General features: G+C 40.6%; 2 protein-coding genes across 22 annotated transcripts; both read right to left on the minus strand.

The window, feature by feature from the left end:
* Nucleotides 1–59,319: 59,319 nt before the first annotated feature.
* Nucleotides 59,320–102,671, minus strand: IDO2 (indoleamine 2,3-dioxygenase 2). Of its 21 annotated transcripts, none has more exons than XM_060001407.2 (13): nt 102,412–102,671; nt 100,174–100,395; nt 94,445–94,525; nt 93,109–93,181; nt 91,452–91,547; nt 84,289–84,408; nt 82,014–82,132; nt 81,076–81,090; nt 79,541–79,640; nt 78,135–78,252; nt 67,870–67,921; nt 61,714–61,862; nt 59,320–60,452 (listed from the first exon to the last, which is right to left on the minus strand). In XM_060001407.2, the coding sequence occupies exons 5-13, from the start codon at nt 91,515–91,517 to the stop codon at nt 60,097–60,099; spliced, it is 1,095 nt and encodes a 364-aa protein (XP_059857390.1). In that variant the 5' UTR covers nt 91,518–91,547; nt 93,109–93,181; nt 94,445–94,525; nt 100,174–100,395; nt 102,412–102,671; the 3' UTR covers nt 59,320–60,096. The 21 variants fall into 21 exon arrangements, with proteins under 21 accessions (XP_059857390.1, XP_059857395.1, XP_059857384.1 ...); XM_060001412.2 differs by having other exon boundaries at nt 94,459–94,528; XM_060001401.2 differs by having other exon boundaries at nt 94,445–94,528.
* A 6,353-nt stretch (nt 102,672–109,024) lies between these two features.
* On the minus strand, nt 109,025–121,657 carry IDO1 (indoleamine 2,3-dioxygenase 1). Its single transcript, XM_060001368.1, has 10 exons — nt 121,538–121,657; nt 117,369–117,464; nt 117,138–117,257; nt 116,547–116,665; nt 115,876–115,890; nt 113,677–113,776; nt 113,005–113,122; nt 111,875–111,926; nt 111,275–111,423; nt 109,025–110,111 (listed from the first exon to the last, which is right to left on the minus strand). Exons 1-10 carry the CDS (start codon nt 121,634–121,636, stop codon nt 109,747–109,749), a joined length of 1,233 nt encoding a protein of 410 aa, XP_059857351.1. The 5' UTR covers nt 121,637–121,657; the 3' UTR covers nt 109,025–109,746.
* Between the last annotated feature and the right edge of the window lie 15,951 nt (nt 121,658–137,608).

Raw genomic sequence — 137,608 nt, forward strand, 5'->3', positions numbered from 1 at the left:
AACATAGCAGTTGAAGGTGGAGTGGGATGTTGTAAATTACAGGAAGAAATGAAGAAACTGGAAGGTGTAAAGGAGATTGCAACTACAGAAACAGCCGGGGCAGCTGATAGGGTTTATTTTAGGACTTGAGATTCTTGGGGCTCGGGAAAGCTTTTGAACCTGGAGTTGGGAGTCTACTTATTTTGAAATACAGTATTACAAGGTGCCATGAGGAGCCTGGTAATGGGTCCATTTCTGTAACCTGATTTTTGGTTTTATGTTTGTGGCTTGAAATGATGAGTTTCAAGGATCAGCTCACATAAATAAGAGGGAGAAAGAAGGGATGGTAAACTACTCTTTGTACTCAACTTCATTGCAAAAGGCAGCCTCACAACCCCCTTCGAACTGGTTGGAAGCCAGCATCTTCAGAGCCTACTTACTTCCTGCTCAAACCATGAGGATAGACTGAAACCAGATGTGTTGTGACCTCCTCAAAACATATACACAGGCAGGAGGCCATAACATACTGTTTAAATACAGCCCATGCGTCACTAATGCAGGCCCTCATTTTCCATGATGTACCAACAGAGCGGGGGCCCAGCCAACTGCAAAAGCTCCAGGCTAGAATTTTACAAAGAACAAGTTCCCCTGTGCATGAACAGCTAAGTCACGAGTGGTCCCTCTTCAGCACTGAGATGTTTCACCTTAAAGCTTCAGCCACCTAGGAGAAACCCAACATATAATCATGACCCTTTTCAATTTTCTTATAATGAAAAGAAGAAATGAAGCGTCTCTGAAAGGTCAACTTTCAGAAACAGGAAAAGACAAACAAATGAGTGGTTTTTGTTGTTCTGTGTTTTTTTTGTTTTTCAACATGACTTAAGTAATAGAGTCCTACCCTTGTGGTTCTGGTTCACCATCCAGTGCATCTCTCATTAGGAATTCTATTTTTTTTTTTAATTCAACTTTGACATTTTTTCTTTATTTGTTTTCATTGCTTCCTTTAGACCACCCAGAAAGTATTTTTCTTTCATTTTTTGTCTTCACACACACATACCTCTTTCTCTCTCTCTCTCGCTCTCTCTCTGATTTTAAAAGACTTAGGCAGTGTTTCATTTTTTACCTTGAAGTTTCAAATCAGCAAACATGTACTGAATACCAACTATGCACTAATCAGCCATTTATCCTTATTTTATGTTCGAAATATCTATATTGCTTTGGGGGAAAATGATAAAGCGTCCATGTTGAAAGATCTAAAGAACAAAAATATAAAAAATCTTTCAGATCCCACCATCCAAATACAACCAATATTAAGCACTCATTTGCTATCTAGTCATGCATATTTAGAAATATATACGTTTATAATTTTGCTAACTGGGATCATATATATTTTCTATAAGCAGCTTCTTTTACTCAGTATGCCATGGATATCTTTCCTGGTCAAAATGCATCACAAGGTCATCATTGTCAATAGTTATATTACATGATATACACACACTGTAATTTTCTTGACTAATCTCCCAGTGCCGATAATCCAAGTTATGATTATTTTTCTATTCAAATTTCAAGAAGCAACCTTATACATACATAATTTTTTTCCTCTAGGCCCTTGCTGTTTGTCGGTGGGTCAATAACTCTTTTCCCTTGGGGCTTTCTCTACGTGCTCCAGATGGTCCTACAGTTGGCTTGAGAGTGATCTTTAATATTACAAGCTTTAGGCTTCCCTGGTGGCGCAGTGGTTGAGAGTCCGCCTGCCCGTGCAGGGGATATGGGTTCGTGCCCCGGTCCGGGAAGATCCCACATGCCGCGGAGCGGCTGGGCCCGTGAGCCATGGCCGCTGAGCCTTCGCGTCCGGAGCCTGTGCTCCGCAACGGGAGAGGCCACAACACAGTGAGAAGCCCGCGCACCGCAAAAAAAAATTACAAGCTTTCATGAAAGCCACATTTTATGTACTGTTCTGGGCAGATGAGATCAAACAATGGAAGCTTCATGAAGGCAGATTATGGGTCAATACTCAGAAGCATGTCTCGAAATAACTATGTTAAATAAATGAGATAATATAGGCAAGAAGTATGCTGCAAGTTGTATAGCCCAATACTTGTTAAAACAAATACCATTATTCTGATGTAATTAAGGAAGGAATTACTTCTTTAAGTGGTGAATTCCTAGGTCTTTGCGACATTTGTATTGAAGCTAGGTGAATAATTTCAGCAATTATAAGACATGTTGTTCTTAAGTGGAAGTTTGAGCAGACTGACCTCCTATATATGTATCACCCTCCCAGAAGTTTCTAAGATTCTAAAGTGGAGCACATATTGAATTGGACTTTAACCTCACCACCACCTCCTTAAATCTTTCCTCCCCAAAACGTATTTATGCTTCAACAAGGGATTTTTTTTGAACACCTCAATATTGGCAGAATCTTGGCAGGTAGGCAGAGGGAGATATTTGGAGTTAGGTAAGCATTTCAGACTGCCTATTTAAATCACAACTTTTCTATTATCTATTTGGAAGTTTCCAACTCAGATTTCATGGGTCTCAAATAGGATCGACTTCCATCCTAAACACACACACAGAGTTTCAGCCTATAAAATTTTCTGGTTTGAAGGTCATTGGGTGGATGAAGAAGAAATAGCAGCAAGAATGTAGGCTGAAAAAAATTGCACAACCTAAAAGTTGAGAATTATGTTTTATTCAGCAGACATTCGGAGGACTTCAATCCTGGGACACAGCATGTCAGATAACTCTGAGAGGCTGCTCCCAAGAGGCAAGGGGGGCGAGCCAGAACATACAGGAGTTTTTGCAACAAAAAGCAGGAAGTCGGAATATCAAAAGATTACTGTTAATTAAGGAAAACCAGACATCTCAAGTTAATGAAATTAGCACTGCTTTTCTATACATGGGAAGATGCAAAGTCTGGGCTCACTGGAACCATTCCTTTGAAATGCACCTCAGCTATCGGGGGCCAGTATCCTGTGCTTTTCATCCTAAGTCTCTTCAGGTGCACAGTTGCGGCAGCTGTCATGTGATGGCCTGATGGCTGCAACATCCTTTGTTTACTGATATGGCAGCAACATTTTTCATTCACAAGAAGAAACATGCACATTCCAATATCCTATTATATCCACAGTTATGAATCATGAAAAGGTAGCATACACCAGACATCAAGGCACATGTAAATGAAGGTTGTCAGTCACAACCCTGGAGGTGGGGGGCGCTGTGTTTTGGTAGTGAATTCCTCACAACAGCCCCAAGAACAGCTGTCCTTCCAGGAAAGGACAGTCCATCTCTGTCCATCTCTGCCCAACTCCTAAGAACCAGAACCAGACGGCATGCATAGAATCTCAACAACAATGTACTTAACCTTGTTCATACAAATCAATTAATGGGAAATAGTATCACCCCACCAAGCAGGAAAGGCCTCATTATTGTGGAGTGAAGATTTGTACTTGGAAATTTAATATTTCTCAATGTAGGAACTTTTTCAGAGTTTGACTTTTTTTTTTTTAATTAATTAACTATTTAGTTACTTTTGGCTGTGTTGGGTCTTCGCTGCTGTGTAGGCTTTCTCTAATTGCGGTGCGCGGGCTTCTCATTGCGGTGGCTTCTCTTGCTGCAGAGCACGGGCTCTAGGCACGCGGGCTTCAGTAGTTGCGGCACGCGGGATCAGTCGTTGTGGCTCTCGGGCTTAGTTGCTCCGCGGCATGTGGGATCTTCCCGGACCAGGGCTCGAACCCGTGTCCCTTGCATCGGCAGGCGGATTCTTAACCACTGAGCCACCAGGGAAGTCCCCAGAGTTTGACTTTTTAATAAAAGAATGTCCTCAAATAAAGGGCAAAATCCGTATATTTTGCTAGTGGCTAGCTCTTCGTATCCCGTTATTGGCCTCTGAGCCATTCTTTGAAGAATATGGTGAAATAAAAATGAAATAATGTATGTGCAAGTTCTTTGAAGAGGTAAAGACTACCTGATGTTTAGTAAAGATAGCGATAGTCTTCACTCTCTCTGCAAAGTCCTGCAAAGTGCTCAGGGTGTGAGGAAGAGTCCAGAAAAAGGAAGGGGCTCCTAGAACAGAAGGAGTTTGCATTCGCCTGCAGCTCTTGTTTCTTTTTAAATTATGCCACACCCTGAAATAGTGTGTGATTCTCTTTTCAAAATATTTGCAATGGTTTTCCATAGCGTGAAGCGTATGCTTTTTAGTTGGAGTAGTCTTACCTAAAGGGTTATTCGGCTATACGTGTGTACAGGGGTATTGAAAGCTGTAAGGTAAAATATTTGCCTACAGGTTGGATTTTCTAGAAGTTTTGGTAAAAGAATGCCAAAATTATTATCGTAAAATGAAAATAAATAGAATGGAGTTATTTTATTTTATTTTGAAAATTATCCATACAAATTGTTATCATAAAACTTGAAATTTTTCCCTTTACAGTCAAAAGAGAATAGAAGTGTGAATGAAAAGTGTTGCCTGTCATATCAGCAAACAAAGATGCTGAGGCCACCAAGCTATCAGCCACTGCTGCCGCCAACTGTGAGCCTGAGGGCACTCAGGATGAGAAGCACAGGATACTGGCCCCAGTAGCTGAGGTGCATTTCAAAGGAATGATTTCAATAAGCCCAGACTCTTGCATCTCCTCATACATAGAAAAACTCTCAATTCCTTAACTTGAGATGTCTGGTTTTCTTTAATTAACAGTAATCTTTTGATGCTCTGACTACCTGCTTTTTGTTGCAAAAACTCCTGTATATCCCGGCTCCCCCCTTGCCTCTTGGGAGCAGCCCCTCAGAGCTATATGACATGCTGTGTCCTGGGCTTGAAGTCTTCAGAATGTCTGCTGAATAGAACATAATTCTCAACGTTTAGGTTGTGCATTTTTTTTCTTCAGTCAATAGAAACATTCCTATATTCTCACCAGCCTTGGGCATACTTCTGTGGAAAATTTTGAGAGGCATGAACCTAAGAGTAGAGGACAGACTCCCAGCCTGGTATTCAAGCCCCTTCATAATGTGTTCTCCATATTCCTTTTTGAACTTTTTCCACTACCTTTCTCTCTGAAATCTGAACAGCAGTTGGCAAGTCCACCCCTGGACTGGATAATGAGCCATGCCAAGCTCTACACACGCCTCACCCAGTTTCCCTCCCAGGAAACTTCCCTTCTGTCACGTCTGGTTCTCCAAATTCAGCTCCAGTAAACTCTTCTGTAACCCCCAATCCCTTGGTGGTTAGTCCCTCCTCTGCACCACATCTTTACTTTTTTTCACCTTGTTTGTCATTAGTGGCAAAATACATTACCTGGTTACAAAGCATATAGCTTCTCATTTTCACTGTATGTACTGTCTACCCAATTTAGACTGAATATTCCCAGAAGGGAGGACTTTTATTATTCTTCCTAACTCTTGATACAGTGTCAAGCACTTTGGAAAATCGATGACAATACATGGACAGCACTTTAGAAACCATTGAATCCGAGTTCCTCCTTTTATAGATAGAAAATAGAAACCAAAATTAGAGAAAAATGAGAAAACCTGGAGGATAATACAGAAGAGGGATGTTCATTTACTCTTTTGCCTTTACTTCTGTTAGAGATTAGTTTTACATGAAGCCCCGTAGCAACTGAGAGAGAGAGAGGCTGTTACTATAGCCTGTGGCACATAGGTTAAGTCAGAAATATGGAATTTTGTCTAATAGAAAAGATTGTTTCCTTCTGGCCTCTGAGGATCTTTCATGTAGATCTGAAATAAGTCTGGTATTTCCTGAAAGCAGGAGGCATGCATTCTTGTAATTTTGCTCATCTCTCCCCAGCATTAGTGTGGCCTTCATTTTGGGCATGGATCTGTGCTTGGAGTTTTACCCATCCCTATGCAAAACCATAAATCTCACACCAATCCTCTGAAAATTTCTCTACAGTCCTTTCTGAGATTCTTACATCACCACTAAATGTGTTTGTTTAGGTGTGTCAAGTCTCCTAACTTAGGGTGATGTCATTTGAGAAGTTGGTGGAGGGTGAAAGTTGAGAGAAGTGAAGATGTTGGAGATTGGAAGTGAGACTTGTGGATACTGGTGAACAACTTGAGAGAGAGGGCAGGCAAAGTAAGAGGAAATCAGTCATGTATTATTTTCTTTAGAAGAATAACATTGGTATATGCACCCTGTATTTATTAGCTCATTGAATCCTCATAACTAACCTATGAGGCAGGTACCATTAGAGTGAGAAACTGGGTTCCAGAAAGGTTAGAACCCAAGTAGGCCAGCTGAATAGGTGTCAGCACCCATATCTGAGCCCAGGAAGTCCAGGTCCAGAGCTACGTATGCTTCTATCTATGACACTACAGTGCCTCTCAAAGGAGATAAGGTACACACACACACACACACACACACACACACACACACACACACACTCACACACAGAGGAATATTACTCAGCCATAAAAAAGAATGAAATGCTAATTGTTAATCAACTATACTCCAATATAAAATAAAAATGAAAAAAAGAATGAAATCATGCCAGTTGCAGCAACATGGATGGACCCAGAGATGATCAAACCAAGAGATGTCAGACAGAGAAAGACAAATATCATGTGATATCACTTATATGTGGAATCCAAAAAAAAGGATACAAATGAACTTACTTACAAAACAGAAATAGACTCACAGACATAGAAAACAAACTTATGGTTACCAAAGGGGAAAGGGGGGTGGAAAGAGATAAATTGGGAATTGGGGATTAACAGATACACACTACCATATATAAAATAGATTAAAAAAACAAGGACCTACTGTATAGCACAGGGAATTATATTTGATATCTCTAATAACCAAGTGAGATGGATAGGAGGTGAGTGAGGCAAAGAACTGGAAAAGGAGAAGCCCACTAGAAGATGATGCCTGTAATCCAGTGATTCATTGGTACTCAGGTTAAACGGGAAAAAACATGGCCATGAAAGACTGGAAATCTAGGACTGACCAGAATGAAAGTTGAAAAAAGGAAAATGACCCAAAGTTTGCAATCAGAGAGTTGAAATAGTGGAAGTGTTAGCAACAGGAATGAGTCTGTGTGGGATGTGTGGAATGTGAGAGCTCTGAGCGGGAACTGTGACTGAGTCACATTTGTACCCCAACTCCCATCACTTGTGACTTCTCAGTAAACAAAGAATATGAGAATGAAAGAATGAGCTTGAAATTTTCTTTTTTGAGAAAGAGGAATCACTTTTAGGGGAAGGGGATGTGCTCAGTTTTGTAAAATGACTTTGCTTGGGCTGCCATAACGTAGTACCACAGACTAGCTGGCTTAAACAACAGACCTCTATTTTCTTGTAATTCTGGAGAGCAGAAGTCCACGAGCAAGGTGTCGGCAGGTTTGGTTTCTTCTGACGCCTCTCTCCTTGGCTTACAGATGGTCGTCCTCTCCCTGTGTCCTCACAAGATCTTCCCTCTGTGTTAGTCTGTGTCCTAATTTCCTCCTGTTTTTTTTGTTGTTGTTGTTGTTGTTTGTTTGTTTGTTTGTTTTTGCAGTATGCGGGCCTCTCACTGCTGTGGCCTCTCCCGTCGCGGAGCGCAGGCTCCGGACGCGCAGGCTCAGCGGCCATGGCTCTCGGGCCCAGCCGCTCCGCGGCATGTGGGATCTTCCCGGACCGGGGCACGAACCCGTGTCCCCTGCATCGGCAGGCAGACTCTCAACCACTGCGCCACCAGGGAAGTCCCCTAATTTCCTCTTTTTGCAAGAACACACTCATATATGGTAGTAGAACACCAGTCATATTTTTAAGAACACCAGCCATAGGACTTCCTTTTACCTTAATTACCACTTTAAATGCCCCATCTCTAAATGCAGTCACATTCTGAAGGTACTGGAGGTTAAGACTTTAACATATAAATTTAGAGGGAGACACAATTCTGCCTATAACAGATGGTTACCCAAATGCACATTCCACAAGAAACAGGATATTCAAGATTATAACCTGGGGAAGAGTACCACACTGAAGAGAGTGATTTGAAGAACTTAAAAGTGGATGAATATGTACAATGGAATATTATTCAGCCATAAAAAAGAATGAAACCATGCCATTTGCAGCAACATGGATGGATCTAGAGATGATCCTACTAAGTGAAGTAAGACAGAAAGAGAAAGACAAATACCATATGACATCACTTATGTGTAGAATCTAAAAAAAAGATACAAATGATTTCATTACATGATTAAAACTGTTTTATAGTATTAATAAAAATGAATAAAGTTTATTTTACCTTTTAAAAAACTGCTTATGATATGTGGACTTTAAAAGCATCTTTAAACTGATTTCTAGCTGCATTTTACTGTAATCAGAAAAAATATTCTGCATGGTATTCTTTGAAATTTGTTGAGATTTGTCTTATGGATAAGAACATAATCTTATTTTGCAAATAATCTATGTACTCTATAATGATATACTCTATAGTTTTGGCTTATAGGATTATAACCACGACAATTTCATCAGGTTTGCTAGTCATGTTATTCAAATCTTCCATATGCTTACTGATTTTTTTTTTGTATACTAGTTTAATCAATTACTGATAAATTTGTGTTGAACTTTCTCACTATATAAAAAAAAGGGATAATGAAGCCATGAGACTTATAGTCTTGCATGCCAAATTGCTTCTAATAGAAAAAATATATATATATATACATACATACATAAACAAACATGGGAGTTTCTCAGATAAGATTTGGGATTGACTGAAGCTAGGTGGGTCCAGGAAATAATGCAGAGAATGGAGCTAAGTCATTAGTACACTCACAATCCAAACAGTGCCTATCAGAGGAGTTCCCAACCTCTGCCCCAGCTGTGTGGGTTTCAGGACCATTACTCAGCTGAGCTGCACCATTGTCCCTAGGCAAAGACTCATGTGGCAGATTTGGTGAGTTCCCCGTCTACAAGAGAAATGTTAGGTGTGTGACTGTCACCCTATTACTGAAACAAGATTAACACTGTTTTCTCAAAAGAAAAATTTGGGTGTTTGCTGCATCTTAAAATCAAAGGCACTGTCTCTTCCATCCTGGTATCTTTCACTGTCCTCTCTGTTCTAATATTGCGTTTGTATAGTTGGGTGCACCTGGTAGGATTGCGCCAGTAGCGTTCTCCCAGCAACTAGCTCTCAGATTTGTGCCAAGTCATGGCTATTTTGATGTCAGTGTTACAAAGGTAAGTCCAGTGGTCTCTAAATTGGCTTAGTGAAGAGGAAGAAAGGAAAAAAAATAGTTGCACTTTGCTACCAGGAAAAGCCATAATGTTGATTTTCCTGTTTGAAGCACTGCTGTTCATTGCTAAGGGTCTCAGGAAGGTGTAGGAATTAAATATAAAATCAATACCTTGTAAAGGCTTCACCTTACACAGGAGATCTTAAACAAAGACCTACAAACATGGCTTTTTTTTACATAATCTGGCCCATGTTGACCTCTCCTGGACGTCCCTAGCTTGTCAGCACTCAACAGGGTTTCTCCTATCACCTGTCAGCACTCAACAGGGTTTCTCCTATCATCACCTGTCAGCCCCAACCAAGCTCATCCCATCTCACCGACTGCTGCCTCTCTGGAGATTTCTGTTCCAATAGATTCCATCATTGAATTTCATACCAAGTTGGGTCCTTCTTCTTATATCCTTCTAGAACCCCGTGTTACTTTTCCTCCATAGCTCTTGTTAAATATGACTATTTGATTAATATCTAGCAACTTCATAGGACTGGAAGCTCCACAAGGGGCAGACATCATACCTACTTTATTGGCCAGTCGATGCCCAGTGTCTAGATCAGTGAAGAATCTACCAGCTGTGGGATCAACATATAATTTGTGCATATATTTCTATGCCTATAGGTATTTGACTTGTCTTTTCAGGACCTCGGGTTTCTTTGTACGTTTGTTTGATTTTAATAACAAGTAGCATGGAACGGTGGAAAGATCACAGATTGTGGAATTAGACACACCTAGTTTAAACTGAGCTGTTACATTTTATTTGTCTAGATTCAGATGAGAGAGATACCAGTAACCGATGTTCAATTCTCATCCTCTTTGATCTTTCAATCGAATGTTCACTTTTACTTGAAAGTGTCCCCTTGGCTTTGTGGTCTCACTGTCTTATATTCTCCTCCTAAATCTCTGAACACTTCCTAGGTTTTCTTTCCTTGTCCCCAGAGTTGCATTCTGTGTCTTCTTCACATTGGGCACCCTTTATACAGAGCACTCATTTTTCTCTTGTAGCTTTAGCAGTCCCAATCTGAATTTTTCAGCTGCCTCACTGATACCTTCATGAGAACACAATAGGAAAGTATTGTAGTTAACCCCAGAACCATGCTGTAGTGATGTTTGCCCATCACTTGCAATTCTGTATAGTTTGAAGCTTTAGGTAACATTTTAGTGAATCACTTATAGTTTATTCTTAATTGCTGTGGAAAATGTATTTTGCACAGTATTAGTTCAGGTTCACTTACTTTGTAATAAGGACAATTCCTGTGTGTGTAATATATAATATACAGCTGCATCCATCATCTATTACAAAAAGAATCATCTAATATTTCACTGAATTACCTCAGAGACCACGGATCTCTTCTAATCCATCCATAGGACTTTCTGAGTGTAAATACTCTTCAATCAGATATTCAGACAACTTTCAGGGCACTCAAACCTATAGCGAGGGAGATATGTATTCTAAAAATAATTCCAATAGAAGCAGATATTAGGATAAGAAATATATTCTGGACATATTTCTGTGTTATGGAAGACATCCCCAAACTTACTAAAACGATCTGAAATGGAATAACCTTCCTTGATGGGGAGGATAAAGATTTGACTGATGATGATCTAGCAAAAATCAAACCTGCCATCAGCAAGAGAAATGATTTTTTGTGTGTGTTTGAATAACTTCTGATAAGTCAAGGCATTTTCTTTTGATAAAAAATGTATTAGTTACATTTTGAGCTTCACATTACGCGCTTTGGAGTGAGCCACATATGCTTTTAAGTTACTCTGCAGCCCTAGAGAACAAGAGAGACAAAACATAATCAGGTCCTGGCTGTGGAAGGTACAATTGGACACCTTAGTCATTGAGACTTACTCTCCAAGGTACTTTTGCCCAACTACTTTCTCATGTCATCTCTAAAATCAGTTGCTGCTTGGAGACACGTGGAGACCAGGTAAATAAGAAGATAAAAATTTTGCCATGAGAGCTTCCCTGGTGGCGCAGTGGTTGAGAGTCCGCCTGCCGATGCAGGGGACACAGGTTCGTGCCCCGGTCCGGGAAGATCCCACGTGCCGCGGAGCGGCTGGGCCCGTGAGCCATGGCCGCTGAGCCTGCGCGTCCGGAACCTGTGCTCCGCAACGGGAGAGGCCACAACAGTGAGAGGCCCGCGTACCACAAAAAAAAAGAAAAAAAAAATTTGCTATGGCTCTTCTAAATACCTACCCACCTAAAGTAATAAGACAACCATATACTAGAAAAACAGCTGTCTTCAAAGTTAAAGCCTAACTTCTTTTCCTAAACAGAAAAAAGAAGGAATAGAGAAAAAAAGAGGGAAATACTGAAAACATTCTATACTTAATACTACCCCAAATCAGAAATCAGGTGTTCAACAGGCTTACATATCCAGAACTTAGAAGCAAAGCCTCTAGGTAACTATAAAGGATGATGGTGCCTCCAATGAGATTTAGCCATTTGACTTGTACACAAACCCTTCGGGAATTTATTCAAGCCCATTTATGGTTATTTTATGCCACACTAAATACATTTTCACATTTGAGAGCTAAGTCAGTATCAGTTTAAAATAAAGACATTAGAATAAAGAAATAGGCAGGGTTCAGTTTCAGCAATGATGTAACTCGTTTGAACCTATTCAACAGACAGAAGAAAAAAACTAAACAATCAGTAGTATCTCAAAGAATACAGAACATGTGATATTGGGGGAGGGACATGGAATCTTATCCAGCAAAATAGGTCCTGAGGAAACAATATATGATAAACAGCAAAAAACCCTGCTGATCATAAGACACCAAGAAAAATTAAATTTAGAATCTTCTGTGAAAAAGAGTGCAATTTTTAATTTTTATTTAAAATGGATACAATTCGGGACTTCCCTGGTGGCGCAGTGGTTAAGAATCCACCTGCCAATGCAAGGGACATGGGTTCCATCCCTGATCCGGGAAGATCACACATACCATGGAGCGACTGAGCCCACGAGCCACAACTACTGAGCCCACATGCCACAGCTACTGAAGCTGGTGCGCTTAGAGCCCATGTCCGCAACAAGAGTAGCCCCCTCTCACTGCAACTAGAGAAAGCCCGCGCGCAGCAACAAAGACCCAACGCAGCCAAAAAATTAATTTAAAAAAAATGGATACAATTCAAGGTTTGATGTTCAAAGAAGTCTTCAGCAGTTCATAATTTTTCCTGTGCTATTTACTTACTCTCATTCCCAAGCCCATCCTCTGTCCTCTGCATGTGATGCTGGGGCTTCCCATTTTGCTTCTGATGAGCATCTGACAATGAGAGGCAGTGGGAGACAGAACGGAAGAAGGAAGGAAGAAGGCACTTCCTCCTGCTTTCCAGCACCCTTTAGCTCTTCTCAAGCAGCAACAGACAGTTGGGGCCAGCCTATCAACGCTCTTAGCACTCCCGACACCTGCCTCTGCTGAGTTCTTCCTCAATAACCAATTCGCAAAAGAGTGAGCACAGTTAGAAGGCTGCTGTTTTGTACCACTACATTTTGGGATAACTTCCTGTGCAGCAATAGTAACCAGAACATCAGACTTCTAAAATTTGTCCTCCACAGGAGGTGCTCAAGTAATATTTTATTGAGTAAAAAATAAATGCTGAGAAACTAGATGGCAGAAGGTGGTGGCAGTATACCAATGGTATTCTCCATTTAGTCCCTAAATTGGCATTACATTGACCCTAGAATGAACAAACTATCCCAGAAACAGTTCAGAAAGCAAATTCCACTCTACAAACTGAGTAGGTTGTTTTCCTTTTCTTTTTAATGAAGAGGAAGGTATTTTTCTTACCTTACAATTGAGGAAGCCTACTTGTGAAATATTGAACAGGAATTCCCACATTTCCCATACTACAACCTCAAATTCCCTTTTATTCTCATCCTTTCCTGAGACTGGACTTGATTTTCACGGTATTTGAAGAATTTCTAGGAATTGGTATTAATGAAGTGCTTATACTACCTCATCATCCTAGAATTTAATTGATTAGCATCAACATTCCAGATGAAACTCAGATTTTAAATATTTACATGAATGACAGTAGCAAGGGGCACAGCTAGCACCCAGATCTTGGTTTCTAATATCATTCTCCAGCCAAATAAACCAAGGCTCCCTGGAGACATGGCTGACTGTTGGATTAGGACAGGAAATGTACAAGATGAGCCTGGGTCATCTTATAGTTCCAGAAAGTAAAAAACTGCTCAAAATTTTAGAAGCCCAAACTGATGGGGGTATGTTGAAGGAACATGGGCACCAAAGAAAAGAAGTCCCAATAGTCAAAGCTAGAAAAATTTGAGCAACAGAATAAATAAAGTAGTATTGGATTATAATCCAAAGTATAAAATTAGTATCCATTAATCCATACTTATACAAATAAATGATTGAATAAATAAATAAATGGAGAGAATAGATAAATTCCTCAGGCAGAAAAATTCCAAATAATTTATACACACACTCCACTTTTAAGGAAATGTACTATAACTTCCCACTCCTTAAGTGTGGGCTCCACAGAGCAATTTCTTTCCAAGGAGTACAGTATAGAAAAAGACAGGGGAAGAAGAGTAACTTGACATTGGTGAAAGATATCAAGGAAGAAACAAATAAATGGAAAGATAGCTTATGCTCATAGATTGGAAGAATTAATACCGTTAAAATGTCAATACTACCAGAAACCATCTGTAGATTCAGTGCAATCACTATGAATATTCCAATGGCATTATTTAACAGAAATAGAAAAAAGTACTCCTAAGATATATATGGGACCTCAAAAGACCCTGAGCAGCTAAAGAAATCCTGAGAAAGAACAAAGCAGGAGGCATCACATTTCCTTATTTCAAGCTATACTATAAAGCTAAATTAATTAAAACAGTGTGGTACTTGCATAAAAACAGACAAATAGACCAATAGAACAGAACTGAGAGCCTGTAAATAAACCCAAGTATATACAGTCAACTAATATTTGATGAGAGAGCCAAGAATACTCGGTGGAGAAATGACAGTCCCTTTAATAAATGGTGCTGGGAAAATTGGATATCCACATGTAAAAGAATGAAACTTAAAATCTATCTTACACCACTCACAAAAATTAACTTAAATGAACTGAAGGAAAAAACCTACTTACTTTGTATAGTGGAACTTGCTTTCTGAACTGTTTCTGGATTGTTTATTCATTCTAGGGCCAATGTAATGCAAACTTTCTTTTCAAGTTAATGTTTTTGGATATATTCCCAGAAGTGAAATTGCTGGATCATATGGTAGTTCTATTTTTAATTTGTTGAGGAACATCCATGCTGTTTTCCATAGTAGCTGAACCAATTTACATTCCCAACAGTGCACAAGTGTTCCCTTTTCTCCACATCCACTCCAGCATTTGTTATCTCTTGTCTTTTTGATGACAGCTGTGCTAATAGACATGAGGTGATACCTTATTTTGGTTTTAATTTGTATTTTCCTAATAACTAGTGATGTTGAGCATCCTTTCATGTACCTATTAGTCTTTTATATATCTTCTTTGGAAAAAATGTCTCTTCAAGTCCTTCACTTATTTTTTAATTAGGTTATTTGGGTTTTTGTTTTTGCTATTGAGTTGTATGAGATCTTTATATGTTATGGATATTAACCCCTTATCAGATATACGGTTTGCAAATATTTTTTCCCATTCTGTAATTCGTCTTTTCACATTGTCAATGTCTTCTTTTGCTGTGCAGATGCTTTTTTTAGTTTGATACAGTACCACTTGTTTATTTTTTATTTGTTGCTTGTGCTTCAGGTGTAATTTCCAAAAAATTGTAACTAAGGCCCACATCAAGGAGCTTTTTCGTTTTAATTAATAATAATGTATTAATATTGGTTCATTAATTGTGACAAATGTACCATACTAATAAAATATTATAATCATAATCAAAATGGCAAACAGGTTGGAGTATATGGGATCTGTCTGTACTACCACCACAATAATTTTGTACCTCTAAAACCATTCTAAAATAAAAAGTTTATTTAAAAAATGTTCACATGTGCTGAGTTTTGTCAACATAAAAAAAAATTGACAAAACTCAATAAAGTAACTTCACCATGTGTACAACTGCCCTGTTGACTGTCGTCTCAATGACTAGACTTACAAGTTAAAAGCCTACACAAGTGTCCACTCATAAAGGGCAACATTAAAATCCTGCCAAGTTTGCTGATTAATAGTCTGGGTGCTGCCATAGCCAGGCTGTTCCAAGTACTTAGAAAAAGGAGCTTAGTCATCTGCCTACTCTCTCCTTTATTGTTTAATTTATGGACTGTGAGTTTCACTGGAGCGGAATCTTGAGCACAACAGCAAATTGTTGAACAGAAAAGGGACGGCATGGAGGCTGAGGCCCACGCTTCTCAGAAACAAAGTGGAGATACAATTGTTGAAAGACAATAAGGGCTCCGCATTGTTGAGATGGTCCCGGAACAGAATAACCACACCTAACTTTGTCCCCACCCCTTCCCACTTAGCCCGGCCCAAAGAGTCCTTTGAAGGTCCTAGATTTTCACTGCTGCCTTAAATTTTGTGAAACAAATAAAATAGCACTTAAAAAGAAAGGTTAAAGCAGCAACATATCTTAATTGTATTCATACATTTGCAAGAATTTAAATAATTTTTCATCTGTAATATTTAAAATAAACTCCTAAAAATATGTGGTACTAACAGGAAAAGTCTAGGCACCCTTCCAGAAGGGACCTTGAAGACCATCTTTGTACCACCTGGGCCACATGTCTCTATTAGAGGACAGGAAAAATAAATCAAGACCTAATAACTGAGGAGGGGTGAAGGCCATCATTCAGGGTGTTGCATTCATCGTAGAGCTTTGTGGCTTTCCACTGGCTTCAGGTCAATTTGCTTTAAGAGCAGGGTCCTGTGAATCCAACTGAATGATCAATTTATTCAACTATTGTATTTCATAAATTTAATAAATTATTTAATTGTCGAAGTGTCTTTCAAAGTTTTCTTTTCAGTTTCAACCCTTACCCCTGCTCCTCCTACCTTTTCCAGCAACCCTGCCCCTGCATTTTCTTCTACTCCAGCCTGTTAATTTTTTACTAACGTAGTTGGCCTTTCCTTTAATCACTGGCACAGAAAGAGTCATGGCATAGTGCCAGACCCTGTAGAAGTGTAAAATTTCTCATAACGTCTCGGGCTAAAGTAAGGACAGAATCAAGACCCAAATCTACAAAAATAAAGAGACTAAAAATCGTAAAAGGAAAGGCTCTCCATCGACATATAAAATGGCAAGAATAGGAACAAGAAAAGATGTAGGTGCAAGGGCTGAATAGGGGCTGAAACAATGTCAAAACTTTGAAATATCCTCACTACTTGGCAAATAGGATTTTAAAAAAAACCTGATCTATTGGCAAAATGGCTTTCTGCAAATTGACCAATTCTCTTTTGACAATACTATACGGCCTCATCATCAAAGCAAACTGGACTCCTCTTGGCTTTACCAAGGACACATAAGAAATTAATTGAGAAATAAATGTTCAAACAGCCATGCACATAATCCCATTTCTGGTTTTCCTTTGCACCTTACTGTGTGCCTTGAGTAAGAAGCCAGAGCTGGCTGAATTTCAACATTTCTATTGATTTAAGAAAAGGGAGAAGAAGGAGAGACAAACTTCTTTCATTTTCCTAACTTCTGAATAAAATCACCTGACATATAATTTGTGCCTGCTTTTGTTGCTTGAAATGAACCCACTATGATGCCAGAAACCTCTTGAAAAGAATAATAGGACTTATTGATTGTCTATTTTATATGCAGTAGTGTGTATATGTCAATCCCAATCTCCCAATTTCTCCCACCCCTCTAAACCCCAGTAACCATAAGTTTGGTTTTCTACATCTGTAACTCTACTTCTGTTTTGTAAATAAGTTCATTTGTACTCTTTTTTTAATATTCCACATATAAGCAATATCATATGATATTTGTCTTTCTCTGTCTGACTTACTTCACTCAGTATGACAATCTCTAGGTCCATCCATGTTGCTGCAAATTATTTTGTTCTTTTTTAGGGCTGAGTAATATTCCATTGTATATATGTACCACATCTTCTTTATTCATTCCTCTGCTGATGGGCATTTAGGTTGTTTCCATGTCCTGGCTATTTTCCATGTAAATAGTGCTGCAATGAACATTGGGGTGCATGTATCTTTTCGAATTATGGAGAAAACTAATAAGGACCTACTGTAGGGCACAGGGAACTCTACTACTCAATAATGGCCTGTATGGGAAAAGAATCTAAAAAAAGAGTGGGTATATGTGTATGTATAACTGATTCACTGTGCTGTGCACCTGAAACTAACATGACACTGTAAATCAACTATACTCCAATAAAAATTTAAAAAAAAAAAAAGAATAATGGGATTCTCCAGTTATAAAATCATTTAGGAACTGGTAAAGACAGTGGAAGAGGGGACTTCCCTGGCGGTCCAGTGGTTAAGACTCCTCACTGCTTTCACTGCAGGGGGTATGAGTTCGATTCCTGGTCAGGGAACTAAGCTCCCATATGCCACGTGGCCCAAAAAAAAAAAAAAAAAAAGACAGTGGAGGAGGGTACGCTAGGAATTTAAGGCAGCACAACCCCCAACGTTTTATAGGCTAAATTCCCACATCCTTAGAATAATAATATGAAGTCATGAATAATAGAGTCTTGTTCTACCCAGCAATCTGTTGGAAGGAAGAAAAGACTGGAAGGAAGGAGAGAGAGAGGAAAAAAGAGGACATGGAAGGACGTTGTGTTACATTCTTGATACGGCCACCAGGGAGCCCAGCGTTGTGGCCACGACAAGATAAACATTTTCCCACTTTTTTCACACTAGTCACCCCCAGGAACAACCTCGTCATTGTTCCCTGAGCACACTGTCATTAATCGGACCTCTCACCCGTGATTACCTTTTCATTCTGACTTTCTGAATCCCACCTATTTTCAGGGTCCAGTGGAACGGTCCCTTTTCCAAGCCTCTCCCAGCCGTCCTGCTACCTTACCTTACCACCCTGGTATCTTCACCCCTGCCATAAATTGACAGTGAGTTTAGGAAAGAAATTCATCTGAATTTTGACCCCTTTTAGTTTGTATAACTTACTTAGAAATGAAGGAGCAACAAATGCCCTGGACATGATTATTTCCTGTGTGTATTGTCTAAGAGGTCACTAAAGTACAAGACTTTTTTCTTTCAGCAGTGCTGGACCCATTGCAGGGGCTCTGTGAACATACAGATTAATGAATAAATGAACAAGTGAATGGGTGCCCTGAGCTAACAGTTGCAGACAAATGGAAGAAGCATGAGGACGTAGAGCAAAGAGTCAGGTCAGGGCCCTTTCGCTGGCTCAGCGGGCTCTTTCCCACAGAACTCTCAGCTTTCTTTAGAGATCAAAACTCAGTTGCTTTGAAATAGTCATGGCAAAGGAAGTGAGAAGACTTCAAAAGAAATATGAGTGATTTCAGAAACACGGATCCCTACATTAACAGCCCTTTATGGGCAATAAAAAGTCATAGGAGGCAAATTTAAAATAAGTCTCCTTTCCAGAGCCCAATGGAAAAATAACCCTTAAACATCTTTCTTCTATTAAGTCTACATTTCCAGTAATGAGGAAGCTCAAACAACTCCATTTCCTGTTTATGTAAAATTTTTTATCACTGGATGCAGGGAAAAATATTCATTTTGTTGGCCTTCTCATGAAGGTATCACCCACTCACCAATGCCCTATTCTTTCAAAGGACAACTCATTAATGTCACCACCGGTCACCCAAAGACTAAATTGAGGCAAACCTCATGTTTTCTTTGTGTCCTGCAGTTTCACAAGGGAAGAGATTGCACTTGCCTAATATTTCATCTTGTCCCATGTCTAGGGGTTTTGGAAGGTGTACTGTAAAGTTCCACCTGGGGTCTGTGTGAGTGATTCCTGGATTTGGACTGGTTTCATTTTCTAAAGCAAGCCGGCCTGCCTTGGTGCCCTTTTAGTGATGGTCTTTGCTGTAAACTGAGCCAAGATTGATAACTATTTATGTGGCATTCGCTCATCGCCTGCTTTCAGCTGGCAAATGCCAAAACTCTGCATTTGTTCAAACTATATTCTTGTTCTGCCAACACACTGTAGAGATAGCATCGTCTAGAGCTGGCCGCTGTTCCTGCTAACTCCCTCATTCAAGAGGGCAGGGAAGCATGTGATTCTGGTAATTTGCCTGTGATGGAACTTTCATAGCCTGCATCCTTTTGCTTGCTGTGCCCAGATGTTACATGATACTTCACCAATAATGCATATTTGAAGGAATTTGTCTTATGTGTTTGTTTTGAAAAAATTTTATGCTTACTCCATGTTTTATCATTCCCTCTCTTTCTCTGTCTCTCTCTCTCTTAATGTCTGTCTATGTAAATTCTTTTCTCAACCATTTGAGAGTAATTTGCAAAGACAATGCCCCTTTCCCTCCGTGTGTATTTCCTAAAAAACAAGAACATTCTCTTACGAATGCAGAGTGTGTACAGTTTTCCAAATCAGGAAATTCGCATCAGTACAGCACTGTTATGTAATCTACAGGCCTTAGTCAAGTTTTGTCATTTGTCCTACTGACTACTTTATAGCACAAGGATTTTATACTTTTTTCTGGTCCAGGATCCAAGCCAGGATTAATGTTGCATTTGGTTTACTTGTGTCTTTATTCTCTAATGATTCAAAATAGTTCTTCAGCCTTTCTTGGTCTTTCATGGTCTTCTAATATTTTTGAAGAGTAGTGGCCATTTATGTTGTAGAATAACCCTCAGCTGGGAATTTTCTGAAGCCTCTTCATGGTTAGATTGACGGAACTGCCATCAGGAGGTGTCTGTTTTTCTCATTAATGGTGATGCTAACTTCGTTCACTTTGTTAAGGTTCCTCATCAAATTTTCACCCACCTGTTTTCGTATCTGTTGATGATTCTTGACTAAAACAATTATTACTGTGGTGGGTTTCAAATTGTGGTTTTCTGAATATATTATGCCATCTGCACTTGTTATTTGCCTTTCTACTGTAAAAAAGGACTTTTCCCTCTTGTTTATTTATTTATGACTAATGTGCTTATTAATTTTAATATGCATATTCAATATGGATTCATGAATTCACATTTTATATGTTTATGTTGATGCCCAAGTTACCTCAGATTTGGCCGGAGGGGGTCTGTTCAAGCCGGCTCCTGTGTGCTTGGGGTCTGTTCAAGCTGGCTCCTGTGTGCTTTTGATGCATCCCATTATTCTGTGAGCACTTCCTTACTTTTTGGTATAAAAATATATTCCAAAATTATCTTGAACTTTTCCAGCCCCAGCTTTAGAATTGGTGATTTCTATAAGGGACCTTTTTTTTTTTTTTTAATTGGAAAACGGTACTTAAAATCCAAGATCTGGGGCTAGGTATGCTAATTGGCAGTGTCACTGTTCTAAGAAACTCCCAGTGGGCAGAGTTAAGAAAAGTATGCATGTATGTGTGTGTGCGTGTGTGTGTGTATGTATACACAAATTCACATTTATATTTATTTAAACATCTATGTATTTTATATCAAAAACTGAGTTCTAACTGATAACCTCATTTCCAATCTAAGATATAAGTTCTCAAAATGAAAGGTCTAAAGAATCCCAAGCAAGATAAATGAAACAAACATTTTTTTAAAAATCCCATTCAGGGCTTCCCTGGTGTCACAGTGGTTGAGAGTCCGCCTGCCGATGCAGGGGACACGGGTTCGTGCCCCGGTCTGGGAAGATCCCACATGCCGCGGAGCGGCTGGGCCCGTGAGCCATGGCCGCTGAACCTGCGCGTCCGGAGCCTGTGATCTGCAATGGGAGAGGCCACAGCAGTGAGAGGCCCGCGTACCAAAAAAAAAAAAAAAAAAAAAAAAAAAATCCCATTCAATTCATATCTATTAGAATGTTTCAGCACATCGATTAGAAAGAGAAACTCAAAATGGGATTTGATAGAATGCCTGGAAAAAATGAGAATCTAATTAGATTTAAAAAAAGAAAAAAAGAAGCTATTTGGGTTTGTAGTTCTCTACCCAGAAAAATCTGTATTTTTTAAGGTTAATAATATGAATAAATCTTTGGCAACTGTGGTCAAAAGAGAGAGGAAAAAATCATGAACAAAGGGGGGATTTTCATGGAACTTGGTAAGCTATTTCTAAAATTCAAGCAAAAGAGAAATGTGTAAGAATAACTAAGACAGCTTTAAAAAAAAAAAAAAAAGAGGGAAGTCTTGTCCTAACAAATACCATGACATACTATAAACTTTTCAATAGCAAAGCGGTGTGCTAATAGAAAAAATAAATACAAACAAGCCAATAGAAAAAATCAGGGAATCCAGAAGCAGAAATTATGTATACAAGGGAATTTCTTACATGATAAATGTTGTCTTCATATTGAAGAGAAATTCTAATACATTAAATGGTATTGGAAAAACTAGCTACACATTTGGGAAAATATTAAATTAATCCATAGTTTTCAACATTCACAGAAATACATTTTATTTTTAATTTGTTTTAACATCTTTATTGGAGTATAATTGCTTTACAATGTTGTGTTAGTTTCTGCTGTATAACAAAGTGAATCAGCTATATGTATACATATATCCCCATGAAATACATTTTACATGGGTTTTAGACCTACAGGTAAAAAAGTATACAAAATACAAGAAGAAATATGAGATAATATATTTATCAACATAGGGCATGGTGTACATAAAGCAATTGATATAATGAAAAATATTGAGGTCAATAAACTTTCAAATTTTGTGAGGTAAAAGCCAAAAAAATTGTAAATCATAGGAAATATTGATTGTAGTACTGTAACAAAAATTATTTTCTCATGAATTAATTAAAAAATCAAATAAACAATGAGCAGTTCATAAGAAAACTGGCAATATATATTAAGAAGAAATTCAAGAGGAAAAAATATAAATGACCATTAAACATATAAAAACTAAAAGAAAAAAATGTTAACCTCTCTAGTGATCAAGAAAAATGCAAATGAAAATAGAAATGAACCTTTTCTACCCAACAGTCTAACAACACATGAAGTTTGATAATAGAAAATACTGGCAGATCCATGGAAACTGGTTGCCATAGATGGGACATTGGTATGGCCCTTTTTTGTTGAAAATTTAACAGTATCTATTAAAAGAAAAAATGCATATCTTAAGTCTCAGCAATTCCACTTTCAAGACCTACTCTGGAGAATTATTTCAATGTTCTAGACAATGTATACAATGATATTAATTGCAGATTTATTTGTTGTAAGGAAATATTGGAAAAATCCTGTGTCTATCAATGTGGGAATTACTATCAAATACTATAAAACAGTTAACATGTATTTGTAAGGTATATTGTTTAGTGAAAAAAAAAGCAAATTTCAGAGTGAAATACACAATATTCTATGTCAAGAAAACAATCCAACCAATACAAATTCAGTGGAACAAACAGATGCATTGTGAACATACAAAACATTATTTAGAATACATCTCACACAATGGTAAAACCTGGGTATCTCATTAAAACCTGGGAATGGATTAAGGTATCTCAGAGTAAAAGTTCATTTATGGTTGTAGCAGATCTTAGTAAAGATCTGCATTCAAGAAGAAATGAGGGATGAAGTTACCAGTAAGAAGCTGAGCGACCATCATACCTCAGTGCTAATGTATCAGTTTTATAGGCTCTCTTGTAGCTATGATCACGTCCAACATAAGCTTCACCTCCACCCCTACCAACTTTCCAGGAATTGTTTTGGAATCCATAAGGTTTTTAAAAAGTAAAAACAACAACAAACAATATAAATTTGCATATGATTTATTTTCCTTCTCTAGAGGTTGACTGCTTGCCTTCTCCCATCAGAGCATAAGCTCCACAATGAAGACAGAGACTTCTTGTTCTCACCAATCTATTCCCAAAGCCTAGAACAGAGACGAGTACTCTCATAGAAGTTTGACTCCCATTTATGAATTGAAAGAGAGGGAAATTTGATGATGATGATTATCATTATTATATTATTGTGATGTTCCACATTATTAGTGACATTACATTTCTGAGGGATGACAAAATTTCTTTTGTACCCAGGTTTCAGATCATCTGGCTTCCCAAGAACACTAGGAAATGCCGCTTCTCTCAAGAAATCAATGATAAATCTGTGTCATGGGGAAAAAAGTCCCTTCACCTGTGTTTCAGCCACTGTTACTGCCCCATGGTGGTGGTGGTGAGGTGTTTGCAGAAGGACCAGATAAGGCCTCTCAGGGGTTATTGGTGGAACAGGAAGGACAGATAATATATATTTGAAACCAATTCAAGCACACATTTTGAAAAAGGGAAGTGATAATAAAGGAAACCAGATATACAATTTGAAAGCAAGGGCAGTCCGAGTGAATAAGGTAAAATATATACATAAAGATAAATTTCGATAAATGTTTGAAAAAGAAAATGGTCCCAGTATAATATTCATTCAGAAAGACATACAAGAGTATGATATTTAATGTAGGTAAAAGCATCATGACAGTTGTTCGAGGGATAAAAGTTGCATTTTCTTATTAGTGTCTTATCTATTGATTCCAATCAGGTCCACGTGGCGGCAGGCACACTTAGAGGCAACCAGACACTCCACATTTAATGGAGCTTTGCACCAAATATTCTGAAAGTTAAAAGCTCAATTAACAAAACTCTAAAAGAATTTTTGTTTGAATTTTATTGTCAAAAGACTCATCTGCTTGCACTAAAGGAGATTGTCTGTTGTTTTTTTAAAATTTTTATTTTATATTGCAGTATAGTCGATTTACAATGTTGTGTTAGTTTCAGGTGTACTGCAAAGTGATTCAGTTATACATATATCTATCCTTTTTCAGATTCTTTTCCCATATAAGTTATTACAGAATATTGAGTGTAGTTGCCTGTGCTATGCAGGAGGTCCTTGTTGATTATCTATTTTACATATAGTAGTGTGTATATGTTAATCTCAAACTGTCTGTTTCTTTGAAATTAACCCTTGTACCAGCCTGCAGTTTCTGGGCAAGAAGTGGAATGAAGAAAAGCCTCTTAGTTCCTAAGGAGGGCAATATTCCCCAATGCCCTTTCCATCATTAGGGAAGGAGGATAATCAAAAAAGTACTTTCAGAGGACCACAGAGAACAAAGGACAAGTGAGCCCAAGCTACTCCCAGGGCACTGACTGAGGACCTAATCGGGGAACATTCCAAACATTCCACACTCCCCAGATAGGGGGCCTCTGAATACATTCTCCCCGTGGAATTTAGGAATTGCTGCAGACCTTTGCCAACTGCGTGTCTCCCATTCTTCTTTCGGAAAAGCAGGGCTTGGTGTGTTGGGAGGAGCCAGGTAGGTTTGCTATCTATCTCCTAAGCCTCAAGAGGTCCCAGATTTCGACCAGAGCTGGAGACGACCGCACACTCTCCCTGGTGATGAGATGATTCAGTATCCTCCAGAGATGCTGGACCTTGAGCTCAATGCCACTTCAGGACTTCAGCTGGTTACCTGTGGAAGAGGTGTGAGTATTTGCACGTGGAAAGGAGAAGGGACAGAAGGTTTGGTTTTCAGAAGAGAAAACCTCGATTCCTCATTAAAGTTGTTGAGAAATATTCAATTTCTCCTCCTTCCAGGCATACGGTAGGAACGAATTCTATATTTTATTCCCACCCTTGTAGTGAAATGTGGCCACGTGCCCTGTGCTGACCGATGGAATGTAAAGCAGGAGCCTGTGTCCCTCAACGTGTAAACTTTCAGGGCGGTTGTGCTTATCACTAAATACTTCTCTCTGCCCTGGCACTGCCTGTGCTCTGGATCCTCCAGATGGTGGATCGTGGCTGCCCCAGTAGCCTGTGTCCTGAAGTGAAGGACAGAGCAAAATAGAACCCAAGATGGCCCTCAGGGCCTGCATCAGGGGGAAGAAATAAACCTCACGGCTCTGTCACTGAGATTTTAATATTTTTTATTAATGCAGCATTTCCTAATCTATGCTGACTAGTTCACTGATGATCATTTTTTTACATAAAAATGCAATTAAATATTACCTATATAGTTATCTTTTTTTAAAAGGAAGATCAGAACAATGTCTAGAAGAAGAGAATTAAGAGAAAAGGCAGGTGATTTCTGTCTGTGAGGGGCTTGTCTAGGAAGGAAACTGGCAATACAGGGTGGAGCCCAAGCAGCTTTGTGATACCCTCGTGGTCATCCAAAAATAACTAATTTAGCCCTCAGTACAGGAGGTCATGTGCAAGGGGACTTCCTACAACCCGCTGAGCTGGGAAGATGGGAAAGCAAAACACCAGTCAAATCTCAAAATAACAAGGGTTAACTTCTTGGACTTTTTCTGACTTTAAAAGCTGTCTGTGGTTAAACACTAGAACAAAGAAAAATGGAATTTCTCTCTTTTCTCACTATCAGCAAAAACTTCTGGGAGATAGGCGTGAGCAAGTCTTGTTGACCTTTACATTCCTCTGCCAGGCGATAAATTATTAGTAAATCAATAAATAATCAATAAATTATTATTAACTGGGAAAGTAAATGTGAAAGAAAGGATAATTGAATGAAATGTATATCAATGGTTTGGGCTAAAGGCGTAACATTTGGGGTATGTATAACTCATCTTTTGGTAGCCAAGTGGAGGATATAATGTAACACCTCACTGTATACACACTTAACACGTACACATTCAGTTCTTCTTGAAGGCTATGGATTCCATCACTTAAATACGCCATACCTACCTGTTCTCCAACTCCAGTGACTTAATTTGGAAACCATTATCTCTTGCTTAGACTACGGCCATTGCTTGCTAATTGGACTACAAATCTTTACCCTGCGATGCATCTCTCGCAGCCCTCTGAATGTAAAGCAGACTAAGCTTCTTTCCTAATAAAAAATATTTTAAGTTTCAGCTACAACAGAATCAACTTCAACTCCTTAGCAGGCTAAAGGAAGCTTCATCTGGGTCCACTTACATTCTTCAGTAAAATTTTAACTCATTCTGGGCCGAGCACTAAATTTACGGCATCACTTAGTTTATTGCTTTTTCTTCAACATGTTGTAAGTGTGCATGAACTGTGCCACAGGGCATACTATTCCTTTAGCAAAGACCTATCCTGAAGGTGCCCTCCGTATAACAGAACATAACATCAGCTGACTACTGCTGTCTATTAAGTGCCTACAGTGTCCCAGGCAGTGTGTTATACATTATACGCTTCCTATTATTTAATTTCCACAACCTTCTGAGATGAGTATCATTAGGGGCGTTGGACAGTGAGGAAACTGATGCTTAGAGATAAAGAATAACCTCACCTAACTTCACACAGCTAATAGATTTGAGAGGTCGAGTAGACCCTGGGCTGACTCCAAGTCCATTAACTGCTATGTGATACTGCTTCAGACCAAGCTCAGAAGTTAACTCCTACCTCTATACTGCCTTTTCTGGCACCTTGAGGCAAAGTTAGCCATAAATTTTGCCCAGAATTACCTTACAGAACGTAATATATTATAGTTATTTGTTACGCATCTTTCTCTTTAAGTAGACTATGAGTTCTTGAAAATAGGTAATATATCTTATTCAACTTTGAATTTTCTTTTTGGACATCACTGTTGAGCATAGTGGTTGGGCAAGAGAACGTAACAAGTGTTTGGGATAAGAAAAGTGGAGAAAGTATGAGAGCAGAAGTTTGTTTACAGTGCGGAGAAAGAGAGAGGAACATGTACTATTTCAAAAAAAATGGTATAAGCACTGGAACCCTCTATGGGTGTGAAGATACTGTTTTATAGAGAGACTGCATTCTCAAAGGAAGGAAGGAGATGTAGCAGAGATTAGAAATGACAATATAAGACATTATAGAGTTAATGGATTTGGGCATTTTTTGACTTGGACTTTTTTTTATAAATACACCTTTAGAAATATCACAGCCTTTACGGTTGCCACTGTAATGGGTGGTCAAAGTGGCAAGTAGATTCAAAATAGGTATAAATGGAAGAGATTTCCAATGCAGCAAGCCAAAAAGAAAAACATAAAATTAAGATTCCGAATTAAGGGTGCCAAAGACTTGCAGAGGGAAATAATAATAACATATTGACTTTGAGCAAAGATAATTTGGATAAATCACTAATCAAGAGAGCAATTCAAAGAACTTAAGGATGCCATTAGACACTTCAGGAATGTCAACCAAGGAATATTATCACGACTGGAAAAGTCTTCCAAACATCGAGGAGATAGGCTAAATTGAATATTAATTAATATTAATGGAGATCCTAACAGTGCAAATATGGACCAAAGCACCCCTGACTTGGAAAGCTAGGGCAGAGGTATTCTCTACACAATTTGCTGAAAAACAAACCAACATCAACAACAAGGCTAGAATCATCTGACGCATCCACAAGATCTGGTTCTAGGACATTAACTAAACGTGATAGAAACAGTTAAAATCAGGAAGCATCTCCAATCCAAGTGTTTTCAACCCAGGTCAATTGCAGATAAGCAGGAATAAAAAGTAAAAGAAGGCAAGCAGGAAGAAGATGTATTTGTTTTGTGCAGATGGATTCAGGGACCGTGGAATACCCCCAAGGAAGGCAAGTGGAATCACCGTGAGGACCAGGCAACTACTGTAAGTGGTGGGAACCGTTTCAGAAGCCCTAGGCTGTACTTGAAATGCAAATTTCACTTTGTGCCATTCTCAGCATGGGGGAAGGGTGTCCAAGGTTAGCCAGAGCCGGAGCCGGCTGAAGAGAGACATCAGATGAGTGTGTGAGCAGAGAGTGAAACGCTTAGAGTCAGCAAACATCCCAGACTTTTCAAAGGAATCTTTTTTTTTTAATTTATTTATTTATTTTATATATTTTTTATTTTTGGCTGTGTTGGGTCTTCGTTTCTGTGCGAGGGCTTTCTCCAGTTGCGGCGAGCTGGGGCCACTCTTCATCGCGGTGCACGGGCCTCTCACTGTTGCGGCCTCTCCCGTTGCGGAGCACAGGCTCCAGACGCGCAGCCTCAGTTGTTGTGGCTCACGGGCCCAGCCGCTCCGCGGCACGTGAGATCCTCCTGGACCGGGGCACGAACCCGTGTCCCCTGCATCGGCAGGCGGACTCTCAACCACTGCGCCACCAGGGAAGCCCTATCTCCTCCCTCTTGAGCTTCCCTCCCACCCTCCCTATCCCACCCCTCTAGGTGGACACAAAGCACCAGGCTGATGTCCCTGTGCTATGCAGCTGCTTCCCACTAGCTATCTATTCTGCATTTGGTATTGCATATATGTCGATGCTGCTCTCACTTCATCCCAGCTTACCCTTCCCCCGCCCCATGTCTTCAAGTCCATTCTCTATGTCTACGTCTTTATTCCTGCCCTGCCACTAGGTTCATCAGTACCATTTTTTTTAGATTCCATATATATGTGTTAGCATACGGTATTTGTCTTTCTCTTTCTGACTTACTTGACTCTGTATGACAGACTCTAGGTCCATCCACCTCACTACAAATAACTCAGTTTCGTTTCTTTTTATGGCTGAGTAATATTCCATTGTATATATGTGCCACATCTTCTTTATCTATTCCTCTGTTGATGGACATTTAGGTTGCTTCCGTGTCCTGGCTATTTTAAATAGAGCTGCAATGAATATTTTGGTACATGTCTCTTTTTGAATTATGGTTTTCTCAGGGTATATGCCCAGTAGTGGGATTGCTGGGTCGTATGGTAGTTCTATTTTTAGTTTTTTAAGGAACCTCCATACTGTTCTTCATAGTGTTCATTTGTTTTTATTGCTCATTCCTGCATCTAACAACACTCTCCTGACTAGTAGCCTTATGGTAAATTTCACCTCTTCTCCCTCTTTTGTGTAGTTTGGCAATTCTTGGCCCTTTATTCTTCCATGTTAATTTTAGTATCCATTAGTTAAATTTGTTTGTAAACAACAAACAAAAATCCACTGTGAGAGTACTGGTTACTATTATAGATATTTAATGTTTCCATTCATAAATATGACTGATATCACCAATTATTTTGATCCTTTTAGAATATCCTTCAATAACATTTTATAACTTTTCCATAAAGTTTATTCTCTACCTTTCTAAAATATATCCCTATGTACTCTTGCTGCTATCATGGATTTGTTAAATTATATTTTCTGAATTTTTACTGTCAACGTTAGACATTATGGTTTTTCGAGTAATGCTGATGCACTTTTATTAATTTTAGTAGTTTGTATTTTCTTATCTTTTCTGTGTAGATAACCATATCGCCTTTGAATTATGTTCATTCTGTTTCTTATAAATTGCACACCTTTTACGTTTTCCTATCTTATTGGTCTGGCTAAGACTGAGGGTTTAATTCTGAAAGGAATTGCTGATAGCAGGCAGCCTATATTTTTCTTTACTTTGGAGGGAATGTGTTAATGTTTTAACATGAAATACAATATTTGGTTTTGGATGTTGATTGACAAGCTTTGTAAGGTTGATGCCATTTTATGTCTTGTTTGTTAAGAGATTTTTAAAAATCATGAATAGTGAATTTTAACACATGCTTTTTTGCAGGTGTTAAGATAACCATAGTTTATCTCCTTTAATCATTAATTTGTTAAAGTAGCGAGTGAATTATAGTTGTACATTTTATAATGTTAAACTCTCTATGAATTACTGGGGTGCGCCCTGCTCATTCACTGAAAAAATGGCTGAATTCAGAATGATTTGCTAGTATTTTATTTAGGAGTAATGCATCTGTGTTCCTCTATAAGAAAAGACTGTCCTACAATTTTTCCTTTTGATATTTACTTGGTCCAATTTAAGAACTGAGATTATATTAGCTTTATAGAGTGATTTGGAGAGCTTCTTCTCTTTGCTTGTTTCCTGGAATATATCGTGTATTGTTGCTTCATGTTACTTTCTAGGTAGGATTTTTTGGAGGGGTTTGGGAAAAAGGAGGGATGGGTAGATTTTTGACCATCAATTGAATAACTTTAATGACAATTTCTAACAAGGTCTCTCTCTCTCAGGGATGTGCCTATATCATTAATCTTTTCAAAGAACTGGCTTTGATTCTTGTTCATCCTCTTTGTTTTTCTTGCTATTGTCTTTCTCCTCTTTATTATTTCCCCTTCCTTTCCTCATGTTCACTCTCTTAGTCTTTGCATGCTTCATGAATTGAACAGAGAGCTCACTAAATTTTTTATTCTGTGTTCATTCTTCATTTGTGCATTTAAAGCTCCAATCTTCTATATTACTTCGGTTGCTACTCATGAGCTTTGATATATGGCTTTTCAGTTCTCTATTTTAATATCCATTCTGAATTCCTCTTTGACTTGTGAAATACTCAAATGTTCAAATTTTTAAAATTTTTGAATGAGTTGTTTGGGTATTTGTGGTCATATTTTTGGTGCTTGGATTTTACAAAGTAAAATGTTGTCCATTCCTATCAAATTCTGGCACATTGTGAAACATGGTCGATTTTTATCAGTATTCTATATCTGTTAGGAAACAACGAATATTTTAATTGTTGGGTATAACAATTAAAATTTAATTGTTTAAATTTAATTTAATTGTTTTGTACAACAATTTAGGCAAATTTGTTATTGTGCTTTTCTGATGCTTTTTTACTTTTTTCCATTTTTCCTGGTTGTACTGTTTGTGACAAGCGAAATCTTCTATGATTGTATTTTATCAATTTTTCTTGTAATTTTGTCTACATTTTGCTTGATATATTTTGAGGTTAGACAATAGTTTTAGAGATGGATGGGTTTAGTATTATTTTATTTTCCTGGGAAATTGCTTATTTTATAATTAAGCTCTATGGTTATCTTTATTGCAAATATTCATTTATATCTTTAAGTCTGATTGGCTGACATTAATATTGTCATACAATTCAACATCTTTATTTAGATTTGTATTTGCCTAATGTATCTTTTCCCATTTTTCATTAGTATCTTTTCTCTGATGCCTGTAAATTGCATATAACTTAATTTTTCTATATCAACTAGAGGATCTTTATCTTTCAACTGATGAGCATGCTCTATATTTATTGGAATTATGGATATGTTTGGAATTATTTGTATTTTTTGTGTGTTTTCATGCTATTTCTTGATATTTTTTCTTTTTTAAAATCATCCTTCTGTTGGGTTATTAGAACTTCTTTCTGCTTTTTCCCTCTCTACCAACTTAAAAGATATGCTTTGTATTTTTTCTGATATAATGATGTCATGTTAAAATGTTAACAGGTTCTTCTCATGAACAATAAAGGACTTTCATATTATTGTTGTGTAGCACTTTAGCGACATCCTGTGTTACCCCTCCTCCACAAGTAGGTGTTATTTTAATTATAATCATTAGTTTTTACAATAAAGTTTATTTAGATGTACTCATGTTTTCCTGATTTATTTTCTAACCATACATTTTTGCTTCCTTTTCCTTTCTTAGGTTCAATTTCCATCTTTATGAGATAAACCCTTTAGTGGCTCTTTCAGCAGGATATCCGAGTGGTAAAGTCAGCATTTGTGTGAAAATATTTCTATTTTACATTTGCTTTTGAAAGAGAAATTTAACTGGGCATAGAAGTCCAAGTTCACATTATATTCCTTAGCAACTTTAAGATATTATTCAGTAATCTCTACTTTCCATTTTAGTTGATGGAGCATCTAACTGACAACCTAATTATTCCCTATTTTGCAGGTAAAATGTCATTTCTATCTGATTATTTCTGAGTTATTTTGCTTTTCCTTTCCTCTGCAATTCCACTATGATGCATCTCATTAAATGTTTATTTTTATTTACCCAGTTCAGGAATTCATATCATTTTTATAATGAAGATTCATAGTTTTTAAAATCAAGTCTGAAAATTCTTAGCTAGTTATCATTTTTTTTTCCCCCAGCTGTTCCCCTGTTCTTTTCTTCTGGAGCTCTTACTAGACACACATCAGTTACCTTTATTCTACTTCCCATGACACTCAGTCTTCACTCTTTCCATTCCTCTGTCTCACTGGGTTATTATTTCCTGTAGTAATTGCTATAGACTATTCTTTCAGTTCACTAATTTTTTGTGTTCAGATTCTTTATTCAATTGTGTTCAACATGATATTTAACTAAACCTTTGAACACCTAATTTTGATGACTACATTTTCTTTTTCCTTAAAGTTCATTTTGTTTTTCTTTCAAAAACATTATTTCAAAAATGTTGCCTTGGGCTTCCCTGGTGGCGCAGTGGTTGAGAGTCCGCCTGCCGGTGCAGGGCACACGGGTTCGTGCCCCGGTCCGGGAGGATCCCACATGCCGCGGGGTGGCTGGGCCCGTGAGCCATGGTCACTGGGCGTGCGCGTCCGGAGCCTGTGCTCCGCAACGGGAGAGGCCACAACAGTGAGAGGCCTGGGTACCGCAAAAAAAAAAAAAAAATGTTGCCTTTTATTATAATTTTATTACATCTTTAAATCTTTAACAATTTTAAGCACATTTTATGATTTTTCTATTACTTCTAATTCTTGAAATCTTATTCCTACTTTTTGCTTTTAACCTGCTTTTAACCAGATTCTCCCTCAGGGTAGATTATTTTCTTGTGTGGTTTGTAATTTGTGTGTGTGCCTATTTAGCTGAGATGTGTGTGTGTGTGTGTGTGTGTGTGTGTGTGTGTGTGTGTGTGTGTGTATATGCTAGGAGAAAAATCCTCCTAAATAACGTTTTGTTTTGTTTTGTTTTCCTGAAGGATCCTGTTTCCTTAAATCAGGATCTCAGCACATCTTTATGGGACCAGTATTTATGCCAGCTTTTTCTCCTGCTTTATCTAGAGCATAAACTGGGGCTTCCATTTCCCACAGAATATTTTTTCCCAGTTATATTTCCAGGAAGTAATCAGAATTTTGTCTGTTCCTCTAGTTAGTGATAGATACAATTTAGCTTTCCTTTTAGTCCGTGAGCAGCCCTCCCCTGTTCTGGACTTTATGCAGGAGTCTGGATTACATATTGCTTTTTCAAATGTGCCTGAAAAAGGCACATTTTTCAGAACCCCTCGGCTACTCAGACACCATTGCCCCAGCCCCCAAGATTGAGTCATATCAGGAGTCAATTCCCTCCTGGCTACCAGGACATCGCGCGTGAGCTTTGACTTGGTTGACCTCCCCCAGCTTCATCTCTTCTTCTCTGCCCGGATTTTCTGTGATGCTGCTGTGCTCACATCACCCCAACCTTCTTTCAGCTTTCTCCTTCCTGCAGGTCTTCAGTGTATGGGTTCTTGTGTCTGGAATGCTTTTTCCTCTTTCCTTTTCCCAGCTGACTCCCACTTGGTCCTCCGATATCCACTTCACCAGACCTTCCTCAGAGATGCCATCTTGGACATGATGAACTAACTATAAAACCCGTATCTCAACTGCATGTCACACAATGGGCAACTGTGTGTATGTTTTATTTTTAAAATGTCAATCCCGTTCATCAGGGGGAAAGTCTACTTTATGCATCATTATATATGCAGAGTCCAACTTACATTAGGTACTTCATAAATTCGTATGGTCAGATGAATATCAAAATAATGTAATACACAAAGATAGCTGACTTCAAAAGTCAGGTTGACTGCATGCCTCAACTAATAAGTCCTCGAGCTGCAACTAAGACCCGGCGCAGGCAAAGTAAATAAATAAATAAATAAATATTTGAAAGTCAAGTTGAGCCCTTAAACTACTGATTATCTAACTGTCCTTTCCTGGAAAGCATGCTTTCTCATGGTTACTTTCGAATCTGCCACCTTGACCTTTAATGATGGTCTGGGATGTGTACACCAGAAATAATTCTTCATCTTGTGTAATCCTGCCACATTTTATCCTAGAGACAGCCCCCAGAGGAGCCTGTTAGATAACTTCCTGATTCTGGGACTCTACCGCTGACAAGGTGTAAATCACATCCCAAAACGGAGAACAATCTCTTTACGGCAAGATCACAACGCTTTAGATCAGCAAGCCCAGGTAGACTGTGCTGCTGCTACTATACAAATAATAACGTTGTCATGTATTGAGTAATGCCTGCGTATCAGTCATTTTACATATAATTTCATTCATTTATTTCATTCGTTCACTTATTTCAGCTAACTGTGAGTTAAATACTGTGGTGGATGTTATTGTTTTCAGTGTTCATACCTGAAAAATGAGGACAATAATACCATACTATTTGCTTCCAGATGAGTCGACTGAGCAACAGAACAGTTGATTGCATGGCGGGCTTTGAAGCCAGAGGGGTCTGACTCAAAACTTCCTAACTCTTGACTTTAGGACACTCTCTGTTATTCTAAGGCAGGTTCTGTCCGAACTGCCTACACATTCATACAATGTATACATACAACAAACATCTAAAAGGGCTTGTGAAGTAAAATTCATATTTTATGGCAAGAAAAGAGAAATTTAAACATAAAAATTTTTCTCTGCCTTTTGGCCTCCTCTCTCCCCGCACTGTGCACTGTATATCTGCATTAGGCATCGACCAAACCTCCCCCATCGGCAGAAATACCTGCTCAAACATGGAGAGCAGCATTCTCCTAGCATCAGTAAGACAACTCCTTAAAAGATAACATTCCTTCCTGATCTTGCAAGGGGTCACATGACCCACCATGATGATGCTTAGATCTGGATTATGTCAACTGTCAATCATACATCATTTGATGTACAACCCTCTGTCTCAAAAAACTTATATAATGGAAGGAACAGTTCTCAGAGCTTTCTGAGAAGCTCTTTTTGGGTCATAATCTTCAAATTTGGCTGGAATAAAATTTTCCATTTCTTTCTTAGATAGACTGATTAATTTTTCATTGACAGGCTAAAACACAAGGAGAAAGCATAAGCCTTCTAACGTATGATTTGCCACATCTGTTGCTAAAAGAAGCCTCTTCCAGAATTGTGTGTGTCGGGGGAGGATCTTTTCTAAATCTCATCACCCTTCACACTTCCTCACCTGGCCCTTTCTCAGCGTCGGGAACTACATGCCTCACTGCAGCTACATCTCCATTCTGGGCTCAAAAGAGGGAACCTCGAGGGAACGGGGGATTTGCCTGTTTCAGACTCTTGGGGAAGATCTCTGACATTCATTTTCCCTTTCTAAGTGCTTCTACTGAGGTCTGGGAGTGAAAAGCCCCAGGCTTCCCTGAAGTGTCACAGAGTTAGTCAGCCCTTCCTGAAAGCAAAAGGTACTCCCATGGAAGAGTCACCAGGCTGAATCACCTGTTGTTAGCACTTTCTAAAAGGAAGTGCCTGCAGACAAGTGCCTTCATTTGCAGAAACCACTGGTGTTTGTTTTGGAGACTGCTTGCTCCAGAAACTCCAAGGAAACTAGCCTTGGACTAAACATTCTAACAACCTGTTACAATTGCTGGTACGCTGACTTCCGGACTTGGGCGCTGTGGTTTTAATGGGTTTTTTTTACGTTGAAATCGGAGTGACAAAGTGGTCACATGTTTCCATCTTGCAAAGTTATTTCCCATGAGTGGAACAATGCTCCCCTTTACTTGCTTCTTACCTTAGAGACTAAGATTTGATAACCTTATGAGAAAGTTCATCACCCATAAATTTTGGACGTGTGATGGTGATTTCTGGTTTCATTAGACATTGACAGAAATTAGAATAAAGTTTTTGTTAGAGCCTGGAAGTATTTTTAAACCATAACAGTATCGGCTTTGTAGGATGTCCATCTCCAATTAAAATCATATATTTTATATTCTGACATCCAAGTACTATGGTTAAGTACCAAAGTTGGTATTGTGTCTCATTCTGTGAAAGACTTGAGTCAGCTTGCAAAATTGCAAAGGAAAATTTTGATTGGAATATAAGATTGAGCTTGTGGGGAGTGTAAGAAAACAGTCTCGTGACTGATGGGGGTGGAAAATGTGTCTTGACTGAAAAAAAAAAAGCCTGTAAAGAAATGAGGCAACATACCTGAGCAAAAGCCCACCCCAGGCTCTGCTGGACTGTGACAGAACAATGGGAAGGTTTTACCTTTCGTGTCTCTTCCCCTCTACCCCAGTTGCATGTCCAATGCTAATGAGTTGACTTTGGGAGCCTCTGTGGAAAGGTGCCACGTGGGTCCTGTGTCACCCAGACCAGGGTGGGCCTGCAGCATGGTGGATGGAGACCGTATCTCAGCCACCTGAGACGTATATATATATATATATATATATATATATATATATATATATATATATATATATGTTTTTAAGAATACTCATATAGATATATGAATCACTTTACTGTACACCAGAAACTAACACAACATGGTAAATCAACTGTATGAAGCAAGGATAAAGATCTTGGTTGGTGTGAGGTCTGCAGGAGCTGTGGGGAAGGCAGCCCTGTGTCAGAAGAGATGCTCTGCGGGAGGTAGTTCTGGTTATCCAGCTCCAGTGGTGGCCTCGCTGCAAAGCCATGGGATCAGGACAGTCACATCCATAGTCAGCTTTTCCTCTGTCCGCAGCCAAGGTGATTTTTCTGTGCTACAAAACAGAATTACGTCTCCTCTTTCTAAAAAAATGTCCTTGAGTCCCTATTGCCCTCCAGCTAAAGTCACACCCCCGATACGGCTCCAAAGTCTTTGTCATCAGAACGCTGGGGACCTCTAGGTCCCACCCTCTCCTGCCTTTCCCACCCCTCACTCCCTAACTGCTCACTCCAGCCCTCCTGGACCGTGTTCAGATCCTTAGTTATATTATATTCCCTTAGATCTAGGCTGAGCCTTCGCATGCTTCAGGTACCCTCTGTCCCCACGCCTCTCCATCAGCCCTTGTTGAAACACTCCTTTCCCTGTTCACCAGGCTAACTCCTCGTCTTCCTGTAGGACTCCGCCTAGACACTGCGTCTTCCAGGAAGCTTTTCTTGAGCCTCCTCGAGCTTGAATAATGTGCTCCTCTTTGCATGCCTCTAGTACCTTATACTTATTCCATTATGGCTACACTTCTGCTGTGACCACACTTCATTAAACTTCCTTTCTTTTCTTGATTTATATCCTCCAACAGACTACAAGCTCCATGAGAACGAGAACTATAGTGGTCTTATTTACTGTCCTATCTTTAACGTTTAGCACAGATTCTGACATGTAGTAGGCAGGCATTCAATAATATTGGTGGAATAAATAAATTCAGTGTATAACACTGTTTGGTTTTATGCAAATATCTACACAAGTACTTTCTCATTTTGTTCTCTTAAAACTTCTGCCAGCGAGACCGCACAGATCTTACAGATTTCATTTCACAGACATGGAAATTGAGACCTAAAAACACTCAGGCAACAGTGTAGAGACACAAAGAAAGAAAGTGGTGGAGTGACTACCCGTTCCATCGCTCCATCGCAAGCGCCTTGTTTATATCACAACACTTCTTGCCCTGGCTTCCTCTTTCATATAACGGAAATTCCTCCCCTCTAGGTATCTCTTCAGATGCAAATTTTGTGTGTATCTGCTGACTGCAGCAGACACTACTGATGCCCCAGTTCCCTGTCCCCATGGCCCACCTCTGAGTCCACCTGTGGTGGCAGTAGACAGCTTCCAGAATGTCGAGAACTTTCCACCTCAAGCCCCTCCATGTCTCTTCCCCTCTCCCCCGGGATTTCTTCGGCACCCCTTGTGCTCGCTGTCTGCATACCAGTGCAACCCAGCGGTGTGTGGAAGGGGTTTCAGTGACCTTGGGAGCAATCCCCAATTAATGGGGACGGAACCTGCTGCAGACATCATGCAAGCTTCCGCACTCTCTGGTGGCACAGGTCTGAGGTGAGTTCCCTTCTCATGTTTCCTTACAGGGTCTCCATCGGAGTGGAGCTCAGCCGCCTGCAGAGCTGAATCCCCACAATAGCGCACCTCTTAATGGTCATCACTCTCTCATCTGTGCTTCTACAGATTACGTCACAGATAAACTACGGGCACCCGAGCCTTTGCCTCAGGGACTTCTTTTGGAGAAAACCAATCCAAGATATTGATAAATCCATAACAAGTAGGAAGGACATGGGGAAAGGACACTCTCCCGCCACGTTCCCCTCCTGCCTCCTTACCAGATGATCTTTCGGAACCCCTTTCATCTCTGAAAGGTCACCCATTCTACCCTGGGTCCTTCTGGTCCATCAAATGCCAAGCTTGGAGGTAATTGTCCCTCCCAATGCAGTGTTCCTATAGATACCCAGGCCCCCTCAGGGCACTGGCCTGTGGCAGCCTGGTAACTGGCACAGAGCAAGCAGTTTCCTACCACTGTGCCAGTTCTCTCTGTCCTTTGTTTATCAGAACTGGCTGGAATTACTGCCTAGATTCCCTGGGGGAGGACAGACATTGCAAACAACCATGGCCATCACCACTTCAAGAGCTGAAGCAGACAGAGCCGGCAGCACAAGAGGGCATTAACTTCCAGACACACACATTTAATTGCAGAGAGTCTATGAACAAGGGTGGACGGTGCACAGGAGAAAACATCCCCACGCAGCAAAACGCCAAGGAGCGGCACACCAACCGTCCTGGGTCAACTCTTGCACAACGGGTTCCTGAAACCAGTGTTCCCAGAGTTGCTGAAATGTTTGTTTGTTCAAGGGGCCTTTCTCTAAATTCCAAAGGTCAATTTCGTTGATGCATGTCAATGCCATCTCCACCAAGAGATGTGTGCTTCTGACTCGCGTCCTTCTCTCCCCTCTCCCCGGGGATAAGGGTGGCTACCTGCTTAGCGCCACTGGGCACCAGCTTACTCTCTTCTTCACCCCCAACTACCTTAACTGACTCTTTGAACCCTGCTCCACCACGCACTTGGCCCCAGCAGGAAGAACTCGCAGGCACAAGGAGGCAAATGAGTTTCACAGGCAGTGCGTTATATTGGATCAAACTTTGGGCATCTGACTAAATTTGCCTGTTTTATCTTCATATCCCTTTCCTAAGTAGAGGCTCTGGCACTTAGCAGTTGCTCATTAAATATGTGTTGAGTCTCATTAAATGTGTGTGGATGCACGCAGGAGTGGATTCATGAATATATGCATAATTCTTTCAGTTTGAAGGATTGGGGCTAATGCTATGAATATATTTCCTGAATAATTAGCTTTGTGCATAGTGGGTGCTCCATAAATGTGCATTAATGGATCAATAATGTGCCTAGAGAAGAACAAATCACTACGAAAGCCTGTGGGTATGCTCCCACCTTGCTGTCGGAGGGCTTCACGCTGTACCTCCTGAATGATTATAGTCTCGTGTAAGTGATTTTCATGGTAGTTTGCACTTCTGAGACTGGGAAAGCATCATTTGAGTTGGGCTTTCCATTTTGGCATATACCCTTTATCCGTATCCTGTTCTATATTAGTCTTTTGAGGCATCTAGGAAGAATTAGATAGTGGGGGGAGATCAGGGCTATAATTAGGTTCCAGACAAATTCCCTAATTGAATAAGAGCTTATCTGTGATCTTAAGTGTAGCCAGTTAGTCCCCACGGGCAAGTACCAGCTATGTTATCTATAGTACACTGTGGGCACGCAATACATTTTATAAAACCATAATAGAGTAACGGGTACAATCATTCATTGTTATCTTTATCCATTTAAGGCTGTTTCAAAGTGTCATATCAAATACAGCTTTTTTTCACTTTCTAATAATACTATAGAATTGAGGTAAATTTTTCTTCTCTCACATAGCATTGAATATTTCCAGAAAGCTGTATAGCTTGGGTCAACCTCTCTTATGTAATAATAATAATAGTGCTAGCACCTGCCATTTTTGAGCCTTTACTGTGTGTTAGACTCTGTACTAAATGTTTTATATATGCATCATCTTATTTATTCCTTGAATTAAGCTTTTGAAGCATTTATCGTAATTTTCAGTTTACATATGAGGAAATGGAAATTTAGAGCAGTAATTTGATCAGTATCTTATAGTTGGTAAATAGAAGTCTGTTTGATTCGAAATCCTTTGCTGTTAATTACCTTACTAGTATGCATGCAGGAATACTTTACAGAAGGCTGAAATTAGGGCCATCACTTTAAAAACTGGGACTTAGACTAACAACAGCTGTCATAAGATGCTGTGCTATTATGTAAGTTGTCTCAGTTAAAATTTAGGCTGTGTGCCTAATAAATTAGGTACTATAGCCCCTTTATACAGATGAGAAAATTGGAGCTCCCAAAGGTCATGCGATTTGCTACAGACAATCAGAAACTAGGTAGTAGAACTGTGACCTACACCAACTCTGTCTGACCTTGCAGCTGTATCAGCACCCTGATAACACTCTACTGCATCTAATTGCCAAAGCGTCTATCTAATAGACATTTGTCATTCTTTTGTCTGTATAGCATCTGTTCCCCCTTCTTAACAACACCTTGATTTTGCATTTTACTTTTTTGTGGGAGATTACCTCTTCTCGTGTATCTGGAGCTGTTGGGATAATGAACCCATGTTTCTACATTTTACTAAAGAAGCTGAAAGGACCAGATTTTACCTTCAATCAACTCATGTTGACAAAATGTGGACAGAAGATCTAACTTGACAATTGGAATACGTTTTGTTTGTTTGTTTGTTTTTTCAGGAACTTGAATCTTGACAGTCTGATGCAGGTAGTGGAACATTGTTGGAATGTGTTAATCGCACTTCTTTTCCATCAAGTTTCCCTGCTATGAGATTATTCTTGTGATCCCCACATCACTTTAACTTCCCTCTGGCATAGCCCTGAAGCATAATGAAAAAAGAAAATACTTCCATGAGCCGAATTCTAAAGAGCTCATTTCATCAGCTTTGATTAGGAGAGATGGTCAGAGACGAGACCCTGCCTTAAACATGGGCAGTGGCTAACAGTCCGCTCAGACAATGAGGATCTTGGAAGGATCCTGGTTAGGGAATCGATGACAAGGACCTTTTGAGAAGTATGTTGACGGATCTTGATGAATAGATCCTATATTACATATTTAGGATTCGTTGCAGCTTACTACAACAGAAAACCCTACAAAACAGTAACCAAACAACATGGAAAGTCAGTTTTTGGTTTGCTTTGTTTTCTGTTCACATAAAAAAGAATTTGTAGGTGGGTGTCCAGGACTGATATAACTGCTCCACGGTCATCATGGTTACTTCCTGGTCCAAGATGTCTGCTGGAACTCCAGCCATCATGATGGAAAGAAAGAAGAGGAGAAAAGCAAAAAGGGGAGCATGTCTCAGCTGAGTCAGCTTCTGTTAAGCAATCTTCCTGGATATTCCATATGGTATTTCCGTTTCCATCTCACTGGTCAGAATTTAGTTTCATGGCTACACTTAGGTACAATGGCAGCTAGGAAGTACAGTTTTGTCAGGTAGATGGTTTGATACTCTAAATAAAATCAACATTCTATTTCACATAAATTAGCACCAGCAATTCACCACTGCAAAAGGGAATCTTAATAATCAGGTGGACAAACTTGTTTTGTGCAATGCTAAGTTCCTTTACTGGTCACCCCAATTTGCTCAGTACACTCTTGAGCAAAGACCAATTTCTTGAAAAGCATAAAGCATCCAGTGGTTTGAGTTGAAAAGCACAACTCATCCAATAGAAAATATATTTTAAGGATAATTGAATACTCCTATAACTATTGAGGAGATCAGTTACCAAAAACAAAACAAACCACTCTCAAATAGAAATCTCTAGGCCCAGATGGTTTTTCCAGAGAATTCTATCAAATATTTAAAAATTTATTTTCTACATAATCTGCTCCAGAAAATAAAATAAGAGGGAACACTATGCAATTATTTTATGAAACCAGTATTTACCTAAAACCAAAATCAGACAAAGCCTGTACCAAAAAACAAAGCAAACAAAAAAGACCCACAAATTATAGAACCTGCATAAGGATTGTTCCTAGCAGCTTTATCTGTAATAGCCAAGAACCGGAAACAGTTAACATCACCCACAATGAGTGGCTGATTAAGCAAACTGTGCTCCATCAGTATAATGGAATACTGCACAGCAATCCAAAGAAACTAGCTTTTGACAAACAACAACTCGGATGGATCTCAAAGGCATTATGCTGAATGAAGAAAGCCAATCTTAAAGGGTCACATACAGTGTGATTCCATTTATATAACAATTTTGAAAAGACAAAATTATAGAGATGGAAGACAGGTAAGTGACTTTTGGGAGTTAGGGATGTTGAGGGATGGGGATGAGTGTGACCATAAAAAGAAATAAAAGGAATCCCTTGGTGGCGACTGAATAGTTCCGTATCTTAAGTGCAGTGGTGGTTGCATGAATTTAGGTAAGACCATACCAATATGCCAATTTCAATGTTCTGTTTCAATATGTTGCACTGTTAATTACATAAGATGTAACCTTTGAGGGAAACTCGGCGTAGGTTACATAGAACCCTTCTGTACTACCTTTGCAACGTTTTGTGACTCTGTGAGTATATAAATAAAGTTTTGACAGAGCTGGTTATCTAGGCTTCCTTCAGTTCCATTAATTCCTAATATCTTTTCAATAAATCCCTCTTTTGTTTAATATAGCATGTCTTGCTTTCATCTGAATTATCCTGATATGCAACATTGATGTAAGTGATTCATCTTACCCTGGGAAGGGTGAGCAGGAAAAAAACTTCTAGAAGATACGCATTGGAAAAAGGGATCAGAAATCACCTGTCTCTTTCTTCTAAGTCAGGTTGTGTTAAATTTGACTCGTGTTTTCCTTTCTGCTGAACACAATTACACATTTCACGCACACACCCTCACCGCCAGATCCCACCCCATGCCACTGTGTCTTCGTCTGTCGGGACAATCACAGTCATCTTTATCTTTGGTAAAGAAGACACTACATTTTTATAACACTTACTGGACTTTTATGGTTGGTTGCAAGGGGCAGAGAGTCACTGCGCTAGGTAAGCACCAGGAGCTCAGTGGGAGAATATTAATTTCTTTCGTGTAGAGTAGTTTGGGAAATGGGCTTTCCATAGATATCCAAAATCAGGATCTTCACACTGTATTTTTTGAGTCAAAGTGATTATTCACGGACTTTCTTTGAAATTGTCTAGTGTTCCTTCTTCGGCATGAATCATATATTCAAAATGTAGGTGCTTCTCTCTGTCTTTTCTACTGTCACCTGTTTGACTCCGGATCCCAAGAGGACAGGGTAACACAATACAAAACATGACCCGTTAGTTATCAGGAACCATAGGTGGAGCAGATTTCCTTAGAAGGGAATGTGAACAGAGCAGGAAATGACCAACATCACGAACGTGGCTTTGCTTGGAGAAGCCTGGGAAAGCTTCCAACCCCGCTGACCTGTCGCACTGCTTGAAATCTCATCTGTACTCCTTTTAGGTTGAACACATCTTGGGTTTCAGAATGCAGACGTACCACTGGAGTACTAATGTGGACATACGCCTTCAATTAGGGTATTTTCTTTTCCAGGGTTACCTGATATTCTGAATGGGGATTCAATATCATCTGTCCATGCATAGACACAATCTGTGTGCTTTCAGGACAAGTGAGAAAAGTAAAGAAAACCAGGAATGGGATGAGATAGAATGTGAGCTTAAATGGGCTGGTGGGCTTAAATGGGCTGGGGTCATGGGGGCAAGTGAGACTCTCAAACATACTTATGAAGAAAAAACAGAGCCAAGGGCGTGGTCAGCATGAGAAACCTGCTTATCACCAGGGAGGATATAAAACCTTATCCTGGAATCTGTGAGTGTGAAATTCTCTTGATAGCTTTGAGGTCACATCTAGCAGAGTTTAAGAAAGAAGCCATGTACAAATTCCAGGACAGGTACATAGTGAGGAGAAATAGCTGTAGACAGCAGTTCATTGTGTCTAGACCTTTTTTTTTTTTTTTTTAATGTAATGGAATTTATTGGCTTATGTAACCGGGAAGTCCAAGGGCAGAGCTGGCTTCAGTTGCTATGGCTTGGAAGGTGTTTTCTAGGTTCACTCTCTCTCCCTCCCACTTCTTCAGGCCCTGCCCCTCCCACTCTTGACTCCCTTCTCTTTTTCTGTTGGTTTTGTTCTCAGACAGGTTCTGTCCACAGCCATCCCCAAAGTGACTTTTCCATTAATTTCTCTCAGCACCCAGATATCTAAAGTAAGAAAAGTGTCCATTGACCCTGTGGGTCTGGCCTGGGTAACAGAACACTCTGTTCAAATGTGATCATGTCACCTATCCATCTCTGTGGGCAGGAGAATTGCAATTGGCTCCACTGTAATACATGAAATGGAAAAAAGCCACTCTCACCTTGACCTTAAACGACTCATGGGACTGGAAGGTGCTCTTACAGGTAAGATAGACCCAGTCTGGAGAATTAGGACTTGGGCATAAAAGCGTTAAAATGCTTGAGGGATGACATAAAAGTAAACATAGATGGGGGAGGGCACTGCAGGCCAAAAACATTTCCTTCAGCGTTTTGTCAGAAAAGATGTGTGCGGGAGTGAAACCGTGCAACTCAGACGGAGACTCAAACCCACATTCTTTTAACTGAGATCACACACCTGGTCTCAGGACTTAATGAAGCTCAGGCTCTTGATGTCTCATCGCAGAAAGAATTCAGTGAGAGACAAAGTGATAGGTAAGGAGTGGATTTATTTAGAGAGAAACACACTCCACAGACAGAGTGTGGGCCACCTAGAAGGCCCCACGGGACGGGGTTGTCAGTTTTTATAGGAGTGGGTAATTCCATAGGCTAATTTGTGGGAAGAGTATTCCGGCTATTTTGGGGAAAGGGTGGGGATTTCCAGAAATTGAGCCACAGCCCACTTTTTGACCTTTATGGTTGGCCTTGGAACTGTCATGTCACCTGTGGGTGTGTCACTTAGCATGCTGATGTGTGGCACTGAGCAGCTACTAAGGCTCAAGGTCTAGTGGAAGTGGATTCGTCCTCCATATTGGACTTATTTGGTCCTAATCAGTTTATATCGTGTCCTCAGGCTATGTCATTCTTTTAAAGGTTGTGCCCTGCCCCCTTCCCTCCTGTTTCAGGAGGAGGCCACACGTGGAACAATTTTGACATACAGATGCCACATTGGGAGAGTGACACAGAAGATCAAAGGAGGAAACATGGGAGCTCTGTTTCCCTGTGTCCACACCAGGCTGTCTCTGCACTTAACAGTTACCCTTAGGGAGTGCTGACATGGAGTAAAAGTCATCCAGCTCAGGAAGAAATAGAAGACAGACGTGCTAGGCCAGCCTGGAATACTCCTCAGCACTGAAGTGAAGAAACTGAAAATCTGGACCCTGGAGTAGCTTTTAGCTACGCTTCAAACACGTGTGAAATAGCAAAGGAACAGGTCAGGGGTACAGCTCATAGAGCAAGTCCTATTAAAACACTTAGTACTCACGCAGTGAAGGATGTTTTGGAGCTTTTCACCTGATAATACCACCAAAAGCTAATGCATCATTTTATGCCTGAATCTCATGGTTTTTAGGTACAAGACAAGGCACAGAGTTAGTTCTGGTGTTTTGAAAGTTGCCCCATAACACCAGCAGTTGATCCACACTCTTCCTTTTTTCTTTTAAACATCTTTATTGGAGTATAATTGCTTTAGATCCACACTCTTTATCTGACTTTCTGTGTAGGATCACAGCTCTTTGAGGACATGTCTTGAGACGATGCTATATGTATAGAGTACAGAACGTATATAATCTAGCGCCTGACATGTGAAAGGTGCTTTAAAATTTATCATAAGATGATACAGAAATGAATGCTCTAAAGACAGGCACCTGAAGTATGTCTTTGGTTTGGAAGCATAAAATCTAGTGTCTATTGTTTTTTTTTTTTTTTTTTTTTTGCGGTACGCGAGCCTCTCACTGTTGTGGCCTCTCCCGTTGCGGAGCACAGGCTCCGGACGCGCAGGCTCAGCGGCCATGGCTCACGGGCCCAGCCGCTCCGCGGCATGTGGGATCTTCCCGGACCGGGGCACGAACCCGTGTCCCCTGCATCGGCAGGCGGACTCTCAACCACTGCGCCACCAGGGAAGCCCGTGTCTATCGTTTCTAGCCCTTTCTAAAATCACAAGATGATTTTACTGGGCTCTATTGAAAGATTATATGCTGACACTGATTCCGCCCCTTAGCTGTAGGCAGCACCCACCTCAGGCGGCTCTTTGACCGTGTGGCTGAGAATTTCAGTCTAGGATCTACCCCTCTGTGCTTGGGACAGGAAATCAAGCCTTCCTGTCCTCTTTGGACAGAATAATCGAGGTATATAGCTTTTTGATAATACCATTAGGGTTTCAGAAATGGGCACTAAATGGAACCATGCAGAACCCTGTGGGGCTCCTGGGCAAGGGGGCGGTTCAACCAGTTGCTCATCAGGGAAGGGAGGGGATGCGGAGACAAGGGAGGAGCAGCCAGGAAACAATAGTGCAGGCTCGGGGCAGGTCCTGGTTCTGCCTCAAGGGACACACGTGACAATGTCTTTGCGCTTCTACAGCACAAAACCCCCACCAGATGGAAGATGTTCCAGAGAAAAGGTCACAGTTTGATAAACACAGAAGCTCATCAGGAGACCACCTGAGGCCAGACTAAAGGAGTGCAGGTCCTGCACACACCCTGATCCTTAGCAGCAACCCAGCCCTGGAACTATTCCTATGAAACGCCTCACCAAATCCCCCTGAGTTGGACACAGAGTTTTGAGAGGCATGAGCCTGCTGTGTCCCCACTTTGCCTGGCAAAGCAATAAAGCTATCCTTTTCTACTTCATCCAAAACTCTTGTCTCCAAGATTCAATTCAGCTCTGCTGCACAGAGGCCGAGGTTTTGGTATCATAAAGAAGCCCCGAACCAAATCTTGCTCTGTTTTCTCCACCCAGGGCAGCCCTGTTGAAAGCTGGGGAACATACTTCAAAGCCACATCTGTGGAATTCCTCTGTCACTGCTGCAATAAAGGGTGATTTATGGCGATGCCTGTCCTTGGTTTATCCCAGAGCTAGGAGGACAGATGACGAAGGCACTCTGTATTACTACCTCTCTCACCATCGAGGAGTCCTGGAGGTGACCACGAGGATGGGCATGGTGGAGAAGATGCTATATTAATGGTGATTTTTACTGAGAACAAAAGGGGACCTCTGCTTTCCTCTTCTGTTCTCTTTTCTCTCTGTAAGGGGACTTCTGGCAATGGGCATTGCCATTGCTCCCGACTTTTAAATGAAAGGCTTCTGAAGTAACTGGCACTGTTTATGGAGTATGAATTAAAGATGGAGTCAAGTGGGCTGACTCACTGGCGATTGGTGGGTGATTCACTGCAGGGGAATCGCTCCCCAAAGCCCTTAGTGTCGAGTCACCAATTAGGGCCATCACGTTGGGACCCTGTGTCTCTGTGTTTCGGCGGCCAGAGCAGCACAGAAGCTCAGAAATGGACACCGGGACAGGAGAAAAAGCTACAGAAAGCTGACGCTAATGGACTGGGTCTGTTTAAAATAAAGAATGTTGCAAAAGACAAGGAAGCACACTACATGATGATCAAGGGATCAATCCAAGAAGATATAACAATTATAAATATCTATGCACCCAACATAGGAGCACCTCAATACATAAGGCAACTGCCAACAGCTATACAAGAGGAAATCGACAATAACACAATAATAGTGGGGGACTTTAACACCTCACTTACACCAATGGACAGATCATCCAGACAGAAAATTAATAAGGAAACACAAGCTTTAAATGACACAATAGACCAGGTAGATTTAATTGATATTTATAGGACATTCCATCCAAAAACAGCATATTACACTTTCTTCTCAAGTGCACATGGAACATTCTCCAGGATAGATCACATCTTGGGTCACAAATCAAGCCTCGGTAAATTTAAGAAAATTGAAATCATATCAAGCATCTTTTCTGACCACAACGCTATGAGATTAGAAATCAATTACAGGGAAAAAAATGTAAAAAACACAAACACATGGAGGCGAGACAATACATTACTAAATAACCAAGAGATCACTGAAGAAATCAAAGAGGAAATCAAAAAATACCTAGAGACAAATTGCAATGAAAGCACAATAATCCAAAACCTACGGGGTGCAGCAAAAGCAGTTCTAAGAGGGAAGTTTATAACAATACAAGCCTACTTTAAGAAACAAGAAAAATCGCAAATGAACAGTCTAACCTTACACTAAAGGAACTAGAGAAAGAAGAATAAACAAAATCCAAAGTTAGTAGAAGGAAAGAAGTCATAAAGATAAGAGCAGAAATAAATGAAATAGAAACAAAGAAAAGAATAACAAAGATCAATAAAGCTAAAAGCTGGTTCTTTGAGAAGATAAAAAAAATTGATAAAACTTTAGCCAGACTCATCAAGAAAAAGAGGGAGAGGACTCAAATCAATACAATTAGAAATGCAAAAGGAAGCGTTACAATAGACACCACAGAAATACAAAGCATCATAAGAGACTACTACAAGCAACTCTATGCCAATAAAATGGACAACCTGGAGGAAATGGACAAATTCTTAGAAAGGTGTAACCTTCCAAGACTGTACCAGGAAGAAATAGAAAATGTGAACAGATCAATCACAAGTAATGAAATTGAAACTGTGATTAAAAATCTTCCAACAAACAAAGGTCCAGGACCAGATGGCTTCACAGGTGAATTCTACCAAACACTTACAGAAGAGCCAACACCCATCCTTCTCAAACTCCTCCAAAATATTGCAGAGGAAGGAACATTCCCAAACTCATTCTATGAGGCCACCATTACCCTGATACCAAAACCAGACAAAGATACTACAAAAAAAAGAAAATTACAGACCAATATCACTGATGAATATAGATGCAAAAATCCTCAATAAAATACTAGCACACAGAATCCAACAACACATTAAAAGGATCACACAGCATGACCAAGTAGGATTTATCCCAGGGCCACAAGGATTCTCCAATATACGCAAATCCATCAATGTGATACACCATATTAACAAATTAAAGAATAAAAACCATATCATCACCTCAATAGATGCAGAAAAAGCTTTTGACAAAATTCAACACCCATTTATGATAAAAACTCTCCAGAAAGTGGGCAAAGAGGGAACCTACCTCAACATAATAAAGGCCATACATGACAAACCCACAGCAAACATCATTCTCAACAGTGAAAAACTGAAAGCACTTCCTCTAAGATCAGTAACAAGACAAGGATGTCCTCTCCCGCCACTATTATTCAACAAAGTTTTGGAGGTCCTAGCCACGGCAATCAGAGAAGAAAAAGAAATAAAAGGAATACCAAGCGGAAAAGAAGTAAAACTGTCACTGTTTGCAGATGACATGATATTATACATAGAGAATCCTAAAGATGCCACCAGAAAGCTAATCAATGAATTTGGTAAAGTTGCAGGATACAAAATTAATGCACAGAAATCTCTTGCATTCTTATACACTAACAAGGAAAGATCAGAAAGAGAAATTAAGGAAACAATCCCATTCACAACTGCAACAAAAAGAATAAAATACCTAGGAATAAACCTACCTAAGGAGGTAAAAGACCTGTACTCAGAAAACTATAAGACACTGATGGAAGAAATCCAAGATGACACAAACAGATAGATGTTCTTGGATTGGAAGAGTCAATATTGTGAAAATGACTAACTACCCAAAGCAATCTACAGAACCTTGCAGATCCTCCAGCCCAGCTCACTCTCTTCACAATTGAGGACCCTAACTCTCAGTGAGGAGGGGTGACTGGCCTGCGATTGGCAGGCAGAGGGAAGTAATACAACCATCCCACCAGGCAGTTTATATTTATTTGCAGAAGAATCCTGATTTATATGGAACATTTTTCCAGTGCTGTCTTTTCTCACTAACATTTTCTTTTTTAATTTTTACCTTATATTGGAGTATGGTCGATTTACAATGTTGTATTAGTTTCAGGTGTACAGCAAACTGATTCAGTTTTATATATATATATATGTGTGTGTGTATATATATATATATATATTTTTATATATATATATATAAATATATATATATATATATATATATATACACACACACACACACACATCCATTCTTTTTCAGAATCTTTTCCCATATAGGTTAATATAGATTATTGAGCAGAGTTCCCTGTGCTATACAGTAGGTCCTTGTTGTTTATTTTATATATAGTGTGAATCCCAAACTCCTAATTTATCCCTCTCCCCCCTACCCCCCCTTCCCCTTTTGGTAATGATAAGCTTGTTTTCTGTCTGTGAGTCTGTTTCTGTTTTGTAAATAAGTTCATTTGTATCATTTTTTAGATTCCACATATAAGTGATATCATATGATATTTGTCTTTCTCTGTCTGAACTTTTGAAGGCGTATTTTATCCATTAATTTTAGCACCACTTAAGAAATATGCCAAACTTGTTTCAACTCAAGTACCAGAATCAGTCTCCCCTCAGATAAAATCATGGTTAGTCAGCAGCTGATTTGGAATTTTACCATTTTGAGGAAACTCTTCATCTCCTTTCCTGTGTCTTTTGGCCCAAGCTGTCTTGCATTTTTTTTACTATGTCCTTCGTTTAACAGTAGTATTGTTTTTTTCTTTTTTTTCCTGAAACTTGAATTTGTGTTCTATTTCAGTTGAGACTTAATGGTGCAAGAGAATGATCAGAAAGAATTGCCTTTTACATAATAAAAACAAACACTTTCATGCAAGTTTTTGGAGAGGGTTGGGTAGCCAGGCTATCAGAAGAGACGTAGGCATTTTTTGCTTCTTATTCAGATGATGATAAAGAATTTATGTTTTCTGCTTCAGAAAACAAAACTCTTTTTCATTAAATGTGAGGTGAATTATAGGTAATGGTTCATGGTCTCCTTGCCAACAAGGGAAAGAGGAGAACGCCATTAACCAGTGGGTCTCAAACTTTAGCTTATAATGCCGTCACCTGGAAACGTGTTAGAAAAGCAAATAATCAGGTTGAACTCCAAATCTACGGATCAGAAACCCTGCGAGTGCTCCAACCCCATGTTTTATCAAATTTCAGGCAATTCTGACGTAAGCCTAAAATTTGAGACATACTGGGTCAGCCAAAAAGTTCGTTCAGTTTTAAGTAAAAATAAAAGATGCAGGCTTCCCTGGTGGCGCAGTGGTTGAGAGTCCGCCTGCCGATGCAGGGGACACGGGTTCATGCGCCGGTCCGGGAGGATCCCACATGCCGCAGAGAGGCTGGGCCCGTGAGCCATGGCCGCTGAGCCTGTGCGTCCGGAGCCTGTGCTCCGCAACGGGAGAGGCCACAACAGCGAGAGGCCGGCGTACGGTAAAAAAAAAAAAAAAAAAAAAAAAAAAAAATGCATTTTTCATTTTCACAAAGAACTTTACTGAACACCATATTCACTAACCAAACGAACTTTTTGACCAACCCAATAGATTGCTGGAAACTAAGGAATACAACCCATTTAAGAATTTACTCCTGACTATGAGAACAGGTAGAATTTCTTCCAATCTGAGAGCAGCTATTTTACCGAGGCAGGACCTTTTCCATATCAGTGTAGCTGCAAGGTGAAGATAATATTACAGCTTTTAGTGCAGGCTGACTGGCCCGAGGGGAGGAATGAGTTGTCAGTGTGCGGTGATTTCATACTCTGCTCCTATCAGACACTGCCTCTGCTCCCTGTATTTGCCTCTCCCTCCCTTGAAAGTTTACTAGTAACATTTAATAACTATACTTAAGGCTTTAATCTTATTATACGTCAAATACCTTAGGGAGGAATACTTTCATCCTTTACCAATCTCTTATACAATGAACTGAGTTTTGGACTCCTTTCTGAGGAAAAGTTTGGAGAACCATGAAAGACACAGAGAAAATTAGACTATTTAAGGAAGGTATAATAAAAATATGTCTTGTTGCCTACCTCAACAGGCATTCATGCCTTCTTCCTTTTTTTAACAGAATCCTATTTTTTGTTAGGTATACGGCAATTCTGCCTCTGTTGTAGCTGGGAAAGCTATGAGATTAAGATATAGTCAGCAGAAAGTAAAACATCCATAGAGGGCTTCGTGGAAGTCTTCTAAAAAAAGAAATTGTGGGGGCTTCCCTGGTGGCGCAGTGGTTGACAGTCCGCCTGCCAATGCAGGGGACACGGGTTCGTGTCCCGGTCCAGGAAGATCCCACATGCCGTGGAGCGGCTGGGCCCGTGAGCCATGGCTGCTGAGCCTGCGTGTCCGGAGCCTGTGCTCTGCAATGGGAGAGGCCACAGCAGTGAGAGGCCCGCATACCACAAAAAAAAAAAGAAAGAAAGAAATTGTCCGTATTTCCCTTTTTCTTCCCATCACCTGGAAGGCAGATATAAAGGCTGGAGCTCCAGCAGCCATATTAAACCATGAGGCGGCAGAAATGTCTTGAGATGTCTGAGTGGAGAGAGAGCAACTTGAATTATTAATGACTGAATGGAACCAGCATTCCATTCCTAGATATGTTAAAACATGAGAGAGAAACAAACTTCTATGCTTGGGATTTTTTTTTTGATTATATAAAATACAACATGATATAAAAGATGGTGCCAAGATGGGAGTGGACAGCACAGAAAGGGGGGATTAGGAGTGTGGAAGCTAAATTTTCCTACTTACAGCTTAGCCAACCCTGTCAAGCAGTAGGATATTAAATTCCTTCTCCCAGAAAATTAGCTCCCCCTTGCCAACCAGCTCATGAGTCTTTAACTCTGTAAGTACTTGTTCTAGTTTTTCAAACTCTATAGTATCTCCACTTCCCTCAAAGAGTGTTGTAAGGTCTCACAACAACACTGACATGATTTCAGTTATATGTTTTAAAGCTAGATATTTTATGTCTTTTAGAATCTAGGAGTGGGATTGGAGAAGGTCTTTTATAGTGAACTTGACAGTAATCAAACAGTCAGAAAAATATTTCTCTAAAAAGATGACAATGTAATACCATAGAAATTTCTCAGTTTTCCCTGCGGCCTTCCTCTGGGGTTCTTAGGGCAAAAATTCCCTTCCAGGTGCACAGAAATGAGCAGAGCTCTTCTATGACTCTATGCCTCGGGTCTAAGAAAGCACGTTTCCTTCCACACTGTTCAACTGTGAGTCTAGCAGTCCCTGGAAATTCCTAATAGCACCAATCATAGCAGCAAATAGTTACATGGTGTTTGCTCTTTGTAGACACTGGTCCAAACGTTTTGTATACAGTATAGTAACTCATATAATCATCATTCCCTATCATGTATGAATCGTCATCACCCTGAAATTGACTCACAAAGATGTCACAAACACATTGAATGGAGGAACTGGAATTTGTACCCAGGCAAGTGACATGGAAAGGAGGATGTTATGAGGAGATTTCCGTGGGCTTCGTGCTCTGTATCGAAATCCGTAATCCCAGATTTGTTTACTACGTGGCTAAGGGGCATTTTGCAGCATAGAGTCTACATTTGCCTTTTTTCATTAGCTTCACATCAGAATTGATTCTCTGTTTTAATTTCTGTATTGGAAATTAATGGACAAGGGAGATGATAAATACGGACTCTTTAAGTTTGTTTTCTTTTTATGCTTGTTTTGTATTTTAGAAGAAGGGTGAACGTGGTGACAAGGAGCAGATCGGTGGGATGTCACATTGTCTGTTCCTTCTCCTGTCTCTGTCCACCCGAAAGTTCCCCTCCAGAGTCTGAATACAATTTCAGTGATTGCCCTGATAGGACACGTTTAAGTGAAGCGTCTATTTGCCTGTGCAGATTTCATCCCTGTGTTCTTACCACAGTAGGAATTCCACAGGAGTCACACATGGCTCCGCGTGCAGTGGATCGGGGTGGGGGGTGAAGGAGGCAAAGAGGAGAGAAATATGTCATCAGTGATGACATTTTTCTTTTCCTGTAGGCAAAGCCCCAACTAGTCTCTTTCTAAGCCCAAGGCAGTTATTTGGCTTTTCCTGTTTGTAGTATTTATGTGATCTTCCTTTTCAATCCTTAGTTGTGTTATTAATCTTCTTTTCCCAATCCGCCAGCATTTACGCTTCCCTGACAGTAAAGATTCTCATATAACAGTGGTCACTGAGGTAGGAAGAAGAATTCCTCTCCAACTTTCAAAACAACAGGGAGTAGAGTTTTCTTTTTGATAAAGGAAACTCTTAAGAAGAGGAATCCAAGTTATCCACAGTTCTACCACCCAGAATACCCCTATTAAAAAATTTACAAATAAATAAAATAAGATTTGCTTTTATTTATTATTTTTGGCTGTGTTCAGTCTTCATTGTTGTGCACAGGCTTTCTCTACTTGCGGCGAGCAGGAGCTACTCTTCGTTGCGGTGCGCAGGCTTCTCATTGCGGTGGCTTCTCTTGTTGCGGAGCACGGGTTCTAGTCGCGCGGGCTTCAGTAGTTGTGGCTCGTGGGCTCAGTAGTTGTGGCTCGTGGGCTCTAGAGCGCAGGCTCAGTAGTTGTGGCGCCCGGGCTTAGTTGCTCCGCGGCATGTGAGATCTTCCCGGACCAGGGCTCGAAACCGTGTCCCTGCAGTGGCAGGCGGATTCTTAACCACTGCACCACCAGAGAAGCCCTGATTTGCTTTTGGACACACAGAGAGCTGTCTGGATGGATTACTGTGGCTCTGTCTGGTGCCATGGCCCTGGGGGATAACCTCTCAAAATTCCCCAAGTCCTACTGTGGAGAAAGAGTTAATTCTACAACATAGGAAAAGCTTTTGTAAGGTACTTGGGAAACCACCCTTGCTCGGGCTGGTGCTGTCTTGCAGGTCGCTGTTGCCCTCTGGTGGTGACAGGGCAGACTTGCAAGCAAAGTTTAAACTTTTCAAGCCTGGGACAGAGCGAGGCAATCCCCACCCCTGATGTCTGCCAGGGCCTTTGGGGTAAATGGACATCCACATGTCATGTCTACACATATGTAAAAGTGATAAATCAAGATATCAAATTATTTAAAAAGGTTTCCATCATCCCACCTCGAAAAAGATACTTTTGTAATGAGCTGGGGGCCCATCTTCAAGTTAAAATTCCCAGACCCCTGAGAATCCCATATGAAACCCAGAGGCCTGGAGACAGTGGGTGTCAGGAGTGGCTCACTCTTCCCAGCCCCGCTCTGTTGCACATCTCCAGGGACCGCACCATCGCACCATGACACCCCAGCCTCCTGGCCAAACACCATCCCCATCCCTGCTCTGCAAAGAGCCCCTCCTTCCCACGCACTCGCTGTGCGTCCACGGAACGAACAGCACTGACCCCATCAGGACCAAGCCCAGCAGAGGACTATGCAGGTTTCAGAAGCAGTCTTGGGACCCCTTGTGCAAGGATTCTGTGTTTCTCGTACCCAGAGCATGATCTAGAAGGTGGCAGTGGTGGAAGTGGTGTGGACTCTTGGGGGCAATTAGGGTGACCTGACTGGGTTGCCTGCATCTGTCCTGCTCTCAACACTGAAGTTCCATGTCCTGGGAAACCCTTCATCGGGATGTGAAACGTCCCACTTTTCAATCTTGTGTCCAAAGATTAAAGGAGAAGGGCAAAATGCACATGACAGTCGCCTAAATGGGAGCTGAAAGTAACACTGTTTCAACGTCAAACCGATGTGTTGTAGCTTATCCCTCTTCTACAGTCGTGGTCACGGATGTTGGCAACTGTGGTCTGTGGTTCACAGCCATAGGTCCCCCACGGATGCTCACTCCGAGGGATGTGCCTTATAATTCCAAGTGTTCACAATCCGTCCAACTTTGCCTGTGGACTGACTATGGTGTCTTCTTTGTATTGAGACAGTAAGAGAGTTTGATTTTTCACAGTGTTTGCAATCGTGTTTACTGAACCCTATTGAAAAGTTTAGATAATTAAAGTGAGAATAAATACATATTATTGGTTTAATCAGTCCTACTCTTAACCACTACTATTCCCACAGTTAAGTATATTTTTGACGATGCTTATGTTCAAGAACTCAGTTTTTTAATGTTGCAGGCAAGCAGATGCTAAGCTGCAAAAATTAGAGATGGCATTTCAGAAAGCGATGATATCCGACTTCTTTATTAAGTTTGCTGTTAAGCGAACAAAGAGAAAAACATTTCTTCCATTAGCAAAGCAAATAGGACATCTGTGCACAAGGAAATGCAACACACAATTTGGTGGGTGAAATTCATTGTCGTGGAAGGAATAATTGGCTTGTGGGTACAGAGAGTTTTCTATCCCAGATCTTAAATTGGATAAGATCTCACAGGCTTTAAACATTTCTTTGTTGTCATAGTTTAGTTTCATTTTGATTTTAACCCTGGTTCGGAAACAACGGAAAGCAAAGTACAGATTAACAGTGAGGAAAGGGGAACTCAGTCTCTGAACCTCTCTGTCTTGATATCCTATAAGTTGAGAGACCTTTGCAGATCTTTGCATCCAAGTTTGACCCAAAGGCAGGCCGGGGATCAGGCTGGCCCGGGGCTTGTGAGCCCACAGAGAGAGCATGACATGTTAGCTGTGTTTGTTTTCTTGTAAAATCATTCCGGAGTCTTCAAGTCCTCCCTTTCTTTCAGGCATTGTTGTCGCTCTTTCTTCTGAAAAAGACAAATAAAATTAAGTCTTGCCCCGAATAAACGCATCATTTTGAATGAAACAGTGGCTAATCCTTCATGTCCCTGAGGCCCCATCTAAGTAAAGACACTCATTTTTCAAAAATAAAAAAATTGTCATGACAAAAATAAATAAATAACCAACATTTTGGGGGGGTTACAAAACTTCCTGTAGTCTGAAAGCCTGAATCTTTAAAGTCTCTTAAAAAATGACCACACCCATCCTAGCCAGACAAGGGCACAGGATGGAAAGGACTCAGTGCTTCCTTGTCACCAGCAGTGGTGGGCGGTAGCAGCTGCCAAAGGGAAGCTGAGTCTCGTGTACGAGGCTTAGCACTTGAAGGCCTCGTCCCTCCTTCTCAGGTGAAGATTTGTCCTACATTCTCAACCTCGGAGCAGTGGGGTTTTATTGTTATTAAGAGAAGCAATGGGGACTTCCCTGGTGGTCCAATGGCTAAGACACTGGGCTCCCAAGGCAGGGGGCCCCGGGTTCGATCCCTGGTCGGGGAACGAGATCCCACATGCAGCAACTAAGACCTGGTGCAGCCAGATAGACAAGCTAACAAATAAATAAATAAGTGAGGCAATGGTGCCATTCCACGCAGATCACCCAGCGTGGTGGAGCCTTTAGTTGTGCCCTAAGTCAGCTTCCTCTAGGTGGTGTTCCTTGCTTCCCCCTAGTGGCTTCTACCCAGTCCACGGCTGCATCCCTCCCTGGCATGTCTTAGAGAATAGCTCTACTCGGTACCATTTTTTACCTCCTTGCCATCGTTACAGAGGAAGATTCTTCTGCTAATACAGAGTGTGGGGAGAGTGTGGCGTTAGACACCATAACTTCTCAAGGAAGCTGGGGATGGCTAAGTTTAGACATCCGCTGGGCTGGGCCATGATGCCCAGATATTTGGTCAAACACTATTCTGGATGTTTTGGAGGGGGGTTGGGGATGAAATTAACATTTAATTCTGAGGACTCTGAGTAAAGCAGATTGCCCTAACCCTAGGAGGGTAGGTCTCGCCCAATCAGATGAAGGCCTGAATAGAACTAAAAGGCTGATCTTCCCCATGAGAGAGAAGAAATTCTCCAACAGTGACCTTCAGACTTGAACCACAGCATTGGTTCTTCCCTGGGTCTTCAGCCTGGGATATATATAGATGTGGATATAGGTACAGATACAGATATATATGTAGATGTAGGTATAGGTATAGATACAGATACAGATGTAGAAAGAGTTTCTAAGCCTTCACTTTGGCCTTTTCTTCGAGCTTGCGTTAACATCCTCACCTCATCATGGTCATGATCAAATCATTTCTACCATTAGTTATTTTTCCCACTGATACGGATTCCCTTTATCTCTAGAAATCTTGAGGAAAATGCATTCTCTTTTGTTCTGGAAGCTTTATTTTCACACTATGCCATAACGCTGCACATGGAACTCACTGGCCCTGGAAATCAAAGCTTGAACGTGAATTAGGAGTTGGTTCTTTGGCGAAGGAGCTCTTTGGTTTGCATTGATTTCATTCTTGTGTAAAGACAACAAACAAACAAAACATTCTGAAAGCTTTGAAAGACTACACTTTGTTCACTCCCGTTTCAGCCCCCTTTAATCTATCTGGTTTTCTAATTCTTCAACATTTACTGAAAACCTGCTCAGAGCCAGGCCCTGTGGTCTCTTTGTGTGGACTTGGCTCTGTTGAAAGGATACCAGGGAAGAGGAATCTCTGTTAGTCCTGTCACTCTCAGGGAAATTTTTTTTTTTTTATTCATACAAACCTAGATTTAAAACATAGACTGAACTGGCATGCTTTTTTTGTTTGTTTGTTTGTTTTCGGTACGCGGCCCTCTCACTGTTGTGGCCTCTCCCGTTGCGGAGCACAGGCTCCGAACGCGCAGGCTCAGCGGCCATGGCTCACGGGCCCAGCCGCTCCGCGGCATGTGGGATCTTCCCGGACCGGGGCACAAACCTGTGTCCCCTGCATCGGCAGGCGGACTCTCAACCACTGCGCTTTTTGAGTGATGAGAGTCTCGGTCTTCTGAGCTGCAACTCTGACTTAAACGGTAGGCAGAGAGGACCTCATCAGACCCAGAGTTTCCCTTGGTCCGCTCTGACCACATGCTCTTGGCCCCTTCATGCCCACCTCCCCATTTTTTTGGAAAGGCCACGCCCTGGGAGGACGTGGGGCAGTAGGAGCCTTCCTGGCACCCCAAGAAATATACTGGTTCGTGACTTCTCACCAAGGGCCCTGGGCATTGAGGAGAGTCCAGAAGCCCCTGCCCCACCCCCCACTGCACTGAAGAGTGGAGATTGTGCCTACAGCTCTGGGAGATGCTCTGAGCCGGTCTGGTAGTCGCCCAACATTCCTGGGGGCTGTGGGAATAAGTCGGTGCTTCTCCAGGTGGCGCGATAGGACCTTGAGGGCTGAGCAGCTTTTCTGGCTTAGACAGGATGAGGCACGCTGCGGGCTCCATTAGACCACTACCCACACAGGGAGGGGGCCTGCTTCGCAGATGCTCACTTGCCCACCAGCCCGACGATCAGGTGCCTCTCCCTGATGCTGTGATATAGATCAGCCCTCCGGAATTTAGGACTAGCCCAGGGACGTGTGTGTGCACAGTGAGGGCAACCCTAAATTAATGGAATTCATCCGAAGATTAACGTTTTCTAGTTTTCTACTGCCAGGCGGAGTGAGATCTTGTGATATAAACCAAGTCAATAAAAAGTGACATTTATTTGCCCACCACACATGTGGATTTCCCATGTATTCCCATTTCACTCATTTACTTCCAAAGGGTTCATTCATTTTACAAATACAAACTTTCAGCGTAAGGAGGAAGAATCATTCTTCTAAAAAGAAAGAAACCAAAATAGAAAGTACAAATTTCTGAACTTGGTGGCTAAGCCTCACCCGTTCCCATATCATTAACTTCTCGTTTCCACACTGGTGATTTCAGAGTCTTATCAGCAGCTGCCTCTTCCCTTCACATCTCCACTGGAGCATCTCCAAACTTCTGCCCCCAAATTCTGCACATGTGGGGAGAGAGGACTGTAAAATCCCTGCTGTAACCCCTAAGCCAGGACTCAGTATGGGCTGAATAAGTCAGTAAGTGAACCAACGAATGCAGGAATTTAAATTTTATTTTTTTTGAGAAATCAGCAAGGTGATCTGTCCACAAGCAATTTTATTTGATTTGTGAAATTATGTTAGTTTTCTAGAATAGGGGTACACTCACTCCTCCGTGGGGTTCTGAATGAGGGGCTCTCCAGAGCTGTTTGCTATTACCCAGTGATCAGGGAGGGAAAGACAAGTTCCTGGCCATGAAAATTCTCTCAACATAGGAGAAGATGGTGCTCTGTGCAGCGAGAACATGAACAGGTCTGAGGTCCCTTTCAGATTATTCCAGACAGAACCCTCGTCCTCATTCTCCAGGCCCACCTGCTGTCCAATGAAAGGAGGATAAGGAAAGACCTGTGTGGTTTGCATTGCTGGGGAGAAGGGCAGTCTCTTAGCCACTTTGGTGGAGAATCGCCTCTATCGTCTTATCCCTGACACTCTTCAGGAATCTCACGACTGCCGTTCCGCCAGTGCCCCTCTCTTCTAAGGCCTGAGGTGGCCCCGGGAGATGGCTCGTCTTCCTGCCCTTTGCTTTGGGTGCAGCCGTGATGAGGTACTTGGTCACCATGGCGAGGTGATAGCTGCGCAGGGCTGCCAGGGCCTCCACGCACTGGTTATAGGCTGTCAGAAGCTGGCTGTTTCCAGAGGACAGGATGTGGTCCCTCAGGGAAGGAGCGGAGTGAATTTCTTCTATGAAGGCCCTATGGGAAGGAGGCATGTAATCCCTCATTCTGTGCAGAAAATCAGCTGAAAGAAACAAGGCAGAGCAATGCCATGAAACAAGGCAGAACGATGCTGGAGCTCCACGTGGAAAGGTAAGAGAGCCTGTCTGCCTTCCCAGACATCAACACAGCAGATGCTGCTGCTGCCCTCCTAACCGCTCATCCCAATGGTGTCTAATCAACTTGGCTGGCTCTTTTGCATACAGACATCAGATCCTCCAAACGTAGATTGGAGATGAGGCAGGAAAAGAAGCAAGCCCGTCACAAATAACTAAGATGGAACCAGCTCTACCGGCCAAGGTATAAATATTTATCATCTACCACATGTGGGCCACATATCTTGCTAGTTACACATGAGGTATATCTACAAATGTAAGGCATGAACCCTTAAACTGATGAGCTAAATACTCTGCTGAATTTTGTTTCCTGAGTGCTTCGTTGTGGAGGGAGTGCTAAGGAAGAGGAAAGTAATAGGGTTTCTAAGGACAGGAAGATAAAGAACGATCAACTGTTTTAGCAGCAGCCTCTTGAAGTCAATGGTTTAAAAATCAAATCAATAGATATTTATGGGAAATACAGGTAGACGAGAGATCATTTACAGGAAACTCATTATGGGATTAATATTAGGCATGGTACATCAACTACTAACCTCATCAAACCAAAAGTCTGTGAAAAGTGATCATGGTTCTATAGAACAGACTTTTGTGGATGAGACTGGACCCTATGACACCGAATTCTAGTCATTTCTTTTTTCTTAATCCAACTTGAAAACTCTGTACCAGGAAGTGCCTTTTTGCAGCTGTTGAGCATTAGGCTTGATGCCGGCAGGTAAGGAAAGAAGCCATTTCAAGCTTGTAAAATGGCAGAACCCCTCTTCTGGTCTACGTAGCCTTGGCTCGCGGCCACACCATTTTTACGGAATGGGCTTCACATCCCCAGCTGCATCCAGACCTGGCAACATAGTATCACAGCCCTGGATCTGCAGATCTCTCCCCCACTCTGCAGAAGCAAGCTACTGCCTAAGGACCCAAACAAAGTTACAGGGAACAGCTGGAAATATAGGAATGTTTTAAGATTTGGAAATAAAACCCAATATTCAGCTGAGCTCTGATACTGATTGGCTTGACAGCCCCAGATGGCAGGTGCACAGTCTCCTGGTTGATCTGGAGAAGTATAGACTTCCTGAGAGTTTCATTTACTTACTTGGACATATCAGTCGATAAAAACACCACTGTTCTTCCTCCCTGTTAAGGAAAAAACAAGAAAAAGAAAAACGTCCGACTTACCACTTTCCTTGCTGTGACGAACACCCAAGAATTCATCAAAGGCATGCAGCACTGTGCTCTGAGCAGCGCTCGCGCCGGAGTAATGCAGGGGCTCTTTGGAGACGCCTTCATATAACAACCCCGCAGGCATTGCTGGGTTATCCTTCCAGCTAGGCAAGAGTGAAAGTCAGGGAGAAGAAGTGGGTGCTAGGAGTTAAGAGTATATTTTCTGATATGGAAACAGAGATTGAGCGAGAAAGTGAACACAATTTCAATGGCAACTTTAGGGCAAGAGGCTGGATATCTTTGTAGGATGTGTACTTAAGCATTATCTTGACCCAACTTCCTAACAGGCCAGCCCTTCTCTTTGCTCATATAAAGGACTGTTCCAGAGAAGTAAAAGATATTTAGAGAGAAATCATTGGCATCGGTCCTATGACATGTTTTTGGAAAAATTCAATTATAAAGATGACGTCAGTGCCGATCAACAGGAACCATTAACATAGGGGATCTGGAACAATCTTCACTCCCTCTGCTAATCTCAACCTTGATGACCTTGATGCCCGTAACTCTACAAGTAGAGTTTTGAAAATACATGCACGTGCACACACACACACACCCCCCCCAAACACCGACACAAACACACAAATATACATACAAATACACACACATCTTTTCCCTTCCCTAAAAGTTATAGCTATAACAGTTTTCACATTAAACTTCAGTTCTAAATGCTACCTAACTTCATGGGAATGCCTTTATCAGATAGTTTGTTGATGGTAGGTGTTAATAATAAGGGTAGCCGCAAAAAGAACACAATATAGCCATGCAGATCACCAGAATCTACGGTCAAGGACAGGAGGAAGGACCGGAATTAAGGCTCAGATTAAATGGTTTTTCCTTCCTTCTTTCTCCTCTCTTCTCTTCTTTTCTCTCCTCTTCTGTCGCCCTGATTCCACGTCTTCATCTTTTTGTCCTTGAGTCCCCCTCTTCCTGAGGACCCAAGCCACTTTACTCAGTTCGCTGTCTGACTTTTTATAGGGTCTTGAACCGTCACAGAGTGTATGTGGGTGACTCCACAATGAGACAGTCAGCAGCGCCAAGAACACACCACATCTGCCCTTACGACGCTTTACAGTTTACGTATCATATTCACATCCATTTTCTCGTTTGTCCTCTTTGGAGTAGATCAAGGCAGGCATTTTAAAATCCATTTTACAGATAAAGAAATAAAGACTCAAGGCACTAAGTCTCTAGGACCACGTTGTTAGAGAGAGAGGGAACCAGAACTTGACCCCCAAACTTGACATTTTCTAGTTTCACTTCCCAAGACCACCCACGGGTAAATTTCTACTTTTACTAAAGAACAGAATCGTTTCCTTTTATTGCCGGGAACCCTGTTGTTAATGGTTTTAAATAACAGGCTTATGTTGATGTCTCTCCTTCTTCCTGTAATTCTACAAGTCATTCTGCTGGAGAGAAGGGAAACACACACATCTCGCACACACAAAAGCCGCAGACAGACTGCTCAACTCGCATCCGTGACCTTTTCCAAATACTTCCCTGAGGTAGGAAATGCTATTGTTTTCTTTGGGGGCTGTTTTGCATTGCCTGTTCTGTGGTTTCACTGGATGAATATCGTAGTGGCCTTTGCAGTTGTCGCAATATCACTATGGAAAGAGCTGACACATGCACAGCAGGGCAGGGGACAAGTTAGAGGAAACCAGGGAGGATTCTGAGTCTAAGATCACAACCTGCTGTAGCTCTTAGGAGAGAGCGCTCTATCTTAAGCAGATATGGAATGGAATCTCAGCTTTGATACTTAGTAACTCTGAGCCTTGGGTGAGTTAATTAACTTCCTGGAGCGTCAGTTTCCTCATCCCAGTAATATTAGTATCTACCTTACTGGGTTGTGAGAACTAATTAAAATAATACCTGGTCCGTGCCTGAAAACTATTAAGCATTTGATAAATATTAGCCGTTTTATCATATTATTCACAGTGAATTTTAACCTCTGCTCCCTCCTTTTGTAACTTTGTACAAACCCTTCTGAGTCTCAGTTCTCCTGACTTGTACCTACTTCCTGAAGCTGCTGGAAGAATCAGGTGGATTCCACAAAGGTCTACTGACTCCGCAGAGTTCAGGACACTGGTCCAATAAAATTTCTAAGCAACATTTCATGGGGCAGAAATATTGAAGACCAGACCACTATTGTGTGGTAAGTGGACCAAACACGATGGCTGTACTGGTTCAGGTTTTTTTCTCTGTAATCCTGTTGATGGTCTCATATAGTCACTTTGGTTTCCTTCTCTAGTTCCTTCCCTTCACGACCACTTCTAAGTGCTGGACACTCTCAGGACTCATTCCTTGGGCTTCTCACTACTCTCACTTCCCAAGTGATCTCATCTAAGTCTCCTGGATTTCAAAGCCAACTATATTAGGATTACTGACAAATGTGCACCTGGACCTGGATCTCTGCCCTATATTCCAGAGACGTGTATTCAACTGCCTACTAGACATCTCCATGGGAGGGGACACATCCCAAACTGACCTCTCGATTCCCCCTTCCTTTGGCCAGACCTGCCCCTCCCATGTCTCCACCTTCAGAGAAAGGAAAATGGCAGCTCCATTCTTTCCATGGATCCAGCCACACACCTCGAGTCCTCTCTGAAGGACCTCATTCTCTTCCATTCTACGTGCAATCCCAGAGCAGATAACTTCAGTCCACATCCAGAACTGCCTGTTTCTCAAGGCCTCTTCTGCTCCTGCCTAGTCCAGGCTACCACCCTGGACTGTAGTCAGAGTTTCTTAGGTGCGTTCCTCGGTCCATTCTATTCCCCACTCAGAAGACAGCGTGGCGGTTTGCAACTTCACACGGCTTGTGTCATTCTTCTCAAAACTTGCCTGTGGTGCTTACCCCACTCAGAAAAGGAGCCAATGAGCCTCTACGTGATCTGGTCCCCCCACCGCTTGTAGTTCTCATTCTCCCCACATTTACTCCATGCGAGCACTGCTGGGCTCGGTGCAGCTCTTCCTCCAAAAGTGCTTCCACCCCAGGGTCATTATGATGCTTGTTCCTTTCAGGCAGAGCAGGTACCTGGGTGGTTTGCTACTCTTCCTCACCTCCGTCACATATCTGCTTAAGCATCCTTTAGAAATGTGGCATTCGCAGATCACAATAAATAAATAAGGACTTCGGCTACCACCCCTAACACTGCATAATGCTCTATTATCCTACTTTCAAGTTTCCTGTATCTCTTCTTGTTGTAACACATCGAGTATGGTATTGCCTTTGTTATATTTATTTATTCATTATCTGTCTCCCGTGATTAAACTGTAAGCGCCACACAGAAATGAAGTGGCTGTTTTTACTGCTCCATCCCCAGCACCTAGAACTGTGCCTGGCATTTTGTCAGCCCTCGCTAAGTATTTGGTCAATGAGTGAATGAAAAACTAGCCCTCTATAATTAGGTATTATCTACGTAGAATATGTAAATCCAAGTGTATTTGTTGAAAGGACCTGGTCAGCTTAAAAGAAGATGATCGAGAAAAAAAGAGCATGAAAGTCAAAAAAAAAATAAAAGGAAGGCATCTACTTTCAAAACCCATATTCTCCAACTATGATGAGATTAATATGAGGAAGAAAAATTGGGTTTCTCTGAATAGCCCAAGGATTGCTCCCATGCATTCTCAGGCCCAAACTGCTGTTTGTGAAGAAAAGGAATTAGTTTCCTTACAAATCTCTGTAGGCAAGTTTATTTTTAACATTTCTTGTAGCATATTTCTAGCAAACCCCAGAAAAGGGGAAGTTTAAACAGGAAAAAAAAAAGAAAGGAAAAGAGATGACTTTTATCCATAGGGGCTAACTTCCCTGAGGAATTTGATGTGAGTGAGAAATAAAGGGACTATGTTTCATTTACAGATGGAATTTCTTAATGCTCCTAAATAAAAATGTTTTTTTAAAAAGTCAACAAAAATAATGAGTCAAGCATAAGACAAATCAAGAACACAGGAGCAGATTTAGACTTTTCAAGACAGCCCTACTGGGAACTCTCAACAACCCAGATGCTTTTGGCCACCAACACATTTAGGATTGGCTACTGGCCACTTAGTTGAGCTACGTGGGAAATAATTTTGAGGATCAGAAATAGAAAAGAGGCCTTTATGTAGATCACAGATAAAATGCATCACTGACTCAGAACTTATCTTAATGAAAATGAAGTCACCCTTTGGTATCCATTTAACTATGATAGATGGAATTCTAAAAATGTTGTCCCAAGATTCCCATTCTAACTCCTAGAACTATTAATATGATAAGAAAGCATGCCTGTCGATATGATATATCATAAGGCAAGGCAAAAGGGACCTTGAAGGTGTAGTTAAGGTCACTAATGAGAGACCTTAACATAGGCAGTTATCCTGGATTATCTAGGGGAGCTTGATCTAATCACACAAGACCTTAAAAGCAGGGAGTTTTCTCTGGCTGATGACAGGAGATCTCTGAGAGATCTGAATTACCAGAAGGATGGGAAATATCACTGCTGACTTGGAAAGGATACTGGAGGCTTCTAGAAGCTGACAGCAGTTTCTGCCAGGAAAGAATGAGAGACCTCAGTTCCCAACCCACAAAGAGCTGATTCTACCAAAGACCTGGATGAGTTTGGAAGTGAATTCTCCCCCAGATTCTCCAGATAAGAGCTCAAGCCCAGCAGATCCCGACTTCAGCCTTTTGAGACCCTAAACAGAGAACCAAGCCAAGCTCACCCAGACTTGTGACCTACAGGGATGTGAGGTAATAAGTGAGCCTTGCTAAGTTGTGGTCATTTGTTATGGAACAGTGGCAACTAACCCCAACTCAGAGAGCAAACTGAAGCACGAGGAGATTTTCCAGAATTAGGTCTTCCTAAAACGCAGTCTATTTAAAACGTTTTGGAAAAATGGCCCTTTTGTTCTCCCCTCTGATCCTACCAAAGCCTAGCTGCATGCTTTGCTTAATATTTGTTGCTAGAATCTCTATTTTACGATCAGATCTTTGTATTGACCCTGGCTACATGCAAAAGATACAGAGAGCAAAATGAATACAGGATGAATAGTCCCTTTGTCGGGGGTTCAGGAGTGAAGGGTACATAGGAAGGTGTAAATTGTGAGATACGCTCTCAATTCCATTCCTTTGCTCTTCCCCTTTCCTTCTCTTTTCCCCATAAACCAGGTATCTGTTACTCTCAAGTTATTCTCTAGAAACTTTGCTTCCACTCACTACCCCTACAATGAGGGGTCCCCACCCAGGCTGGCCTCCCCTGAGAATGTCTCATACTACAGACCTACCCAATCTAGAGAAAATACTTAATACACATGGTCACTCCCTTCGTGCACCCATGGAATATACCACTAGATCTACGGATGAATCCGTACATCTATTGATGTTGGAATTCGGCATGACTCTTGCTACATCCAGACACAGCTTCATATTCTTCCTACCAGCAGCGTTTCAGGCACCTCCTAGTCATCAAGATGGTGCTTTAGATGATGTCTAGTTCACATTTTCACCTCTTCCATCCATCACCTCCACCTTTCACTCTTCACCATTAAAACAAAAACTTAGTTTCTCTCAGTTAATGTGAATAGGAAAGCAATCTTATTAAAACATGTCACGTTATGACAAATGTATTTAAAATAAGACATGTATCTAAGAGTAGAGTTCTCTATCTGGAGAAATTGCAGGCCAGGTGACCAAAGAAGAACACCAGAAGTATGAAAAACTGTCTTTGTTGTAGCTATTCCAAGAATGGTAGAAGGAAGCTTTTAAGCTACTGCCTATGCCTCCACCTGCCTGCATAACAGGCGGGAGAAAAGATACACATAATCGAGCTTTGTGGGTGGCACACTGGGCTGTGTTCCCCTCTGTCATCCAGTGGTTTTCTAAGGTGAGTACATTGAATCGAAAGTGATGGCCTCAGGACAATTACCCTAAACTTAAATATTCAATCCTTCAGTGTCATTTATCATGCAAATGGTTCCCCACTTCTTTTATCCAGGAACGGATCCTGGTGATTCCTTTGTTAGCAAGGGTTACTTGGTGTGTTTCTTCCTCTGGGAAGCTTCTGTCTGTTTCTCCCCTCATAAATCTGGGAAAGGCTACAGATGTCTCATGCAGGAGAAGAGTTGAACTGTACTTACCCAGAGAAGAAGATCCGGATGACTGCGTAAAAGATGTCTGGATCTACATAATCTAGAGGAGCAATCAAAATGTGAACTTTACTACAGGCAAAAAAAGCAATTGGTTCCACATGCACGGGCTCTGCTGCCCTCCCAGGACACCCCCTCTATCTGATCTGCACAGAAACCTGGAGGGAACACAGCAGCAGGAGGGGGAGGAATGTTCCCTTCTGTCGCCCCCCTCACGGGAGGGTTAAACGGTTCCAAATGCTGCCTTTTTCTATTTGTGGTTACTTCCCTCTTCTGCACTTAACAACAATCACCAAAAAGAGAGGTCAAGGCCATCTTTAAAAAATTAGTATTTTAAACAGCCAGAGAGAATGAAAGAATGTGGGAAGCAGAAAGGAGAAAAGCAGAGAGAAAGGATCTGGTCTCTTCAAGGCTTTCAGAAGAGAGGACCACTGAACCCCTGGGTGCATTTCTGTGTCGTCAACAAAGGGCAGAGAGTGGAGGATCCTCTGCTCAGGCTCTGCCACACTTGGTCGGACACAGGCTCACTCATTAGTCCGTGCAGCTCGTTGTGTGTGTCTGCTGTTGTTGTTGTTTCTGTTTGGGGGGGTTTTTCTTTTGACGGTGCCACATGTGGGACCTTAGTTCCCCAACCAGGGATCCAACCCACGGCCTCTGCATTGGAAGCACCTAGTCTTAACCACTGGACCACAGGGAAGTCCCTATGCTGCTATTTTGAATGTAAGCCAATGCGTGGGGATAACTGATCCCACTCGCTTGTTAACTTGTGTGTGTAAGGAAGCACGTCCTCACGTTTGCACCGAATTTCTTTTCATCCACTTTTGAACGTTATTCTCTCTTCTTCTCACAATGGGGCCCCTCTGGGAGCTGACATGTTCCTCTTATCCAGATTCCTGTCTATGTCTCTTTGTTTCGGAGAAAAAAAGAAACATCTTTTTGATGAGACCTAAATAATGGCATCTCTACACCATCAATTTACCTTTTCCACCATCACACCTGATCTCTGGTCTTCCATCTCTGTCTTCTCTGAAGCCCCCTGGGCTCAGGCAACTCACATCTCCCATCAGCCTCAGGGCTTCCCAGGGCCTCTGAGGGCTGTCACATCCTCCCTGCTCATTTGCGACACCATCCCATGTGCTGGACTTTTCTCTGGGCCCTATTTCTGGGTCTTTCCCATTTGGTGCTCTGTTCCCACAAATATGCTAAGTACTATGTACAAATTTTTGCTGAAGCAGTAATGACTGGAGATAATTTAATGTTTTACCCAACTTATCATATTTAAGGAGGAAAAGCCAAATGATTACTTCAGTAAATGTGAGATAATTTTTTCTTTTTTTTTTTTTGGCTGTACCACATGGCTTGCAGAATCTCAGTTCCCTGATCAGGAACTGAATCCAGGCCCTCGGCAGTGAAAGCGCAGAGTCCTAACCACTGGACTGCCAGGGAATTCCCACATGTGAGATAAGTTTGATGTAAAATTTTCAATAGATATAAAAAAATCCATTCATGATTAAGACAAACAAAAACTTTTAGCTAATTAGGAATAGGAGGGAACACCCTTAAGCTGATCAAAGGAAGCCACAGAAAGCCTCCAGTGCATGTTACACTTAACGTTGAAATATTAAAAATGTCTTTTAAAATGTCAGACAAAACCAAGTATCAGCACGTCCATTCAACACCGTGTTAGGCATCCCCTCGCCTGAAGAATAAGAATAAAAATTGAAAGAAAAAAGTTATGAGTATTTAAATGAAAAAACAAAACAATGTTATTCTCAAATAATATGATTTCTACATAGAAAACCTAGATAATCAACAGATCATCATTAGAATGAATAAGAGTGTTTATCAAAGGGCTAGATTCAAGGTTCACACTAAATATCAATTTCATTCTATAAACCAAGAACAAACAGGAATTAGTTCAGTCAAAAGACGCCATATTGGCTAGAAACAAAAATATAAAGTAACTATGAATAAAGCAGAATGTATCTAAATCTCTTATGTTGAAATAAGTCAAAGTAATTTAAGAAAATGTGTCTTTGTTCATGGACAAGAAAACTCAGTATCAATATCCAGGAAAATAAATGTATCTCAAGAAGAGTTTTTTGTTTTGTTTTGTTTATTTTGTTTTTATTGTATATTCAAATATTTAATGTAATTACTGATATATTTGGGTTATATATACACTTTTATTTATTTTGTCTTTGTCTCCTATTCTCTGTTCCCTTTTTTCTTCTTTTTTGACTTTCATGAAAAAGATGTTTTAAATTATTTTATTTCCCCCCTTATTATCATTAGTTTCCCCCTCTTAATGCTATTCTTTTAGTAGTCATTCTTGAGATTACAACAGGTAGCTTTGATTCAATAGATCTACGAAATTTAGTACTTTGACCACTTCCCAATCAATACAAGGTCTGTAGAATACTTTATCCTCTTTAACCCCTTTGCCTTTTGTGCTATTGTTATCATTTATTTTATTTCGACGTACATTTTAAACCTACATTATTATTGTTGTATAAATTCAATAATCATCTGAATTTAACCACATAGTTACCATCTCTTGCTCTTCATTCTGTCCTGTATTTCTGTGCTTACATCTGGAATCTTTGTACTTTTGCCCGAAGAACTCAATCGAATATTTATTTTAGTGTGGGTCCTTTGGCAATAAGTTTTCAGAGTTTTTATTTGCCTGAAAATATCTTTGTTTTAATTTCAAATTTGAAAGATATTTTGGCTAGGTGTGTAATGCCAAATTGGAAATTATTTTCTTTCTGCACTTCAGTGGTACCATTCCATTTTCTTGGTTTCTTTTTTTCTGTTGACGAGTCTTCTTATTTCTTTAAAGAAGAGTTTTCTATCTGGATAAATTTCAGGCCATGTGGGAAGAGAAGAACGCCCAGCAATATGAAGACATGATTCCGAGAGCACGTTAATGTCTTTACATTAGTCTCCACCTGTCCATCCGCCCTGATCAGAGGACAGAAGGACCAGATAGAATATCAAAATCAGGTAATTTTTCTCCAAATTAATATACAGATTTAATGCCATTTGAGCAAAATTCTTAACAGAATTTTTTTATTGGGATTTGACAAGCTGATTCTAAGTTTATATGAAAAGCAAAGGGTCAAAGACAGGATGCGCGCCCCTGGAGAAGAGAAAAGTGAGGGGGATTTTCTCTACCTGAAAATGAGAAATACTATGAAGCTATGGTTCATTTAAGACAGATGGTTTTTGTGTGGGGAAAGACAAACAGACAATGAAACAGAATAGGGAGCCTGGAAAGAGGTCCAATCATTTAAGAAAATCTGATGTAAGACAGTGTTGATATTGTAGGTTAGTGATTATTCACAGAAGGGAAATTGAATTTATTTCCTATGTCATACTGTATAGAGATAATAATTATATGTGTATTAAGGGGTGAAAGGTGAAAGACAAACAACATCAACTACAGAAAAAAATGTAGAAAAATATATCTATGACCTCTGATTATGAAATTATATCTTATGCCACACTTCCTAAAAATAAACTGTTACAAAAGAAACTACAAATACTTTGACTATACTTAAATTAAGAACTTCTGCTTTCACAAGGCAGAATGAGAAAAACCACAACACTTGCAATCCATAACTAACAAAGATCACCCTCCAGAGTGCACCCAAAAACTTATTAAAGGCAATGAGTAAAAGATAAAAGACATTTCCAAAAATAAGGAAAGCCATGCATTTCGCAAATCAGGGACACACGCGATGAGCACGCAGGAGCACAGGCCCTTCCACCCCCATCCCAGACACCAGACGGTTAACTCATTAGAAAACAGGGAGATGCAAGAGTGACATCATCAGCATGGCAGAATAAGAGTTTTCGACTGTCTTCCCCCCAAAGAACATTGTTTTAGACAGTCATCCGTGGATAAGACAGCATTTGTGGAAGTCCAGGAGTCCAGCGAAAGGTTCCAGAACACCACTGGAGCAAAAAAAAAAAAAATCTAAGAGTAGATGCACTGAAGAGGGTAAGAAGAATATTTCACTTTACCCACATCACCCCTTCCCCAGGGCAGCACAGCACAGGGCCAAGAGAGACCTTCTTGGCACACTCCTGAGGGTGGCAAGAGTGAGCCTTTGCAGATAGGTAGCGAGCAAGTACAGCGGGACTCTGTGGGATTGGGAGAAAGCAAACACACTTGAGAGTTTAGCCCTGCCCTAGGGGAAGCAAAGGAAGAATGTCAGCTCCTGGCCTGGCTTTACAGGATCCAAAGAAGGCATGCACGACGATGAGTACTAGAAATTCTGCCACAAGAGGGAGCAAAAAGATTGGAGCAGGTGTATCCATAGACGTGTGAAAAAGCCTCAGAATCCCTACCGGGGCTGACGGAAGGTATTTCTCGCCCTAAACCAGATAGAGAACATCTATTAACGTGGGGCTGGTGAGGGACAAGGGCCACATAAAAACTCTTGCTTCTGGATCTGATGTGTGTACACTTGGGCTGAGAAGGGCAGTTCCTGAAAGCCAGTGCCATTATCCTGCAGGGAGCATAGAAGACCCAAGAAGACACCTGAGTTACGTCTCCCCCCTTTCCTCCCCTGTGTCTTCCTAGAGGAGTGGAAAAATGGCCCCATGGACTGCAGTTTCTGCCCCGATGGCCAAGCCTAGGTGCACTTAGTGGATGGGGCTAGACGTCTTCCAAAGTTGCTGTTGTTATTGTTCAGAAAAACACAAAACACTTTGGTCAAGTATCTTGTTCTTTTAAATCTAAGTGACTCTCAAGAAAAAAACAATGTCTGCTTTTGATTAGTTCACTCTCATCTCATTCTATCATAAGCATTATTTTTGTTTCGCTTGGAAAACCTAAGGAAACTTGTTTTTTCAACTTTTCAGGGGTAGGGATTTAGGTTTTATACTGAGAAGTGGCCTTTAAACAAAACAAAACTCAGCAAATCCTTGCTTTGGGTCAGTACTAAAGCCACAGACCCAGAATCACCGCAGTATTTTCATATGACATCATTAACGTTCATTATGGTCATCCTACCCAGAAAGGTAAGGCAGTCAATGCTCCATTACTGACACCCAAAACGAAGCCCTGTAGGTACATAACTGAAATATACATCTGATCGACCTGACCACCAATCTGTCTTTTTTGGGTAATTCCCACTTTTTTTTTTTTTTTTTTTTTTTTGCGGTACACGGGCCTCTCACTGCTGTGGCCTCTCTCGTTGCGGAGCACAGGCTCCGGACGCGCAGGCTCAACGGTCATGGCTCACGGGCCCAGCCGCTCCGCGGCATGTGGGATCCTCCCGGACCGGGGCACGAACCCGCGTCTCCTGCATCGGCAGGCGGACTCTCAACCACTGCGCCACCAGGGAAGCCCGTAATTCCCACTCACTTTTAAAGCCACATATTTCCACTGAGTGTCTCACCATCACCTTAAATGTGACATGTTTCAAAGCAAGTATTGTTTCCTTTCCCTGTGTTCCCTATTTACTTTGAAAATCAACCTGCCAACCAAGCAGAACTTGATTCAATCTTCCAAATAACAGATCTTTGCCAGAGGCCTCGTGACTTTTTTCAACCAGCTTTGAAATCATACGTATGTGTATACCCTTGACCCCTCCTCCTGCCTTGGCTCACACCTAAGCTCTGCCAATCCTCAGCCCTTCTCCTCGGGGAGTCTTGTTTATTTCTCCTGTGGCTCCATCCCTTGCCCCATTCCTGGGTGTGGCAGCATTGCTGATAGGGTTTAAGCAGCTATAGATGCCTGGATGTGACCGGGGCTTAAATCTGAGGGTAAACAGGAGTTAAGTAGGCAGAGGGTGAGTTAGGAAGAATGTCTGAGGCAGAAGGAATAGTCCGTACACGAGCCTTGAAGTGGAAGAAGTTCTTTTCAGGAGCTAAAAGCTAGTGTCAGAAAGAATAAGTGAAGGGAAAGATGATGTGAAATAAATTAAAATTAGAATAGCCTGGGGTCAGTTCATCTTGGGTCTTGCAGAATAGGTTAAGGATTTTGGCCTTATCCTTAGAATAATGGATAAACTAGTGCTTTCGGTTGAAATCTAATGTGATAGACACGTGTAGTTTTAAATTTTCTAGTAGCCATATTTCAAAAGGTAAAAAGAAAAGGAAAAATTAATATCAATACTATATTTTAGTTAACTCCAAATATCAAAAATACTATCATTTCGGTATGTAATCAATATAAAAATTATCAATGTGGTTTTTAAAATTAATTGTTTGAAATCCTGGGTATATTCTTATAGATTTAAAATTTATTTTATACTTAGAGTGCATTTTAATTCGATGCTGAATTTTCCACAGTTAAGTGAAAGGTAATCTTTCTAACAATGAAGCTGCATCTAACAGAAAAGTATGTGGCACTGATTCAGTTTTTCGACTTCAATTTCAATTAGCTAAATTTAAATACAATTAAAAATTTAGGGCTTCCCTGGTGGCGCAGTGGTTGAGAGTCCGCCTGCCGATGCAGGGGACACGGGTTCGTGCCCCGGTCCGGGAGGATCCCACATGCCGCGGAGCGGCTGGGCCCGTGAGCCATGGCCGCTGAGCCTGCGCGTCCGGAGCCTGTGCTCCGCAACGGGAGAGGCCACGACAGTGAGAGGCCCGCGTACCAAAAAAAAAAAAAAAAAAAATTTAGTTCCTCAATCACACTGTCCATATAGCAAGTGTTCAGTGGCCGTGTGTGGCTGGAGGTTACCATATTGGACTGTGCCAGGAGGGCAACGGGAGGGTTTTAAGAGTCAAAGTGATGCAACTGATCTGCACTCCTAAGAGTTGGTTCAGGCTTCTGTGAAGAGCATGGATTCGACTAGGTAAAGGACAGATGAGAGAAAGGATTGAGAAGGCCACTGCAGGAGTGCTGGTGGGAGATATGATAGCCAGGTGCAGAGGAAGTGATGGTGGAAACACAGGGAAAGGAAGAGATGACAACAGTACGCCAGAAAGAGACTTCCCTTTGTGGTAATGGAATGTTGTTTTACTTGGACCTATCCTTCCCCTGACAAAAACAACAGAAAGCTGGGTAAATGTGAAAACATCCTAAAGGCCATCAAAGAGCTCAAAAGACAGCAAGGAACCACCGAGCAAACATTGCAAGGGAAAGCAGAAACCCAAGGAGGTAGAAAACAAGACCAGCAGAGATAGTGTTCCCTGAAATCACTTGCCCATCCGGGTTCGCCAGGGCTCTGGTTAGGTGGCTTCTCTGTACGATGGGAGCCCTGGTCCCAGCTTTGGTGAGGAATTTTACACCAGACTCTCCTCATATTATCCGCAGAGCCCCAAATGCCTATACTCACAACTCCGAGTGAATCAGGGCCCCCCTGTACCCCCGTTTGCCACAGGAGACAGAATTAGAACTAACTTTGGCACCAAGCCAAAGAGGATTAAAAAAAAAATCTGTCCCTGAAAAGTCGTGACCTGTTCTTTTGCACATTTTTAGCCCAAGTTCAGTTGTCGGGTCCTTACGTGTTCAACATGATTTAAGATGATCCAGAATTTTAGAGTGCCAAAGAACCAGGAAGAACCAAATACAAATATTTCTCTCTCCTAGCCCCAAAAGTCTGCCTACAGATGATGTTTCAAAGACAATGAACATTACAAGGTGAAAACAAAATCAAGCATAGAAAAAAACATGGCAACCACTGTGAGGACTGAAAAAGGAAGAGAAGGTTAAAAAACAAGAAGGAAACAGAAACCAGTTTCAAATATTAGAATGACCACATCTTTAGGCGTGACTTTGAAAATTCCTGGAAAGGAGGGTTTGTACAGGAAGGGAGTACACAATTCGTGCTAAAGTTTGGCTCCGAAAGAAGAATGGTTAGGTAAGCTCCATTTGGGGGAGGACAGCAGTGCAGCTGGGCTCTATTTATCAGGCAGAAGAAATTCAACAACCATAAACCACAATCAATCACTAACAAGTCCGTGTGATTCCTTACCCCTTGAAGTTTTTATTGTTCGTGATCATTTTTTTTTTTTAATTGCTGTACGCAGGCCTCTCACTGTTGTGGCCTCTCCCGCTGCGGAGCACGGGCTCCAGACGCGCAAGCTCAGCGGCCATGGCTCACAGGCCCAGCCGCTCCGCGGCATGTGGGATCCTCCCGGACACGGGAGGGGCACGAACCTGTGTCCCCTGCATCGGCAGGCGGACTCTCAACCACTGCGCCACCAGGGAAGACTGTTATCATTTTTATAATTTTACTTTTCTGGTTACTGTGGCTGCATAACAAACCACTCCAAACTCAGTGGCACAAAATAACCATTGTATTATGCTCACGGACTCAGGGCAGGAATCAGGGCGAGACACAGTGGAGATGGCCTGTCTCTGCTTCTCAGTGGTTGGGTCCTCCGCTGAGAAAATGGAAGAGTGAGGATGCCTGGAAAGTGGGAACTCAGACTCATCTGAGGGCTTATTCGCCCGTGTGCTAGGCGCTAATTGGAGCAGCTACAGTTGGCCTCCCTGTGTGGTTTGACATCTTCATTCACAGCCCTGGTGGCCACAGAGTAGATGGAGTTTTTACATGGCGGCTCAGTATACAGGGTGGCAGCTGCAACACTTTTTCTAGCCTTGTCTGGGAAGTCACGCTGTGTCACTTCCGCTGAGTTCTACTGATCGCGAGCATGTCACAAGCCCGCCTACGTCACAAGCCAGGACACGGGCTTTGATGAGAGGAATACCCGGGCCACATTGTAAAGGAGCCCTGAGGATGGATGGCGGTGGTGTGGCCATTTTTGAAAACTGCAGGCTGATACATTCATCTATTTCACTGCAGTGACTAGTAGTGAAACCTTTAAAATACAGGATGTCGGGCTTCCCTGGTGGCGCAGTGGTTAAGAGTCCGCCTGCCAACGCAGGGGACACGGGTTCGTGCCCCGGTCCGGGAAGATCCCACATGCCGCGGAGCGGCTGGGCCCGTGAGCCATGGCCGCTGAGCCTGCGCATCCGGAGCCTGTGCTCCGCAGTGGGAGAGGCCACAGCAGTGAGAGGCCCGCGTACCGCAAATAAATAAATAAAATAAAATAAAATAAAATACATGATGTCTGTGTGGGAAAATTTGCCTTTGGGGGACACAAGGGAAATCACCCCATCACCTGCCCAGGCCATCAGACCTCCTGCAGAGGATGATCAAGAAAGCATCAGGGTTGGCCTGGGTTGAATACGTGACTTTGAAAATGAGTGCTAGGGAAGTGTGTGAGAGCCAGACAGGGCTGTGCCACCTTACTGGGACACGCCCTGGGACAGGGTGGAGGGCCTCCTGTGACCTTCCAAACCACTCACTGCTGCTTATGCCTAAGATCTGAAGACCCTGCAACGCGCCTCTAGCGGTCTTCACATCCTGAGTAATAAACGCAGGCCATCTTGCAAAACTAAAATCCATCTCCCTGAGCTGGGAGAGCTTGTTTGGCAGGAGACCTACTGATGTGATCGGGAGGAATTTACAATTAAAAATCAGGGCAATGGGGAGATGTGAGTCAAACGTGTAAAACAGGGGCCTTGAATGGAAAGAATACATAACCCGGTGACTTCCGATGGACGTCCCAGAGAGTCTGGGATGACAAAGAAATCTATCCTTTGAATGAAAAGTCACAAAGCTGAGTACCATCCGGTCTCCGGCTCCCTCCCTCCTGCCCCGTTTCCTACAAACACTCTCTTTTTCCAGAATCTGTTTTGTTTTCCAGTGAAGAAGGACTTAGGGGAACTGATACTTAGCTGCTTTTCCCTTGCTAAACAGATCACGCCCATTTTCCCCCTTAAATTTTTGAGATTCTTCTGCTAGGGGAAGTTGAAGAGCTGCCCAGACATTGGAGAGGAAGGCAGTTGCCAGAATAATATGTAACCAGTTGCAGCAAGGGTGGGCCCCTTAAGTGGCCACACTTGTGGTAACCCATCCCTGCACTGGTCACAGACGAGGGCTGAAGAAGCCAAGGTCAGTCATGTCCTCCGGTACCAAGGTCACTGCTGGATAAAGCAGGTACAAGCCATGTAGTGTGCCCTTCCCCTCCTCCCAAGCTTCGTGCAAGACCTCAACGCACAAAGAAATACATGGCAGCCGAAGAGAGGAAATTAGCCTAATCACATGAAAATAGAAAGACTATACCAGGAGAATATCCCTGCCAACTGAGAGATCATTTTCCAATAGCATGAGCGGCAGTTACCTAAAACAAAGCTAGCACAGCAGTGCCATCTCATGGACGTTGCCAACCTCCAGGCCCTTTCTGCCCCGCAAGCGATCCCTCAGCCTTCAGGAGCCCCTTACCATGCATTTGTCCCAAGGCTCTGGTGATGTCCTGAATGGAGAGCCGCAGTTGCTGCAGGGCTTGGAGCAGGGAGTCTGGGCTGGGCAGCAAGACGGCATTCACCGCCTGAACCAGGGCCTGGGGATGAGATTCAGTCTCGTAATGCATTAGCATTCACTGAAGGCCCACTGAGATGCAGTGAGCCTCAGAGATGGGGGAATCCAGGAAGGGCAGCCCTCCGCCTGCTGGACTGTGTGACAGGGCTCCCCAGGGAGTGCTTCTAAACTACATTTGGCCATGAGGTCCTTCTCAAAGGAGAATCTTCCTGGTCACCTCCCAGATGGACCTGGTTAGGTCTTTCTGGATCTTTCCACTGGCTGATACTTCGTGTGCCTCTCAGGGGCCTCACTCTGTCATTTTCCTCCTTTCTGCTTCTTGAGTTATTACACATAGTACTCCTGCGTCTTGACTCCTGCGTCTTGACTCAGGACGGCCTCACCCCTGAGCTCTGTCTCACAGAAAATCAGAATTGTGGAGCCCTCAGCTCAGACCCCCCTTCATTAGCAGTCTCGACCTTATCTGAGCTATATTTGGAAGACCAGTATTTTATTCTGTATCTTTCTATGGAATAAACACACGGATGAGAAGTAAAGTGACCCCATAGTTTCACTTCTGAGAGTGCAAGAGGGAGCTATAATAATTGTAGCCCGAGCTGGTCACCCTACAGTAGGTACAGTAGGCACCCAGGGAAGGTGGTGAGGAAGGACAGAGATCTAACTTCAATATCTTCAGGCAGGGCATGGATTCTCTGACAGACACCTGACCTTTCTGGGACCTGCCTGACCCCTAAAGGAATTCAAGTTTACAACCCCAGGGCCAGGTAATCTCAAGGATGGTTCATTTGAACTCAGAGCCCTTGCATGGTAGTTCCAGGCATCAGCATCTCTCTCTGTCTCTGTCTCTCTCTCTCTGCTTAATTCCTTTACATTACTCAGGTATTAACTTTCAGACCTGTCATTTCCCTTGGAAAGCTTTGCCCGACCCTTCAAGTCTGAATTAGGTTTTAGACGTCTTTTCATGAAACACGGCACTTTTTTTCATGTTACTCCCTCCATCGATGCACCCTCCTCCACTGGATCCTGAGCCTCTGTGGAAGCCAGAGCAATGTCTGTCTTATTCCCCCAGATATCCCACTGCCTAGAACAATGCTCGTTTGTTGATGGGTAAACGGTCAACTGCATGTTTTACAGTAGTTTAGGAAAGGTAGATACCTCTGTGGGCCAGAACTTAAATCTCTTTGCTCAACTAACCAAGTAAGATGAGGCCTGTATTGATGAATTCATGCAGGGAAAGGGCCTGGGTGGGAAGCAAAGCTCAGACTGACTTTTCATTTAGAAAAAAAAAAGTTCTGTGTGTGGGAAGATACCTTAATCCCGGGTACAGCTGCTTTCTCCACCAAAACAGTCACCAGTATAAAACCACGCAGGCTTTCTCCCCCTGGGAATAAGACAATGGGGTCCAAGTTCCTTGGGAGGGACATGACCACGTGGTTAGAAAGGTCTGGACACAGTGAGTGCGCACGGCCCAGCGGTGGCCTCGAGTCAGGTAACTGCTATAGTCCAAGGTGGAACCAGAGGTTGATGCTCTCCTCTCCAAAGGGCAGCCCGAAGATGGGCCTCTTCCCTCCAGCAACATTCAGGTAGGAAAGAGACAGATCTGCTCCAGCCCAAGTTCACCTGAGGACTCCCAAGCTAGCATGGCCCGGATGGTCCCAGACCATCTCCCCCACCCCCCACCCCCGCCCCTGCTGTGGAACTGCTAAATCACGAGGGGGCAAGTAGGGCTGATTCTTCACAGGGCCAGTCCGGGGCCCATCACACCCTTCCCGTTAGGAGCACAGTGTCTTAATGCTGCAGTGACCACAGGCAACAGCTAATTCCATGCTCCTTTCTTACAGACAGAAAACTATGGCCCAAAGAAGCAAAATCGCTTCCCCAGTTGCATCCAGCTGCTTAGTCACTGGACCTGGTCCAGAGCAGTTTCATAGCTCAGGCTAGTGCTCTCTCTCATTAGTCATTTTCCCCCCCAAATTCTGTATTATAATAGTGAAAGCTGAAGCCTGTTATAGAGGGATCATTCTTAAATGATCTGTTATCACATGGATTCAAATAGCCCAGAGGCGGATCCAGTCTACAAAACATAAAACTTCATTCCATAAGTCACTTCTGCCTCTAAAACATGAGAAGACATGAAAATCAAACACAAAAGATAACTCAGTCAGGGACCCCCGTAGTTTCAGCAGAGTCACGTTAGTGTGGAAATGGGGTCTTCAGGCTTCATCTCTCCATCTTCTGAGGTACATCTTTTATACTGAGCCCCTTTATGGAGCTGAGGTTTGGTGACCGGAGAGGCAGTGTCAACTTAGAGGTTAACTGTGCTCCCTGGGGAAACAGGAGCCTAAGAACATCTGGACCAGACTTGCCCCACGAGCTCCAGTCTATGTAATATTTCAAAGGGATTCTGTACCTGTAGCAGCCACAGCCTGCAATTCGGCCTTTCGGAGAAGTTACAGTGAGACCAGAGATCATCCTCAGATCATTAGACTTCAAAAAATCACAGAGAATTGGAGAACTGGTGAAGTTTTGGTGTTTGGGGGGGTTTTGGTTTGTTGTTTTGCTCTTCTTACATTGCATTTTACTTGTTTTATTATGTACACATTGGAAAATGTAGTCAAGAAAAATTAATCCCTTAATCTCTACAAAGCAGAGACAACTACTGTTAACTTTGGGGCTGTTGATTTGGGGTACATTTCCTTCTACTATTTTTTCAGGCATTTTTATATGTTTTATGTACTATACGTACAATGCGGTATGCTTTCTCTTTTTTTGCTTGTTGGTTTTATTGTAAGCTTTTACAGTTAGCAAGGATCCTGAAGTGAGGGAAGGATTTCTGAGAACTTACCTGATTTCCAGGGGTCTAGTCCAATTTCAGTTATTGACAAAAGGAAAGAAAAAGAAGAGAACAAATCAGTTTGCAAACCTGATGTGCCTTCTAGGGTCACGTGGACACAGGCACTCACACTTGTGTGCAAATGCACGCGCAGACACACACACATCGTGCACAGTTTGGATGTCACGGGTTGTGACTAGACCGTGGGCCTGAGGGGAGCAGAATAGACCACCCCAAATAAGGAAATAAATCTCCCATGTGAAGGCCCCCCTCCCTGTACCAGGAAGTAGAGAGAGACAGGCTTATCACCAGAGACAGGAATTCAGGGCTGAGAAGCCTGTATAAACGAACCTTATTACTTCTTCCCTAGTTAGCTAACCCAAGCCCCAAAGCCTGTGTCTTGTCAATTCTTCATAAATGCATTGCTGCCTCATCTAGAAGATATACAAGCTTCCGGCTTTAGTCGCATATTCGAGTCTCATCTTTTTATGGGGATCTAATACGTACAAAATTAAATTTGTTGTTCTCCTGTTCCCCTATCTGATGTCAATTTGATTATTAGACCAGCTAAGCAGCCTAAATGGGAAGAAGGGTCCTCAGTCCTCGGAGCAACAAAGAGGCAGATAGATCTCAATTTACATATCAGCCCCAGAGCATTTAGCCTGTGGCCATCCTGACAATTGGAATTGCTCCTTTTATATACTTGCAATTACCTGCCCCAATGTTTTCAGAGTGGGTTGAGAGGAAGCTCCTGGGAACTGTGATTATTGAACTTACGTTCAAGTTCACCCCTTCTCTGGCACCATAAATCGGGTAATAAATATGAACATCCCTAATCACAACATAGCTGACAAAGCCTGGATTTTTCCTGCAGAGAGAAGGAAAAGTCAAGACTCTCCCTTACCCGCTTTTAATCTGTGCAAATCCCAAGCGCCTTCTCCCGCTCTTACCTTCCTGGGTTCCTAGTAGCCCAGTTGGCCAGAACCACGTCCGAGTGAAGCAGGATAGGAGGGAGCCCCAAGGTCCTGGAGACCTCGACCAAGGGAAGGGCAAGGGTTCTCGGCAGAACCTTGAAGATACAAATCCAGACAATTAGCACATTCTAGAAAGAATGCGGCAGAGGAAGCAATCTGTCTTTTATTCTGGCAATCTTGGGGTAGAGCAACGAGCTGGGGATAAAACTGGAATTATATGAGTGATCCACATACACACCTCGTTCTCATATGTATTCTGTTAACGACCTAGTGGGTATACTGTTTATGAGTGCGGTCTGAAATATATGTGAAAATTACGAAACTGGAACACACACACTCACACATAGAGTATAAAATAATCTCTGAATATTGTGCAGAGAAGGGCCTGAGCAAATGTTTAAGCATAAATGGGGGCTGAGTTGATGAGCAGTGGGAAAAAATCTCTCTCTATCTATATATATATATCTCCAGAGAAATAGATCAGACAGATATGTAGCTATCTAGATATATGTGTGTTTTTGTGTATAGTCTTAGTTTTAGGAACATATGCGTATGTGTTTGTATGCAAGCGTGTGTGTGTGTGTGTGTGTGTGTGTGTGTGTGTGTGTGTGTGTATCCTCTCCTCAGGGAGAGGGATGGGAAGGATAGAACGCTTCATCAAACCCAGTAACAACTTCGAGTAAGTCACCTCAAGACAGTCCCCATTCAACCCCTGAGTTATCCTAGGACACTCTAAAGAACCCTATATGCCCCCAAATCTAGAAAAACTACCCGGACCCATGCGGGTACCAGTGGGGGACTCCAACCACGGACAAGGCTAAACTAGTCCAGATCCAAAAGAACATTCTTATGCTTCCTGTCTCCCACTTCCATTTTCCTTCCCCTTAATCTACTCAAAGAAGTCCAGCTTCTGCCTTAGTTTTCCCTTAGATTTTTAGAGAGAGTTGGGACAGAACTGTTTCTCAGGTAGAAAACAATAAAGAGCTTTAAAGAGTTGTCAGATTCAAACCTAAGGCCAGCTTCCCTTGGGGGGCAGTGGATGAGTAGGGCAGCGCAGAAGCGCAGAAGCGAGGTGTCTCCACAGTGAGGAAGCGAAAGGAGGAGATACAAAGAAGGTAAGAGATGGCCCAAGGCGGGGGTGGGGTGTGACAGGGGGCTCCCACCCCTTCCCCTCATTGAGGATTGTGGTTTGGAGAACGGAAGGAGGGAAGCCCATTGGGATGTCCTGTCGTATGTGCCTAGATCTCAGACTTTCCAACATCAGACACATGACTCTTTTTAAAGAGTCTGAAGCAGCTCTATGCTTTCCTCTTCTCTCCTCTCTTACTTTCCTTTCTTTTTCTCACTGGGAGTCTCCTGTATTTACTTGAGAGAGAAAAGGTAGAATCAACCCAGCAAACAAGATAAGCACAGGCTGCTGACTCAAGAAGCAGGAAGTACTAGAACAAGGGTAACACCCGCATTTCTGGAGAATGTCCATTTATAAAAAAATGCAGCTAATAGGAATTTATCCTGCAGTTAGGGAAACAAAGACTTCACGTTCCAAGTTTCAGATTGAAACTGTAAACAGTTATGAAAAGATTCAGAAGAGATTTACATGAACTATTGAGAGACACAGACCAATATTTGGTAGATAGCAAGCAACATTCAAGAAAGGAAGGTTAGGGTTATAAATGGCAATTCACGCTCTTCCCCGCTGGGGAAAGCAGGTCACATAGTGAAATCAGAAGGTCTGAGTTGTGGCCCTGGATTTTCCACGAACTTGCTATCTGACCTTGGGCAAGGAATTTAACTCCTGTAGTCCTCAGCCATCTGTAAAATGGGCACAGCATTGCTGTACTTACCTTATGGGATTGTGAACATTGACTGCGATTACGGATGTGTATAAGAGCACAAACTGCTGTAAAATGGAAATCATTAAGTTTTCCGTGACACCTCAGAGCTTGCCTTCAAATGCAGCTCTTCACAATTCTTGGAAGAGGGTGAGTGCCAGAAAAAACAATATTCAAAAACTAATGAGAGGGCTACCAGTTCTAAGGAAAATTAACCTCCTGGCCAGGGGAAAAAGGTGTTTTCATTTAAATGGGCCCTTTGCCCTTCCTTCACCTCATACCCAAAGGAAAGAACAAGAAAGGACCCATTTTCCAGGCAAACAGAGAGCGTTTGCCAGGTGCAGCAGACCTTTGTAGAGAGCGTCCTCCAGGTGCAGCAGACCTGCCAGATGACAGGACAGGTGTCCCTTTGTCCCTACCTCTTTGGGCTGTGCCTCTCCATCCTGCCAGACATATCCCATGGTAATAAAGGTTAGGACCAGGTGTGCCAGCCGCTGTTCCCGGTAACCTGTGAGGAACTGGCAGTTCAAGAGGGGCATCTGTTCAAGAGAATTTCCAGAGATTACCAGCTGCAGGGGTGTGAAGGGTGCAGGGGTTCTGTGGCTTGAAGGGGTTATATTTCAGTGACGGGGATCCACACACCCCCTCTCTACCCTGATCTTAGGACACTGCGATAAAGGAGGTATCCCAGATGATATTGTTCACGAAGTACCTACACCAAATTGTCCCCATGGTTGTGCCGGACACTGGTCACCATCACTGACAGCTTGGTTAGAGTGTTCTAGAATAACTCAGTCCCAAGACTGACATCATTTATTAAACGGGAGTCTCCCGGGGCAACTTTTACAATCCTGCCTTATCAAAGCACCTCTGCGTAACGGGTACCATTTAACCCTAATAACAGCCCTGCTGCTGTGGGCGTTACTGTCTCTGTTTACTCTGTTTAATCCGTAGGTAAAGAGTACACGGAGGCCAGTGGAGTTAGGAATCCGATCAAATCCCTTAAGGGAGGTTGCTGAGCGGGAATAAGAGGTTGTTCAGTCCTTGTCCGAACACTCCCCGTGACCCTGTGACCTCTCCACGCCCGCTCCCTCCCTGTCAAGATGCGTCATAGAGAGGTGTAAAGGTGATGTTGAAAGCAACACCCTGTACACAAGTTACTTATTACTGACAGCCCTGCCTAAGCAAATATTACCAGTTTCTCAGTTTTCCCCCGGCCAACCCTGCCTGTCTCGGTTGACGTCAACAGCCTCTGAGCTCCAGCTTCCCTGTACTTCCCCCTCGGCTTTCCTCCGTCCCCTATCCCTTCCCCAGCTCTAGACACAGTCTGATCTAGTTCTTCCCAGGTGCCCCTCTCCAGGATCCGAAGCGCCAGAAGGGGCGGCGGTGGATGTGTGTATCTCTTTAAGCTCCGGGCTCTTAAACGATGAGTGACAAGTGGGCTGGGACCGCGGTTCCCCACGCCCAGCGCCCGGCAGCCGGAGCCGCAGCCTCCCCGATGGTAATCCTTCCTCCGCTGGCCCCTAGGGGGCAGACTTTCTGAGTCTGTCCTCACTGTGCCGGACTGTTTATTTCACCCTTAAAATTGGCTCTGAGATAGAATCGCGAAAGTTCTGTGCAGAATCGCGAAAGTTCTGTGCCTTAGGGTGTGTGTGTGTCTATTGGAGGGATTGCTGAGATGTTGCATTTTAACAGGAACCAGCCTGAGAATTATAACCACAGTTATAATGTATTCAGTTATTTCTTCAGCACTTATTCTAAGGCAGTTACTAAAGTGTCCAAGGCATAGTGCGAAAAGCGTCCCAAGCAGGTTGATACTCCATTTTCCCCCAAACCCACAGGCCAAAACTGAGGGTCAGAGCGGGTAAGATATTTGCCCAGAGCCACAGAGCCAGGAGGGACTGAGCCAGGGTGCTAGTTCAGTTCTGCTGACCACAGCCTTGCCCTCTGAAGTCAGCACTGCCCGAAAGAAATATGAGCCATACGTGTAATTTGACATTTTCTACCAGCCACATTTTAAAAATAGCAAAAAACAAAAAAGCCCCAGGTGGAATTAGTTTTAATAACATTTTATCTAGGTCAATGTATGCAAAATGTTTACACATAATCAATATTAAAAATATCGAGATTTTTACACTCTTTCTAGTAAGTCTTCAAAATCTAGCGAGTGTCTCACATACCAACTTGTCCTGGCCACATTTCCACTGCTCAGTAGCCATGAGTGGCTACTGGCTACCTACAGTGCAGCCTCAAGGTAAAGGAATAAGGTCCCAAGATGTTCTGGGGTCACCTTCTATTTTTCCCTGTTCCGGGTTTATAATCAGCTCTTTCTCCGAGAAGCCCCAGTTCCATTTATTGGCAAAGAGTTCCAATAAATGGACACTGCGTTTGCTCTTTGCTAGTGGAATGCCACTGTTTCTAGATCCCTCACAGTGGACAAAGCTAGGAAATGTGTGTTCTCTGTGTGTGTATACACATATTACGCACACATACATATAATGCTTGTTTACCCATCTATATATCCACAAAATGTGTGTGTGTGTATAGACATTTTAGTATCATATGTATATATGATGCTAACATGCTAAACATGTCAGACGTCTCCAACTCTTATCTGGTGTCACAGGTTGATCTTATCTTTCCCCCCTTGCTAATTTATAACTTTCATCTCTGATGGTGAAATATTATCCACCATTCATTTACTTATTTATTCATCCTAACGTTGGGTTGGCCAAAAAGTTCGTTTGGTTTTAAGTACAAATCAAAGACGTTTTTCATTTTCACGAAGAACTTTATCGAACAACATATTCACTAACCGAACGAACTTTTTGGCCAACCATATATATATATATATATATATATATATATATATATATATATGTCACATGAATGGAATCATACGATATGTAGCCTTTTGGTTCTGACATGTTTCATTTGGCAAAATGTATTTGAGGTTTATCCATATGTTGAATAAATCAATAGCTTATTCATTTTTGTCACTGTACAGCGTTCCAATGTATGAATACAGGAGTCCTCGTTCAGACTGCCGTAACAAAGTACCATAGACTAGCTGGCTTATAAACAATGGAAATTTGATTCTTACAGTTTTGGGAGCTGAACGTCCCAGATCAGGGTGCCAGCATGATTGGGTTCTGGGGAGAACCGTTCTGCTGTCTTCTTGCTTCATCCTCACGTGACAGCAGAAGAGGGCCAGAGAGTCCTGGGGTCACTTTTATAAGGGCATTCATCCCATTTATGAATATCCCATTCTACTTTCATGACCTAATTACCTTCTGTGTTGGTCAATTTGATGTGTCAACTTGACTGGGCTAAGGGATGCCCAGATACATTATTTTTGGGTGTGTCTTTGAGGATGTTTCCAGAAGAGATTCTGGAAGAGATTGGGAGACTGAGTAAAGCCCATCACCCTCACCAATTCGGGTGGCATCATCCACCCTGTTTAGGGCCTGAATAGAGCAGAAAAGTGGAAAAAGGGTGCATTTGCTCTCTGGTTGAGCTGGGACAGCCATCTTCCCCCAACATTGGCACTCTTAGTCCTTGGATTTTCAGACTCGGACTGGCAATTGCACCACTGGCTCCTCTGGTTCTTGGCTTTCCTGGGCCTCCAACTTGCAGCTAGAAGGAAGATTGTGGGACTTCTCAGACTCCATAATCATAATCATGTGAGTCAGCCACTCCCAATAAATCTCTTTCTACACATCTCTGTATTGGTTCTGTTTCTTGGGAGAACCCTGACTAATACACCTCCCAAAGGCCCCAGCCCTGACAACATCATGTTGGGGATTAGTATTTCAACATATGAATTTGGGGACCACACACACACTCAGGCCATTGTACTCGGTTTAACCATTCCCCTGTTGAGGGACATCTTGGTGGTTTCCGGCTTACGGGATCATTTACCCACAAGGTTTTCCAGGCACATAAATTTTCAGTTTATTTGGGTAAATACTTAGGAATGTGATTGCTGGGTCATATGGTAAGTCGATGTTTGCCTTTAAAAGATTCTGCCAGACTCTTCTGCATTCCCATCAGCAAGGTGAAGTAGAGTCTCTTTTGGTTTATAGCCTCACCAGTGTTTGATGTTGCCAGAGTTTTAAAAAAACTTTAGCTGTTCAAATAGGTTTTAAATTGCCTTTCAGTACTTATGAACATAGATACATCGTCCTATGTTTCTCTGTAAGTCACCTAGTTTCATTTTTCTTCCTTCCTGATTAAGGCTTGCAAAACTTTCCTCTTATTCTACAAACTCTGAAGTTTCACCAGGATATCCATGGGTGGTCCCCCGCCCCTATTGTCTTTCTGATAGAAATACTCCAATCTTTCATAAGAGCTGAAAAGTTCTGTTTTTATGCGTTTAAAGCTTTGCTTTTTCTTCACCCACACTAGTCTACTTGTGGGACTTCTGTTTTGTGGAATTTAGATCATCAATTTCTCTTTTTTGTATACTTTTATTTTTCTGATGCTGGCATTTAATTTTTGCTTTCTGCTTTATAAAACCGTTTCAAGGAAGTCCCTAAATCACCATTATTTTCTATAATCAGTGTTTCCCTCATTTACTCGGGTCGCTATTGAGCTTTTTGGTTATTTCTTTGCTTTCCAATAGTTCCTTTTACCGAGCAACTTTATTGATTTTTATGAAGTACATATACTGAAGACATTAATGCAATTTTTAAAAGCACTGATCTCATCTTTTGGCTTCTGTCGGAGACCAAATGTCCTGTGTCTCCCTCATCCTTCTTGACTTGCTTATTCTCTTCATATCGTTTGGTCATTTGGGGTTATCCATTCGTGTTCAGGAATGGAGGCCAGGGTTATCAGAATTAGTAACTAATAGAGCTTCCCTTATCATGTTTCCAGAATACTTCTGAGCTTCCTCTTGTGACCTTCCTGTGAGTCCACCAGCTGTCTGTAGTGTTTTGTCCCAGAGGGCTGGAGAAGGGGGACCCTTCCTGGAAGAAGATGGTTGAGTCTAAGCCAGTTAACAAGTTTTTGTCTGTCTTGTTTTGTTTTTTACCAACATACGGATAGGGGCCTTGGGGGCCTTCTAAGAGTAAGGTGGTTGGCCTGGAGGTACTGTGAGATTAGAAGTGCAAATTCACTTTCTGTCTTGTCTGTGCCAAGTAAAGGCCTCAAGAGGACAAATGTCTTAGTCTGTAGCTCTATGTGTGGTCCTGGAAGCCACAGTATTTGCTTCTCATGACGGTTTTCCAATGGATTCAGTCTCCATCTGTGGTGGTGAAGTCTAGAGAGTGGTTTTATCCAGTTAGTTGTTTTAGAACTAATTAGAAGCATAGGGAATGGCCACGGATGTTATATTAGTTTCCTGGGGCTGCCCCAAAGAAGGAACACAACAGAAATTTATGCTCTCACAATTCTGGGAGATGAAAGTCTGAAATTAAGGTGTTTGTGAGGTTTGTTCCTTCCGGAGGCTCTCGGGGGAGAATCTGTTCCCTGTTTCAGTCCAAGTTTCAGGTGGTTGCCAGCAACTCTTGGGATACTTTAAGGGCCTGTAGATGCAACACTCCAGTCTCTGCCTCTATCTCCACATGATGTTCTAACCTGTGTATCTGTGTCTCTGTGTCCAAATTCCCTTCTTGCTCTAAGCATGCCAGTCCTAGCGAACTTAGAGTGCATCCTAATACAACACACATGACCTAATTTAACTTGATGACATCTGCAGAGACCCTATTTCCAAATGAGGTCATCTTCACAGGTTCCAAGACACAATTTCTGGAGAGAAACTATTCAACACAGGAGAAGTATCAGGGGGATTAATTCCACTGCAGTACTGAGCTGTATCCCCCATGCCCATGTTTACAGTGACCAGAAATTAGCTGCACACTCCTGGCCTTTCCTCATTGACACTTAACCTATGAGAAGCACCGATTCAACAAGTTCTTCACTTCGTTTATGGAGGTTGAGTTACATAAAGCCCGAGGAAAGCCTTGTACAGAGGACCGTGAAGTTCACATATTGAACTTGAATCTACCTTCCTGCAAACTGCCCCTTGCCTCTGTGCGCTCTTACTCTGAGATGGGAGAGGGAGCCTCGGGGGTGTTCTTTGTGCTTTGGTTGAATGCTTGGCATGGGGACAATAGACTCATTTCTGGATCTGATATAATTTGATTAATATGGTACGAAAGTCCTGAAGGGTTTTATTCCATCATTTCTCTGGTTTTCCCTCACTCAGATATCTCCTTTTTTCTTCTTTTTGTATTTCTTTGGTCATTTTAATGAGACTTTAGGCAGCAGGAAAATAAATTCTTAGGCTTAGTTTCCCATCTTCATAGACACTGAAGACAGTGTCTTACATCTCTTACAGGGTTTTAAACCTTGTGCTTGCACTTAGCAGGCATTCCATAAGTATTTTTAAATGAATTTGTAATTATAGACATGAAATATGCATACGTCAGTGAAGGAGAATTTTGGAGGGAAAACCTCTTATATGTCTAAAATCACAGGGCACGCCAATTGGTGAGATTAAAACAGATGGAAAAGAGACGAGATGGAAGTGTAAATATAAATATCGAACACTGTTGTGTGGCAGGAAATACAAAAGCACTATTGCAAAAGTCATTTAGTTTTCACAACAATTCTAGGGGCCCCGAATTTCTCCCATTTTATAAATATGGAAACAGAATAAGTAACTCGTTAAGTCAAAGTTTATAGCGACTAAGTGATAAAACCAAGAGTCCAACTCAGGTCCTCCTGAGTCAAATCTGTGTTCTTCCTATAACACCTTCTTCTTATTCCTGTGGGGTCATGTCAGTTCTCCCAGGACCAAGGAGTTTCACCGTTCCTTACATAATTTGGGGAAACATTGCTCATCTTGTCTCATATGTGGCATTTACAGACTTATCAATGATTTCTGAAGAATCTGCCAGCCCTGACTTTATAACTGGGAAAGTCTCTTGACTCAACTATTCTGTGAAACGCCGACAGTAAATCAATGTGGCTTCACTCATGGGGAGGGGAGCCCTGACCATGTGGCTTGGCGTGAGGGCACTGAGAATTTTCACACCTGTCCTTCCCCAGCTAGGTCTTATTCATCAGTTTCCTGACACTTCTCAACCAGACTGTCTTTCTTCTTTAAACACATGCTTGTTGAGTGCCCAGGAACTGTTCTGTGCAGGCTCTGGAAATTTTAGGGAAACACACTTGTCATACCAGAAGCAAGTGTCATTCTGCTCATGATGAAGGGTGAGATAGTTTTAGTTTCGTGGATAAACTCAACAGCAGTGATTGGTCAGCTGACCCACTTCCACAATGCTGAAAAAGGAAAATGGTGTGAGGATGAAAATAGGGTAGTGAGAAGGGGTTAAGGAGAAGAATACAAAATGTTTGGCGCTTCCCTGGTGGCGCAGTGGTTGAGAGTCCGCCTGCCGATGCCAGGGACGTGGGTTCGTGCCCCGGTCCGGGAAGATCCCACATACCGCGGAGCGGCGGGGCCCGTGAGCCATGACCGCTGAGCCTGCGTGTCCAGAGCCTGTGCTCCGCAACGGGAGAGGCCACAGCAGTGAGAGACCCGCGTACCGCCAAAAAACAATACAAAACCTTTTACCTCGTTCACTTGAGCTCGAAGCTGGTGACTCCCAATCAAGTGAGGCAGTCGGTTGGCAATTTCCATCCAAGGTCTATAGTGATCAGGGAGTTCTTTCTGCATTGAAAAAATAAAAATGTCTCGGTATTTTAGAGCTCTCTGGGAAGCAGCTTCGTGTAGTAGCTGTTTTCAGATTTCAGTCTTAAGGCAGAATTCAGGTCAATTCCGTTCAACAAATATTGAGAATTCACTATCTGCTGTACCCTATGCTAGGCACTGCAGATACACAGGTGACTGATATACAGTCCTTGTGGTGAGGGAGCATATGGTCTAGTAAGGATAAATAAAATGCAATCAGACATACCCAATGCAGTATAATATGTTCAATTAAGGATATGTGTAAACTTAACAACCAGCTGAAGAGGAAGTAGTTAATTCCATAAACTGTGCTAGGGAATAATGGGAAATGTTCATAGCAATATGATAGTTGGGGCCAGTAGTAGGGTCTGAAAGTGACTTTTCTAGTTGGAACTTTTAAGATGGGAAGCCAGTGAAACAGAGGAGATAGTGGATAAATAGAGATAACTGTGCTTCTTGGGATTACAGATGATTCAGTGTCACTAAAATATAAAGTTCAAGAGAAAGGATGATGGAAGATTTGACCAGAAAATCAGATCAAATATGCTTTTTATTGACTACATAAGAACTTTATTTTTTATGTATGTTGGTGACATGATTCAATCTGAATTTTAGGAAGATAACTTTGCTTTGGGATTTTAAGGTATAAAGTCAGATTAGGAAACCTTTGAAATATTGTCTGAAAATTAAGCTTAGGCCATGGCAGTGAATTTGGAAAGGAGAAGGTATGTATTCAAAAATATTTGGAAAATAAAATTGAAATAATTAAATTTAGAGGCAGGGATGGGGCTAAAGGCGAGGTGATCCCTAGCCCAATAGCACAGTTTATTTGCCCACTCTGGGTCGTTGGTTTAGCCAAGAAGAACACAGGTTGGATTTCAGCAACCCTGACTCTATCCCAAGAAATGGCAAACTGCAGCAAACTACACTCATGAATAAGCTTTTATTAGGACACAGCCAAGTTCATTTGTTTCCACATTGTCTACAGTGGCTGTCACTTTACAATGGCAGAGTTGCATAATGGCAACAGAGATCATATGGTCTGCAAAGCTTAAAATATTTACTATTTGACCCTTTACAGGAAAAGTTTGCCAACTCGTGACCTGTCCCCAGGGTCTGGGCCTCCTTTTACAGAGTACAGTCTGCAAGACTGAAATGTTGTGTCTCTGGGTTAAGAAGGAGTTAAGTGAGGATGATTTCCATGTTTCTGAATCAGATGACTGAATGAATTGTTGAGAAGACAGATTGAAACAGAAATGCAGGTGGAAGTCAAAGAGAGGACATGCAATAGTGAATTTGTTTTTACATATGTCCAACCTAAAACATCTGTGGAATGTCAAGATATGGCTATGTACTCGGCAGTTGGATATACAGTTGGAAGCTCAGGAGAGAATTAATATTAGAAATATACAATCAGGAGGCGTCATAGTAGTGCAAATTCTGCATTGTGGTAAAAACCACAAGTGGGTACAAGACCATTCAGGAGAAGTTGCCAAGTGGAGGGAGAAGGCTTAGATCAGCGCACTGGGGGGATACTTACAAGGCAGGCAGAGGAACTGAATCCAGCACAAAGAGATATGTACAGAGGCTAAATGAGCCAGAAGAGAATCACCCTATAAAAGTCAAGACATTAGAGGATCTCTCGGAAGCAGGGATTCATCAGATGGCCAAATGCATCATTTAAGTAAGGTTACCCCTTTGGAAGACAAAACTAAAGAGTCACTAATATATCAATATATACACCAGTCTTTCCACGTATATGGCATAGAAATTCAGGTCAGGGTCATGGAAACAGGGTTCAAATTTTAGTGTGCTGAGGAGGGAAGAAAACAGAGATTGGAAATGTGAATTACTTTTTTGGGAGAGCCATAAGCCATCACAAGGCGACAGTTTGTGTCTGAGAGCTGTTTCCACTTTCGAATGGGAAACTTGAGTGGTTTACAGCCTGCTAGTGTATAAGAGGCAGAGACTGAAGAGAAAGGAGAGAGGGAATAATTAAAAGTAAAGGGTCGTGAGGAAGAAGAGGAGGAGAGGAAGAGCCCAAATGCAGCGCCTGGCTGCGAAGAGCTGGAAGGAGAAAGTCTGGAGTTTGAGGGATTCATTTCTTATGAACTCAATTTCTCCGCAAATGGTGAAGATTCAGGTTACATGACTTGGGGAGAGGGGTGGGTGTTCAATTAATTATCGGAGGGAAGGGAAGAGGAAATTAAACATAAAAATGCAAACAACATAATATATTGCAATATAGAATATGTGTATTATAATACACTATAATGACTTTCAAAACCCAGGGAAGTTTGAAAACTATAAGTTTGGAGTGCTGTAGATCTGTAAGTCACCAATAAGTCACTTGCTGGAGATCCTCTGTCTCTCAGCCTCTAAAATAAAACTGGGTGAATCTAACATCCAATAAACAATCTTTGAAAATTATAGACTTTACTTAATCCTCTGCTTCCTATCTTTGCCCCTGAATCAATTTAGGACAAATTGGGCACCCTTTACTACCTTTCTCGACAAATCAAATTACACCAAACATCATAATTTAACATTTTTAATATAGATATTGTGCAGGAGGGGGCGATTTTACCCTCTACTCCTCTTGAGTTCTTGTGTCAGGAGTCAATAAAATTGACGCAAAACAGATTAACAGGAGAAACAGAAAGAAATGTTAGTTTGTGCGTACAGAGGTCTCATAGAAATGGGACCTAAGAAGTGGCCAAAGCAGGCTTTTATACTTTGTAGACAAAGAGACAATAAATCTGTAAGGAATGGACAAGACAAAGAAACTTAGGCTTCAGGTGCTCATCTAAACAGAGTTTGGTCTTGGGGTCGTCAATTAAAGAAGTAACAGGGTTTTATTTATTCAGGCCTCTCACCTTGAATTCCCTACCTCTGGTGGTAAGGGTGTCCTATCTCCAGATGCGTGGAGGGTACCTTTCATAGGAGAGATTTATTTCCTGCTTTTAGGGAGACAGAGAAGAGGGTCAAGTTTCCTCTTAAATTGACTGTTTCTTAAGTAACTTTCACCCAAAATAATCAATATGCATTGAGGCATATTCGTGGGTGACTTGCCCCGGGCCCCAACAATACAGATATTCACAAAGAGGAAATCACACCGTTCTCCTCATGCATTCCGCATCCAGTACCTCAGCTTCTGAGAGGTAGAGTCCACTATGCTCCCCTACTCTTCTCCCAGAGACAACATTTATAAGCATAATGGTATAATTTTCCCTAGCAGTGCTCAGCGGTAGTGCAGAACTGAAGAAAGCCGCTAATTGACCCGAGTTTGGGGATTTGCAGAGCAGTGGCCCAGCTGAGAATGCTCGCACACATAAAGGCAGAGAGATTTATGGTAAACTGACTCTGAACTGGCAGCTTGTTTTTCTTCTCGTCTATATGATGCATATGTTTTATGAACAAAAACTGAATGCATCTACAGAGACAAAGGAATATAATATTTATAAAAGAAAATCACAGAAGCAGACTCATAGTATTCAGAACCCCTTTTAAAGTGGGTTTGAAGAAAAGCTGTAACTAAATCTGTCCTTCCTTCTTTGATGCCTAGAGAGGGGATCCTGTTCTGAGAATTAAATTAGAGCACCCTGGAGAATTCCCTGGCAATCTAGGGGTTATGACTTGGCACTTTCACTGCAGTGGCCCAGGTTCCATCCCTGTTTGGGGAACTACGGTCCTGCAAGCCATGATGAATAGCCAAAAAAAAAAAAAAAAAAATTCAAGCATCCTGGATTTCTGCTTCCGGGCTTGCATGGGAATCCTTAAATACTACACTTTGCCTCAATCTAAGCAGCACTCTATTCTTGAATATCTCTTTTTCTTTCCCCTTAGATTCCTAGAGGCTTCTTTTCCTTCCTTCTTCTCTTCATCCTCTCCCTTCTTTAAAGAGTTCTAGTCTTTGGACTCTGGTATCACCCCACAAATGTAAGAAAACCATGAGCTTTGAGAACCTCTGGGTTCTCTGAGTGTGGTTCCCATCCAGCAGCATCAGCATGATGTGGAAACTTGTTAGACATGCAAATTCTCGGGCTCTACCCCAGACGTACTGAACCTGAAACCAGCTGCCTGTGCTTTAGCAAGCCCTGTAGGTGAAGCTACAAAGTTTGAAAGTTTGGTGTACCCCAAAGCTTGAAAACCACTGATGTGGGGACCTCAAAGGAAAGGGAGAAAGGATTTTAAAGCTAGTTCATAATCCATTAAAAATGTATTCACCCTAAGTGTCCATTGACAGATGAATGGATAAAGAAGATGTGGCACATATATACAATGGAATATTACGCAGCCATAAAAAGGAATGAAATTGAGTTATATGTAGTGAGGTGGATGGACCTAGAGTCTGTCATACAGAGTGAAGTAAGTCAGAAAGAGAAAAACAAATACCATATGCTAACACACATATATGGAATCTAAAAAATAATGGTTCTGATGAACCTAGGGGCAGGACAGGAATAAAGATGCAGAGGTAGAGAATGGACTTGAGGACACGGGGAGGGGGAAGGGTAAGCTGGAACAAAGTGAGAGAGTGGCATGGACATATATACACTACCAACTGTAAAATAGATAGGTAGTGGGAAGCAGCTGCGTAGCACAGGGAGTTCAGCTCGGTGTTTTGTGACCACCTAGAGGGGTGGGATAGGGAGGGTGGGAGGGAGACACAAGAGGGAGGGGATATGGGGATATATGTATATGTATAGCTGATTCACTTTGTTATACAGCAGAAACTAACACAACATTGTAAAGCAATTATACTCCAATAAAGATGTTAAAAAATAAAATGTACTCACCCTTTCAATGGGATTTTCCTCTAGAGACTGAATAAAATATTGAATTATGTTACTTACTTTTTGATTGCCAGATCTTGTTTTAAGTTACAGTATGGGGGGACAGGATCAGCTGATGAGTTTTTCACTAAATAGCACCCCTTTTGGTATTAGTTAATACTTATCTATCACATCTATTTCAAAACCTATATACAATTTCAATATTCTATTAATGAATATTGGTAATTGCTTACAATTTTTCACTATCATTAACAAGTTTGAAAGAGTCATCCTTATACATGTGTTTTTAGATGTTTTCTCATTATTAGGACAAATTTATAAATGTGGATTTACTGGATTAAAGATTTTGCACATAGAAAGGTTAAGAGCTACTTCTTGGTTTTCTTACAGAAAAGTTACATGAATTTATAATCACATTTATAGTATGTAATATATAATGGGAGTGCCAGTTTATTTATGATTCTAACAACAGAGCATCACCAAACTTTTTTGTTATTTTTAAAGATATAATATGTATTATCTGCACTAAAATTCTATAATTATTTCAATATTTAATAACAATAAAATAACCACCCAAAAATATACCTTTCACAGAAATGATTAAAATAATGTAATCAATATTTATGGCAAGACAGTCAAAAAGCACAAAATTTATAAAGTGGAAAGTAAAATTATTCTTATTCTCATCTAGTGATGATGACCCTTGGAAGTTTGAGTGGTTTTCCAGAAATTTTGTATGCTATCATTTTATTGTTTAAATTTACATTTCTGTGATTATTAATGAGTTTGAATATCTTGTCATGCTTTGGTCATTGCATTTTGTGTGCGGGTGTGCAATGCCAGGGTAGTCAAATGAACCAACATTTTCATTTATGCCATTGGGTTTTCGATGATGCTTAGAAATTTCTTCCCATCCCAATATCGTTTCTTTTAGAAAATTTCTAGTTTAATTGTTGGTGCTTACATCTTTCATCTATCTACAGTTGTGTTGTGAGTTAGGATAGATTATCTCATTATTTCCATTTCAAAATAGAGGAAGTTCAAGCCAGAGAAGTTTTATAACTTTCCCGAGTTTACACATCTGGTCAGTGGTCAGGTCAAACCTCTTCTGACTCAGAGTTCAGTGTACTTTCCAGTACCTCCTGAGAGTAAACACATGGAGAACGGTGACTGCGGAGGTGGTTAGTACAAAGGGACAAGAAATCGAAAGAAACTTTACATGTTTTTCTTCCCCTCATTCCAATAATCAGAAGACCCAGAAGTGGGATGGACACAAATAATAAAATCTATGACCTTCTTTTCTATTTTTTCAGTTTCCTATTTTATGTTATTCTTTTTCTGTACTTTTATATCTGTCAAAGTACAATTTTCAAAAAGTTAAAAAAGACTCATGCAAATATGGAACGTGTGTCCAAAATATATTTAGTTTATTAATGAGGAACTCAGCAGGATGGTCCAGTTGATTCAAAAGCACTTGATAAACTGAAGTGTTTAGAGTTTTGATAAAAAGAATGTTAAAATTAAATTGCTAAGGTAAAGACACAGTAATTGGTTAACGTCCTCTATGGCAGGACAATCGTAAGCTTTAGGGTTTTATTTTCTACTCAGCGGAAATCACTGGCAGCTCTTTTGAACAAAAATCTGCAAGCTAATGTGCAGCTTCGGAGATTCGGTCCTAATCGATAGGAAGCAGCATGTCAAGAAAGGAGCATCCCTTAGGTAGTTAAGTAACCTTAAGGGGAGACTGCTTAGTTAGACAGGGCTCCGCATGGCACTAAATAAAAGCCCTCCTTTTGCTCTGTTTTGGATAATTCTTCCCAACACATTTATAATCTAGAGAAGAAGAGACTTTTAAAAAAAAATAGACTGTATTAGCACTGATGAAGTTAGTGAAACCAGCTTCTGGTTAAGAAAATAGCACAGAAAGTTTAAAAAATGAAAGTTTAAGTGAAATTAAAGCCGGCGAACATCAACAAAGGAAGTTGGGTGACAGTATTATGATCATAAAAATTAGAATGTAAACTATGGGACAGAGTAGAATGTGAAGGAGAGGGTTTTAAGTGAAATAAAAGACAAGTTTCAATGGAAAGAGGCTGGTGTGTCATTGCTGCCAACTAAAGAGGAGAAAGATATTAGATGACTTTGAAGGGGTGGGTAAGCAGCATGAGAGGGCCTTGGAGGCGACACTAAAACACAGGATTTTGTTCCAAAGAGCGGAGTGATGTGATTTGATTTTTGGTTTTTTTTTGTTTTGTTTTTTTTTTTTTTTGATTTTTGTTTTAAAGGGTCACTCTGACTGCCATGCGGAGACTGTACTATGGCAAGAGGGGAAATAAGAAGACGGGTTACAAGGCAATAGTCCAGGGAGAAATAGTGGTGGATGGGACTAGGGTGGAAAAGAGAAAGGTGGGCAGCTAAAAGACAGTTTTCAGAGACAGGGCTGAACTCCTTAATTAGCACATGAGTCATTTGAGAATAATGAAGATCACTGTGAGACTCAAATGGGAGATGTGCAGTTAACACAAGGCCTAGTACAAAGTGAGCACCTATTAAATAATAATTACTACTCTTATTGTATATTATAAGAAGGTTACCATAGGAAATAAGAAAAACTCCATTCTTAATGAAATATAGGAGAACGCTATCAATAAATTTTGCTAATACTTTGAAAATCTGAATTAAAACCACTGCTTCTCTCAAGTGCTTTGAATTGCTACAGGAGAGTATATATGACTTTATTTTTCCTAAATCGTTGCTTGGCCGCTATACAGAACAAGGTTCCCGGCATCCCGATTCCTTTTCTTCTGCTCCATGGCACCCTTACAATTTGTTTTTGTTTTTCCCTTTCCTTTGTTTTTGTAGTTAAACTACTTCCAAGCTCTTCTCACTGTTTCTCATAGTTACGACACCTTTCTTTCCACAAACAACCTCCTACGTGTAGCCCCTCAGCCCTCACCTGGACCTTCACTGTCCTTTACGTATTCTGTCGTTTTCAAGTACCAAGCTAGTTAGGCTAGAGGTTCTGAGTTAACTCCCGGCTGGGGTTCTGGCATCAGTAATTTTTAAGCTTCCCAGCCAATTTTGATATGCAGTTCAGGAACCATTGCTGGAACCCACCCTGCACTTAACCTTCTGCTAGGAATATATTCACACACCAGGGCATTGTTGCTTACCAGACACATGAAATCCAAATTCCTGAGCCTAACGTTTGAGTTCCCTTGGTCTCACTCCAATCTAATCTCGTGCTATAAACTCTCTTGGTTCCTCCCTTCCTGCCAAGCAAATTTCCTCACATTCTTTATGCCTAAAGAAAAATTACTCCTCACCCACGCACCAACCCAAACACACATACACAACAGACACACGATCTGGCAATGGATTTCTGTGGCTTCCTTATGGACATAGGTCTGAAAGGTATACATTTTCCTCACTGAAACATTAGACCCTGGAGGTGTTTGAGAGTTTATAGAAACAGTGGGATGGAGTACTTGAAACCAAGTCAGACCCATCCCCCAAAGCCAGAATGATTGCTTATTCATTAGTTTGACTGTGTTTTCTTTTCTTTTTTGTTATTATTAAAAATCAGAACCGTTTCCGATATTTGTTCGTTTTAGTCATAAAAATGCTATTAGAAATAGCATACAGATTGGTCCAATATCCATAAAATCATTGAAATATAACAAAATATTTACTACCTGTGGTACATGATGACACTCACATGCTTTAAGTGTTTCTGGTAAACAGCCAAGCTTGCTGAAAGAGTATGTTTGGGCTCATTGACATGAAGGGATAGCCAGCCCATCACTTACCTAAAGGCAAACAAATCCTACTCATGCCCTTAGCAAAGTCAGCGGCTCCTACTTCACAGTTTGTGATCTATTGCGACACCACTGTTCTCCGATGACGGGTGATAGATTCTCTCCTGATCAGTTGAATAAGCTGAGGCAGATTCTGGTGTAAACTCTTTTCCCTTTCCTCTTCCCAGAAAGGGAGATGTTTAAAATTCTTCCACAAGTGAGGGAAAATTAAAACTGAAACAAAGAATCGCATTCTTCAGAACTCTGGCACATGACTGCAAGAGTAGGCCCAGTTTGCCAGGAAATTCTGAGCTCCAGAATGGAAATTTCTTCTAAGGAGTATCCATCAACCAAACTACAGGGCAGATAGAGTCCTGTGTTTCCTCAGAAAGTCACAAACACTTGATGTTCCTCTTGTTTCCCGTCTGGTTTTCTTATTTATAAGAAAGGAAACAGCAAAGAAAGGAACACAATCGTGGTGGCCCTATCCAATGTTTACATACTTTTAAATATTATTTTTCTCAACTCAGTGTATATATTTAATCCCAATAAGAGAGCGTTGGCCTGTTGACAGACTCTTCCTTGTGAACTAGGGATGATAGAAATATTCCTGAATCAAGTTATACACACAGAATGGAATTTTGAATAAGCACTGGACTGAGGGTTGTGCAAACTAGCTTCTATCCTTCCACTGGATTTATGGAAGTGCTTTCATACTCCACAGCAATCCAGTGGCGGGGGGGCACTAAATCTCTCCAAGTACATGTGAAAACTGAGGGTCAGGCAATGCTGGTGGTTCATTCTAGGTCACGAGAGTTAGTAAGTGAAACTTAGGGTGACTAAATAATTCTGTTTTGCCCAGGACTTTCCTGGTTTACCATGGAAAGTCCTGCGTCTTGGAATCCCCTTCGGCCTGTAGCAAATGGACGTTCTTGATCACCCTAGTGGCAGGGTCAGAGAACACAGTCCAGTGTTCTGGGCCACAACCCTCCTCTGCATAACACCCTAGAGTCATTACTTTTAATGCTCAAGTTACTTGCAGATCTGTGACTTGGTCTCACAACTAACAGCTCTACAGAGGGCTTTGGGGATCAGCAGATAGATCCTATCTTCATTTTTATTCTTCTATTCACACTCAGAAGAAGGTATTCCATAAAAGCTCCTTAAATGCCAGGTCATTGATCACAGTTAAACCCCCTATTAGACCCCTAGAAGGAAAAACTGGATCTAATAAATGGTGGCAGTGATTGTAACTTTGGATCCCTAGATTCTTAGCTGAGTAGGCTTGGCCCTTATTTAGAATGTAGTAGAAAAAAAGATGTCAAGGGTCCTGAGTACTGCTTCTGCTTTTTCCAGTAATATAACTTTGGGCAAGAACCCCTGGCCTTCAGCTATGGTTTCTAAGGACTCTTGCAGTTTTGACATTTTAGACCTGACCATTAAAGTGTTGAAAAGGAATTGCATTACAGGTTGAGCCTTAAGAACAATTAAGAAAGAGGTACTGGGGCTTCCCTGGTGGCGCAGTGGTTAAGAATCCACCTGCCAACACAGGGGACACGGGTTCCAGCCCTGGTCCAGGAAGATCCCACATGCCATGGAGCAACAAAGCCCATGCACCACAACTACTGAGCCTGTGCGCCACAACTACTGAAGCCCACGCACCTAGAGCCTGTGCTCCGCAACAAGAGAAGCCACCGCAATGAGAAGCCTGCGCACCGCAACGAAGACCCAACACAGCCAAAAATAAATAAATAAATATTTTTAAAAAGAAAGAAATAGGTACTGTTTGTCCTCAAAGGTTCTTTCCTCTTCTCAGCACTTTCTGTGAATATCTAATCCCTCCTACGAACCTCGAACACAGCCAGGGTCCCTTGTGATCTCTTTTCTCTCCCACTAGCAAGTCAAGATAAACTGATTTACTCATATAATTGATCTTTATCTAAATTCTCTCTCTCTCTCTCTCGTTTTTTTTTTTTTTTTTTGATAACTGCACATTGGCTCATGAATTTGCTGGAATGATTGACAATCCATTAAAAAAAAACTGACATTAAAACATTCCATTTGCTCTATCCCCTGCTGCAGCGGTCTCTTCTCCTTTGTTGGTAATCACACTGTGCCTTATTTGAATTATCTGTCCCAAATCAACGGCTTGGCATTTATATTGCATCAATTGCATCAATTAAACAGACAAACACCCAAGTCAGCATCTCAAGAAACCTATACTGACCTGCTTTAAGACCCTATCCTTACCAGAGGATTTGGAAGAAGAAAGCCATAATCTTCAGAAATATGAAATCTTCCTAAAGTCAAAGATGGTGCTGTCTTCAAATTCTGACTTTGAGGCTCCATAATTTTGTTTGAAGTATCTGCGCAGAGGCTGCTGCCAAAGAGACAACCGCTCCAAATACATCAAAGACCCGGAGTAAGGGAGCTTCAAAACAGCATCTCTTCCTCCCAGTAAGCTGTACAGTTGTCTCGGGAACAGGGGAGAACCTTGCTCTCAGGTTGAATTCCACACTGCCATAGACTTCCTCTGACATAAGGTTGAGTAAATTATTAAAGACTGCTGATTAAAACAAACAGGCAAACAAAATCACCTCGGGAGGGGGGGAAACTCCTTTCTTTTCATATATGTGAATATAAGAAGATTGATTTTAAACCCAGAGACAAATCTGCTCTATTTTAGGAAATGGGAAATGAACAAGCGTTTTGGCTGTCGATGATCCCAAACACCCCGACGGGAACCTGGTCCATGATAAACTTTGACAACTGGGTCTTTATTTCAAAGGTGTAAACTATTTAAACTAGAAGTTAGTTACATTCAGATATTTCGGTGGATGGGCCATGGGTAGAGTGGGAATGAGGACTCTGAACGCACATCAGACCCTCAGAAGTGTTCTGCACGTATTTGAACAGTGTATTGTAAAGATTATTATTGCTTTGATTTACCTTAAGAAATATTATTGTTTTTGAAACCTTCCATGACATTAAAGGAGAATATATACTTTTGTGAAGTTTAACAAATGAGGTATAGCAGATACTAATGAATTTGAGAAAAGCCTAACAGATCATTTGATTTAACCTTCTACTTTTATTAAACATCTTTTGAGAACCGACCACTGAGATGGAAGACTTTACCTATGAACCAGGTACAGATTAGTACACTGAGGCATACGCATGTGAATAATCCTGTCCACTGTCACTCCACTAATTATGTACTAGAGCTGAGGTAGCTTGATCTCCAAGCCATTCCTTTGTTCACTCGATCAGGCTGCCAGGCTGTCTGTCAAAGGCGCCATCGTGGTTTGAATTCACATCAGTATGGAGCTCATTGGTAAGTTCCAGGCCATAAATCCGCACCGTGAAAATTCCGAAGCCTCTACCTTTTGCCCAGTTGGACCCTGAACTTAGGTCGTCAGGTTGTCATCAAATTTATTTGGAAGCTGATTTGTCTATACACATCTTCTCCTCCCCACCTTTCTCTAAGATAAGTATAAAAGCTAAAGCAGGAAGTGCTCTGATAACTCCTGTAACTGTTCCCATGGAGCGTTCAACTTTGAAGGTAGGATGTCAAAAGTAACCTAATTGATTTATGGTTCATTAGATCCTAAGAGCCATCCTCAACCACTTCCTCTTAGCCCAGTACCCAACCAGTTTTGAAGATTCGTTTCTTATGCCTCCTAAAGGCAGTTTGTCAAACTTAATTTGTTGAATCATCTTCTTGTTTCTTCCTTCAATCTCAGGTGAAAAGAAGGCACAGGTATCTTTGTTTACGCTAGTCCTGTTATTTTTCATCCATTCCCTATGCAGCCTCTTAAGGATTTGCTGTAACATTATAAGACAGTGGCATCAAAATACCAAAACTAAAAAGAGCATGACAGAGTAAGCGACCTAGTCCAATGCTCTCAGCAAATATGAAAAACCTGAGGTTTATTGGAGTGAAATGACTTACCAAATGTCACCCTGGGTATTACCATCAGAATTGGACTAGAATTTGGACTTCTCAGCCCAGAACTTTCCACTCAGCCCACTCAGCTTGGCCTACCCGAGTGTGAATTTCTACTCCGTCTCCTATTAGCTATGTGGCTTTTTAAACAAGTGGCTTAAAATTCTAAGCTTCTGTTTCCACATCTACAGGAAATAGTAATGTTTATCCCAGTGAATAAATGAGGAACATTAAGTAAAGCACTTATCAAATGGGTAACAGTAAATACTGTTTTTCTCATGTTCTTTTCCCCTCATTCTGGAAGTACATTTTTAATATCTTATTTTTTCTGATATCCTTCCCTATCATTCTGAATATATCTTTTCTGTTTCAGTAGCTGACTCCTTTCCCTACTTCAGACCTAAATGTATAGATATTTGCAGCATTATTATAACCATTTCCCCACCTCAGTATTCTTATGTATTTCCACCTGATCTTAACCATCAATTCTATGCTCAAGTATCCAAGCCTGCATATTCAGCCTTGACTTTTCTTACTTCCAAGGTCTAGGTCCATGGAACTTGTGGGTCAGTGAACATCTCAGATTCTGCCACAAAATCATTAAGAACTCCTCCCTGTAAATTAAATAAAGTTCAAATTTCCTTGCCCTGACATTCAAGGATGTCCATCTCCTGACCTCTAAACACCCTCTAGCTGTGCAAAATTCTTCTATCACCTTGAACCTGTTTTACATCGTGTTTCAAGTTCTACCTAGTTGACGGTTACTAACACTCAAACATTGTATTTATCTAATCTTTTCTTTTTTTATATAAATTTATTGATGGATTTTTGACTGTGTTGGGTCTTTGTTGCGCGCGGGCTTTTCTCTAGTTGCGGCGGAGCGGGGCCTGCTCTTCGTTGCGGTGCGTAGGCTTCTCATTGCGGTGGCTTCTCTTGCTGCAGAACACGGGCTCTAGGAGCACAGGCTTCAGTAGTTGTGGCACGCGGGCTCAGTAGTTGTAGCTCGCGGGCTTTAGAGAGCAGGCTCAGTAGTTGTGGTGCATGGGCTTAGTTGCTTCGTAGGATGTGGGATCTCCCCGGACCAGGGCTCAAACTCATGTCCCCTGCATTGGCAGGCAGATTCTTTACCACTGCGCCACCAGGGAAGCCCCTCTAATCTTTTCTATTAGATTGTAAGTTCCTTGACGAACCCATATTTAACACAACTTTGTATTTTCCTTTATCAGCAAGTTCAGTGTCTGAAGTTCAATAAATGTTGGTTAAATGAATGATGTCTCTCAGCATCTCATTTTTAGATTTGTTGTCTTGATGCCAGGCAGAAGTTTGTGCTGTTCTCTGTTACACCCTTGTAACCCTAGTCCCAGAGACATATTCTGAAGTAGGGAACACAGTGGCCTCATGAAACTTTGCTTGGCATCTTTCTTATTTACCAAGAGGAAGTTGGTTAAACATAATTGTGCCCAAGAACTCCCTCTCCTAATAGTAAGGTTGGTCATTTCAGAGTCCTGGGTTCTATAATCAGCTTTCCCATGAGTTATTGTAGTTTCAGTACACAACGAAGGTTCCCCATCTCTTAAACAGGGCATTAAGGCCTTTTGGAGATGTACCAAGAAATGTTCAAAAAAGAAAGAAAAACATTCACAATGGAAAATTTTCTGTGTGTGATTTCAGATATACTCAGCTTTAGTTTCAAATTGATAAAGTCCCAAATCTGAATTGTCAAAAGCAATCAGCCCAGACAGCACTGGTACACTGAGGTTAATCTGGTACAGCTCATTAATTACACCTTTGTTCATAAATTCAATGGGAATTTCTAGTCCTTTCTAATTGTTCAAGCATCTGGCATTTTGCTTTTTTTTTTTAACTCTCTTCTCTTTTTGACCTTTCCTATGACATGTATTCCTTCTGGTTGCACTATACTTAAAACTAATAAGATAAAACCGATACTTAACACTCCTGATTTTTTTCCTCTGTGCCAAGTCCTATGGTAAGCATCTCCCATGGAGCACCTTACTTAACGTTCACAACAGCCCTGTGAGTTAGGTGCTATTATTATCCCCATCATTCAACTGAGGAAACCGCAGCTTGGGAAAGTTAAGTAAGAGCCCAAGGTCATATTTTTGTAAGTGGTAGAGTCAGGGCTGGAGCCATTTGACTTGAAAGTCATCACTTTTAACCACTAAAGGCATGGCTTCTCTTCTCTGGCTTTTCTTTCTCATTGTTCTGGTTACAGTTTACCATTGGTGCCCTCCCTAGTTCAGGTCCTGACTTCCCTCTCGCTGGGTGATTGCCTCTGTTCAAAGACTTTAGCCATCATCTCTAGGCTAAGGACTCCCAACATTTTGTTTGTAGTTGGGTCTCTCCTACCATCTACTAGACATCTTTACTCAACTGCTCTGTAGACGCTTCATAAGAAATACCTTAACACATCAGTCATAGACTAGACACCTTCCATTAAGACCAGGGCAAATGCTTACAAAACCTCCAGCAACTAGTTCAAGCTCTTGAGCAGAGAGCCCACTGCCAAGCAACAAATCCAAGGCTTACTTATTACTTATTCTCTGATAATAAGAACCAAGCTCATCTCCCCCATCGATGCCGTGTCTTGGTGAATGGTATCTTTCGGAACTGGCAATATAATTTGTGGGGCGCAGAGAAGAATAAAAATGTAAGGACCCTTGTTCAAACTTATTCAGAATTTCAAGACAGTGACAGTAGAGTATGAAGCCAAGTGTGGGCCCTCCTGCATGCAAGACCCTACCTGACAGCATGGGCTGGTCCTAGTAACTCTGTTGACGTAGCTGATCGTTAGAGACCTAAAAGTCATCCCTTATCACATCCAACAGAACACCAGTCCTGCCACTCCTACTGCCATGATAGTTCTTATGTTTCCATGATCTCCAATGCCACTGCCATTGTTTTCAATTCCTCACCATTTACCATTGGAAGAGTATATATTCCAATCCTTAACTGATCCCTTTGCCTCAAATCTAAGCCCATGATACTTTCCCATCGTTGCAGGTTTGGATTCCTTTTACAACCTCCAAACTCATCCCCCTGCCTTCATTATCACTCCCCATTTTATCCCACCCCTACTATTTTTTCCCCCAATACTACCAGTCATTTAAATGCATATTTCTTTACAATGGGCAATGCTTCATTTAAATATGATTCAAATAGACGAATATAATAAAGTCATTTCTCTGCTTAAAAACATTCCCTCTGTTTTCAGGATAAATTGAAACACCTTTATCGCATGGCCCTTTTTATTCTTTAATGCTTCAGCCGTATTGAGCTCTGTGTCTTCCTCAATAGACCTTGTTGAGCTGCTAGCCTTTGAACACCCTTCTTCCTCTTCCTGGAATTTTCTAGCCTTTGGTTTGCATATTGTACAGTAATCACCCTTTAAAACTCATCTCATGTATTGCCTCAACTAGGAAAATCTATTCTTACCACGTACTTTTTTCAGTACCCTCCCCTTCCCTGCTTGGTCCATGGAAAGCCCCACCCCCTCTGCTGCCCTCTAGTCTGGGTTGGGGACTCTATACTGCTAAACTGTCTGCTTATGTTTATATAGCCCTTATTTCATTGTGTTGAAACAATCCATTTGTCCATTTCTCCACTAGTGGGCTCCTTGAAGGTAGGGTTGGTGCCCTTAATCTTTTCTACTATCTAGCTCAGGAGGTAGCATCCTAGGTTTGCTTATTAAATGGTTATTGAACAAATGAGTCATTAGAGCAGAGATTCTGGTGCTTACAGGGTTAGGTCTAACCCGGTTAATGAAACAATACTTGAGTCAACGCAGTATTCATCTGCAAATGATCCTTGAACAACATGGGTTTGGACTGCATGGGTCCACTTACACGTGGATTCTTTTCCATATTCAATACTGCAGTGCTACAGTGTTCCGCAGTTAGGGTCAGGATTAGGGTTAGGGTTAGGGTTGAATCCCAGGATGCGAATTTCAGATACTGAGGAACCACATGTACAGAGGCCTGATCAAAAGTTATATGCGGATTTTTCACTGTGGGGAAGGTTTGTGTCCCTAACCCCCAAGTTGTTCAAGGGTCAAATGTATTTCTTCTCTTAACGGATGATATTTTAAGTACACTGCTAAGTGCTGTAATGTAAAAATGAGAAAGCCATGGATCTTTTCTACAGGGAACTGACAAATTCGCAGGTGAAATAAGACACACACACACACAGCCATGATCACTACATAAGAGAAAAGCGACATGTACTAAAAGAGAATAAAAAATCTGTGGGGACAGAGACAGAGTTGAGAGAGAATTCCCTACATTCAGGTGGTTTGGGTAATGGCCTAAATTAGTGTGTCTCTAATAGATATGGGTGGGAAGTGGTTGTTTTGGCATGATCATTGGAGATCTTCCCAGGGTCCATGAGGCTTTGACTATCCTTGGAGAATTAGGCAGCCTGTTGTGTGTACTCTTCAAACGACACTCTCTTCAAAGGACAAGTTTTCCTGGTGTTGCCCTTTACTCATTCACCGCGCCTCCACCACGTTAGAAAACCACCAGCAAAAAATAAGAAACATAATTCCTGTTCTGACTTACCGACAGTGTTATAGACAGGAAAAAAAATGCCATTGAGGGAAAACGCGTTGTAAACTTTTAAAAATTATAGATATATAAAATAATTGTTACATCAAAATCATTGTCTTTATGATCTGGAAGAAATAGAAGAGCTATTCTACTTTTGAACGCATGTTGTTTAAAATTTCCATAGATTAACGTAGCCTATCAGTTGATTTTTTTTGTGGATGAATTTGCAGGTCACATACAGGATTGAATCATAGCTGGAAAACATCTTAATCTATTTACCTCTGATTATTTTTAGATGTGTGAAAACAGACGAGAGAGGTAAGTGAATTATTGAAGGCCACAGAGCAGTTTTCTTTTTAACAGACTTTATTTTTTTAGATCAGTTTTAGCCCACAGCAAAATTGAACAGAAAATACAGAGTCCCCATGTATCTTCTACCCAACACACGCACAGCTCTGCACACCAGAATGGTACCCTTGTTACAACTGATAAACCTACATTGACACATTATGAGAATCCAAAGTTCACAATTTACATTAAGGTTCACTGCTGGTGGTGTACATTCTGTGGGTTTTGGGAAATGTATGGCATGTGTCCACCATTATACTACCATACAGAATAGTTTCACTGCCCTAAACATGCTCTGTGCTTCTCCTGTTCATCACTCCCTCTGCCCTAACCCCTGGCAATCACTGATCCTTTTACTGCCTCCATGGTTCTACCTTTTTCCAGAACGTCACATAGTTGGAATCACACAGTCTGTAGCCTTTTCAGAGTGACACCTTTCACTTAATAACATGCATGTCATGTTTCTGCAGGTCTTTTCCTGGCTTGATCACTCATTTCTTTTTAGCCCTGAATAATATTCTACTGTAAGGATGGGTACCTTGGTTTATTTCATGCTTCCAAGTTTTGGCAATTATGAATCAAGCTGCTATAAACACCCATTGGAGGGTTTTTTTTTTTATGGACATTAGTTTTATTTTCCTCTCCTCAAGTTATGAATGTTAATGCTATTTCTGATATAATGGGAAGTGACATTACCACGTGTGGTAGCAATATAAGCACTTTCTTGGATTAATCTTCCTTCAACAGGGAATTCACAGTTGTATCTCTTACAGTCTTTAGAAACCCCATGAAATCGGTGCCTCCAGTTCCTTTATTTTTTGGTTCTGAAGGCTCTTCTGAGGTTGGTTTTCTCTTGGATGACTGGCTTGCAGGAATCACAATGTACTTAGCTACTACTTGCAAGTGGTAGTTTCTCAGAGAGACCATGGCTTGCACACATTCATTATAAATTTCCTGCAGGGTAGCATCACCTTTTGAAAGGACAAACTTACGGACCGAGGGGCCTGACTCTAACGAGCGAAGAAAGTTCTGGTGAGCTGATGGCATATATGTTCTCATTTCCTGGAGGAATTTAGCAGCAGAGTCTGAAGGAACTAAAGACAAAAATGGATTAGTAAGGAGGCCAAAGCATTCTCCGATCCAGGGAAGAAGGGCAGAGTGAGGTCGGAGCGGGCGGCCACGAATTTACAACCATCTTGTTAGCATCCTACTAGTCTCGCTACTAGTAAAGGTAATTATTGTAAAATATACTTAATTCTGAAAACCACATGAACTAAACTCTTAATATTTTTGTTTTGCTTCCTTTCTCACTTTCCTACTGGATTTGATCCTTCTAAGAAGGACAGAGTATATGTACTATACCTGACAGATCATGTTGCTGAATCCAAGAGAATATAAGGGATCTTTTTTTTTTTCAGTACGCGGGCCTCTCACTGTTGCGCCCTCTCCTGTTGCGGAGCACAGGCTCCGGACGCACAGGCTCAGCGGCCATGGCTCACGGACCCAGCCGCTCCGCGGCATGTGGGATCTTCCCGGACCGGGGCACGAACCTGTGTCCCCTGCATCGGCAGGCGGACTCTTAACCACTGCGCCACCAGGGAAGCCCAAGGGATCATTTTTAAATAAGTGAATGAGCTCAGGAAAAAGCGTATTATCATGCAGCCCAAAGCTTTCCCCTTTGACTATTCAATAGAAGTTTAGGAAGACAAAGAAAAGTAGAAAGAAGTTCTTCCTGGAGCTTCTTCCTCTGCCCCCTTAATCCTCTAGAAGGAATATAATGAGTGTGGCTCATCTTTAAACTTTGGTGCAGGCATTGCCCCGGGACCCCCAAGGCAGTAGGACGGTGGAACTAGACAGTGCCAAGCCCCTCCACTCCCCAGTTTCAACTCATGGTCTTATCTCATTTGCAGGAGACTTTCTTTTTCTGAATCTGGTCTTACATTTTCAGAACATGTGATATTGGTTTCACCACAGTCAATCAGACCTCACAGACATGTTCAAAGGTCAAGATCAAGACAGTGTTGAACTTGGTCTAAGTTCTGGCTTCACTGCTTTCTAGCTCGTTAACAGGGAGCCTGGCTATTATCCTCTTTAAGTTTCTGCTTCTTCATCTGTGAAATGGGATGATTGCAATAAAGTCCCTACTATTCTCCTAAAAGCATCAGATAAGCTCAGATAAGGTGCTGATGGGAAAGTACTTTTTAGATACTATTCTATTAGCATAAGAGATGATGATTATTTGTCATTTGCCACTCACCTCCACCAACAGTTTGCTGAATGCCCAGCACAATATCGAAGCACTGGAAGATGCTGCTTTGGGCTGCACTGCCTCCGGCAAACTTCTTTGGGGTGTCCCAGACACCTTCATACAGCAGACCCTCTGACAGCAAAGGGTTGCCTTTCCACCTAAACCAGGAAGGAAAGAATAATTGTTATTTTATGAATTGCCAAATTTTCATATGTCAAATCTTGCAATAGAGGATGAATGGAAGGTGAAATGAGATAGATTTCATTATACTTCTTCCACATTCTCCCTTCTACTCATGTTCATGCATGAGAATAATAAATAATACGGTTCTGAGCAAATCTGACATAAGTATTCTATGCATGAAACCTTACGTTTGCACTACCAAAGATTATTCCACTCTCTTTAAAATGACTAGCTTTCCTGTCCATACTCCAGCGTATGCCTGGCCAAGTAATAACCCAGAGAACAGTCTGTTGTTTCTTACAATGTATATTTTAGGATATAAATGGATTCTTAAACTGGATTGATAGTAGGGACCATCAGTGGAAACGTCGTCTTCTTTACGTTAATTGTCTAAGAGAAAACAGATTCAAGCATAAGGCTACGTACCCAGACAAGTATATGCGAAGAACATTGAAAAACAGATTTGGGTCCACATATTCTGAAAAAAAGATGAGATATGTTTAATTAAGTAGCATCAGATAGATTGGGAAAAATCAAGGTGTTATAAACAAGTGATCATGGATTTCAGCATAGGATATGAGAAAGGCGTTAGGTCGGCCTGTGCAGAGACATTCCCTGAGGACAAGCTCTCCCTCACTTGCCCACTCTCAACACCCGTGTCCACTGAACGGGGTCTACCTTGGGGCTAACACACAGCTTGTAACAAAGAGCCTGGGCCCACCACCACTTATCCTCAGGAGACCTATTAAGCTGCCAATATTTACTTAAGGCTACTTCATGTGTTTACTGATACAACAGATAAAATACAACAGATAAATTTATCTGATACAACAGATAAATTCCTTACATAAAGAAAGCAACAAGCGGAAACAAAAAGAAAACTGAAAACAAAACCTCCAGGAGCCCTGTGGACAACGGGTGTCCCTCCCCAAAGGTTGCTAATGTCTTTGGTTTGAAGGTCTATCTTCTTGCCAAAGCCCAGTGATACACAGTCACCTGTTTGTTAGGAGCATCCCAGTAGGGCACATTTCCTTTCGCAAATCCTTGTTTCTATACTCTTTTGGTTATTGCTGGGTTTTAGCTGTTAATTTGCAATAACTTTTGAGCTCAATGGCTTTTCTATTTTTCTTTTTTTTTTTCCTTTTTTAGTTAGCTTGTGAAAAAGCAGAATTTGCAGACAGTTCCTATCAAGCAAAAGCTAAGTTTTTCAGAACTTAAAACATCCTGTACTTTTGGTAAGTTTCTCCACAGTTTTTAGTGAGAGACAAGGATGTTCTTCAGAGGTAAATAGCCCTAGCTTGGAATTCTGGCTTCACTATTTACTACTTATGTAATCTTGAGTCATTTATCTTATCCTTCCAAATTTAGATTCCCTTATATGTAAAATGGACATAATAAAACCTGCCATATGGAAAGTATAATGATTTAGTGAGATAAAATAAAGCGCAAACACACCCACTATGTGAGAGTTGGTTTTGCTTCTGTTTTCTCTACATCTTAGATAACTAGAAACATTTGACTGTGGCCTGGCATGTTGTAAGGCATACAATACTTGCCATGAATTTGGTGAAATATTTCACGGGCTTTGTGCAGACAAGAAGCTATATCAAGCAATGCCTTTCGCAAAGTGTCTGGGTCTTCACGTTGTATTGCATTAAATATAATGGGGATCACCTTTAAAAAAAAAGAAAAAGAAAACAAACACTTAAGATTTCCTAACACTAAATATTGGCATAGAATAGAATTCTCCTAAATCTTAATCCCCCAATTAAATTTCATATTTCCATTTCTTTCTTGGGCTGAGTACCGTCTGATTGTTTGACTAATTTCCATATATTTAATTAAGCTTGGATTTGTCCTTATTCACTTATCACTTAGAGATAAGTTTATATAATTCTATATATTTCTATTTCTGAGGGACGAAACCATTAGATTTATGTCACTGTGTGATAGAGTTCCAATGCCAAGTTTCATTGAGAATACTTCTCTCTTACTGGGGTTTCAAATTTTATTCTAAATATATGGCTTCTACATTTTATCTTTTAGGTAATACACAAAACCAAATAAAATATTTATTTCTTCCAGATGATCCCTTGTCTCCAATTCAGTCATCAAACGCTCTATTCAGTCAGGATAAAGTTATTTCATGCACAATATAGTTCAGCTACTAAGTGATTGCTCTGCTTATGTGAATCAAGATACACATTTTCCAGGATAGACGGACATACTTTGATTGCAGAAGCAGCTGCTGTTTCCACCACCAGAGAGACCAGGAAGAACCCTTTACCACAGTCTCCGCCAGGAAATGAGAATAGGATGTCCATGTTCCTAAGAAAAGTAATCCAGGAAGTCAAGAATTTAGAAAAATATAAAACAAAAACACTAAAAACAAAAGAATTTAACAAAAATATTGATATATTTGTTGAATATTTATTAGTTTTCAAGTCTTTTTATTTATCCTACATTTTCAAAATAATCTTGTGAGATAAGTATGGCAGGTTTTACTATATCCATTATGTAGTTAGGAGTAGTAGTGTTAGGTCTATTGTCTAAGGTCATATAATTAACAGTAGATTAAGCTGAGACTTGAAATTCCTTTCTAGAACTTGAAACTAAAAACTTTAAGACTAGTTCTTTCTCTATTATCCCATCAATTTTTCACATACACATGTATTATGTATATATATATAGACACATACATACATATATATATATATATATATATATATAAGCTCAATGTTTATAGAGATATCTGTGAGGTATGGTTTTTAAAAGTAGAATTTTGGCTTAAATAAGTGTATTCATATCCATATTTTTATCTGTGAGCCTGATTCAATTTCTCAGTGATTTATCTGCCTAACAAAGGAATTGACTGGGAAATTCAAATAACTGATTACCCCCTATTTTCCTTTTCACTGAAGTTTTGCATTGATGCAAACGTGGTCTCAGTTATCTGTATATATCTGAGTTTCATGGCAGTTAAATTTATGGTCTCAACCCAGACGACTTGCTGTGTGACCTTGAATAAGATTATTTCATCAGTTTCAGCCTCAGCGTTCTCATCTGTCAAATGGGACTGGTGATATCATTCTCCCATTTGAAAACCTTCCGTAACTTCCCATTTAAGATACTGTTTAAACCCCATATCAGAGCCAAAAGTCCTACATAATATTTTTAAGTTTATTTTTTCATCCGTTTCCTGTACTGTTACTTTCGTCATTCATTATTTATCAGCGACACTAGCCTTCCTTCGGTTCTGAAATGCACCAAGATTTTTGTTACTTCAAAGCCCTCACTCTTGCTGTTTTCTCCACTGTGAACATGCTCAGGCTTTCCTTCTTCTAACTGATGCCTAGTCACTCTTCAGGACTCAGCTTCAATAACTTGTTGTAAGGATTCTTCCCTCATGCCTTTTGTTTGGTTAGAACTCTTAGCACTTTACTTTCTTAATCCTTCTCTTAATCATATAGTAATTTACATAATTTTCATATATCTTCTTTCCTCCACATTAGCCCAGGTTCATCAGGGCAGGCTTATTCCAATGATAATGACTTTTGTTTCCTTAGCTCTTAGCCTCTATTTAGTACACAGGCCAAAAATAGTAAGAATTGGGTCAAAAGGAATAGATTTATATTTCTGGCCTCTGAAGTCATTGAGTCATAGATGCGTAGGTGTATGTGCATTTTGTATATATGCATATTAATTAAATTTACTGACAGATCTTCCTCAACTTATGATGGTGTTACAGCTCAATAAACCCATCTTAAGGTGAAAATATTTTCAGTTGAAAATTCATTTAGTACACCTAACCTACCAAACATCATAGCTTAGCCTAGCCCCCCTTAAACGTGCTCAGCACGCTTACATTAGCCTACAGTTGGGCAAAGTCATCTAACACAAAGCCTATTTTATAATAAAGTGTGGAATATCTCACTTAATTTACTGAATAATGAAAACGAAAAACAGAATGGTTGTCTGGGTGCAGAATGGTTGTAATTGTATCAGTTGCTTATCCTTTGATTGCGGGGCTGCTGGGGAGCCGTGACCATTGCCCAGCATCACAAGAGACTATGTACTGTGTATCTATCTCAGGAAAAGATCAAAAAAGTACGGTTTCTAGTGAATGTGTACTGCTTTTGCACCATATTAAAGTCAAAAAAATCTTAAGTCAAACCATCCTTAAGTGAGGTATCATCTGCATATGCAAGTATATATATTAATAGCTATAATATCAAACAGATACAGTCTCATCACAGTCATAGATATTATTAAGAACCAGAACTACTTGCTCTTTCAACAATCATTTGAATTACTTTTTGCCTAAAATCAATTGGTGTTTCAAAAGAACACATTTGGAGGGTATTGATACACCTATGTTTACTTTGAATAACAAATAATTCTTAGAATAAAAAAGATCGAATACTCACTCATAAGTCATGGGCCTTAGGAAAACAGCCATGAAGCAGCGGATCAATTGGAAGAGAGAAAGGAAACCAGTGTAAACATTAAATGCTTTTGAATTATTGTTATTCCATTTAATACTACTGATCTAGCAAAGGTAAAAACAATAGATAAAAACTAGAAAAAATATGTTTTCTGATATTTATCAAGTAGGCATCACAAACGCCTAATTTAGGACTTTTATAAGTGAAATAAAAAATTAAATATGCAAGGAGCACACGTGGAGAGTCAAAACTAGTTGTCACTCATAAGAAAGCTTTCTAGATGAAATAATTTCATTTTGTGGTATTCCCACATCTAGAATACTCCTCTGTAGATACACACTGAGAGCCCCTGACCCTTCACTGCAGCAGGTTCCATCACTCAGTGCTTAGGAAGTGCCTAGTTTCAAGCAGGCTGCTTTGAAAGCCCAGGCATTGCCATCTATCTAGCCAGTCAAATTAATCAAACTGAACACTTAAGATGTGTGCACTTCACTGTATGCTAATTAGACACCTCTCTCTCACATGCATATGCATTTTACACCCCAACAGCAGAAAAGAAAGTCCCGCTGCCAAAGATTAAACGAATGACTAGCTCCCCTTGATTCAAATGGTGTGCACTCCTTTCATTCCTGTTATAATCGCTGTTTACGTACCCACTGGGATCCTTTTTCTTCCAGTTTGCCAAGACACAATCTGCATAAACCAGAATAGGGGGCAGTCCTAGCTTCTCAGATACCTTGCAGTAAGGAACAGCAATATTGCTCGGCAAGACCTAATTAAAACACGATAGTTAGCGTTCACATTTGAAACGTCTCACCCTTTCTTCTGCTTTCTGGGTGTCAAAACATTAACTGTTATACCTAAGGGCACTGTGGAACCAAACAAAGGTCATTTTCTCTTCCTCATTTCGTAACTTAATCCCAGTGCTTGTTAAACCCTTACGTTTTAGATTTGTGACGATGCAGACATAATCTGGGCATGGAGAGAACAAAACAGTAGAGGGCGAAAGGAAATAAAAGCTGTATCTTGATTTTCTAATGGCCAGTGAACCATTTGCAGCCATTCGCTCATGCATCCATCCATCTCACAAATATTCGTTAGGCAACTCCTCTGTGCAAGGTACTCATTCTGTTTCCCAAGCTTCACAAAATGCAGTTACAATACTTTTAGAATGTTTTACATTAACTGTAAACTGGATATAAATCTGTCATGTTAGCATAAGAAATATGAGAAAATCTCCAAACCTTCCGGACGTCTCCATCACCTTCACCCCACACGTACGCCATGGTGATATACCCCAGAACCAGATGTGCAAGGCGCTGCAACTTGTGTCCTTGGAGGCCGTCAATGCTGAAGGTTGTTAACTGAGAATAAACAGAGAGGTTGACCCAAGCCAAAATGCATGTTGTGATAGCTGCAAAGCCAAGTTAACACTTTGAAGACGCTAAAACAGAAAACGTCATATTTTTTCAAACCTTCTCAACTTCTGCACGTAGTTGGCCATTCTTAATCAGTTCAGGCAGATTTTTAGCAATGGAAATCCAGGCATCATAAGGGTGAGGTAGCTCCTCCTTGAAAAGAAGAAACAGGACTTTGAGTTACTAGTGGAAGGTATCATAAAATAGTTTTGCCTCCGCGGATGGTCCGTCTTGCCTCTTTCGCAGTGCTGTGCAATGCTGACACTCTCTTACCTGTCGAGTGACACCAGCCCATGCATTGTCATCTGCACACTCAGGGCTCAGGACCTTCTCTGTGCCCTTCTTCTTCCTCTCATCTACTTCTTTTTCAGAGGTCACTTCAAAAGTTTCACTGAAATCTTCCTGACTATTCCATTCTATTCTTATACCTCCAGTGAGGAATCCTGTGGATTCTACCTTTTCACATTAAGTAATTTATTGCTATCTGCTATTATTTTTTTCTCTTCTCAGCTAGATTTTAAGGTTTTTTAATGGAAGAGAAATGAGATTTATTAAATGTCAGTAGGAGACTAGGCAGTTTTACTCAGTAATTTCTCATTTAGTTATAATAATGGCCCCAAAAGTTGATTGTTATCTCCATGTCATAAATAAGAAAAGCAAGTGTTGGGCAGTTTTTGTAACTTGTTTTGTACATACAGTTCATTGTGATTCAAACATGAGGGTTTCCAGCTTTTAAAAAATCTTGCCCTTTTTACATCTCACTACCTGATGGCAAGGATTTTATCATGCTTTTTATCCTATTTTTCTTAGCACAGTACTGGACATGTACGAGGTGCTGTATATATACATGTTGATTGCTTCCTTTGGTACTACAGGCTAATTTTTTGCCCAGCAAGTAAAAGTGAAATCCAAATAAAAGAGTGTTAAAAACAAGACAACAGGCCCCAAATGGAGTAACTTAAGTCCCATGTCACCAAATCAAGACAATACTTATTACAGTTTCTGCCTCTCCCAAAATGGAATCTTAAACCAGTCAATTCAGGATTACCTGGCCAACAAGTAGTGCGGTCATCTGCTCACAGACTGCTGCCATTCCCTAAAGGAACATGACCTTGACACCCCAATCTACTTTTTGCTGGTGTAACTTCCGTGTTCCTGCTCTCTTCTGCCTAGAGAAGTCTTTCATTTTTGTGCAGCTCCTGAGACCTCCTTTCTTTCTGCTAGTTGGGATGCTGCCTGATTCATGATTCCCTGAAGGAAGCCAATGACATCTTTAAAATTTACTCAGTTGGGTTTTGTTTTTTAACACGTGTCTCCCTGGATCTTATATTTATAATCACATCTCAAGGGAAAACATAAAAACCAAAGGCCTAGGCCACACCCTGGAATGAGATTCACATCCCTGAACAACTCCCCTAGCAACAATTAAGCTGCTTCCAGACATGCTCTTAGCAGCACCAATACTATGGGGATGGAGGACACATCAAGGTGAAACCAAGGTGAGTGAGGCTTTAAGCTTCAAAACCAAGTTAATATTATAAAGAAACTATAAAACACAAAGACAAATGTAACATAAACTTCAAACATGTTCAGGGGCTGCAGATAATTGGCCAGACTTAATCTGTCAGGGCAGATTTTTAGGAATGAAAGATCCAGGCAGTATATTCACTAGATAGTCACCTTTCTTGTTTGCTCTGAGTTTTTCTCCCTAACCACACAAATACTGTGCTCTGGTGTTTTTAGTAATACAGATACATTTTCTTTAGTAATACAGATACATTTTCTTTGTATTTCACTGTGTAGCATGCCCGACTTTTTGATTATTGCTATTTCCCCAAAATAACAGAGATACTTTATTATGTGTCAAGATTAGTGTCTTATTGGACAGAACTTTCAACACATGTAAAATTCAATCAGTAATATCCTTCTGGTTCAGAGGATGCCTAAATGATAGAATATAAATTAATAAAGAGTGACACAGAGGGCCATTCAACTCCTGCTAGATTAGAGAATGTATTTTGCATCTACATGGAATCAGAAGACATATTATTTTCCTTTAGAATAGGAAGCTGATAGATTATAAGAGATGAAATAGACATTTTTGAACACATAATTTCCAGGAAAGATCTTCAGTGAGGAAATAAAAGTAACCTCTTTTTTTTTTTTTCCATCCTGTTTTAGGATATTGAATCTAACTTCCTAAGCATCTCAAGTAGCAACATTATTTTTTAAGTAGCTCAGGAAGAGTTTTGTTTTGCTTTAGTTTTCGGGTTTTGCTTTAACCCTTGGAATCTGTTTTAGAGGTCTACATAATTACTGTGATTTTTTTTATTTTCCAAAAGAACCAACTTTTTAGGAAAAAAAAAGAATAAATTTGATATAAGGCTTTGCAGTTTCTGAAAAAGTTTTTTTTGGTACCATTGATAAATACATCCTTGAAACATCCAATCCTGGCACTATGGCACTTGTGTGCTTGTATGAAGGGGAAGTAAGTCTGAATATTATGGATTTGCAAATATAAAGTAAACCAGTGCTTTTAGTAAAAAAATTAAAACATACTTCATTTTCTTCAATTAACTTAATTATGCGAAGAGGAAGACTAGACTGGGGAAAAAAAATTGTTTCAGATTTGCCTGAATTACCCAAGGTAGTTACAGGATGTGACTTCTAAGTACAGTTAGATTGGAATCTCTGAGTAAATTATACATACGCTGCCTTTAAAGGTTCCCTTTAGAGTGTGCACTCATCCATTTGAGCCACAAACAAATAGAGACATCCTGGTATACAGCATTGTCACAACATGTAACTAGTTCCTAGAAATCCTCTCCTGGAATCTCATGTACCTTGTTAAACCCAAGAGTAGGGAAAAAACCCAACAAAAAATGCCTTGTGATCTCTCCTTCTCTTGAGTGAGGCTGTGTAGCATAATTGATAACAGTTTTAAGATCACAGACTCTGCTGTAAAGAGAGAAGTAAGTCAGAAAGAGAAAAACAAATACCGTATGCTAACACATATATGGAATCTAAAAAAAAAAAAAAAAGGTTCTGAAGAACATAGGGGCAGGACAGGAATAAAGACGCAGACATAGAGGATGGGCTTGAGAACACGGGGAAGGGTAAGCTGGGACGAAGTGAGAGAGTGGCATGGATATATATACACTACCAAATGTAAACTAGATAGCTAGTGGGAAGCAGCTGCATAGCACAGGGAGATCACCTGTGACCACCTGGAGGGGTGGGATAGGGACGCTGGGAGGGAGACGCAAGAGGGAGGAGATATGGGGATATATGTATATGTATAGCTGATTCACTTTGTTATACAGCAGCAACTAACACACCATTGTAAAGCAATTATACTCCAATAAAGATGTTAAAAAAAGAAAAAAAAGATCACAGACTCTGGAACCAGACTGATTAGGCTCACATCCTATCTCTGCTATCACTAGCTGTGTGAGTTCGGATAATTACTTAAATTCTGCATTCTACATTTCTCATCAGGAAAACAAGATTAATAACATACATACCTTTCAGGATGATTGTAAAGATGGAGTAAGTTAATATTTGTAAATTTGCTAAAAAAATGCGATGTTAAGTGTTTGATGATTACAATATTAATGATAAGATGCTTTTCATGACACTCTTAGGAAGATAACTTAGGAAAATGTAGTTTTAAGGCACACCTTCACTCTAATGCCTTGCCCTTTGTAGGCAAAACTTGTGGAAATAAAAAGGTAGCTCTAATTCTCTCTAACCCTGAATCTTAGGCTCAGTAAACACCGAGCAATATTAATACAACACAAAGTTGCTTGGTGGCCCACCTCAAAAACATTATCAAAGCAGGAACACATATTTTATACAATCTAAGGTATATCAGCTGAGAAAGGGGGTTCTTTGACTCATGGGTCATTTATTACTTTTTTTTTTTTTTCAAAATACCCTCTGAAATTCAATTGCCTTAAACCAAAATACTTCTGTAGTCTCCTTAACTCATCACGCTCTGTGCCTGTGTAAGATAAGCAAGAAGTGCTTCTAAGGCTAAGTTTCTAGGTAGAAAATTTTAAGAAAGTTGAGACCCCTTTTTTCAAACTCTGCCTCCAATTTTGGTAATGCTTTATCCACTTGTTCAATAGAAATTACTGAACCACATTTGTTCTATAGAAGTTAACTTGTCCAGGTAAATCATGATAAGAAAATATTCTTGCCCAGATTTCAGTGCCCTTTCTTACCAATGGATTGGGCAGAGCAAAGCCCACATCTTCATCTATGTGGTATTCTTCAAAGATCTTCCAAGAAGTTTCCACAGGAGATGAGTTGCCAGGTGCCATTCTTACAGCCTGCTCCTCTGGTACTTCTCAGTCTCTTGAGTAGTTTCAGATCATCTATTTATTAGAGAGGCTGTCATAGCCAATGACCACAACTCACCTCACAGGCAGCAAGAAATTACTTCCACTTTTAGAATAGTTTCATTTTCTACTTTCTTTACGTGTAATCTGATGAAAAATAAAACTAAAAAAGTCTCACTATTCATCATACGAAGAAACTGAAAGTTTATATTCTGGCAAACATTTATTACTAGGAACATCTACTGCCTTAAGGAAATCAGAAAGGGCCTGAAACAACAAAAACCATAAAAATAGGTGACCAGAAAGAACATTTTTATTTTATGGGAACTTTTGAATCTTTGAATCAAAATAATGAATTTAATCATGGCTAACGTCCTAAACCATCATTTAGTTATTAGTTACTGGCCTTCTTTAAACCCCCAGGGTTCTTTGAACATATTAGTGTCTTGTTTCAGTAGCCATGAAAGAAAATCTCTGGTACCCAGAGTCAGTGCCTCTGAAATAGAAAAAAAAAAAAAAAAAAGAAAGAAAAAAGCAAGCACATGAAGAATTTAGAAACATAGCATCTCTTCACCCCCTAGCTCCATTTTTCTTACCCAGTCTTTTATGTGCATTCACAATGATACTGTTCTTTCTTCTTCATATTCCTAATGAGTCATTTTTAAGGAAGATTTTCCTGCATCTCTACTTTATCTGATCTCTAAGGGACTGATAAAGAAACAGTCCACATGTGGAGACTCTGGAATATGTTCATAGTTGAAAGAAAGGATAAAACACCTTGAAAAAGGTTCTTTCAAAATGCAATTAAGATTGCATTTGGGGGCTTCCCTGGTGGCGCAGTGGTTGAGAGTCTGCCTGCCGATGCAGGGGACGCGGGTTCGTGCCCCGGTCCGGGAAGATCCCACATGCCGCAGAGCGGCTGGGCCCGTGAGCCATGGCCGCTGAGCCTGCGCGTCCGGAGCCTGTGCTCCGCACCGGGAGGGGGCCGCAGCGGTGAGAGGCCCGCGAACAGCAGAAAAAAAAAAAAAAAAAAGATTGCATTTGGTAAAGATTTTCAGGGTTACTGCAGGTCTGTGGTCACTTACAGGCATCATGTGATCTTATAATCTCATACAAGAAGCTGAAGCAAGAGAAGAAGCCATGTTGCTCCTTATGACGGTCAAAAGGAAAAAAAGGAGTTAGTGTTCAGTATATTAAAAGACAATGCAGTGCTGTCATCCAGCTTGTCAGTACTTAAAATACATTTCAATAGTACATTACATTGGAATGACTACATTATAGAATGTTTTTCACACTATTCTTCCTTATTACATTATGGCTTTTTTTTTTTAAGATGTAGTTTTCCAGGAATAGGTTCTCTTTACAGTAAAGATAGAGAAAACTGAAACTAAAATTACACAGCCAAGAGAACACAATGGCGACTCTTCTTTAAAATGAATTACTCATCCTCCTACACTGTTGGTGGGAATGTAAGTTGGTACAGCTACTGTGGAAACCAGCATGCAGGTTCCTCAGAAGACTAAATATAGAATTACCATATGATTCAGTAATCCCACTTCAGGGCATATATCCAGACCAAAACTCTAATTCAAAAAGATACATGCACCCCTATGTTCATAGAAGCACTATTCACAAGAGCCAAGACATGGAAACAACCTAAATGTCCATTGACAGAGGAATGGATAAAGAAGATATGGTACATATATAATGGAATACTACTCGTCAATAAAAAAGAACAAAATAATGCCACTTGCAGCAACATGGATGCAACTAGAGATTATCATACTAAGTGAAGTCAGAAAGAAAAAGAAAAATACTATATGATATCACTTACGTGTGGAATCTAAAATATGACACAAATGAACCTATCTACAAAACAGAAACAGACTCACGGACATAGAGAACAGACTTGTGGTTGCCAAGGGAGAGTGGATTGGGGGAAGGATGGAGTGGGGGGTTGGGATTAGCAGATGTAAGCTATTATATGTAGAATGGATAAACAACAAGGTTCTACTGTGTAGTACAGAGAACTATATTCAATATCCTATGATAAACCGTAATGGAAAAGAATATAAAAAATGTGTATATATATATATATATATATATATATATATATATATATATATATATAAACTGAATCACTTTGCTGTACAGAAGAAATTAGTACAACATTGTAAACCAACTATAATTCAATAAAAGATAAAAATATTTTAAAAAATGAATGGTTCATGAGGCTAAAACTGCTGAAATCAGGCCCAAGGGAGAAAACAAAAAATATGATGTTGGCCTATCCATATGGAAGCCAAAAATACCAGCAAAATTTTATTTATTTATTTAGATAGATACATGATAGATAGAATTAAATATATCACAACAATAGCATGAATATGAGAATAGATATAAATGTTATTAAAATTCTTGCATTTTCTGGAATGATAAATGAGAACTAATTTATAAGCGTTTTGAAAAGTTACAGATGTTTGTTCTAATCTTTACGGTAATCAGTAGGTAAATGCTGTTACAATTATAAGCAATAAGCCAATAGATGGAAAAACTGATTAAGAAGTAAATCTTAATCAATACAAGAGAAGACATAAAAAGAGAAAAATGGATGCTAAACAGAGCTCTCACAAAGAAAATAGTTCAATGGTAGATTTAAAATCATGTATATCAATAAATACATCATATGTAACTTGACTAAGCATTCCAATTTAAAACTACAAAGATTGTCAGACTGGGCTTTTAAAAACATCATTTTTATATGTTATTTAAAATATAAAAATCCAAAATATAAGGATGCAGAAAGGTTGAAAAGTAAAATGATAAAGATATACGTCACAGAAAACAAATAAAAATAAGTAGCATAGCTGTGTAAATATTTAGTGTAGACTTTAAGGCAAAAAGTATCATTAGATACTGTATCAACTCAGGATTCTCCAGAGAAACAGAACCAGTAAGTAGGAGATATTTCAGATAGATATGACTAGATTATAGATAGATAGACACATATCAGGGTATGGGTTTATTTGATATGATTGTGGGCACTAGGAAGTCTGAAATCCAGAGGGAGAGGCAGAAAACTGGAAAGTCTCTGACAGAATCTCATGTTGCAGTTCACAGGCAGAATTTCTCCTATGTTTTTGCTCTTAAGACCTTTCAACGTATTGGATAAGGCCGACTCAAGTTATTAGGCTTAATCTCCTTTACTCAAAGCTAACTATAGATGTTAGCCATACCTACAAAATACCTTCACTGCAACCTAGATTAGTGTTTAATTGAAGAAGTGGGTACTATAGCCTATGCAAGTTGACATAAAACTAATCATCACAGTGATAAAAGGGGAGTACTTTATAACATAAAGCATTCAAGTTACCAGGAAGATATGCCGATTTTAAATTTCTATACATTCAAAAACATAACCTCAAAATGTGTAAAGCAAAATTGATGGAGATGAAACAAGCTAGCCAAAAATCACTGAATATACGTGCAATTAAAAAAACAGAATGAACTTGATCTATTTAAGAAACAGAGGATATCAAACTCGACAATTTCAAGATACATATTATATTCAAGTACACTGGAGCATTTAAAAAAATTGACCATATATGTGCAGGTTCATAAACAAGTCTCAAAAATTTCATAAGATTAAATCATACAGAAAATATTTTTTAACCAAGACAAATTAAGATAGAAATAAATAACAAAAATTAACTGAAAAATCCCCATACGTTTGAAAATGAAGAAACATATTTTTACATAACTCACAGGTCAAAAAAACCCTAACAAAATGGAGACTAGAAACTATTTTTGACTTGAATAATGGTTTAAAATGACATAAAATGTCTGGGACAGAGCTAATGGCATACTTAGAGGAAACTATATAGTCTACAAGGCATAGATCATTTAAAAGAAAGGCTATGCTTCCACCTCATGATTTTGGAAAAATAAACACCACATTAAGCTCAAAGAATGTAAAAGGAAGAATATAATGTAAGAGGAAGTAAATAAGTGAAGACATTAGTGGAATAGAAAAGTATATACCTATATTTGAAAACAAAAATTCTAAGCCCCTAATAAGACTAATAAAGAAAAAATAAAGGAGCAAATACCTAATGTCAAGAATGAAAAAGGGCACATCGCTGCAATGCTACAGTAATTACAAATATATTAATATTCCAGTGAGAGTCTGAGCCACTTTTTTGTTGTTGCAAGCTTTAACCAAAAAGAAGTGCAAGGCATTTAGGGTAAATATGTTTTCCTTAATAACTACATTTCCCTAATTTGTCTTTTAAAGAATGCCACACACACCAAATAATTATCAACATTTTAATTCTCAAATATTTAAATAGCATTTTACTAAACAATTTACAAATGTTAACCCATTCCATTCTTGCACACATCCTAAAAGGTATATATGTTATCCTTATTTTCCTTATGATAAATGTAAGACACGTAGAATTTAAGTAATGGTCCAGTCTCACAGTTAGTAAGTGGAAAGACAGGATTTCAGCCTAAGCAGTCTGGTTCAAGAATCATGATCTTAAGATCATTATGATGGGCAGCCTTTATTAAGAGAAGAGATTAAAAAAGTACTGCTTTTTTTTTTTTTCTTTTACTCTTGGGTTTAACAAGGAACATGAGTTTCCAGAAGAGGATTTCTACAAACTAGTTACACATTGTGACAATTCTGTGAGTTTTATGCTAGTATATCTTTATTTGTTTATAGTTCAGATAGTCCACACTCTACAGAGCACTTTCAAATTCAGCAAATAGATTTTTAATCAAAGAACCCAACATAACTGTACTTAGAAATCTCAGCATATTACATAGTAAAAGGAAAGGTGAAAAGCAAAATGCAATAAGAACAAAACAGGGAAAGAGAATAGGAACAAAGCACAAATGTGCTCAGGTCCCATAGTCAGCCTTCCACTTCTGTGGTTCTACATCTGCAGATACAACCAACCAACCGACCAACATAGTTTAGTATTGTATGTATTTACTGAAAAAAAATCTGTGTATAAGTGGACCCGTGCAGTTCAAACCTGTGTTGTTCACAGGAAAAGAAAACTACAGGACAATATTCTTGATTGAATATAGGTGCAGAAATCCTCAACAAAATACAAGCAAATCAAATTCAACAGCACATTAAAAATATTATAAACCATGACCAAGTGGGATTTATCCCAGGGATGCAAGGATGGTTTAGTATATGAAATAAGCTAACATGATACACCACATTAAGAGAATGAAGAACAAAAATCGAATGATCAACTAAACTGATGCAGAAAAATAATCTGACAAACTTCAACACGTATTTCATTATAAAAAGACACAGCAAATTAGGAATTTCAGGAAATTATCTCAACAAAATAAAGGCATTGATGAAAAGCTCACTGATGACATTACAGTCAATGGTATAAAACTGAAAGTACTTCCTCTAAGATCAAGAGCAAGGCAAAGTTGCCCATACTTGCCCCTGCTATTCAGCATAGTACCAGAAGTCTAAGCCAGAGCAACTAGTTAAGAAAAAGATAAAAGGCATCCAAATAAGATATAAGGAAGCAAAATTATTTTTGCTCACAGATGACATGATCTTATACATAGAAAACCCTACAGATTACACACACACACACACACACATACACACACACACACAAATCTGTCAGAAATAATAAATGAATTGACCAAAGTTTCACAATATGAAATGAATAATACAAAAATCAGCTGAACTTCTATATATTCATAGAGAACAATCTAAAAAGGAAATTAAGAAAATAGTTTCATTTTTAATACAGCAAAGAGAATAAAATACATAGAAATGAACTTAACTAGGGAGATGAAAGTCTTATACATTGAAAACTACAAACATTGCTGTAGAGATTTTTAAAAGACACTAATGGAAAGATGTCCTGTTTTCATGATTGGAAGACTTAATATTACTAAAATGTCTATAGTACCCAAGCAATCTACAGATCCAGTGCAATCTCTACAAAAATTTCAATAGCAGTTTTTACAGAAACAGAAAAAAACCCAACCCTAACATTTGTATGCAACCACAAAGGAATAGCCAAGAATGTTCTTGAAAAAGAAAAACAATTCTGGAGGCCTCACATTTTCTGATTTCAAAACATATTACAAAGCTACAGTAATTAAAACAGTATGGTCCTGACATAAAGATAGACTTGTAGAGCAATAGAATGGAAGAAATAGCCTAGAAATAAATCCACACATATCACCTGATCTTGATAAGGATGCCAAAAATACAAAATGAGGAAAGGAAAACCTCTTCAACAAATGGTGTTTTGAAAACTGGATATCCACATGCAAAAGAATGAAATTCGGTGCTTATTTTACATTTTCTGTATCTATTCATCCACTGATGGACGTTTAGTTTGTTTCTGCCTCTAGTTATTGTGAATAATGCTGCAAAGAACATGGGTGTGCATGTTCATGGGACACCCTGATTTCCATTCTTTTGGCTAAATGCATGAAAGTGGGATTGCTAGATCATATAGTATTTTTTTAATTTTTTGAGCCACCTCCATACTATTTTCCATAGTAGTGGCTGCCCCATTTTACATTCCCACCAACAGTTTTCAAGCAGCTAATTAGCAGCTAATTCTCCAATGTTGAACCTCTAAAGACACAAGACATAGGTACAAACCTCTCCTGGCTGATCCACAAGTTTACAGACTGAATTAAACCCATTCCAGGCAATCTACAGTCACAGGAACTAGAAATGAAACATTGTTTCTGTGTTTTGTGTCTGTTTCGTGATATTATTGTAACAGCTCACTGATACATACACTATGACCCATCAAGTTAATTTCTTTGTACTTTCCCAAGAGAAATGCATGTAAATATCCACCAAAAGGCATGAATTAGAATGTCTACAGTGTCACTAGTTTCCATAGGAAACTACCCAAAAGTCCATAGATAAATGGACAAATAAATGTTGAGCAAAAGATGCCAGATACAAAATGATAGATACATCATCGTCACATTACAAACGTAGCAACATAAGAAAAACTAATATATAGTGATAGAAGTGAAATAATGCTTACTTCTGAGGATAATGAATAGAAGTGAGCATTATAGTGGGATTCTAGGGGTGATGGTAATGTTCTATTTCTTTCTCTGAGCTCTTTTTTACAGCTAAGCTTTGTGAATAAAAACTGATTGATAGTGATGTCAGCATAATGGCAGAGTGAGTCACTCATTTTTTCTCTCCCCTTTGATTTACAGCTAAGTAAACATCCATAACCAAACCTAAGTACCTCTGTACATTACACCAGGAGGCCAAGGAAGTGTCAACTCATCTGTGCATCTGAAAGTGGGAAGACAGGACTTCAGTGGTGGCTGCAGAACCAAGGGAGCTGGTGAGCCTGCCCCACCCCCACTTGCCATGATCAGAGGAAAAAGGAAACCTATAGAGAGCAAAACTGGGCAGATACCCACAGCCAACAGAGAATTTAGAGAATTTGTGGAGGTCCAGGTTGCCTGGACAGTGGGACCTGTCACACCATCAGAGTGGGATAGAAATGAAATTTTTTTTTTTTTTTTTTTTTTTGCGGTACGCGGGCCTCTCACTGCTGTGGCCTCTCCCGCTGCGGAGCACAGGCTCCAGACGCGCAGGCTCAGCGGCCAGGGCTCACGGGCCCAGCCGCTCCGTGGCATGTGGGATCTTCCCGGACTGGGGCACGAACCCGTGTCCCCTGCATCGGCAGGCGGACTCTCAACCACTGCACCACCAGGGAAGCCCTAGAAATGAATTTTGAGGCCGAAGAGGTGGAGGAGCCCTCCAAGTGTGTCCCTGCTCCAGAGTGCCACTGCAAGGAGTGGGTTTGGGGGAGCATCAGAGGTGACCACTCCTGACTGAGGAGGAGTACGGTGAAAGTAGTGCTGCCCAGTAGTGTGAGTTGCAGCTGCAGGGGCCTGTTTCTCTCCAGCAGCACCCAGATTTCTGATGAGGGGCCTCTGTGACTGGTGGGGGGGAGAAGAGAGAGGAGCGGGCACACAGGAATATCAATGGGCATTGATATTCCTGAACAGATTTCCTGCTGTCCACTTTGAGATTTCAGCAGGGGGCACACCCACAAATTGCCCCAATTGGAGTTCAAGCATCTCCAGAGCCTGAGGCGCTAGCCCAAACCTTCTCCCACTCTGATGACAGCTCCTTTTGCACAATCCCCAGTGCATCCCAAAGAGACAGCTCCTGTAGGAGAAACCACAAACTTGAGCTGTAGTGCCACCTCCTGGAATAAATAAATAGAGTTCTAATTGCCAGTTTGTTGAATCTTGAGAAGCAAAGTAAACATAAATTCTTAATTAAGGAAGGTGTCAGGCTACATCAAATGAGAAAGTACAAGCTCATATCATCACACGCTATGAAAAATCAAGGAAATATGGTATTACAAAAACAAATTAATAATTCTCCAGCAACTGAACTCAAAGACAATGGAATACTGTAATCTAACTGATAAAGAACTGAAAATAGCTCTCAAGAAGAAATTCAATGAGTTGCAAGAAAATTTAGAAAAACAACTTATTGAACTTAGGAATAAAATTAATGAAGAGAAGGAGTTATTTACTAAAAATTAAAATTATGAAAGAGGACCAAATGGAAATTCTCAAGCTGAAGAATTCAATAAATGAGATGAAGAATGCGATAGAGAGCATAGGTAACAGGGCAGATGACATGGAAGACGGAATAAGTAACTGGAAGAATAGAAATATAGAGATAATTCAGTTAGAAGAGGGTAGAGAACTTAGAGTTTTTAAAAAGTGAAGAAACCCTATGAGAGCTGTTGGATCCAGTCAGAAAGGCAGATATAAACATAACTGGTGTACCAGAAGGAAAAAAAAGGGAGAAGGGGGCAAATAGTTTATTTAAAGAAAGAAGAGCTGAAAACTCCCCAAATTTGAAATAGGAATTGGACATACAAGTCCATGAAGCTAATAAAACACCCTATTATATCAATGCAAAAAGCCCTTCTCTAAGACTTATTGTATGAAACTGTCAAAAATCAATGATAAACAACCTTAAGTGCAGAAAAAAAGTAAGCAACTTACAAAGAAACCCCAGTCAGGCTGTAAGCAGATTTCTCAGCAGAAACTACAGACCAGGAGAGAGTGGAATGACATATTCAAAGGGCTGAAATATAAAAATTGCCAGTCAATGTATTCAGCAAATTTGTCCTTCGGATATGAAGAAGAAATAAAGGCTTTCCCAGACAAATAAAAGCTGAGAAAGTTCATCACCATTAGGCTGGCCTTGCAGGAAGTGCTACAAGTAGTTCAAGCTTAAATAAAAAGATGCTGCTCAGTGGGCTTCCCTTGGTGGCGCAGTGGTTGGGAGTCCGCCTGCCGATGCAGGGGACGCAGGTTCGTGCCCCGTTCTAGGAAGATCCCACATGCCGCGGAGCGGCAGGGCCCGTGATCCATGGCTGCTGAGCCTGCGCGTCCGGAGCCTGTGCTCTGCAACAGGAGAGGCCACAGCAGTGAGAAGCCCGCGTACCGCAAAAAAAAAAAAAAAAAAAAATGCTACTCAGTAACAAAAAGCCTGTGAAAGTACACAACACTCATTCGTCTATTTTTCACCTTTTGAGACTCTAAATCTCAAAAATAAAGAGACTTAGAAAATGTAACTCTGTATTAAAATGGTGTGTCAACCACTTAACTATAGTATGAGGGTTAAAGGAAAAAAGTATTTAAAATAGGTATAGCTACTATAATTTGTTAAATAAAAAATAAATTGTGACATCAACATATAAAAGGAAAGGAGTAAAAGGGTGGAGCCTTTATGGGTGAACAAAGATATGTTGCTATCAGCATAAAATGGACTGTCATATCTATGAGGCGTTTTGTGTAAGCCTCCTGGTAACCACAAAGCAAAAATCTAGAGTGGATTCACGGAACATTAAAAAAAAGGGGAGACTGATCATATCACCAGATGCAATACTTTCTCTGTTTCTTTGAAGACCTTATGGATAATTTCTTTCTCTCCTTTCTTCCTTCAGCTCTGCAGATTGTCTTTCTTTCACTTAAGCTTCTTTTTTGTCTTGGTCTCTTTTTGTCATAATCAATGCTTTCCTCAGATGTCTTGTCATTCCTAAATGTCTGCTTGTGATCAAAAATGAGTCATTACAAATCTGATTGGAAGCTCTGTTCACATAGTTGAAGCTTGCTAATTTGACACCTCACCATGGAATAATTTTTCTGGATACTTTCACTGGATAACCTCAGAAGTCTCTGTCTTAACATCTTTTCTCTTGGCCTGTAAGGTAAACAAAAGAACATTCTTTTCCTATCTCACTTGAAAAGTAGATCTGGATGTAGTGTAGGGGAATAAGACATTTTTAAACTTAATTTCTGTGTTTTCGATATGACACTCTAGTCTTCAAGGGTCCTTGAGTCCTAAGAATCCTCATTTTCCCTTCCCAGAGAATGGTTCTCCAAGTGTTCATTTAGACCAAACAAGGGGCGTGTGTGTGTGTGTGTTGGTTGGAGGAGAGGGTATAACTACTTTTAAAACAGGTTCTCAAACAATCTTCTATTTTTAGTTCCACGTTTACTTCTACTTCCAATGTAATAAATGTTATCAAATCCCTTAACATTTCATGGTTCTCCAAGTTGTTTGACTGCTTCTAGAGGCTCCTGATGCAAATTGTTGTATTTACTAAATCATTCATCTAGTTTTCACCTTTCAAATTTTGCTGCTTTTGTCTTCATCTTGGTGTTTTGTCCTTGTGAGGTTTTTGCTTTTATATAAATACCTTTGTCATCAAGAACATGAAAACACATCTACAGAATGGCAGAAAAAAAATATATACATACATATACAGAATATACAAAAAACTTGCAATTAACAACAAAAAACTCTACTCAAAATGTGTAAAGGACTTGAATAGACAATTTTCCAAAGAAGATATCAAAATGCCTAAATATGCACATGAAAAGATGCTCAGCATCTTACTCATTAGGGAAATGCTACTCAGAACCATATGAGGTACCAATTCACATCCACCAGAACAGCTATAATAAAAGAATAAAAGAAGCACGTGTTGGCCAGATTGGAACCCTCATACATTGCCACTGAGGATGTAAAATGGTTTGGCCACTGGAAAAGAGTTTGGGTGTTCCTGAAAAAGGTAAACATGGAATTACCATATGACCCAGCAATTCCACTCCTAGGTATATACCCCAAAGAATTAAAAACAGGTCCTCAAACATATACATATAAACACATATTCATAGCAGCATTATTCTCAATAGCCAGAAGGTAGAAACAGTTCAAATGCCTATCAACGGACAAACGGATCAACAAATTATGGCATATATATGTGGTATAAGTGGAGCATTAATCAGTCATAAAAAATAAATGAAATTCTGATACATGCTATAAAGTGGGTGAACCTCTAAAACATTATGCTAAGTGAAAGAAACCAGACACAAAAGGTATTCTTAATTCTATTTTTATTACTTATCTAGAATAATTTTCTTTATAGAAACAAAATGCAGATTAGTGGTTGCCAGGTGCTGGTGGGACGATGAAATGGGATGAGATTGTTTAATGGACATGGGGTTTTGTTTCTGGAGTGATGGAAAGGTTTTGGAACTTCATGGAAGTAGTGCTTGCACAACATTGTGAATGTCCTAGATGCCACAGAATTGTTCACTTAGAAATGATTTTATGTTATGTGAATTCCACCTTCATAAATAAAAAACAACAATGGAGTGTACAATTAGCCTCTCATCTGTACAGCAGTCAGAACACTACTCTGAACTGGAACTGTAAGTAACAGATAGACCACACTTCATTGGCGTGATTTAATGATTGGTACATATTTTCAAGGACCTATTCCTTTTTATCAGTAGCTACATTATTCTTATGTTGCAACAGTATGACATCAACAATGAATCCTTTTAATCAGGAAAATTATATTTTGGAAATAAGTTGGTATAACTGTGTCACAAAAGTGTGCTGCATTTTGTCAAATGCTGTTTTTGCATCTCTGACAGGCTCATGTGGTTCTTTTCTTTCATTCTGTTAATGTGGTGTACTACACTGATTGCTTTTGTATGCTGAACTTCATGATGGAATTCATATTTGCTACAAACTCTATAGGAAACAAACCAATAGAATATTTCTTTTAGTATCTGTCGTGGTCCAAGCGCAGGTTGGATGAAGAATTTCCGGACACGAAGTATTTTAGAAAAAAGTGAGTTTATTGAGTACAAAGAGCAGAGTTAGTGAGGGGCACACTAACGAGAGGCGAATGCAGCAGGCCCACTTCCTGATAGACCAGGGAGAGCCGACCCCCTTTGTGGGCTAGTAGCCAACTTTTATAGTCTCAAGACAAAGAAAATTCCTGCTGGCAGGATGGCATTAGGTGATTGGTCAGGATGCTTCAAGGTTACTGCATGGTGATTATTTTGCCTAATATGGAGTCGGGGGGCTGTCCGGTTTAGGTCAGGAGAGCCCATGGCAACAGTTGCTATGGGGGCTCCGTTAATTCCGGGATTTTTGTCCTGTGTCCTTGATGTAGGGTGTCCTTGATGTAGGGCTCCACATTCCCCCCTCTTTTTATTTATGGGCCAAATCTTTGTCCACTTAACACCCTGCTCATGACTATCTGCCTATCCCCATCTCGGGTCATAGGGACCCAGGTCACTGCGGAAAGGGGCGATGACCGTTCCTAGCTTCTTCCTGCTGGACGGGGCATCGTGGAGCCCTGGGTCCCTATGTCCGCTCTCTGTCAGGGTGTATTTACAGAGGGAGATGAGAGCCCGTGGAATGGTAAGGCAGCTTGTTCCAACGTAGTCCCTGTGCCAACTGGCTGGTATCCTTGTTGTAGCACCATCTGGAATTGAATCTTTTGAACCTGCTGGGAGACGAACTTAGATAATGTGTTAATAATGCAGGAGCCAAGCAACACAACAAAGGCTATCAGGATTAATGGTCCCAACAAGGGTGATAGCCACGTCCGTATCTGGATCCCCAGAGAGGCGAGGAGGCTGGAAAGCCAGCTGGGGCCCCGTCCTGCTCTCTCTTTTAAATCTTCTATTAATTTGATGTTTTTCTTTAGAATCTGAACGTCTTCTTCAATGTGGGCGGAGGTATTAATATAGAAGCAGCATGTCTCATTTAGTAGGGCACAGACACACCCCGCCTCAGCTGTTATAACATTAAGGGCCGTCCTATTTTGTAAAACCCCCTCGGCCAGAGAGCCTAGGGCTGACTGCTGTTCCTCGGTGGCTGCTACCGCTGCCTTCCAAGGTTCCTGGACCATGATGGTGAGATGGAGAACGCTCTTCTCTAAGGGGTATGCCTGCAAACCAAGAGCCTCTAAAGACACTGTGTATTATTTCGGGGCCGATCAAGAACTGGGTTATCGTAAGCATGTCCCCGCCAATCAGCAGTTCGTTTTTGTCTCTCCTGGACAGGTCTTAAGGCCTCCTCGAGGAAGGACCTAAGGTTGGGAATGCCTCCTGAGGAAGCTAAATCCTTTGTAGTCTTAATGGTAGCCTCTGGGGCCACAGCAATAATTGTGCAGGAGCCCCCGCAAAGTGTGGGAAGATCCAGATAGACACCGTTACCGCATAGAGATGAAAATCCGGTGCCCCTCAAGGATACCCCCGTGTGGGTCCCCAGATCCAGGCCCTGACCTTTTGGGAGTTTTCCTCTGGAAATAGACTGGGGTCCCATGACCTAGGATTATATTAGGAAGGCCGAGCTTCGAGGAAGTAATCATCTACACGTAAAGGGGAGAATCCGGGCTCTGACTGATGATGGGTGTGATGGGGGAACTGGCATAACAAATTTCTGAATATTAGTTGAATTATGTTGTATTTTGGAGGAGAGTCTTGTCGGAGGTTAAACTAAGTAAGTGTCCGGTGGTCACACCAATTCCCACATATTTAGTTCCCAGGGCCGAGCTGTTTATGGGGATGTGGTCCTCATTAACATATTTCTTAGTCGCAGCATTTTTCCTTGAATTTCCCCAACGCAAAGTGAAATTATCTTCATGTATATCATATTCAGCCTCCTTTGACCAGGGACCCCACTCCAGGCTAGTCTGATTAAAATTGAGGGCATAGTTACAAAGAGAGTCATTTAGCCAGCCCAGAATGGATCCCCATCCATCCAGGTTGGAGACAGTCTTTTAAATTATGTCTTTTCCAGTATGCATAATCCCCATTGTAGGTCATGGGTATCTGATCTTCATCTGAAAATAGATTACTGAGATTAGCTTTAGAAAAGAGTATCCTTTAATAATTGAATTCAACTTTTTAGCAACATAACAAAACAGCAAAGAACTATCTGGGAAGTGAGTCTTGGTAACACAGACCTTAAATAACAAAACCAGAATTTAATATTCAGTGAAATGTAATTTTTTTTTTCATTGTGAGGGCATTAACCCTGCAGCCAGGGAAGCCTTATCCCATCAAATACAAAAAATGAGCTTTGTCAGGGAGCCAGAAAAAGCCAAGTGGCCGTCTTGGATTTCCCATAGCCCCGACTCTTAGATTTACAGCTATTGTTTACCCATGTTTAATTCCCTGATTTAGGAGTAGACTGTTGTCATGTTTTAAGGACATCAGGATGGCAAAAGTCTGGCAATGAGGGGTTAATTTTTGTAAAAGCAGAATGAACTTTATCTACATGCGATGCGCCACAATCTTCATAGATCATTGTGAAATACTACTTATTTACTCAACCAAAGTAACAAAAGGATTTTAAAAGCAAATATAAATCACTTAAATGCAAGGTAATTCACACAGTCTGTTATCCAAAGCAGCATTCCAAGAAAAGTTTGTTCTTTTACCAGAGAGACAGAACCAAATTCCCGTCTGGAACCAGCTTACTGTTAATAACAAAATTTATTTACCTAATTAATTTTAATTCAATCTTAGAAATTCCTTTCTATAAATCTTGAAGAGGTAGTATTTTTGCAAAGGCAGTTCAACGTCTTAAGAAAACTTGTACCATGTATAAAACTCTTTTCTCGGGGTCCATTTTCCACAAACCTTTTTTATCACTTTCTGTATCCATCACTTCATTTTCTCATTCAGAAACAGCCACATGTAGGTCAGTCCTACTTCCTTTTTCCTTAATAAAATGCAATTCCATTCCTCATACCTTTTTTACTAAAAACATGCATCCTACTTTCCTACTTAAGCAACCATGAACTGTCCTTTATGTCAGCACTCTGTAGACTGGTAAACATACATCCAAATAATTTTTGAAGAATGTGCTTTCTTATAGAAAATATCTCAGTGTGGCACCAAACACATTTTTTTAATAGTTCCAAACCTTTTGTTTCTCTGTAAAAGGAAGCCAATGTTCAGTAATTAATGTTTCAGTATCTTATTTTATTTGGAAATGGACTAGTTATTTAATAAACTTCCATCCTCTCACTTAATTTAGCACAACTCTAAATGTTTTAAGTTGTCGAATATCTGGAGAGATTATTCTTAAGTAGACATTCCTAAAACATAATTATTCCTAAAAAGTTCACCCAAAGCTCTTATCTCATTTGTATTTTCTTTTCTTAAAAGTTTCTTCACATTGAGTTATTTTTATTGCGGACAAATTTGACAAATATAAAAAGATCTTTTTTAGTTTATATTAAACCTAGGCACAATAAAAGTATTATACTTAATGCTGATGGCTCGAAAGACATGTCTATATTAATTAGATCAAGAAATGTAAACATTAACATAGGTATTAATATTGAATATTTCCCAGTTCACGTGAATCTGAAATTTATTTAGCTTAATTTTCCTTGTATTTAGAACTGTTTGATTTGTAAGCGCTTACTTTTCTGTTAAGCCAGTTAAATAGAGCTCATTTACAAATTAACCTCAGCAGTATTATCCAAAGACAAAGACACATACTGAGACATAAACATATATCCAGGCTGTCAGAGATCTCATAGTTTCCACTTGAGA

This window comes from Delphinus delphis, chromosome 21, assembly GCF_949987515.2.
Source record: "Delphinus delphis chromosome 21, mDelDel1.2, whole genome shotgun sequence".
Lineage (NCBI taxonomy): Eukaryota > Metazoa > Chordata > Mammalia > Artiodactyla > Delphinidae > Delphinus > Delphinus delphis.

What these genes read in the sequence shown, in the direction of transcription:
- IDO2 (XM_060001399.1), bottom strand. Translation starts at nt 102,510, where the DNA reads ATGGAGCCTCAAAGTCAGAATTTGAAGACAGCACCATCTTTGACTTTA. An exon ending in TTCGAGCTCAAGTGAACGAG is followed by an intron (nt 84,409 to 91,451) that starts GTAAAAGGTTTT and finishes TCTCTTGAACAG; the next exon opens with ATGCCCCTCTTGAACTGCCA. An exon ending in CAGCTGTACCCGGGATTAAG is followed by an intron (nt 78,253 to 79,540) that starts GTATCTTCCCAC and finishes TCTCATCCCCAG; the next exon opens with GCCCTGGTTCAGGCGGTGAA.
- IDO1 (XM_060001368.1), bottom strand. Translation starts at nt 121,636, where the DNA reads ATGGCACCTGGCAACTCATCTCCTGTGGAAACTTCTTGGAAGATCTTT. An exon ending in AATATTTCACCAAATTCATG is followed by an intron (nt 111,927 to 113,004) that starts GCAAGTATTGTA and finishes TCTTTTTTTCAG; the next exon opens with AATATGTGGACCCAAATCTG. An exon ending in TCAGCAAACTGTTGGTGGAG is followed by an intron (nt 110,112 to 111,274) that starts GTGAGTGGCAAA and finishes TTTTGTCTTTAG; the next exon opens with TTCCTTCAGACTCTGCTGCT.